Raw genomic sequence first — 121,896 nt, 5'->3', positions numbered from 1 at the left:
AGGCTGAAAGAGCTCTCTCTCAGACACACACACACGCACAGGCACACACACACACACACACACACACACACACACACACACACACACACACACACACACACACACACACACACACACACACACACACACACACACACACACACACACACACACACACACACACACACACACACACACACACACACACACACACATTCACCTGTCTGTCAAACCGCATGGCAAAAGCCATACAATTACCCTATAACATGATGAATATTTACATACACTGCTGATCCTGGTCCTTTTGTGCCTCAGTGATTTGAACGTGTCCACACCGTTGCACCTGAGTTTGGAAGTTTGCAATTAATTTCAGACTTGACAGTTTATTAATGAAGGGAGGGTCTTCCTGGTCTCTCGGAACACTGCCGGATGAACAAAGTAACTGCAGTGTTGAATGGTGGGCTACAGGACCCTTAATGCAAGTCACTCTTTACTATTTCCTGGCCTTTCCTTCCACCGGCTCTTCATTAATTAAAATATTAAACAGGATCATTTAATGTACCCAATTTCTCTCAAAATCTATCTTTTTGATTTTTTGCTTCTACTCCAATACAGTATAGCAACAAGGTATTGAGTTGTTGCTGGTCAAAGTGTTGTTATTAAATATTTCAAAAAAGTAAAAGAAAAAATCCTGGGCCTGGAACTACTTTCAACCAAAAAATAGTCCCTATATAAAGGTTGTTGAACGGGGGATCGTTACAACTAAGTGGGACTAAAAAACATGTTGTTGTTATTGTTGTTAAATGATAATTTCAATGATGTGAACATCACAAATTGTGTCAAATGATCTCCATTGTTTTGGGCCAGATTCAGAAATCTTCAATACTGAAAAAAATAAAACCAGATCTACCTGCCAGGTATTTCACCATCTAGCAAAAATGTAATTATTTGTGTGTAATTTAGGTGAACTGACCCTTTCAAATGTGCTTACTTGGTTTGGCCGTGTGTGTGGAGTATCAGTGTGTCAAATAATCATACATTGTTGAAAATAATGTGCAGCTGAGATTGATATGCACGGTGTGACACTGCTGTTGAAAGAGCACATGTTTGAATTTAGTCTGCAATGACAGAACTGACAGGTTTCAAGACTCTCCCCTCTTCTTCTTTTCTTCTTCTTCAAATCTTAAATATAAAAAAAATGCATGTCACTTCTTCTCTTTGTCTCCTCGGCTCTCACGCTGTTCTATCTATCTTCAATTTTCGCTTCCTCTGACTTTCTCTTTTTTAATTTTTTTTATAAACCTCCTTCCCTGCTGTCTCCTGCAGCCCTCGTATTCTGTCTCACTCCCTATCTCTATCCCTCCTCCTCCTCCCTCTACACACCGCCCCCCTCTCTCTCCACTCCTCACCCTCCCTCTCCCTCTCTCCCTCTTGCTTTTCCCCTGGCAGGCTGGTGATTGACACTTACAAATTACCCGGCGGCAGTGGCATTGTGTGTGACCCCTCTCTCTCATCTCCAGCCCGCCGCCGTTTTGTCATCTAATTACTGTGAATCCCCGGCCTGCTCCCCACTGCTGCATTTTTAATATGCCTGCCTACCCCCTTCTCTCCCTCTCTCTCTCTCTCACACACACAATCCCTCCCTCTTCCTTCCACCTGCAGCCTACTTTACCTGCTTCTCTGTCCAACACTTGGAGAGCGACCATCGTCTCTGTATCCTACCGTGCGCCCTGCAAGTGTTTTCCCTCCACCGCCTCCATTATCACACCATCACCTCTCTCTCTCTGCTCCTCTCTGTGGAGTGTCACTCCATCCCACACACCAACAAATCCATGTCAATCTCTCTGTTTGCATTTCAGTTTTCAGGAGTGTCATTAAAGTGTTTGGTAAACATGTTGTTCGGTGCACATGATCAATACTTGTTAATGATCGCAAGCCAGTTTGGAGGCTGCTACATGAAGCCAGATCTGAAGATTTCTAACTTCCTGCCTTTTTCATTCTTCATCACATTGAATTGCTTGCTCTAATTTAGTGTATGTGTATATTTACTTGTATGTGCAATGCAAAACATCTCAAACAATGTTTTTCTCCACTGTTCTGTATGCTTTTCTTCATGAATGCATCAGAAAATGCTGTATTTCATCCTAATTAATTTCACCACAATGTACAGTTTCTATTTGAGCGCAATGGATGTCTGCTTGTAATGCTAATTATTGTATTTCTTATGTTCTTATTATAATGATGTTGTATTATTATGCAGAGAAGGCCAAAGCAAGCCACTATTTGAATTCAAGGTGACAAAAAGACTGAAAGCATGACATCTTGATGGACTCTTTGTTAAAGATAGTAAATAATTATGGAACAATAATACAGTCTTTTTTGATGAACTGTATTTCCTCCCACCAGCATCAATATTTGTTATCGTCGGACAGCAAACATCGCGGCATGGCAAATGTTCACACACAATTCCTTTCTGGGCCTCACATCCAGCTTCTACCTGTTCCTTTGCGTGTGTGTTCCTGTGTGTGTGTGTTGTCCACGGCTCAGCTGCCCACAGCCAGACTGAGCTCCCCCGCCGATCCCCATCTTCCAGCTAGAAGTCAGCAGAGCATGGCAGACTGCTGCTACAGCACAGCTCCAGAGGAAGGAGGGAAGGGAGGGAGCGAAAGAGCTGAAGGAGATAAAGACAAATAGAAAGAGATGAGAAGCATGGTTGAATTCTTCTTTTTGTTTGTCTTTGCTTTGTGAAGTTCTGCAGATCAGAAAGTTTTATTTAGAGTACAGGCGGTGACAGACGCCTCTGAGAGTGGCTGAAACACACGTGGAGGCAGCCGGGTCCAGGCAGGGGCCGACCTGCCCCTCCACCTTCGGATGTTGCTCCAGGGCGTGGTAGGATTTAGCATGGCCTCATTACCTTGTCATGAGTTTGGAGAAATATGGCCCTCCTGAGAGAGGCTCAGGGACGTGGACTGATGGAAAGAGAAAAGGAAGGGGAGGTGACAGCAGAAGCATGGAGAACGTAGGGGGGAAAAGGGAGGCAGGAGGTGGGATGAATGAGAAAAAGGAGGGAGGAAAAAGAGGGTAATTGAGAGAGAAAGGGAGGAGAGATGTTGGCAGAGCTGGAAAAATAGAGCGAAGATGGGGAGGGATGGAGTATGGTGGGGAGTGGCAAAACTAATGGTCCTGCCTGAAGAGATAGTAGTCAATCAATCATCTTTAAACAAAAGCAGCAGGCCCAGGAGAATATTTAAGAAGTGCTTATTTAATTAAAAGTCCCTTTGCTCATATTTATGGGCCATCCTTCCTTCAAATATTAACCTTCCAGGTCCTGCGAGGCCTCGGACGGCTCTGCTCTGTGAGCTGGACGGCTGGAACAGGGCAAACAGACGAGCCCAGAGAGAGGAAATGCAGAGCTGTTACCATCAGGACATTTAATACACATTTCCTTACACTGCTTCTTGACCTTAACATGTGTATTCATTGTTTCTGTGTGTCGCAGATGAGTTATTTAATTACAGTGAGTACAAGTAGCAGTACCACAAAATACTCGTTTAAAGTCCTGCATTCAAAATGTTACGTCATACAAAGAATATTATTGGGAAATTAAACTTTAAGTATATAAATCAGAGCACAACCTCTTAAAATGGTTAAATGATTCAAATTATATTGTAAGATTATTTATTCTCACGTGTTAACATATAAGTCGATTTGAACCGTTTAGGTAATTGTATTTACTTTAAGTGAAGTTGCACAGTAAACTGACTTTTTTTAACTTAAATATATGGATTACACCTTTAACTCTAAATTGAAATTCAGTACTAGTAACTGCCTCTATTACACAAGAAAGTGGAGCGAATTGACACCGTCTTCCTGAAGTGTAGCAGAGAAGTACAGAGCAGCAACACATTTAGTACTTAAGAACTTTAGTTAGTGTACTCACTTACAATTAAAGTTTTGCATATGCTGTTATATTTGTCTTCCATTACATTAAATACAATATGTATGTCTTCAGTCATATACAAGAATCGTCTGGTGAATACTCAACAATAGAAAGATCATTCAAAGGTGTAAATATATGGAATTTCCCGAGGCATTTATAAGGATGTGACATGTCACAGCGTGGTATTCATCGAACATCTCACTTATGAATGCATGGTTCACACATCCAACACAAACTGCGTTCCTCTGTTCCTGCATCCTTCGCTTCTGCCTCACTTCAGCTGATGTTCAGAGCTAACATCAAGACGAGAAGAGGAACGAGGTTTCGTCTTCTTTGACATTAGACACCTTCTCACATATTCACACACACTTCTTCATACTGCGGCGACTATCAACACTTCACAGTGTTCTCAGTTCCTCATGAGAATGAGATTGCAGGTATCGTCACTTAAGACCTTCAAAAATACTCCACTTTACACATCTGTGTTAAGAACCAGTGCTCATTTTGTGAAAGCAGCTTACTGTGTTCAAGCACTCACCATGACGGTGCTTGATCATTATGTTGGGTGATATACACACAATTCCAGCAATGTTTTTTATTTTTTACATTAAATTGCATTTTTGGCATTTTTATACCTTGAGTCTTTTTACTGCATTTATCTGCTTGAAATGAACTTGAATTAATACCACAGAAAAAGGGTCATTGAAAGAAGTCATCCATTCATGGAAAGCCTTAACCATTGTAAATATATTAAAGTGCTTAAGGAGTTTTGGGAAAATCCATTTATTTTGGAATTGATTGGGTAACAGTCCGTTTGATGTGCCTGGACAAACATCTTAATGTTTTGAATTGGATGTGCCAATAGGAGTTCAGCAGAAAGGATGAGTTAGTCACTTTATATATATAGCCAAATGTCAGAAATCACATTACGTCATATTTTATTTAGCTGATGCTTTTATCCAAAGAGACTTCCAAAAAACGCAATTAACCATCAATACACATTTAGAACAGCAAGCATCCTGCAAGTGCATTAGCTTAAAATAAGCCAAATATTTTTTAAGTGCTACATAGAAAAATGAAAGGTGTTTTATATATTTTTAGAGATTCTATTGGCCAAGGTGGTGTCACACTCACAGTCACAAATGTGCCTCAAGTGGCTTTCATACAACAACATAATATTTTGAAACCGCATAGAGTAATATGGGTTCTTAAAATAAATAAAATGTGTGTGAGTGACATTCACTGAAGTGTTTGTGTGGTTTAAGGTCCAATCTTACTGTAATAAGCCTACAGCAAATAATTACCTCCATGAATAATGCAGGATTAATATCTCCATCATGGGAGATAAAATCACACTAGATTTAATGGGAGGAATTAACTGGTCTTTGTGAGAAAATATACACAACTTTTCGACAGTTTCTGAAACTATTTAAAATGTATTATCTGCAACCAATATGAAACGTGTACAACATCTGATTTAAACAGACTATTTATATGTCTCTCTCTTTCTAATGCATTAACTCAATACCATTTCTCTTAGTGTTGACATTCCTAGGGATCCTCAATAGATGATAAAGATATCCTTGAATTTCATCCTGAAATTTGAAATCAGGAAAGGTTTACAGAGTCTCTATTGAGAGTACAATTAATTTTAAATTGTATGAACGTATATATGTTGGCAATAAAAATGTTTTCCATTGAGGAGATTTTGTGACTTAAAACCAAAACCTTCATTAAATGATTCTGCATGATGCAAGATCTATATGTTTTAATACAAAATAAATCTTAGAATTTGGTCACAAATAGTTAGAATCTGGATAGTGAGCATTCTCCTTTGCCAAGAGGATTCAGCCACCTGACAGGTCTGGCATATCAAGATACTTATTAAACATCTAATTGATGCTAATTCAACTGTTTATCATTTGTACACAGCTGTGCCTCCGGTTGGTCACAAGACAATGTGGTCTTTGGTTATGGTAAGCTATAGTTTACCTTTACAAATGAAAAAAAGGGGTTGCATCTAATAAATCAGGAACTTAATGACCCCCCCCTCGGCTAGCAGGTTGGGTAAATCAAACACACCCATTACGTTGCGTAACAAACAGGTGTACCTTGGGTCTGGTTTAGATGCTAGGTGATACCATGCGTTAGCTTCTGCGTTCACAACTTTCATCGTGTGTGCGTGAGGCCTTTCTGCTGATGTGGACTGGGTATATTGGGACAGAAAAGCTGACAGGACTGGTTTTATTTTTTGCATTGGGAATACAAGAGCACAGAAGTTGAAGATGGAGCAGATCTGGAGGACTTTGCGGTGCACCAGAATAACATTCAGACAGGTAAATACAACAACATCAACAACAACAACAACAACAGCAGCAACACACTCAATCGTTGTTGTGGTGATTTGCAGAAACTCTACTTGAATCTGTTTGTGGCTGCAGTCAATGTGAAGTTAATATATCTCTGTGTTGTTGCTGCTTTTGTTTGATTCTGGCAGGTTACGTTATCATTGTCGTACCCACTGTAGGCCCTACCCTCACACTGATGCTTAACTGAGGAAGACTGTTGTATATTTATAATTGATAATATGTTGTAGACTCAGGCTCTAAAGAATATAATTTATTGTTGACTCAGTGCTCTGTGGTGTGATGGTTGTGTACATTGACATTCATTGCAATTTATTTAGTTCCCCCTGCATTTAAATGTACAGTAAGGCTTTTTCCTTCTACACAAACACTTTTGCCATATTTGTAGCTACTTTTGTTAACTATTACCGTCCCTGAGTAGATCAACACCTTGTAAATCAATCATATTCATGTCCTTAAATATGGATGCAATAATAATAATATTTTTTTTCTAGGGAACCACAAACAATCCTAGTTAATGCAAAAATAATGGACCCTTTTTTTCTAGTATGTATATAAAGTAATGCAATTGTCTTTTTCTGATTGTGTTATTTATTTGTTTACTTGACTACTTATAGATTCAATCAGTCGAAACTATAAGATAAAATGTGGTAATGTTACTTTCAACTCTGCAAACAAATCTGCTTACATTTTTGTTATTATTATTGCTTTTATAACCGGCTAAATATAAATCACGGCACATGTTCTCTGCAGGAAATGTATGTCACATAGTTACACACTCTATGCATGATATTATTTGTGTTTGCTTTGCATTATGTGCGGGAGCGAGAGATGGGAAATTCAAGTGGGTAGCATTGAATGTATGAATAAAGGATAAAGTGCAGAAGGAAAAGGGAGACAGGGAGAAGAAAGGGTTTGGGAGTGTGTGTATAAGTATTGTGTGTATTTGTGAGGGAGGGACAGACAAACAGACAGAGAGACGGAGGTTTGCTGGAAAGCGTGAAGACAATAATGCAAACTGACACTTTAGAAATGAGATGCCGGTTACCTTGGCAACAGGCCCTGGGCTAGAGGCTACCGGGGAAGGGGTGAGGGTGAGGGAGAGCGGGTGAGAGGGGCTGCAAAAGAGGGGCCGAGATAGTGAGTTAAATTACGTTTGATTAGAAGAACAATCATTTGAAAAGAGCCCGTGGTGAGAGGACAGGAATGTGCTGTATACTGTATGTGGAAATGTGAGGAATGCTCTGTAGGAAGCGCTCCACATGGACACGTGTTCTTCTCGAGGGCTGTTAAGGGTGTTTTTCACTGCAGATGTTTACCTGAAGAAGCACTAGAGCTTCATTCAGGCCACGGAAAACAAATAGTAACAGCTCAGATAGGCTAGGCTACTTTGTTTTTACCGGATGCAACAAATGTGAATGAAATATGCATTTATGCTTTTCTAAATAGGAATCCACTAATTTATTGGAAAGCAGCTACTTAGACTTTTTTTTATTTATTTTTTATGTTTATTCATTTTCAATATTTAACAGCAATTACAGTTTCTCCTGTGAAGACAGACTTTATATTATTTACCATACTATTGCCTCTGCCAAGGATGATATATACTACTTATCAGCAGGATTATGGGAAAAATATTGGCTGGATTTTCTTGAATCTTGGTGGAAGAACCCAGTAAATATTTGAGTATAGGATGGACACACACGTCGTTCATTCATAGGTTGTTGTACTTTATTGTCATACATATTTTTGTTTATATTGCAGCCTACACTTATAGGTTACTGCATGAGGAGTTATAGTGGACAAATTCATTAATACATACACATCTACTTACCTTCTTTTTAAGGAGGGTTATACATCATTTATGATTTTATGTTTATATACTTGCATATGACAATAAGGGGCTTAAGGAAAGATGTTACACAGCATTTATTTTGACTTTTTCCATGGATTAAGTGCCTTAGTGAGTGTTTTTGTCAGCAGGATGGTGTACGTGGGATTAACTCTAAATAAAATGCTCATAGTAATGAAAGAAGATGTCCTGTTGTGCAACTGTGTGGCTCACTGATGTGTTTTTAATAATGTTTGGTCAACAATGAATCAATAGGGCACGGAGGTAGAGAATATATCAGGCTTTGGATCAATTATTGTTGGTTTTGGACTTTTCCTTTGAATTCTTTACCATAAGAAAAATGCATGATATCCTCTCTTCTCTTTCAGTAATAGTTGTGGCACACTGGTGGGATGAGATGCTGGGGAAAGTTGTAGTTGAGTTTGCTAACACCAATGAGGGACCTCTTTGATATGTAACTGAAATGTGCTGCGGTTGTTATGAGGCCCCAGACTCATTCCTGCATGTCAGCAGCCAGTAATGGTATTACACAATGTTAAATATGTTCATTTTAAACAGCCACACCATGCTGCACATGTGATATGTGTTATGAGTGTGGAACATTTTTAATTTCGACAGTACGTACTCGTGAAGCGTCACAATGATGCTGTTGTCATCGTTTTTCAGCTTTATGCAACACAAGTGAAATGAAATGAGCAGCCAGTCGATTTAGCTCTCTAATCTTTCATAAAAGATGAATAGAAACAGCTTAGTGTTCTTTACTGTCTTGTCAACTTAACTGCATTCAATGCAGAATAAGGATTTACAGTTGAACATTTGTCCGGACTGCATACTATTTTGTAAAATAACATTTCGAAGATATTATATGATTGTATATAGCAGCAGACCTTGCACTTTCTTTAAAAAAAGATTTAAAATCAAGTCTACAATGCAGATCAAGAGACAATTGCAAGAATGCAAACTGCAAACGTAGCTTTTGCATCACTAAGGTTTGTGATTCACACTGTAATAAGGTGTTCAGATTATTAGCAAAAGATAATGGAAAAGTTGGTTTAAATGTGACTTCGGGTTTGAGCTTGGCACAGGAGATGGGAGCTTTTCAGTTGCTAACAAAAATCTGAGAAGCCTGCCTTTGAATGGACTTTCATATCTTTAAAAAACATGGCAAAGATCAGAGAACATTGAGGTGTCAATTTGTCGGATATTAGATGATGTTTTCATCTGAGCCAGACAGTTAGAAAAAGGAATGTATTAGCATGACATCCCAAATGACTGACCTCTGCTCTCAGGAGCAACGGAACAGTTGACACTAAACACAACCTGAAATCTTTGTCCACTGCTGAGTTTTTTTTATAACAAACACGTGGGTCATGTTTGCATAATTCAGTTCAGACTAAAAGGTTTTAAATACACCAGATGTGAGAAGTTAATGGAAAATCTGTATGCAATGATCCGCAAAACAGTTCCAATATTTTCTTTTATTACACATTTGAATGCAGTGGCTAAGGATAATGTCAAAGAGGTTCAGTTAGTTTATTAAGTTGAACGTCCTTAGTAATACAGTGGAGTGATGGAAGCAGGTATAGAGATGTTAGGAGTTGCCTTTTGCTAGTCCGCTGATAACTTCATTGCATGCATGTTAAGATTTATATGTATTTTCTCTGAAGTCTGCAAAGTGATTGCACACAATAGCAGGAGAGAAGTGAAAGTTTGAATGAGGTCAGAATAAATACTCCATATAACCAATATTGAAGTGATTAGGCTAATCAAATGTCCTTGCATATGAGAAAAGTGTTTTTATAGTGATGAACCCTCTGAGCGTTGATCAGCTATTGAGCATTTAAGCATCTTTTAGCCTATTTCTATTTTATTTTCTGACCCACATCTTTACTGTTCTGGTTCACTCTCTGCATTAATAGTGTTGTTTTGGTTAATTAAAAACCCACTGTGCATTTCTTGTCTGCACCAAATGGAGGCAGACAAAGTTTGCAAATAGCTGGTGAACAAAGTGGAGCATTCAGAAGCTAGGATATGTCTCTTGGTTGAGTACAAAGCAGAGCTAAAAGGACTCACATTTGTCAGGTGATGTTCATGACTCCATATGAACGTTAATATTGATACGTAATGGAACAAATCAGTTAATGCAGCTTAAAGGAAAAGCCAGGTTTAAAGAGAATAACTAGCTCATTTGTTTCCTGGTTGAGGGCCCTCTCCTTAGGCGGGTGTTAAACTCTGATCCGTATGGGACACAGTGACATACTGCAGCTAAAGCACACTGTTCTGCACCAGTGTTAAAACGCCATATCTGACCTTCAGAGCATCTGTCAGAGTTAGATATGTCCCCTGAGAGTTCAAAGTGATGTCATTCCAGCTGTAGCTCTGCATAGATCCTGCTTTGCTAGATTAATACAAATACAAATGAAAAATAAGATCCGCGAGCCACTTTAAAATGCTAATCTATACAGTTGGAACAAACAGTGGTGTTGTATACATCTCAACATGGAAAAGGCATGCTGCACTGTCAAACTGTCAAACAATGTGTGAACGTTTTTGCAGGCTTGTAAGACAAGTAATTATGCACCAGTCCATCATTACACACCTGGACCATTTACAGCACCAGTAGCGTGTTAGCATTGTGTTGTTGACTTCACAATCAACCATCTAAAAGCAGGGGAGAAAAGAAAGACACAACTAAATCTTAAAATGAACATCATGACAATTTACGTTGTTGCACCAGTACCAAATCTGACTACCTGGTATATGGTGGGATCATTTCCTAGACAAAACATACATATAACACTGTCAGATCTTCTCAGCTTGTGTTCGCTGCATTGAAATCCTAAAATCAAATTTAAATATCAGCAAAGGGAGACCTGCTGTCATTTGAATTAAAACGTGCAATTAAATCTCAAGCAAACTTGTGAAATACCAAAATTAAGATTTAACTTTTTTTAAAGAACTGGCATCACGTTTTGCATACATTTTAAAAGCACATATTTTCCTAATCATGTGTACACAGTTTGTAATGAATTGTGTATTGCCTCTACCAGCACAGCACAGAGGCACACACATGCATGAGACATTGTAGTACACATATGTACACACACACAAGCTTGCACACACATGCGCACACACACACACGCACAGAGGCAGCAGAATTGAATGCGATAGGGAAGTGAAAAATGATTAACCCGGGGTCAGCTCTCAGCCTCAATCTCGGCAGCGCTCAAAGAACATCCTCGCCTGATTTACACTCGTCATGTTCCACAGCACACATTTGCATATATTTATTAAATTCACCACGCGTTGGAGAATAAAATATAACAGGGTGGAGGGGTATGGGAGCATGAGGAAAGGAGTGGAGGAGGGGATTGAGGGAGGGGGTTATTTAAAGGAGGCGTGTTTCTGATAGATTTGCCTTTCATTCATATTCATTTTCTCTCTCTTTCTCTAGCTCTGTCTCTGTGTTTTGTTCATTAGCATGGAGGTCAGTGCAGGCATCAGATGGGAATGTTTAACGCTTTAGGGAAAACATTGCAGTTGGTCAGCCTATTGAATTGACCTTGTTATCATAGTGACAGGCTGTGTTATTTATCAGTTAGTTAGATAAGCCGGCATGCAGGATGGTGATAGTCTACCTCACGTAAATGAGCCTCGATAGTGAATCTACAGCAACAAACACGCCCCGGGCCTTTTCACACATGCTCACTAAACTCAGTTATCTTTAAGTGAAGCAAGAAAAAATGAGTTTTTGTTAAAGGAGGATGGAAAAAATTGTTCAGTTCAACTCAGCTCTAAAGATATCTCTATTTGTCTTTAATATTTCCAGCAGCTTGGCTGAAGGAAAAGTGTGTCTTTTTGTCAGTCTTGAAATTTGGTTGGGACGGCAATATCGTAACAAAGACTGAGTGAATTGCCTTTAAATGTATCCGATATTTATTAATTAATTAATTCAATTTAACTTTTAGTTGTACCTCAATTGTTCAGTTTAGAAGTTTAATTTGTCCAATAATTGACCAAATGCCTGCACAACAAAATATATTTCCAGCATCCTCAAAGTAAATTGTTAATTAGGAAATGTTAGCATACTAATACGCAGATGCAGTGGTGGCGAAGTCCATAGGGACTTGGCTTGGCATCTGGAAGGTCACCAGTTCAAGTCCCGGCAAGAACAAGTGCTACCGAGGTGTCCCTGTGCAAGGCACCGTTCCCCTACACTGTTCCCCGGGCGCCGTACATAATAATGGCAGCCCACTGCTCCTAATACTAGGATGAATCAAATGCAGAGAAACTGTTTTGTTACTAGTACCTGTACTATGTAATGACAATAAAAGGTTAAACAATTAATAATAATAATCTTGGTGAACAATGTACCTATGCCATGTTAGCATTTTAGCATTTTCTTTGTTAGAATATTAGCATGCTGATGTTAGCTTTGACCTAAATGAGACTAGCCTAAATGAGCATGGCTGCATTGGCTGAGTTTTTATTCAAAGTAAAACACAGTACTACATTTAGTCCTCCCAGGCTTGTTAAAAAAAAAACTAGCAATCAAGATGCGTTTCATTTAGTGTAAACAGGTTGGCTCATTTCATTTTATAAATATCCTAAAACCACTCACTTTACAGTGGTAATTAGCATCAAGCTCTCCTTTTTCCATTTAATTCTCAGATTTGTATTGTTTAAAAAGTTTAGGGTTCAGAGTGGGACAGTAAGCCCTGACAAAATTGTGCTGAATAATCAGCCCAAATTCACCTAAAAAGTTGAAACTGACCAAGTGTGAAAGCATCCTTTAACCCCCCCCTCCACCTTCTTTCCTGCTCTCTATCACATCTTCTCCCCCCTCACACCAACTGATGTGAGCAGCTATGGCAGGTGAGATCAATAGGGCTGAAACCTGTCCAGAGCTTTAATCCATCAGTGGTGAGCGGGGAGAAGAGACGGGGCGAGGAAGCCATCACTCACCCCCCGACCCGAGCCCCTCTCCTCTGCAGCCGCTAAATGGCCATCTGGAGAAAATTGTCAATCAGTAAAGTTCCTTTTTTTCCAGTCGGATGTGTCTGTATGTTAAATCGCTGGATTCTGTGTGCTGGGTTGTGATGCTTTTCAAAAAAAAAGATAGCCTATTTGATGAAATGGATTCCTGGAATGGCAAATGCTGTTATATATGTATCCTCAGAGCATACATTTACAAACATGAATTAGAAAGTTATATGTGCAGTTGTATTTTTTTTGTGAAAACCCTAATCTACAACATGATAATTCTGATTACTAATAATAAATAACGCTCTGTCCGTCATCTAAAACAATTGGTAGGCCTAATATTATGATGCATTTCCTTAACACTAGTGACTCCCCTTACAGCCATCTGAAGGCAGCAGGTATCTGTTCATTTTATACTTTTTTCACATAAACAGGCATGTTGAAGAGTGACACGTTGAAAGCGGTTCACAGGAATTTTGTGGATAACATGAATATATGATAACTTTTTCAAAATGTTTGCCTGGGGCTCTTCATTTTTATTTATATGTTCAGGTTGTCACCTAGTCTATCTATCTGACGTATATCCGTCAGTGTTGAGGTAATTTGTAAAAAATGTACTAAATAAATAGACTGATTTGATTTTGGGGGACAAAGCGCACAGTCGCTTTGACCTCTACAAAAATAGTTTTTGGCCATAACAAAAAAATGATTAGGCTAAAATTGACACCTTCCCACACATTTTCAAATATGATTAAAGTAAAGACATTTTGGACAGGCTTGGATTCAAACTGTACCTTGACTGGTTGGCAGACCTTCTTGTGTACAGGTAGACATGCGGCAATAGCCAACAAGATTAGCTTTATAGCTCTGTTCCCACAAAAAAAGGGTGTGATTTTTACAATCCAAATGTATTTGTGGGCCATTACTGGGATCCTGTCCATGTTACAATATGAAGAATAAAGAGGCCACAATTCTGTGAGCATTCATTTTTATTTCCATGTCCTCAACAACAAAACGTTTCCTCTGAGGAGAACTCTTTCCGGGATTCCCAAACAGCCAGTACGTCATAACAAGGATAGCCCTTTGATTAACAGGGGTGAACGTGTAAAGTGATTGGCCACGATTGTCAGAGCCTCTTATGCACCCACCTTTAATTTATGATAATGCATTTCTCCCACCCTGTGCCCAAGTGTGCCACAGGTGTGCCGGGGGAGCCTGGCCACGAAATCACCAAAAGTGTGTTTGGCATGCTCCCGACGCACTTGGCAATGCTCACAGAGCAGCAACTTGTCATTTTGTGGAGGTAAAGAGATACAAAAGAAATCCTCTGTGCAGGGAACGTCCTGAGAGCAGCTTACTCTGAGGACAGGATAGATCTTCAATATGTCGCAGCTGTATTAACATGTTGGATAAAACACCACAATGTGGTAATCAGCCTGTAGACGTGTTTCGTCTGTATGTGAATTATTGCATTTTTTTTTTAACGAAATGTATGTTTCAGTTTGGAGTTTTGATGAGTCAGTAGCAGTTGCGCTTGTTATAGGATTAAAATCCCCATTATATTGTTAATCCTGCTCTCATATAACATTGCCATGCATGTTTCAGATGAACATATAGAAAATGTACCACCTGTCAGCTGTTTATTCAAATCATGAATATTTGCTTGCACGTGCAGAAAATACCCTTGTGTATTTCTATGTGCATCATCTATATAGTGTATATATGTTCAGTGTGTTAATATAAATCCATCGAGACAGATATAGAGATCCTTTATGTGTGTGTCAAAAACCAGAACAAACAGACCACACTAAAACAAACAAATATATAGCAGGAAAAAACCAAAACCAAAACAAACCATTGGACAGACTCCACGGCTCGGTGGCTGCCTGCCAGGCTGCCTGCCTCCCTGGAAGGCCCCCGTCTGATGCATAGTAAAACAATTGGCAAGAGGGATGTGAATCTCTCTCTCTTGCTCCCTCGCTCTGTCACACACACACACACACACACACACGGAGAGGTAGTGATGGCAGAGCACCAGCAGCCTATGCCAGTGGGCGTAGTGGGACCACTGGGCATGCTGGGACCAGCCTCAGGAGTTAAGACTCTCTGAACTACAGCTGCAACCAACCCCACCATGCCAAGGCAGAGAGTGGCCGTGGGATACATGCTCTGACACACTGCTACAGAAAGACATACGCTCTGTACCATCACACACACACACACACACACACACACACACACACACACACACACACACACACACACACACACACACACACACACACACACACACAAACACACACACACGGGCGCACACACACAAAGGCGTCTGTCTCGTCCCGTGATGTGTCTCAGCTGTGCCAGCATCGCCTCCTCCCCCCTCCCCCCTCGCCCTCCTCAGGCCTGGACCTCCCGCGTATGCCACCCCTCTCCACCCTCTTCTCCCTCCTCCTCTGCTCCTCCCCGCCGGTAGCCTTTGTGGGCTAATTAGCGGTGAAATTGGTGAATTGCAGGCTCGGGCACACACACACACTCCCACACACGTACACACACACACACACACACACACACACACACACATGCGTATACAGTCGTTGAATTGCAGGCACAGCAGTGCAGACACTTCAGCATAGCCAAGCGCCACTTCAGCTCATGAAAAGCCTCTGAAATGGGGCACACAACACAAAGACAGGATTGGAGAGGAAAAGAAAGGGAAAGGGAAAGAGAAGGAGAGAAGGAGTGTAAGTGGAGAAGGAGGAATATATTTACTCCGGTTTCCTATTTACACTTGATCATGCTCGTACTGTATATAAGTTTATCTATACCTTCTTGCAGTATATACTTATTGTCCAGACTCATTTGTCTGAGGGTTAGCTGACTCTCACCTGTGTCGAGAAGGAAGCAGTGAGTGTCTCCTTTCTGTGATCGAGTGAGAGAGAGAAAGAGAGCTTCCAGTCTTTAATGATTTCTGTGATGGACGACACTCATTCCATCATCCCTCCATCCCACCCACACCCCATAAATTAACTCTCATATTAACAGGCTGTATTAAAACCATGCAACGTGTTAGGGCTTTCATTTAAGATTAATAAGTGGTAATTATGGAGGGAGGGAAACTGATGGGGAAATAAGAGAGGCTGGAAAAGGGAGTCCACCGCTGGAAATAAAAGAATAAAATGAAAAGAATAAAAGTGTAAAAGACTCGCTCATGAATCAATGTGTCACGTTTCATGCATCTTTAATATATGAAATAATCAACAAAACATGGAGAGAAGTCATTTGAAGAGGCACAGTTTCTTCCTGCAGATGTTGTGATTGGATGCCTGATATTACGGGCGAGGAGACAACATGGCTTCCCAGCTGAGCATGAAATAAGAACAGTGGATGGATGACAGGAGGACAGATGCATTGTTTTATTTTTCTGATCTAAGAGGACAACAATCCCTATGCTCCACCCTGCACAGTCAGCTCATTGGATACTTATTTTCAACCCCACTTATACTTTATTACAACTTGAGTTTATGTTCATCCTTTTGGCCCTGACTTCTGTTTTCTAAAGGGGCCCTATTATGCTGTTTGGGGTTTTCCCTTTCCTGTAGTTTGTTTTCTATAGGTTTGTGTGCATGTAAATGGTCTACAAAGGCTACAATCCCAAATGTCCCTTTAGAGGGAGTTTCTCTCCCACACACAACACAAATATAGAATCAAACCAGCAACTATTTCATGTTCTCAAGTCCTTCATTTTTCAAATGCCATCCTGCATTTCAACTTGAATGTCTTCAGATTAATAATGTAATGCAGTGTTACGATATAAATGATTGTATCTTGATTGGATGGCGTTTACAGTTGGGTGAAATATGGAATTCATGTCCAGACTCAAGTGTAAAATGTTGTATGTAGGTCATAATCATATAACACACGAACATAATACATTTACACAAATCTCAAATGATTACAAATGCTTCTTCTTCACAGCCTGTAAGGTGTCAGCCACACTTTAAAAGTATTATGCTTGAATAAAAGCAGCAGCGCGGTGTTGTCTGCTGAGTTGTCCGACTCATCCTTCTCTGGCCCTACAGGCCCCCGGGGACACATTAGTCTCTTAATGCTTTGTCATCACCTCAGGTTAATGGACCTCACAGCAGTCCGTTAAAAACATCCCTGATCAATACACAGTGCGTGCAGAAAGACGATAAGGTCCAAATATAGAGCGACTGGACTCTTAAAATATATTTGTTTTTAACAATGAAGAGTTATACATTTCAGTGATTGCTGTCTAGGAATCATTCCTTTAGGTACTGGACACATCCATCTAATCAGGCTTGATTCTGCACAGCACCATCATTTCTTATGCATTATGACAACAAAGACATAAGACAGGCTAAGAATAAAACGCTATGCTGTTTAGGGTTTACCCTTCCTTGTAGTGTGTTATTTAGGTTTTTATGTAAATGGTCTGCAAAGGATAAAATCCCCCCCCCCATACACACTGCCTGAAACGCCTCCAATGGACTCTGTTTACTTCCAGTACATAGGGACATCACTTTGTAACACTTGTGCTTCTATTGCACAATAGCACATTGTATGTGTTAGGCTAAGGGGCGGGACATCTCTAAACAGTTGACCATTCACAGCAGAGCCGGCCAGCTAACCAATCAGAGCAGACTGGGCTCTGGTTTCCGACAGAGGGTGAAAAGAGGTGCTGCAGCACAGACAGTATGAGAAAAATAAAGAGCTTTTTGAACATTAAAGCATGGAGACATGTCACAGTAGAGACACAACAAACTAAGATCAACCTGTAAATTGGTATAATGGGGCTCCTTTTTAAGCATATACTCAAATGAAACTACATCCATAATGAAAGAAGTGCTTAGATTATATACTTAACTGAAGGTACTATACCACACTGTGAAAACACCCCACTTGTAGAACAACTCCAGCATTCAAGACCTTTCTTTAATAAACTATGGATCAGCAAAATGTCATTTGAATAGACAGGAAACCTTTTAAAACATTTTATTTTCTAAAGTATCTAAAGCCTTTAGGTAAATATTTGACACTGAGATGATGTAGAGTAGAGGTTTAGTATAACATGGAAATACTCATGAAGTACAATTCCCTTAAATCTGTATTTGAGTACAGTTCTCCTCATTGATCTATCACAGACCTGTGAACACTGACAGTCATCATCTGTTGAGGTTTATTATAGGGTGCTGCTTGGTTCAAAGACTAGGAGGGATGTAAGAAAAATTTAAGTCGTAAAATCCTCTGGAAAATCCTCATCAAAATTAAGTTTAGGAAGAGAGGCAGCAAAGGGACAGCAGGTGGGCTTGTTTAAAAGATGCAAATCAGTCTTTTTAGCATCATCAAATGTTTTGGCAATATTATTCAAGGGTCCCTCTGATTGGTTCATCACTGGCGAGACATGTAAAGTAGAGAGTGACGAGGGAAATGCTATCTATGTACCAAAGCATCTGCGCCCTAGTTAGCACCTCTGCAAAGTCAATCTCATCAAGGTTGTTGGGGGGACAATCAACACAGTCCAAACAGAAAGTAAACAAACTAACACTTGTATACCAGCAAGACACGTGGAAGACCACTCCTACACACACACACACACACACACACACACACACACACACACACACACACACACACACACACACACACACACACACACACACACACACACACACACACACACACACACACACACACACACACACACACACACACACACACACACATCCAGTCCTCCTTACATCATTATTTCTTTCTTCCTCTCCTTCTCCATCTCCAGCAGAGCGAGTCCCTGGTCTGTCTGGCACCTTTTGCCCAAATCTGGCTCCAAGTGTGGGGCTGAGCCGAGGGGGGACGCAGGAGAAATAAAGGAAGGAAGGATGGAGCGAGGAGGCAGGAAGACAAGGTGTTAACACCCTTTTCAACACCAGAGCCCCCTCGCACAAACCTAGCAGAGGGAACCGTCTAATTGTTGTGTGTGTGTGTGTGTGTGTGTGTGTGTGTGTGTGTGTGTGTGTGTGTGTGTGTGTGTGTGTGTGTGTGTGTGTGTGTGTGTGTGTGTGTGTGTGTGTGTGTGTGTGTGTGTGTGTGTGTGTGTGTGTGTGTGTGTGTGTGTGTGTGTGTGTGTGTGTGTGTGTGTGTGTGTGTGTGTGTGTGTGTGTGTGTGTGTGTGTGCACACATGTGTTTTGAGGCTCTAGCTGTGATTCTTTCTTTCGCTGCAGGACAAAGCAGATTTAATGCAATCGTTCCTTTATGGTGTTAGATATCTTTTATGTTGCAGCTCTTTGTTTAGACCCAAACAAAACATTTTATTTTCTTCGCTGCACTTTACGGCAGTAAGTTTTACAGTTTCTTTTTCCACCTCATGTTGCTAAAATAAGTTTCTGCTTCCATTTTCCTCTTATCTGCTTCTCCTTGTTTTTTCTTTGTCTTCATTTCCTTCTTTTGTGTCTGCTGGTATGCTGCTCTTTCACCTCCATCCAATATACGCAGACAATCTCTTTATTTCTCATTAGTGCGTTTTGACAGTTAATGAGTGGGCCTAGTGTGTGTGTGTGTTTTCGTGTGAGACTACAGAGCGAGAGAGAAAGTGAAGGAGGGAGGCGGAGAGAAAGAGATAGCGGATGGGGGTGAAATTCATGTTGATAAATCATGTGGTCAGTAGCGCAGGCCTATGTTTATCTCCTGCTGTCAGTGGAGTATGGGGCCTGAGATACCGCTCACACATTCAAACACGCGTTCAAACACACACACACATCAACAAGGACGACAGAGGACCGCTGTTACCTGAGATTTCTTGCTTTTCCTCTTCCCTCCGTACCTCTCCTCCTCCATCAGTGTGGATGTGGAGGTCAGAGATAGAGCCAGCCTCCCCTTCCCTCTTTTTGATTTGTCCGACCCCCCCGAATCTCATCAGTCAGCTGTTTGTGCTGATTACTGGTTGACTAATAGACTTTAAACCAACCTCTCCCCCTTTTTCCCTCTCACTTTCATCCCTTTTGTTTTGTTTCTAATCAAATTTAATTCCTTTTTGCACACTAACAAGCACAATTATCATTTCTCTGTACTGGCTTTAGTTTGCCCGATGTATTTTTTGTGTGCTTGGCAAGCCCTGTTATAAAATGTATTATTTACCTCAATGAGAAAAACAATACAGCCTTGCATTTATAAAAAAACGTAAAAGAAATCTGAAATTGGATAAAAACATGATAATAGCTGCTGGCTATGGCAAGATTACATTTCTATGGTTCTGTTATATCAAACAGAGGTTAATACAAAATAATATGTTTAATGATGGAGATAACATGTATGTATACTATTTTACACTGTTTAATAGTCATTAGACAGACATTTACCATAATGTGTTGAAGAACATTTTACGAAATGAAGTGTCAACACACATATTTTTTGTAGTTTAATAAAGTTTGACAGAAAATGTTTTGAATTATAGTGTAATGTAGATTTACTGACCATCTTATGTGAATTAAGCACTCAAATATCAATACTGAAGGCTATTGATCTTACTAATGAAATCAGATTCGGTTCTAAATTCTGAATTTATTTGTATTTGTTCAATACCACAAGATTTCCACAGAGATTTCCTTATGTACACGTATGCAAAAGATGCCTGCTACATTATGTCTCAATTCATCCGATGGTTACAAACCCAACTCCAAATGTTGCTGCCCTGTGTATGGCGTGTTTGCCCTAGACTTCTGCAGCCATAATTCTAATGTGGCCCGCGATGAAATTGAGTTTGCCACCCCTGAATTAGAGGTTTACTTCCTGTTGCAAACATCTAACCAACAATTTGTCTCAACCTTGACCACATGCAACACTAAATGCTTCTTTTGTATTACATTATATACAAGTATTATAAAACAACCTTTTTTCCATTGTGGCTGATTTTGCCCCTTAACATTTTCAGGAGTTACCACCGCTAAATGTAATGCAAAACATGGACGTTTATCTGTACTCATATAACATGTTACTCCATCGTTATACTTATTCTATACACACTGTCACATGTAGATGTGTCTCCTCGTAGTTCATGTACCCTCCGTGCATTATGCAGAGACTGTGTGTGTGTGATGACACATGCCCGTAAGTGTGTGCTCTCGCACTTGTGTTTGACAGTTGGGAGTGTCGCCGTGACATTGTGGCCTCTGTTTAAAGACGTGAGCGGCAATGTATGCGTACATGCATGTGTGTGATTGTGGGTGTGTGTGTGTTCTGCAACAGGCCGGTGGGAAGAGAGACAGATTGCGTTTTAACAGCCATCGCTGTCATTTCCAACAGCTGTCCTCTTCCCATTCTCTATTCAGAGGGCCTGTGTTTGCATTGTCTCCCTCATGACCTCCCTTCAAAGACCTTCCGCAGAGAGGGAGAGGGGGGGAGGGAGGGAGAGAATACAAAAAAAGGAAAAAGTGCGACAGACTATTGGAAAAAAATAACGAATAATGCAAATAGAGGCAAAAAATGTGAATGAATGGAGAGGCTGATGCCATGACAGAGGGAACATTAGATGCCCCAGAACTGTCTCCCATCTCTTCTGCCATCCCTCTCAATTTCTCCCTCCCCTCCCCTCTGCTCTAAATGTACTGTATGCTGCCTCTCCTCTCCCTCCCTTCTTAATACAACTCCACCTCTCCCACCCCTTCTTCCCGTCTTGTGTCTCTCCTCCCGCTCTGCCTGCCTCTGCCTCTACCTCTCCATCACCCCCCCCCCCCCCCCCTCCACCTCCACCGCTGCCCCGTCTCTCTCCCATGTTGTCTCTTATCAGGTAGAGGGGAGATAAGGCTGCTATCTCGCTGTGCCAGGGCTTTGACATGACGCTTTAATGCATAATAAGTTCACTCATCTTTTAATCAATGCGGCCAAATGATGAATTTCTGAAGGGGTTAACAGCCAGTTATTGGCAGGTTTTGAGCTAAAAAAACACAGAGATAAGGTCTGCCTCCGAATCAGACATGTTGGATTTTGCAGACAAATATGCAAATCAGATGTACGTACAGTGGCTGTCAAATTCTTAGCCGAGCATTGTCTCTGTCTCAGCATTTTCTGAACATATCCACGGACATTTTTCTATTAGCTGCTTTGCCTTTATATCTCGCGTGAAGTAGCTGTTGCGATATTGTTGACAGATCTGAATGTGTTCTCAGTTTAATCTCCATTTGAAACAACATCTTCATTCCACAGTCCAAGATTATAATCCTAGATCTCTGACACACATGCACATCTACAGCTTTATTTTTTGTTCTTTCAAGTTAATCTTTCAGACTGGAAAATATTTCTTGCATTATTTTGAAAAAAACATTTAAGATTTGATAAAAATCTGGCAAATTTGGGAGTTTCAGCGCCTCGAAATCTCTGTTTGATGGATCGTTAATGGCTAGAGAGCTGCCTTAACAAATATGAAATACAGACATCATCTCAATCATAAAGATATTATCGTGAAGACACATTTAATGTCAAATAAAAATTAATGTTATTTTTCCATTTTCTACGACAGATGGTATGCAATTGTTAACAGAAAGGGACATTTTCTGATTTCAAAAAGGTTAAACATTTATTTTTTTACTGTTTAAAAATCCTCTGCTCTTATCTTAGCATAAGCGTAGCTACAAGTGACGATGGGACGAGGTTTTCCTACTTGTGGATAAAAACCCAGCATTTTAGTATCCCTATGGCTTTGAGAGGGTGGGCACGAAAATAGATTGTAATACTTTAGTTCAAACCATGGCTGTTTTTTAAATTATTTTTAAGAGAGGTGGACAAGGCTGCCAGTTAGCCTTGCCTCAAACAAATCCTTGTCGTCATTTGTGGTATTGTAAGGAAATCCTCTGCTGCCTAAAAGCATTTTCCCCATAGACCACTTTTAGAAAAGAGACGCCTGTAAAAGCTGTTGACTTGAGTCCTTCCAATGCAAACAATTTCTCTTGGATTACACATTTTTACTCCATAGCTCTACCCCCTTTTTAGTCAAAAATTGTTTTAACCTCTATTTAAAAATATAGAAATATAGACAATAAGTGAAGAGAATACAACACATTAACTATTTCTTAGACAGCCAGGTGGATTTAAACTGATCCCAGACCAGACAGATTACCAGAGTCGACCCCCACCCTCCAAACCACCCACTCTGCCTTTCACTCCTCCAACCCTTATCCTCCTCTACTTTTTAGCCTCCCCTGCTTCCTCCCTCGTCCTCGCTGCAGTCCCCCATTGAGCCACCCTGTACCTCTCCTCCTCTTCCTCCTCCTCCCCTCTTGATGGTTAGTTCATGGGTCAGCCGGGTGACAGGGCCTGAGTTGCGAGATAAGGACAGGCCAGAAAGGCATTACTACACCCCGACACTCTGAGGGGTGACGCTGGGGCGGCAGCTGGATGGAGAGATGGGATGAAACGAGGAGGGGGATTGAACGGGGAGTTTGGGGGCTAATCTGCCATCGTTTGAAGTAATAATACATTACTGATAGGCATCGCTACATGCAGAGAGAGAAGCAGGACACACACATACACATATGGTGGCTGCACACAAAGAGGGAGACAAACAGACGGGAACAACAAACAGAAATACAGAAAGACCCCGATTCTTCCTCTCTGACTGTAAATCTCAGCTCTCTGTACTTCCACCCAGCCGCTGCCCCTCCCTCCAATCCAGTGTGGATATCAGGCTGGTGCAGAAGGGCTCAGCCCAGCTGATAGTAGGTCCTCTGGGGGTTGGGGGTGGAGTGCTGAGGGGTGAGACATGGGTGGGTGGGTGTGTGTGTTTGGGAGCTCAGGGACTAGGAGGCTTACCCTGCTCCCTCAGATATGGGGGTCAGGGGTGAGGCGGGGCAGGACGGCCACTGTGCTGCAGTGTGTGTTTGTGTGTTTCTTTCTGTCAGACTCTTTGTTTGAAATGTGTCCTGGACACTAAGATAATCATAACTTCTGATCATCTCACTGGTAAAAATGCTGCTCCGAAAACAAGTAAATAAATTCTGAAAACAAGGTTATTTAGCTTGTAATAAGTAACATAAATCTGCCTATAGAACAAGGGAGGATTTGCTTAGTAAGATTTCTTGAAATAAGATGGGATATTTAGATAAATGACATCTTAGCTGGGAAAACTTAAGTTTTCTGTTTTCTGATACGAGTTGGGGATTTTTAAATACTAATTTAGCTAAATTAGCTAACTAAAACGTTTCATCTGAGATGCAACTTTAAATACAATTTTTCAAGTCTTTGACTTAACATTGCAGTGTCTAAAAACAAGTCCCTATATCTCACTGTATTGTAACTTATTCAGTTATTAGGTCTTATATCAAGTGTAAAGACATATTCTGACTAGATATTAGACAAATATATTTGGCAAGATTCCAAGTTGTAGTAGTGCTGTGTGTCTGCTGATTGACGCTCTGTGGGTTGTACGTGGTTACAGCCTTAGCTCAGCAGATGAGTGTGCGCGCAGGTGTAACAACTCGTAAAGAGAAATTGTCCTCTTTTCTTCTTTTTCCTGAGTAATTGTGGAAATATAATCAATTCAAAGGACACTTCATCTTGTAGCAAAATTGCAATTTGACCCCTGCAGAGAGCAGGTCTGATGTGACGGTGAGTGGTGTATTGTCACAGGTGCAGTTATGCTACTGAACCACAAGCAAGCATTAAAAAGGAAGAAAGCAATTTCCTTTGTGTGCTGTCCATCAGCTGTTTCCCTGATGACACTGAGCTGAAGTTTGGCAAAAATTAATGAAAATGTTGTCTTGTGATTCTTCTTCTGTGTGTAAGAGGCTCTTAGAAGATGACTTCCTAATGCTTGATTTGTTATGATTTCTGCTGTTTCACTTTTAAACGGCACACTCTCCAAATTAAACAACAAAACACATTTTGTACCAACACAACATAATCATCAGGAGAACACATCATTTGTCAGCGGCTTCCAGAGCCATTACAAATCTCAGTGGCAGAAATATAACTGCTGTGGTTAAGGTTTGGTTAGTTTAGTTAGGTTCCACTTAGGAAAAGTTTGCAACTGATCGTAGTTTTTCTTGAGAGGATGGTGTCCTTTTTTAAGATAATGCTGGCTATACCATATAGCCTGAGAAATCTTCTTCCTCAGCTAATTGTTGTTCAAAAGCAATTTAAAACACATGAATGAGCCACACTGTTGCTTACTGGGTGACATGTTACTTAATTACCATGAAAACACACTGTAGTTTATTTATACTTATTTATCCACATGCACAGTCCCCATTGGCAGTATTCTTCAAAGACCTGGATTACAATCTTTTAAATATCCAATGCTAACCTTTTCTTTTTTGAATGATTGCCTTCTGTTCAACTACATGATTGTTAACATTAGTGATGATTGTGAAAGATGAAGGTATGGTTAACATTAGGCCACAGTAAGACCTTTTGGGTTAATAAAACTGTTTAATGCATGTCAGTGATAGGAGGTGAACTCAGTCTTCTGCAGAAAAGGAAGACTGGTTACACGCCTATCCTCCACCCTCATGAAATATATTCATAAATCATGGATTGCAGAATCTATACAATATAAATGTAAAGCGATAATGGACAAGTACACAATACGTTGGGCGTCCAATGCTTATTAATCCCGCTGCTGACAGTAGTAGTATTAAGCACTATTTTCTTCACTTTGACAGACAATTTCTACACAGTGACCCGCTGATTTAAGAAATGACTTAGGATTCCTAAATGACTTTAAATTGTTGATTTAAAATGTAAGTCTTTACTAGGAAGACATGTGTTTGGGGTACCCTTGCACATTGTTAAGAGACATGAACAATTTTGAAATGGAAACAATAGGGAACATATACAGAGTAACACCAGCCATATCCTTTTCTTAATTTCCACTTTATTCACTTCTCTTTCCTCCTTTTCTCCTTCTCTTTCTACATTACACCATCCTCTGCTCCTACCTATTCTCTCATGCCTCACAGTTTCTCTCTAATATACAGTACCTTTACTACGCTCTTTCTTGCTTCTATAGTTGTTCTAACCTGTCCCCCTTCTCCCTCTCTCTCCCTCTCCCTCTCTCTCGCCATTTCAGCTCCTGCATTCTTATCTCTATGTTGCCGTCCTCAGTAATTATTATTATGTGCTGCAGAGATAATTCGAAAGCTGTGAGGAGAGAGAGGAGAAAAAAGGGATGAAAGAAACAGTGGCTGTGGCTTCCTGGGCTGTGCTTCTCTTATCTGACCTTGGGCAGAGCCACTTATTGTTAGGCAAATCTGTGCAGAAAAATGGAGTGAACGGCTGTGAGAGCGAGTGAGGAGGTGGTGGTGGTTATGGGGGTGGGGGGGACTTGTCGGGAGGGGATTGAGAGGGAAAAGGGAGGGAGAGAGTGAGGAGGAGGAGATGGATGGAGGTGGAAGGAGAGACGTCAGAAAGCAGCGGGTAGAAGGAGTGTTTTATGGAGCGATTGGGAGAGAACCGAAAGGCAAAAAGAGAAGGATAGAGGTGTAAAAATGCACAGAGGTAAAAACAGGCAGACGTATACACAGGCCCTGAATTATGGGAGGAAAAGGGAGGAGGGGAAGCAAAAGAGAGGATGTATATTTGAGACAGAATGACGAAGAACATGAAAGAAAAGTGGATAAATATAAATAGAGTGAGAGGGAAAAAAGAGTGAAGGGGAGTTTAATATGGGGAGTGGGGTATCCAATTTTCATTGCCTATTGAAGTAGACACTTTTGGCTTGTTCAAATAAATCCCCTTTGCTGAAGAGGAGTCATACAAATCAATTCTCTTTTTGTTTGGGAAGAGAGCATGCTCAATTTTGTCAATGCTAAATTGTACTTCTTGTTTTGTGTGTGAGTTTTGATTTGTGCCTTTCTATTCTCTGCATCCCATTGACTTTATCTCTCTGTAACCCCTCTACAGTGAATAAACATCACATTATCAGGTTTAGACGACATTTTCTACGTAAGCATTTGAAATAGTTCATAATTATTTCTTGAATGTATTTGCCTGTACACAGTTAACGGCTGACTTCATGAAGGAACTTGCTGTGGGTGGTGTTGAAGTTAACAAGTCTGGCCTCGAAGCTGCACACCGAGCACGTACGCTTGCAAGGGGGGAACCATAAATTCCCATCAGTGGCGTCCAGGCCCACGCGGGGCTGATGTGTGGCCTTTTCCATCTCTGCAGCTCAGCTTCCTTTAATTACAACCCATTCTGCAGGAACAACAGGCTGTCCTTCCACCAGATTTAAACCGCCGTGCTCCTGGTAATTAATCGGCCTGCATGTCCTTCACAAGGTGCAAAGTGTGTGTTTGTGTGTGTGAATGTGTCAGTTGTTATTCAGCATCACAAGAATATGAATAAATGTGCACCACATGAAGCAGAGCTTTTAAGCATTTCACAATGTTAAATCAACATTATTTTCTCAAGAGGTGGAGGAAGACTGCACATCCTTTACACAAGTAAAAGTAGCAATGCAACATAGTAAGAATAACACAAATATATCCTAAATTGTTGTTGAGTAGAAGTAAATAAATATAAAGAAAAATGCGGAACGGGAATCTTAATATCAATACTGCATGATTGGCTGACATCATTTAGGTTAGTTTTTCCGGTATATCTGCTATTTTATTCATTTATCTTAGAGGGTCAACACTTAACAATGATAAGGAAAAAAGAACAGTGAATGAGCTATAGCTGCAATGATTAGTGCATTACTTAATCAGAAGAAAATTAATCCGCCTATAGTTTGATAATTGATTATTCGTTTAAGTCAAAATGCCAGCTATCATATGCAAATTAACTGCTTGCATTCTTCATGTATGATGGTTTAAGAATAACATATTTCTGTTTTTAAACTACTTATTTCTAATATTTCTCAACCTTAAAATCCATTAGTTGTTATTTTGGTTTAAAAACATTACATTTGTATGAAATCTTAAATTTCACATTGACTCTCCCTCTAGTCTGCTCCATCATTTTCACCCCCCACCCCCAAACCCCCACCCCCAAACCCCCCCCTGTTATAACCCACCATTTCTGCATCCGAGCCAGAGATTTCAAACTCATCATGTGGAAGCCATTGCCCCTGGCAGGTGAGAAACCTGCAGTAGAAAATGAGCTGTTGAAGCCTCACGCGCTCTCCATGATGTAGCCGGGCAGGTGTTAGCTGCAGCCCTCATTGTACTCTGTGCATGGAGGGAGGTGAAGGAACTGGTTTCACTAGCACACTCTCATTAGCATATGTGGCTCTATTTAGGATTGCATATGGATAAGATGATGACCATGATTATTCATCCGTCTTAAGGGTCCCATGTCATGGTCATTTCCACTGATCATATTTCCATTGTTGAGGTCGACTAGAATAGATTTAAATTGTGCAATTTTCCAAACTCACATTGGTTTCTCATACAGCATCTCTGTATAGTATGTGTATTCACTCTCTGTCCTAAACGGCTTGTTGGAGCCCCTGCCCCCCCCTTCGAGCCCAGTGTGCTCTGATTGGTCGGGGCGTTGCGAGGCTCGCTGCTGCAAGGAGCGAACAGGTTTCTCGGTCGGCGATACAGAGAGACACAGCGAAACTCATCCTGAGCACACAAACACTCACAGCCGAAGTAAAAACAATAAGTGTGGCTTGATATTGAGTAAGAAAAAGGTTTATAACGCTGTGAGAATGGGTCTGCGGAGAGTATTTCTCCGTGATCCCAACTCGTCTATTACCAGCGTTCAGGGAGCTCTATGCAAGTCAATTGGGACTCCCTGTTAGTTAGCCAAGGGAGCCTGGTGTGTGAGGTGCACCGCTCAGTCCGGTCATTTGTTGCTGATTTGGGTGTTCACACGTCAGAGAACCCAGGAAGCAAACAATGGAAAATTAGAAATCTCCAGCGAGGCGTTCTGGGGCAGCATAGGCAGGTCTTTCCTGTGTTTAGAGTTTTACTCGCTACAGGGTGTACTTTGAGGGTTTGTGAATCTGCAGACCGTTTACATGCAGAAAAACCTTCATAACACACAAGGGGACGGGTAATAACTGGAAAAGCAGGACATGGGACCTTTAAGGAACAAGGAGGTTTATCGCACATGGATCTTTCTAAATTAAGAGAAAACTACTTTCACTTTGCACAATGGCAATTAAACCTAAAAAATGAAGCTTGCCTGAAATATCTAAATCAGACTAAATTTAAAAATAGGTTTTTCTTCATGTTTGTAAAATGCACGTATTAACCTTCTTGACAATACATATGAGATGGAAAGTAGTCTAATATTTTCAAATGTGTTAGTGAGCTTAGTTTCTGAGGTGCTAGTACGCAGGTAATGTTATCTTTTACACAGTGCTAGGCTAGCTGTTCCCTTCTTTATTCTAAGCTAACAGTCTCCTGACATATACTTGATTTGTATTTAACAAACGGACATGAGTGATAACAATCTTCCCGTTTCTCTGCACGAAAACAAATGTGCGTATTCCCCATAATGTTGAAACTGATTATATAATAATTATAGTAATATCATCACAGCATGCAAACCAAACAGAAATTATTCATATTTCTACGTACAACATGCAGTCACATTATATTTGCAGGTTGCCTGTGGAGAGAAAATGTCCTCTCATGCAGAGAGGAGTAATCACGGCATGATTGAAGCAAACACCTGTGATTGGGCCGACAGTTTACCTGCAGAAATGGAGCGCTTGATTTGAAGCACAAATAAACCCCCTCAGCCGAGTGCCAAAATGGGGATTGTTAATGAATAACTCTGCTGCCATAACACGTCGTATCACAGCATATATCACCATCATCATCATCATCATCATCGCCGCCACGTCCTTTAAATCATTTACGTTATCATCATCGCTGAGTCGTCAACACCGACCTCCCACCCTGTGATGGAGGACCTGTCTCCCTTCAGAGCCGCAGGGACCCCCTGTGTCCTCTGCTCACAGTCCCCCTCTAAAATCTCTCCCTGCAGCCCACCCCTCCCGGCTGCTCAATTCAGCTTCTTTAACCAAGGAACAAACAAACAAAACACTGCAGGATAATGAGGCCACCTCCAGGAATAGACACGCTGAAAGGAGCCATGCGTATTGATGTGGGATTGACCTTTATTGAGAGAACGGCAAAAGAAAAGGGGAGATGTGGACAGAAGAGCTCTGATCTGATGGAGTGGATTGAGTTGTCTGCTGCTGTTGGGGTGAAAGAAGGTGACAAGACAAAACCCTGATCAGTGACTCAGGCAATGAGATAACCACCTTTGGGGGAATCGTGCTCCGAGTGGTGGTCTGGATTTAACATGGGCTTTCCCACACCATGAACAGGACCGGACAGTGTGTGAGGGGTGATGAGACCACTTTGACCCGTGGGTGCGGTGGTGCCCCTCATCAGCTCACATGATCACAGCAGGCTGAGGGTTCATTCAGTCACACACAGCAGGTTGAATAAGGCCACTACAGCTGACATATCGTTTTAGTGTTCATTTAAATGTTAGAATGCATGGTGATTTAAACCAGCAATAAGTACTGATGCACACAATACCTAACAAATATCAGAAAATAACTTATTTTGAAACTTTGAAAAGTTACTGGTTTAACTTGAAGTACTTTTCTTTCAGTGCAAGTATTTCTTAACGCTATATGTTTCTCTGATTATTTCCGTTTGAATGAAAAACAACTGATGCATGTCCGTCATGAGGTCAAATACTGAGCCACCTACAGCTACACCAACTCTGTTTTGAAGATGAGCTACAACCTTTCTTAATATAATCCACAGTAGTAATGAGCTGCTGTGTACTTAGAACCATGAACATCATGTTCCTTCAAACAGAATGGATAAAGTACATTTGGAAGATGGTAGCTTTAAGTATTGGTATTATTTTTTGCAAAGCTAATTAACTAATCTGCTGACGGCTGTTTATTTTTTAAATACAATCCCTCATAAGTACTTTAGATTCTACCCTTTTGTATTAGAAGAGTCGTGGAGTTTTTCTTTAGTGTGGCACTTCTTTACATCAAGTACTTTTTTCTTACAAATGTTAACACTAGAAAGATGCAGACCTGCACAACATGTCAGTATATGCTAAAACTGAGTTTAAACACCTCAAAGTGTTGGACCTCTACTGTGACATGTCTCCATGCTCTAATGTTCAAAAAACTCTTTATTTGTCTCATACTGCCTGTGCTGCAGCACCTCTTTTCACCCTCTGTCTGAAACCATGCTGGCCGGCTCTGTTGTGATTGGTCAACCGCTTAAAGATGTACCACCCTTTACGGCCCCTCCACACTACAGGCATCGAAAAATGCTTTCAACGCTTCGCCCATTCACTTGAATGGGGTGACGTAGAAGATTTTTAATCTTCGCCGAACTGCATTGTGGGGAGCATGGCTTTGCAAGCAGACGGCCCGTCTACACTACAGGCATCGAAAAATGCTTTCAACGCTTCGCCCATTCACTTGAATGGGGTGACGTAGAAGATTTTTTAATCTTCACCGAACTGCATTGTGGGGAGCATGGCATGGCTCGTGATGCTTGCATCACGAGCATCTATCGGCATCAAAAGTTGAACAATGTCAGCCAATCAAATCCCGTTTATGCAAATCCCGCCAGTGCAAGCGCAGCCAATCAAACCGCGTGCAAGCTGGGAGAGCCAGACCGCAGTTAATTTCCTCATATTCCAAACGAGATATTACGGTAGCAAATCACCCGGTTCTTTACGACCAGAACTATTTACCGGGATACAAACCGGAGGAACCAGGCATGGAGGGAGGTGGCAGAGACAGTGGGTGAAACTGGTAGGTTTTTCGCCTGTTTGGGGAGTTTCTATCCAGTTTACTTCCTTTTAACATTGCTATTGCTTTGTATGTCGGGGGCGGGAGATTCATGTGATTGGTTGTTGGTCGCAAAAATTCGCCAAGCTTCAGACACGCCCAGCTTCAAGATTTTTTGATACCTGTAGTGTAGACGGGCCGCTATCGCGTACAATTAGATGGAGCGCTAGCCAATAGAAGCGTGAGTGTTACATATTCCTGTCACTATGTTACGGAAGTAAACAAAGCAGTCCTATGGAGGCGTTTCAGGCAGGGGAGGGTGTGTGTGGGAGAGAAACTCCCTCTGGAGGGAACACAGGCATTTTAGCGTCTAGAATTGTTAAATCTTTCCAAGCTATGTGATTAAACTGGATAAAAGTTTTAGTACGGGTAAGGTTGCAGAGTTTTGAATTGATCTACCCCCAAGTGTCTAACATCAGCTTTTATTTTGAAATTCTCAATCAGATATTATCAGCAAGTCGAAGTAATTCTTTCTTTTTATTCCATTTTCAAATCAGGCAATCCACATGAGGTTCCCGCCACTAGTATGCTATGATATCAAATGTACCTACAACAAGATTTAAAAGGCTTTTATTAACTCTGAAGCCAATGATGCCAATAATTACCACAGCCATTGTTTGTAGGAGGAAATGTCATTATGCCTCTCTTGTGTTTTTGCTCATTATCTTTGCTCATCACTAATCTTAAACGTCTTGGTGTGTGCACAGTGCGTTCCCCTGTTATCTGCAGTGAAAATGAACAATTGTCAATTTATTAAACTGCAAAATAAGTTCAAAGAAACAGCATCATTTATCACAGCCTGTTTTAATACAGATATCACGTCCGCCAAAGACAGCATGAACTGGACTCTGGCTTATTGTAAATCTTCTTCTCTCATATTTTCTGTCACTTTTAACACAACCCTAGTCTTTAGCCACTATATCACATCCTGTCCAATTCATTCATTTCATGTATTTAAGCACATTTAACTCCCTTTATATTCCTTAAACTCTGTTAAAGGTTCATAGAGACCCCAAACAAACAAGAGTGTTACATAGCGCATAATGTCAAGTTTTCATATTTGGCCTCGGGATGATTTTGTTGTCTTACTGCATTACAGGAAATGATGAAAATGTATAAACTTACTGTCACAGTGCTGCTCCTAAGTGTCAGGTTTAGTACTGTGCAGGAGTTGCATTGATATTTGATGGTTGTGATGACAGCAGCTATTTAGATGAAATACAAATGTGTGCAAATGTAGGAATCGTACTTTAAAGCATAATGTTAACTTGATAATGACACAGTTAGCTCAAAGTTAAAGGGACAACACTCAATATACTGTGCAATAAGCAGCTCCAACAGAAGTAAGGACTGAAGAGGAAGCCTCAACACCTGAAAGGCGTGAGTAGTTTTGCACGGCAGGTTTACAGCTTTAGAAGCTGTTAGAGCTCACACATGTCATTTTCCTAGAAAAGATTGACCTTCTTCTGTTGCGGCAATGGCTAAAGAAAAGAGCTAAAGCGATGCCATAATTTACAAAAGCTGTTGGATGTTCTAAGATGATATTCAGACAGGGCAAAACGATTATTTCTTAAATCAGATCTTGAAGACAAACTGTCCACACTGTTTTTGACAAAGGATCAGACCTTCATCAACTATTAATAAATTGCATATTTGGATAGACTAACCATAGTTAAAAATATGTTCCAAAAAGGTAACAAGTAATATAACTTAAAGATCTAAGGTATAAAGAACATATTCATAATACACCCATGCATTTGTGAGTAAAACATATGCTCTCTAATGTAAGAGAGCATCACTGTTATAATAAGAGGATGGCATGGTTTTATCCACATCCAGTGATCTAACAATAGAATAAGCTTTATTTTCTCTTCTCAGACGTGCAAACCTCTAAGTTGTTAAAGGTGTAGAGTATTAGTGTATTTGTGACGATGAGGCTGTGGACAGTGAGGGGCAGCTGCCAATGCTGGAACCTGTGACAGTGGTAAATGACTGGCCCGATCGGCTCCTTGTAGTAATTATCTAAATGGGCTCATTCAAAACCTCTTCATTGTGGAATCAGTTAATTAATTAGCTGTTTCACTGACAGGATAATGGTGAGAGCATGCTAAATAGATTAGTCTGGATCTTGATTTATCGTAGCAAGGCACCCCCCCACCCAACTCTGTTTATCACCTCTCACCCCCCTTCCTCTGCCTCTGTGTTTTTCTCTTGTCTTTGTGGCATCTATAACAGCCACCCACCTACTCACTGAAACCCCCCACCACCAGATACAAAGCTGCTTGGCTGATAAGGAAAATAAATTTGGATGTTGAGTCAAGAAGAAAGTGATATCTAGCAGAGCAGGTGTTCAGGGTATACACCATGAGGAGCCAAGGTAAGATGGAGAAACTGTTGTCAGTGTTGACAAAGCAGCTGAATGACTTTGTTAAAGGTTGGTTACACTTTGTTAGATCTGTGGAACACCTAGTAGGCAGAGGTGGAATATTGTACCTAAGTGAAAGAAGAACTACAAGAGTGTAGGAATACGCTGTTACAAGCAAAGTCCTGGAATTGAAATGTTACTGAGTTAAAGGTGGGGTAGGTAAGTTTGAGAAACCGGCTCGAGATACACTTTTTGTTATATTCCTGCTCTTAACATCCCGATAGCAATGAATATCTTAAGTGCTTTGACAAAAAAGCCGTAGTACTGTAAAAAGCAAGACCAATAATTTTAGCCGGCCCGGCTAAAATAACTGGATGGCCTACCTGCCTGTCAGCCTTCCATCTGTGCACAAACTTATCTCGTGCCCTCATTGGTCATGTGCGCGTTCATGTGTGTTGGAGGAGGGGCTCTGTAAGGAAGTGGCAGATTTTTTCCGGCTGTGTATTTTCAAATTCTAGCGCACTCTAGCTGCTTTCTCCAAAATTACCTACCCCACCTTTAAAAATACTAAAGTATTGGCATCAAAAAAGCACCAAGTACTCATAATGCAGATTGGCCCATTTCAGAATAAAATATATCATGATTTGATCATTTTGAATGCATTTTAATGCATGTATCAAAGTTGGTAAAGGTGCATCAATTTGACTCCAGGTGTAACTAAAGTCTTAAGTGTCGCATATATTTCACATCATTAATCGGAATCTGCAAATTAACTAAAGGTAAAAGTACACAATTTTACCTATGAATTGTAGTGGGGTAGAAGTGCAAATAATGAAATACTCAAGTAAAGTACAAGTCCCCTTTATTGTTACCTATTTTTTATATATTTATTCAACCCAATGTACACCTAAACGTCAGCTCCTTGTAGCGAGCAGACCTCATGTCAGATGTTTGCGTCTGGATGTAAGTTTATGTCAGTGTCCCAGTGCTGTGACACCAGTATTTATGAGCACAATTTAATCAGCTAAAAATAGTTAGAAGTTGGTTGAATAAACCCTTTAAAACTAATGCATTTCCCTCCAGCAAGGCACTCAACCTCCAGCAGCTTGAGAGTGTGTCATTGAAATGTTGTTGCTAGGAAACAGCTTGGGTCCAAGTTTATTTTCTTCATTTTTTTACATTAGCAAACACTGCAACAGGAAATCAATTTCAAATGTTTCGAAAAAACCGAAACCTGAATACCAGTTCATCCTCTCGTAAATGCAGACTATATACAGTACATTTAATATATTTGTAATATACATTAATTTATATTATCTGCCAGTGCTGTCACTCATGTGGATCAAGAACAACGACCACTCACCCAATTAAAAGTGATACAAATGTTCAACTTCAAGTGCTCAGCCTTGCCTGTTTTATTCTTTACATTATTAAAACCAGCGGATGATAGCTGCCGGTGCGTGTTAGTTTTCTAATTGGATTGAACTGAACTTAAAATGAATTTAATTTAATTGAACTCGATGAGCTCGATAGTCTGATGCAGCATCAGAAATAATAAAAGAATAATCGTTGGAGTGTGATTTCAACGCGAATAAATCATATACAAGAGCAGAATAATGCATGAGCTGAAGAGATTTGTATTTGAAACACTCCAATGACAATCTCATAATCTGGATCTCTGTTTACAGAAAAGGAAAAAACAATCTAAAATCAGGCAGTTGAAGGCACTTGTGTTTTGAATGACACATTGGGTCAACTTTTGTTCAACTCTTGTAAAAATCATCTAAATTAATCTGCTAATGTTTTTTCTGTGTCAGTGGTGATAAGCACAGAGAAATCAAACCACCCACACATCAGATAAGCACAAAGTCACATGAAGCACACGGAACGAATCTGATGAAAAAGTGTTCTTCCGTTGGGGGAGAAGGCCAGACGTGGGTTGGGGTGTTTCGGGGTGGAGAGGATAGGATTATTGAGACACAGAAAGAGTGTGTAAGAAAAAAGGTGTTATTGAGAGCACTGGAATCACTTGATTAATCAAGAAAGGGAGGCAGAGCTCTCTCCTGCCGATGTCCAATCAAAGCTGGAGCAGCTCTGGCGCTGCACGGCGGGCCAAATCCTCTTGTTGCTCCAGCAGGAGCATGAAAGCCAGGAGGGGAGTCTCCTTTTGTCCGCACAAAGGATACCCTAACGTGCTTTCACTGCGACAAGGAATGGGAGGGCTGTTTTGGGGGGGGTGAAAAACAGCCAACAAGAGGTGCGAATAAGATGCCCATTCATCTCCCGAGCTTTACACTAATTCCCCCGACCGTCTCCTTTTCTTTCCTTCGTCTGCTCCGCCACAAAACAACAAACAGCGAGAGGGAGTGAAAACACTAGGATCTAGGGGGCTTAGAGCAGACGTGTAATCCCTGCCACTTCTGACCCTCCATCGGTGTGTAAGTCCCTGACCTCCTCATTGAGGGGCTGGGATGTGTGACTAAAGGACGAGTGACCCTGCCGCACACACATTTGCACTCAAACACACACCCTATTGCCCCCGAACGCAGCCCCTCACTCACCCACCCCACACTCCAAGCCTTTTAAAGAGCTGAGCTGTGGAATTCCGGCTTTGGTACACCTCTGCGGCGCTGAAAAGAGTGAGTCTGTGAGGAGTCTATAAGTAGGGCCAGGCCTGATCGTGTTTCTTTTCTCCCACCATTTAATTCGTCTTTAGAGGCCATCTCGTTAACACGATCTTCCCTCCTGCTTTTTTCTTACGTCCGTCCCCTCACAGAAAGACCCCCTCCCCTCTCCATCTTGCCCAACTTCAAAGGTCCCCGCCAGCCGAGGAAAGAAAGTCACCTCTTTCTTCCATTCAGCCTCTCTCGTCTCTTCTCGCTCCTCTTTTCTTGCCTCGGCTTTCTTTCTCTCCCCTCTCCTCGCTTCTTCCCTAAAGCGGCCGGCGAGAAATCATCTCACTTTCTGCCGCTGCTTTGCATTTGAAAAAAGGAGTAATTAGCCAGAGGCTGCGAGGAGGGGGAGAGGGGGGCTGATGAAGGAGGCGTTGAAGGGAAAAGAGAAGAAGAAGAAGACGGCCCCTTCTTGCGTTCTGTGTTCCCCCTCTTGTCCACCATCGAGCCCAGAGGCCAGTCTGTTCTACCTACACGCCCTGCACCTCCACAGCCTCTGCATGTGGCGCCGGATGGAGAGTTTGTAATGGATGAAAGACTCTGTTGCACCTTGTGAGCTCCATGCAGGAGTCTGTGTCTGAGGTGGCCTGGAAAAGGAAGAGATGTTTGTTTGCAGCTGCTGCCCTAACTGCAGCACAGCTTAATGTTCCCATCACGCTTTTTTTACAGTAGTTTATTTTTCCTTTTCATAAATAAATAAAAGCAGCGCAGACACATTTTGTGGCTACATGCCGGGATTATGAGAAACTATTCTGTCCGAACAATGTCAGAAACCAAAATCCTATCACGGTTATCTCACTTCGGCGTATTTCATTTCAGGAGCCTGTGCAGTCCCTGTGGTGTTGCTTCAATTCATTCGCTGTGTGACAGTCTATTTCAATAATCTAAATGCGTATAGCCAAAAGGCAGAGATAGGCTCAGCCCAAGCATATCTAAAGGTGCAGTGTAATCCTGTAATATGCAGAGTAGTGAGGAAAATTCATTCTCCCCTCACGCCCATTGGGGTCTTAAGCCCCCTGATGCAGCTGATAGGGATCCGGTGTTATCTCCACAACACAGAACAATTTAACACTCACCCTGCCGCTCCCACACACACTCACACGTGCACACACACACACACACACACACACACACACACACACACACACACACACACACACACACACATATGCACACATGTAAAACCAGAAATCAACCTCATGATCACCTTCTGCATGTGCACACACACATTTGCACACACACATTTGCACACACACATTTGCACACAGCTGCTTCATGTGAAAGGAACATTCAAATGCGCATTGACTCAGTCACACACACACACACACACACACGCACAAACACGCACGCACGCACACACACATACAAAAATTGGTTGCTTCCTCTGCCCTCCTCATGTACTATCCTACATCAGATTCACTTGTACGTAAAGTACCACGAATGAAAAAATGACAAAATGAATCACGGTAGATGCCTTTCTAAATGTTGAATGTCAACGTTCTTAATCTCGTTATGATCAATATAAAAAAGTGGAAAATGCATTAAATAATCAATTGTCAAAAAACAGGAGAGGGAATTAGGAATAGTGACATATGCAGAGAAGAAAGGAGTTGAGAGGAGGCGAAATGAGAAAAGCCAGGGGAAACGAGGAGAGGAGATAAGACAAGATATAGAGGAAAGGAAAGGAAAGGAAGAGGAGATTAAAATTATAGGTGGAGAGACACTGAGAGAAGAGTGGATGAAGTCGCAGAAAGAGACAAGGGTAGAGGAATCAGGAATATGAGCCAAGATGAGAGACAAGGAAACAAAAGAAGGGATTTCCCAGGTTGTAAGGCCTGAGTCTTTATGCATGGGGCGTCCCTCCTTACTGCAGGGGCCCAGGCTGGAGTCCGACCTGAGGCCTTAAGTTTAAAGGCTAAAACACCAAAGAATATTAGAGTAAGTGAGGAAAGGAAACAAGAGAAGTGTAGACGAGCAGAGGAGATGAGAGAGCATGAGGGCTTATCCAGAGGAGAATATCCAGGATGTTGGTTTAGTCTGGCCCTCACTGTTTGTATTGTCTGGTTTGGTTGCTGTTGTTTACTCAAGCTTAATATCACTGTTTTATCTTCTGGAAAGTTGTCTGCTGCTCTGAATCGGTCTGAATCATTTAGCTTCGCCTGTCTCAAACATCTCCACACTGTGCAGATATCCAGCTTACCATCACGACAAAAGCTTTATGTTTATTCCAGCCGCATTACATTTCAGTTATAATTCTCCCTGCTCGTGCTTAAATCAATATTCCATCTGTGGTTTGTTTTCTGGGAGCAACTTGGCACTGGGCTGAGGATGAGTGTTGATCCTTGGTATGGCATATGGGCCGTGGTGTTAATTCTCAGCAGTGTATATCCCTGTCCAGTGTTGACTCTGGAGGAGCGCTGCTTGTTGATTCGGTTGTGTACATCTGCTGTCAGGGCCCCCAGTGGTGGCCTGCTAAACGGGAAGAGCCCGCCCGGCAGAGCAGGGTTGTTTGTCTGCTTCCAAACATATTGATCTCCTGCAGAAGGGAAAACATTAGCGATAGCGTCTGCACAGGCTGGGTTGGAGGTGGGTAAATAGCTTTGTCAGGTCTGGATAGCCTTCTCTGCCTTGTAGGAAATGAATAGCAGGTGTATTTGCTGAGCGTTAGCAGGAGGGAATCTCCTGCCAGGCTGACAAGGCAGGCAGAACGATGGGATGTCACAGCAGACCCCCCCACCACTCCTTTTCTGGTCATTAATGTGTGTTTTTAAGAGGTAAGGAAATGGTCTATATATCCCAGCAACAAAATCAATAACCCTATATCCTTCTTCTGTTGGTCAAAAATGTACAATTATTGGTTTAAAGGGGTCATATTTAAATGTTCAGGTTAATTTTTTTTTCTCTACTGTGACATGTCTCCATGCTTTAATGTTCAAAAAGACTCTTTATTTAGCACCTCTTTTCACCCTCTGTCTGAAACCAGAGCTCAGTCTGCTCTGATTGGTTAGCTGGCCAGCTCTGTTGTAATTGGTCATCATTTTGGTGATGCCCCCACCCTGCCTTCCTTCATGTACAAAGTGTTGGAGCACTAGCCAATAGAAGTGCGAGTGTAACATAGTGATGTCACTATGTTCCAGAAGTAAACAAAGGAGTCCAATGGAAGCGTTGCAGGCAGGAGGGAAGTGTGTGGGAGAGAAACTCCCTCTGGAGGGAACTTTGTGATTTTAGCCTTTGCAGAACATGTACATGCACACAAACCTATATAAAACACTACAGGGAAGGGAAAACCCCAAAAGCATAACAGGGCCTCTTTAAATAACGCTTCGCATCCTATGATAATTCAAAAGATTTTGTCTTGTGTGCTTATTTTTTGCCAATTTGCATTTTAAGAATGTTCAGTTTGTAGGCGTGATTGCTCATACTGATTGACCAAAATCTAAAAAAACGTACTTATTGTCTTGCAATTGCACATTACTTCTATTCAACACACACACTCAGACACACACGAGGCAGACAGAGGAAGAGAAGGAGTCCAGGATATGAATATTTAACAGTAGCCTCTTGCAGCGCAGAGCCTGCCAGTCATTGTCAAATAGGACTTAATCTTTTCAATTTCTGGGTGCAAATATTCACACTGGCCACTGTTTGTTGCCCAGATTAATGAGGCTCTCTGCCCATAATCCTCTGCTGCTAATTCAAGTGGCCGCCGGTGCGGTTAGCCAGGGGAGGACGGGATGCTGAGAGCACATACATAGCCGAGATTACCCCCCCTCCTTCCCTTCTCCCCCTGCATTCCTTTTTTTTCAGGCCAGCCTTCCCATTTTGTCGTGCTGCTGAGTCCAGTTCAATTCTCCCTCTGCATCTGCACACAGCTGACCAATGCTGGAGGGGATACACACTGGGACAAAATGGCTAGGACAATTCAACTACTTCTGATTAGGATCAGAAAAATCATTTATATCATATTTGTTTACATCTTAGGAGTTATGTAATCACCATTTTGTCCGTGTAACCAACATTAATCCATCTGGCTTTTAGCCCAGTGAGACTTAAAGCAGTGCAAAGCAAACACATTTTGAACATATAAATCTGCAGTAGAAGAAAAGTAATGGAATTTGTTCTCAATTATATTTTCTTTGAAAAGCAACAGAATTGAAAATGTGACCTTCGTCACATTGAACCTCTGAATAGCTGATTTAATGTGTTTTTTGTCAGGGATTGGTTATTGTTGAGTTTTTGTTGATAGGTTTCAAAAGGTGTTCTTTCCACTTTCCGGTCCATTTAAAAAAAACTTTTGCTTTGAGAACATGTTATATAAAACTTCATAATTTATAGCTATTAGGTAAAGTAGGGGATAGATCTAGTTCTTGAAACACTTTCATAGTTTGTAAAGGCCAATTACATTGATGTTTTTTTGTTTACTTAAGAAGATTTTGATAAACATTCGTACAGTAAAATTATAATGTAGAACGTATTCAAAAACAAGTTATATTCCATTATGTTTGAAACCCCCCTCTGCTGTGGTTTGTTGGTTCATTGCTAAAGCACAAAAACACACCGTGCACATGGAAACAAATGCTAAAATATTTCTGCTTCTGTTTGATTTGAATTTTGTCCATTCTTCAACTACACTGCCACTTAAACTATGAATCAGCTGTCAAACATGGCAGAGCCTGATACATAGTGACACAAATGATATGATTTGAAAGCTGAGATACAGTTTTCATGAAAACAAAAGGTCATAATTAACTTCAAATGATGATTTTAGGTAATATTCTAGCTTTGATCAAATATCTTTGGTTAAGTGGCCCTTTCTCCGTTTGCTCTGTTATGCTCTTTAAGTCACAAAAAAACATATTTTTACATATATTCTCTCGTCGAGGCTACATCTCTTATTTCTCGTTTAAATCGCATCTTTTCTTTTAAGTAATGTTTGAATGTTAGCATGCTAACAAGATAAATGAGATCGCAAAAATCATAAACATTACACCTGCAAAACATTCTAGCATTGTCCCTATGAGCATAAGAGCCTCCTGACTTGAGCATTTAGCTAAAAGGCAGTTCTATGCATGGAATAATCCTCACAGAGCAGCTAGCATTACTCCAGATAAGACAAAGAATATTTATTCTGTGATTATTTCTTGACAAATGCATCCAATGCAGCAACACAGGCAATTTCTCACTTTAAGATGTAACACAGGGATGCTGTCGCTCACAGTTTGCTACATGTCTGTCAGTGGCTGATCCTGCCATGGGCAGTCCAGATTGCCGGCTGACCCTTCTGATCCTTCCTCAAGGTGGCTGAGATGAGGTCAGAGGTCGAGGCCGCACACACTTCTCACTCCTACTACCTCGGAGGTGTAGAACCTTGCTGCCTCCTCCTCCTCTGTGTTTCCTCTGGTTTCTCTTCCTGGGAAAGGATGCCATCCCTCTCTTTTCTCTCCTCTCTCCTGGTTACTAACCAGCGCTCTTTAACTAAAAGCACCTTCAATCCATCGCTTGGTCCATTAGTGCTGCCAGATGGGGGAGGTTGGGTCCTGGCGGCTGTGTGTGACCCTACTCTGATTAATAGAGTAGGTGAGGGCAAAGGTGCAATGCACACCCCCATTCATTACCTCATTAGGATGGCCCACAGTGAAAGGTGATCTCCCTCATTATATCTCAATGACAGGGGCTGAACTCAACACAGTGTGAGCCATGCAGTCATGCTTTCACTCTCCACAACTACCCAGATCCCATCACCTGTCTTTTTACTCTGCCACACATAAAGTCGCAGCACCTTACCCTGCGGATAACTGCAGGTAGGAAATCCAGCCTGATGAATAGTCATGCACAGCGACTTGTGACTCCTGCCCACCTGAAACAATGCTCCAATTATGTGTTCACACCGATACAGTGTGTACTTTTCTGCAGGTGTTTGTTTGTGTGAAGAATAATGTGGGATTTAGTGTTCGTAGGGTGAGAGGTGACTCTGGTTGTTTGAATTTGTACTTTATTCTGGGTTATTTGAGAGGCTCGTGTTTGTGAGTTGAGCCTCCTTTCATGTTTGTTTTCCTTGATGATGGCTTTCCATTCTGCCCGTCCTTCTACTCACACGTGTATTATTACAGTGCAGATTCATGTTGAGCAAGAGCGCTTCACATAAAGGTAATTTCAAGAGCGTTCTTAAGAAGACATTTTTTAATTCAAGAAAAATTCAATAGAGAAATACTCGCTTTCGTTCTACTAAAAACAAAAGCAAGTACTGAGGAAAAATCACTTAAAATGCCCTTTACACATACAGAGGAATTGCTTCTGTACACATAGTTGTATATATCTGTATACTATAGTTTTATAGTTTCTAAACAACATACTATTTCTTCAGATATGCTTAATGTACAGAACAAATACCTCAGCATACATTTTTACTATGAATTAAGAATTGTGTGTCCATCAAACCCTGACATCTTTTTTTTTCTGTGCCATAGATCTCCATTGTTGATGAGCCTCCATTAGTTTTCAAAAGGGAAAGTCTGATTTTATCTTCTGATCATTCACACAACTACCTCAAGTCCACTACCAACTGCTACGCGTCCAGAAAAGTCCCAAACTATTTGCAATCATCCCAATTTATATGATTCATTGGCGACAAAGGCCCTTAGAGGCACTGAGACCTTTCTCTACAGAGTCATAGTGAAGGAGGTTATGACGGCAGGACTTTCGCCCAACCTTCAAGTGCGGCCAATCAGATGAAATGTAAACACTTAAACATACTTGGACAACAGGTTGTATGAAGTAATTATTTCAAGCATACTCAACCTCAAACACATTGTTGGTTTTGGTCTTTCCTTGGTTAACAATGATGTATGAATACGGCCCCTGTTATCCTTTTTAAAGCTGGACTATTGCTGAACAGCGGCCACTGTGGCAACAATTCATGTTAGAGCGCAGTTGTAACATTAGGGCACAGCAATAATAGATATACAGCAATACCTCAAGTTTGCTAACATTAGCAACTGTTCATACAAAGTAAGGCTGTTGCAGAAGTTCCTCTGAGTGTATTGAATAATTTAAAAGTATGTTTCATTGCTTATGAGTTCAAGTTTTCCATTTCCAGTAAGCACGTGTTATTTCGTCTTTGTAAATCTCTGTGGTCTTGCTTTACCTTTTTGTATTATTAGATGTGATAATTTATACAAGCACCAACACAGAGAGAACGTTTCAAAATCAAAATGATGTGTGTGATATGCGTGCAGGCAGGGAAAGTTTATTTATATACAGCAGCACAGTAGGCAATGAGTTAACTGAAATAACATTACATAAAACATCAAAAGCATAGACACAAAGTGCAAAAATAAACACATTATAAGCAGTGGTGTAAAGTTACTAAGTACATTTACTCAGGTACTGTACTTAAGTATAATTTTGAGGGAGTTGTACTTTACTTGAGTGTTTCAATTGTTCTACTACTCCACTACATTTATATAATACCTGCTGATTTAAATTAATGGTGTGAAATATAATCAACACTTAAAAAATACTTAACCTGACACCTGGAGTAATATTTACGATCTACCCTGCACCTTTACCAGCTTTGATAACCCTTTATTGCATCAATAATGGTAATCTAAACTTATAATATATATACTATTCCGAAACGGGCCATGCGCATAAAGAGTACTTTTGCTTTTGGTAGTATATTTGGTTTCTAATACATACATACTTTTACTTGGGTAACATTTTGAATGCAGGACTTTTACTTGTAACAGAGCATTCCTACAGTCTGGTACTTTTACTTAAGTATACAAGGTCTGAGAACTTCTCCCACCTCCGATTATAATAGGACATTTAAATACAACTAATACAAAGTTAGTTAAGAGCAAAGAGGATAGACGTTACAAAAAGCTAAAATAGAACAAGACTGGTATAAAATAAAATGAATAATTATTTGATCTGTGTGCACTAAGGAGTATGCATGCTCGAATGTAACAGAGGCCTTGAATATTTCTATGTTTGTTGGTGCAGGGTTGGCTGCCTGCAGTGGGACAGAGGTGTTGGTGGGTGAGCAGAAGGAGACGGCAGCAGAGAAAGATGGAGGGGAAAGAGAGAGTCCCTCAGGCGTGTCCGGGCTCTGATGGCTCCCCTGACAACCTCCTCTGTAATGGTCTCCCTCTCTCTCTGAGTGCTGTGAAATTGCAGGCCGGCGCTCTACAGCTGAGGACTCGGAGGAGACAAACGGCCTTTTAATTCAGAGCGCAGAGAGGTGACGGAGAGGGAGGCCCGAAGGGAGGGCTACCAGTCAGACATCCATCATACTAACCTCTCCCTTGGGACTGGCCCTGCCAAAGAGGGGGCCCTGGAGGTGGTCTTGAGCGTACATGTGTGGGAGCGTGCACGTCTTTGGGGTTGGGGTGACACCGCATGCATTGAATGTCTTCTGCAGGAATAGAGGAGGAGGGGGAGGAGGAGGAGGCGGGGGAGGCGGTCTGCTCAGGTGTCCAGGCTGTCAAGGTGCACAGTGGAGGGGAGGTGGAGGTAGATTTCTTTTCTCCGTGTCTCACATTTATCTATATGCACCTTTTTTTTAGATATATATTTATATCTTCTCATTTTCCCTTTATGGCTTCATTTCAACTCTCAGTGCACAGCAGCTACTACAAATAACAAGCTACTTCTCTAAAAAGAAGGTTGTTTCTTTCTGTGTTTTAAAATATTTCCTCAAATCCAATTACTACAAACATTAACCTTTATTTCTGTCATCCTTCTTGTGCAGATTCTGTCGGAGCACATACCGAAGGGACACCGAGGGTTCAGGGTTTGTGTGTATCACGGTATTTTTACTCTCTTTGCATTACTAAATAAAACATCATTGAGGAATACAGAGCAGTGCAGCTGCGGAGGTATTTAATGAAGGCCTCTTAGCAAAGAAAAGGCAGAGATGCTCAGATGTTGTACCTTGAAAAATACGTGTTGTGATGCTCTGCATGCTCTCAGTAAACCGTTGCAGGGGTAAACTAACAAAGCCTCTTTCCCCTAGAATAGATCAATAAATATGAAGAGTTTTCTGCAATTTATAAAATAGTCATCAAAAATATTATTGTATATATTTTCATTGCTTAATGAATCCTATAATTTCGGCTAGAAGGCTTTCGCATGAATGTGTTGAATCCTAAAATGTTATCCAGGGTATTGATGTTTAAGCTTTATTTTCAAATGTAATAACAATTTTTATTTGGAAAATGTTTGTTATTTAAATGAAATTACTCATAGGTTGCTTACAAACAATGTGAGTCATAGGCCTGTTTCTATTAGTCATGTGACCTGTGGGGAATATATCCTAATAAGCAAAATACCGTTTTTATCAGGTTTCTTTAATGCTATGGAATTGTCTTATCAGTGTGCTCATATATTATGATAATGCAATGCATAAACCATGATGTGGTATGTTTTGCTCCACCAAAATAACTATTTTTTAAGGGATAGGGTGCTTTACAAACTTCTGCAGATGCCTTTAAGTCAGCAGAACTCTATAGGAATGATGAATGAGTATCAAAGGGAAATACATGACAGTCCTTGAAGGAAAAGGCTCTAGAATTGTTTTCCAACATTGACTTTGTCCCTATAGCAGGATGAAATGTCATGCCAGGGTCAAGATAAGAGTTTGCAGTCAACATGTCAGAATGCATTGAACATACAGTAAATAGGGTGTAAATAGAAGAAAGTATAAGCTATGTGTGATCACATAGGCATAATGTATGATGTCCCCACTGAAAAGAGAAAAGCCTGTTGCTGTCCTTGGTGCTTCTTGCTTTTGGTACCAGGGACAGCTCCCTTTTTTTCACAGGTGAGGGTCTCTCCGTTAGGGTCGTGTACACAGCAGAGCAAAGCAAAAGCAAACAGGTTTTTTTCTTCTTCTATGCACAATGCAAAAGGGCTACATTCATTCAAACAAGAGATGATTGGACACATTTGCCTCACATGCTCGTTTTCCCACCGTTTTCTCCTGAATACCACCCCCCTCCTTTTTTTTGTCTCACCCGTGTTGTACAGGCTAAAGGGCGCTGTTTTAGGAGCTCGGATAATTGAGGAAACTCATTCAGGCTTGTCTCTACAAAGGCCTGGAATACACAGGTTAAACCACTGCTACCTGCAGCATACATCCACACTTGGTGTCCTGGGTGCAATTTTGATATAGAAAAACAGTAATTATGTACCACAGCTGAGAAATTGAGACTTATTTGAATGGGTCTGCAACCAAAACAATTTTGGGATGCACAAAAAGGGGCAAAAACAGCCAATTAATTTGGAAAATTATGAATAAAAAGAAAAGATGCTAGAACAGTTGATAGCCATTACCTGGCTTCTCCTTTCAGATGTCAATGTGCCCTTCGGCAACACAAGGACACGTTGACTTAGGTGCTTTGAGTATATATGTAAATGGCAAAAAAAAGTCAGAAAAAAAGAAGTTTCGCCAAATAATATAATGGATCTATAATGATCTATAATGCATTTATAAGTCCTTTTATCTGGCATAATTATAATTAATAATAAATTAAATAGGTATAAAGGACTTAAAATATATAATATTGACTCATTACAATTTGTCTATTTACCCTTTTTATTGCATTTCCTTCATCTCTTATAACTACCAGCTGTTGTTTATCTGTTCCTCTCTAAATGTTGTCTTGGATGACCTATAATCGTTTAAAATGAGTCAAAATTCACACCTAATGTTATTGAAATGAATCATCATTACCATGGAAAGAAAAAAATGCTTCTCGGCCGCATCCACTAACATGAATTAGCGTATTGCATGTTTGCTTAACTGCGAACTAACAAAACGAGCCTGTTGGTAAATATTGAAATTCCCTTCGATTGGTGGCCACTCTGTTAAAGCACCGGGTGACCAGGCTCTCCCTATTGATGAGCTCCAGCTAATCCATCGCATTTCCCTGTAAATAGCTTTCTGCATGAGAAAAGGCCCGCGGCCCCTCCTCTGCAGCCTGCACAGCCTCAATGTGATGCAGGAGCGTTTTGACACAAGGCCATTATGAGGTTGTGTAGCATTAGCCCTTGTTCGGCTACTCCCATTCCCATTGCATCTATTCACATTCATCTCTGTGGCAGCAACGTGCCATTTAAACGCCTATCGTACAGGTATTTCCTAACCTTCCTCGTGTTTTGTGGACTTTCGAGTTGAAAGTCCGATCAAAGATGTTACAGGGGGGATCTCAGTGGCACTAACTGATGCGTTTTTCCTTATAAAGTCAGTGGTGTCTCTGTGCCCCACCATGGAACCTTCCACATACATGCCTGGCCCTGTGTTCCTGTGTGTGATGCAGGTTCGCTCCGAGGCTTCAGCTATGAACGTGTAACCATAACAACTGTGTTCTGATTGGCTCTCCTGCCACGGGAATTAACGAGGGCGTTATCCAATGTGAGCGCTGGCAAATCCTCGTGATAACCACAGCCACAGTGATGAGAAAGTGGCGGCGTGAGGTGAGCCCGTAAGGAAATGACTGGAACCAAAACAAAGCATGAGCGAAGGGATAAATTATTAGAAATAAACGCGTTTGAATAATGATTTTTTAACTGAGTTGGCGTGAGAAAACATGTCCGGTTTGTCCATTACGCAGTCCATCAGCTGGCGCGGCTGAAGCCTCTCGTCCTCTCTTTTGGATTGTGGATTGTGACAAGTGCCAGGACAGCAGCAGAACAGGACCAGGACTAATACTACCCTTCTCGGGGATTGTCCCTCTGCTGCCTTTCAACGGGAGGTTCCTCCACTTTTCGCCTGACAGCCCACCACCCGGAGCCAAGACGTTGTTCCCCGTAGACCCGGGTTGCCCCAGTCCGAGCAGCGCAGTCCGTGTGGGCAGGTCGGCACTCGGCGTCCTGCAGGCCGGAGACATGATGGCACACTGTGCCGGCTGTGAACGGCCCATCCTGGACCGGTTCCTCCTCAACGTGCTGGACCGAGCCTGGCACTCCAAGTGCGTCCAGTGCTGCGAGTGCAGCTGCGCACTCTCCGAGAAGTGCTTCTCCAGGGACGGGAAGCTCTATTGCAAAACTGACTTTTTCAGGTACCGAGTCTGGATTCAAAGTTATTTAATATGGGCTCTGACTCCCGTCTTTACAAAAAAATACGCACAATACTTTGATTTAGGGTCAATGTTTCCAGGGGTACAAAAAATTAAAAGATAAGAGGAATACAAAAACATACCAGCAATATTAATGTGGCCCACAAAGTCAAGCCTGCAAATAATTTCTATGTGAAGGCAGGCCAACATATCAAGGCAAGTGTAATATATTACCAGCAGAAGAGAGCTGCCCAAAAACCAATGTAGAAGTGTACATTATTTATTTAAATTGGAGGCTTTTAAAATAAATGATCAGTCGTGTATTTTTGGCCTTTTAAAATGGGGCCTCTACAACAAAACAACTAACATTTAATTTAATTCTGCATCCACGTATTCTGCGTTTTTATCTAACACTTTTTCCCAAACACCCATTAGGCTATTAACCGTTTCACAATTCCTAAAAAGTGTCTCAGGTAATTGAGTGATAAGTGAAGCCCTTGTTTGTCCGGTCGCACTCTCTTAGCATCATTTTCATTTGTATGTGTCAGTTATTTTCGCCCAAATTATCTAATGACATGTAAGACATTAGCCTTTGTCCGGAAGGGCTGTTATTGGCCTCGCACGGCCTTGGCCATCATATTAGCGCAGGTCCCATCAAGCGGTGGATTTAAATGGCCAGCCATTAGCCAGGCGAAACAGTAATCACCCTAATATGTCCATTTGTTGTGTAAGTAGAGTTGTGTCCTTTCGCTGGGGGAGGCTTGGCCATGCATGTGAAAGAGGGGACAGTGGAGCGATACCATTGCAAATGGAGAGACAAGCCTACATTAGTGTTAAAACAATGCTTCACAAAAGGAGGGCTTGCTTTCACCCTGAGGCTTAAGCACCCCCCGACAGGCCGGCTGAAAATCCAGGTATAACAGGCCCAAAGAGAGCCAACATCTGCCTTTAAACTCTTCATATTAGTAAAAGCATTAATGCAGGTGATAAACACTCACTGAATAACTCTTAATAATACTCAGGTGTGATTTATTTCATCCCTTTCCTCCATTATGCAAATACAAAAGCAGTCCTTCCAAATCAGGGGGGGTATGCTGCAGAATTTATTTTTGGGTTATTTGTGTATGAAATTGATGAGTCTTCCCACTCGGTATTTAAGCGGGTGAATATGGATTAAGAGAAGATTTTCACGCTAAAATGCTCCTACTCTGCTTAATCCTATAATATATCCGTGGCTACAATGTGTTGATTGTCACTAATACGTTTTGCGTGGGGTTATTGTCAGAGCACCTCCATCAAAAAATAATGAGCATGCGTTTTCTCTCGATCCTCAATATAAAAAAGGCAAAGACTGATTTTTTTCCCTATTTTATTTCTTTCGTTTGAACGCTACTCCGTCGCTACTATGTTCCCAGAAGATAGAGACAGGTGACATGCGTCTGCTTTTTTGTTTATTGTGAATGTTTTTTTACTTATTACTAAATACATAGGATACTTTACAAAAATATTTAATAGTACTGCTAATGTATTATTATACGGACTTTTACTGGAATCATGAGAAGCATTGTCTAAGCATTGTTTTAGTGTTAAAATATATTATTATTATTATTGCAATTATTATCATTCTGTTATTACTCTGTGCTGGTATGTACTAGTATAATATTTGGCTAGAAATAAAAACAGTTTTAGCATTATTATATTTTGGATTGTGTTAATAATGGCCTATTTGTAAGTGTTAGTGCTGGAACTATTCCTACCAAACTATTATGATATAATTATCACTTCTTATTATTGCTGATATGGTTATTTGGAGAAAATCAAGACTGATTTTTTAAATCATGTCTTGTCACAACAAGGGCTTTTTGCGCTTCTTCTGTCATAATTTTGTTTGGGCCTTAACTCGATGCAATCTCGCTTTTGTATTTAATAACAAAAAAACAACATATATTTGACATTATTTTTCGTTTTTTGCAGGCGGTTTGGCACTAAATGCGCGGGCTGTCTGCAGGGCATCTCTCCAAACGACCTGGTCCGCAAAGCGCGCAACAAAGTGTTCCACCTGAACTGCTTCACCTGCATGGTGTGTAACAAGCAGCTGTCCACGGGAGAGGAGCTTTACGTGATAGACGAAAACAAGTTTGTGTGCAAAGAAGATTACGCCAGCTCCGGGGCCATTAAGGAAGTCAACTTGAACTCAGGTAATCAACGCGATAATAAGCCGTGATCAGTGTGTGTTCGTCTCTTTTTCCATCTCAAATCGCCTTGTTCTGGACAAATAAATAAATCCACATCTGATAAATATAATTGGCTTTTGAATGGAGGGAAATATGATGGAGCCTATAACGTCCCGTCATATTCAGTTTTTTGTTGAACCTTTGCTTTGTCCGTGGAGAGCATTTCACAACAACCTTGTCAGATGATTGGTTTCAATATTTGCCTTCCGCAGGACAATGGCTTTCTATTATTGTACACCAGGATCCGCTGGGGATGACGTTAGTGTGTCCAGCTCCTCTTCCCGCAGTCTATTCATCCCCATCCCGCCTGTGCATTCAGACTGACGCTCCCTTATCCTGAACGGCCCACATGTGTACATAGACGTATTTGTGTGTGATATTCAATCATGTGCAATGTAGCCTTCTGTATGTATTTAATCAGAAATAGTTTTCAGTGATATATTTAACAAGCTATTTTAGGAAATCTGCAAATACCTTCAATAAGTAATAATAATAATAATAATAATAATAATAATATAATATTAAGCTTAATGTGTTAAGAAGAAATGCAGTCCAACGCTCATCTCAGCCACAGAAAATGTATAATACCAATAGAAGACATACATTGAGCATAACAGAGACGTTGAATAGCCTATAACATAGAACAAAAATGTAACATAGGTAATATAACTAAAAGGTGAATTAAAAAAAGGATAGTGCACATTCACAATCAAGTAGGAGGGAAATCTCACCCTTGTGCCTTTTTTCTGACAGTTTTCAATGAAATATGACACATATTTTGAATGCATATTTTCTAGTGTTGCCGCTGTGCATCTCCAAGCCTAATTACCCCCCCCCCCCCCCCCCCCTTTCCTCCTCCTGCGTGACATTTCGGATCGTGACCTTCCTCTTGTTTGTTTGCCCCTCAGTGTCGTCGTGTACAGATAGGAGTTTATCGCCGGATCTGCAGGACCCAATACAGGACGACATAAAAGAGACGGACAATTCCACGTCCTCTGATAAGGAAACGAACAATATTGAGAATGAGGAGCAGAACTCGGGGACCAAAAGGCGGGGGCCCCGGACCACCATCAAGGCCAAGCAGCTGGAAACGTTAAAGGCCGCGTTTGTCGCGACGCCGAAACCCACCCGGCACATCCGGGAACAACTGGCCCAGGAAACAGGACTAAACATGCGCGTCATCCAGGTAGGATCAGCTGTGAGCGTGTGGGTAAAAGTGAATGAAATAGGGGAGGGTCACCAGAGACAAAGACAAATTAGAGACAAATTACGGATTATAAATTGCTTTTTGATTTAGCTGGAATTAACTGAGTTTTTAATTGAAGGTCTCATCATGTGTTAGAGAAATGTCAAACATAATTTGCTCTATTAGCTGCATATAGATTCAATCTGACATTATCCCCCACGAATTCCATATGTGCACGTTTTCTATTACCCTAGCCATTTTGATGGAATTGTAATCTCAAATAATAATGATACAAATATTTCTAAAATGGGGATAATTGCCTAAACACGTGACAAGGACAATTTTTGTCATCTTGCATTATAATTTGTATTTTAACAACAGTCTTATAGTAAAACTCAATCAGTGGAAGCAGTGTGTGGCCTAAAATGAGTTTTATTTCCCCACATGACAATGTAATCTCGCCTGTCTTTTTTCATTTAAAGTAGCCCCAAAATATTCTACATTTCACATTTTTTATTTGTTTTTCTACTTTTAGAATAATTCCACTAATGATTTTATTTAAAGCACTACTTTAAAAAATATGTTCTGTTCATTCCACTTTTTTTAATTCCTATAAATTCCACTCCTATTTGCGTTTAATTTCCACGTCGCTGTACACCTGCAGGCGTTCATTTATGCCCTGAAATTAAGTTCTACAAATCCAATTTACTGATACATGGATATAATAAATACCTTCTTTTTTTTGTTGAAGAATGTAATTTATTTTGTGCAGACAGTGGTTCTTTTAGTAATCAAACATGTTGCACAGCCATGAAATTAGTAAAAGGTTAGTTTTGTGTTTTGCCAGAGGCAGGAGAACCTCCAAACATGATTTGCAGTTAAACACAAACACACACTGTTTTGGACCCTGTCTGCCTTTTTCACCCTCAAACACAAATACACACAAATACACACAAATACACAGAAACACACAGAAACACACACAGAGTGTCTGAGTTGCAGACTGTGTCAGGATGATTAGCACCATCTCTGCCAACTGTGATGTGGCTTTTTGTGCACTCACTGTAATTATCGCTGATTTCACAGATTTACATACCACCCTCCCCTTTCCCACCTCTCTGCTCTTACTCACTTGCAGCCTGTTCCCACTGCATATCAGAGCAGACCAGGGCCTCTCCAGAGCCCCTTCTATATCATATACTGCAGGCTGCTGTGTGTGCGTGTGTGTGCGTGTGTGAGAGCTGCATCAACAGAGCTCAATCAAGCAGTCAATAAATCAATCAATCAATCAGGCAGTCCTCCCTCCGCTGTGATCCCCACCCCTGTGTGTTGCTTGGAGCCAAAATGGAGGCTGTGTTTCGTCATCTTCCTCCTCCTCCTCGCTCACTGTGTGTTAAATACCATTGCTCTCAACACGGGGAGCCCTGTGAGCCACGCTGCTTTCTCCAGCATGTGTATGTAATCCCTAAGCAACGCTCTCTCGAGGGGAGCGGGAGCATTTCCATAAAAATGTACCCTACAGTTAGACGATTGTTCTCAATAAGCAGGTGTCGCCTCTGCCGCCGGAGCACATAGAACAGCGTCTAAGTGGTTTTAGGTGTTTTTGTGTGTATGTTGTTGCTAATCCCTAGCACAGTGGGATTTTGCCTCTGGTGTAGCCTGGCTAGGGTGAGCATACATCATTATACAGCAGTGATGCAAAGGAGAAACAAGATATGTTATGTGCTCATAATGCAAACACTCTTCCATATGGTGTGTAGTCAAATCCTCCTTTGTTCCTCTTCAAAGACAGTTTATCTAACGTTGGTGAAAAGGCTCTGATTTGAAGGTTTAACTGTTTATTTGAACGTTGCTAAGTTGCATTAGGTTGTGTGTTGGGGCACAATTGCTAATCCTCTGTATTGTGTATTTGTATACAATCATAGATAACACGTTTCATTTTAAACAGAACATCTTTATGAGACTTTTCTCCTTTGATACTTTGTGCTTTCTGGAGAAATATTGTCACACTTCTATTATGTATATAAAAGGGTGAATTACAGGTACCGAACGATTCTGGTATAAAACTATGCAAATCTGATATTTTGGTTGGTTTTGACATTTTCTGAACTGGAACTGCATTTGAATGGTTTACACGTTTAGTTGAACTTTAACAGCATTAGAGGAGTTTGTTTGTGCCATTTGAATGCCAAGATCCGAGAATCTAAACCTAAAAGAACGCGAAACAATACTGTAAATACATTTCAAAATGTTTACAGAGCTTTCGGAGAAGTGGGAGGATGATGAAACAGATGCACATTTATCTCTTCATAAAGAATGACTATTTAGCTTTCAAATACCAGCCCTTTCAAAGGCTTGAATCTATTCAAATCTGCATTTTAATGATGCTTCATACAAACTCTGTAAACGGTGAGCATGAAGTTGAACAGATCTGTGAAATGAACCAAAGTGATCAGGATTTAAATGAAGCTGATTAATATACATTTGTTTTCAATTCTGTTAGTATTTTGTGTTTGTGCATGATGCAACAGACTGAATCTTGTAGTTATCAGGATCAGATTTTAAATCTTACAATGGTTTGTACTCTTCGCAGGAGACAGTAGAAGCTAACAGTGATAAAGCAGTGTCATGGTGATAATCTTTTTCTTGTCTGCCTGGTTTGATGCAGGTCTGGTTTCAGAACAGAAGGTCCAAAGAGCGACGAATGAAGCAGCTGAGTGCTCTGGGGGCCCGGCGGCACGCCTTCTTCAGGGGCCCGAGGAGGATGAGGCCCCTGGGAGGAAGGCTGGAGGATCCCGACATCTTAGGACCCGGAGCCTACGGTTATTACGGAGGTAAGAATGAAAGTGTTCACAAAACACGCACGCAGGGCCACTTTACTTAACTTTACATTTACAAGTCCTATATGTCTTAAATATATGGGTCATTTTTGCATGATTATTGCAAAAATGTTGGGGTTCTACTTTGTTCAGCAAATTTGATCACAAAATCACCTCTATGCTGGGTTCATCCTCACTTTTATACTTGAATTGTATTTTACAAACACTGCTAATAGTTACCATGTGAGGCTGCAGGAAGATTACATAAAGCGTATTTTTCATCCACTAAACACTGCAGAGGGTAAAGGGTATTTGTTTTGGAAAACAAGATGCATGTGATTCTTTCTTTTAAGTCCATTAATCTTCTGTACAAAAATAGATAATATGATTAGTCTTTCATTTGTGGGAATGCTCTGTGAAAGTTCAAGAGTTGTTTTTCTAATTTAAGTTTTTCTTTAAACATTCTGAAGGCTCTAAATAATTATTAAACCTGCTAAATTCTCACAAACTGACTCTCAGTCCTACAGTGCTCATGCTGGAGAGATGTATTCCAATCAGACCACAGGAGGGGTGGCACATTTTAGTCATTAATTTGAACTCAAAAGATAATGTGTTTTCATTTATAAAAAGAAAATACAAAACTAGTTTTTGTGGGATTTTGAACATTTGAACAAAAAGTCACTTCTTGAACGTCATCCCTTTTCTGCAAAGTTCTTAATTACCATGTTGAATATACATTTGCTGTGTCTTTAACAAATGATTAGGGTCAATGTTTAGACTCTTTTTAAGAGAACTGAGATGTTATAGCAGGTTTTTTTATAAGTTTTAAAGAAAAAAAAGCATTGCCATAATTAATGGCGAATATTTCGAGCATTAAAAGATAAATATTCAGAAGAAGAACTCCAACCAACGAAACACTGAAATGCTATTTTATATTAAAATGTAATTTGCATATTACATTATAACCTTTCAGGTCAACTATAAACACCTCTTTAGCAATAACATTAGTAATGACTTTCTTTTGGCCGGCTTAGATGAAAACATGTAGAGCTTCATGTGGTGACCAGGACACTGCAAATTAAAATAACTATGTGTCTGACTGACCTGCAGCATAACAAGCCTTTTGAATATTTGTAGCTATTACAATTGTGAAATCATCTCTTAATTGAATTCTGGAGATAGGCTCCACCTAGTTTTCCACATATTCAAATGAATTTCTGATGAAATTATAAGCATTTATTTATTTACACTGTATTTTCTATTCTTACTCAAAAAGCTATGCAATCTCCAGTTGGTGTAAGGACTCCTTCAAATCAATATCCCTCTGAAGAATCTCGATTGTATGCTATTAAAGCCTCAGTTGGTCAAGAAAAAAAAGACATTTGATGACAATAGCAGATGGCCGGCATGCTATAACAACAACAACAACGGCTCCACACTGAACTGCAGGAATAAATCAGATGCACCTGTCATGTATATCAGCAGTTTGTTTTTCAAGGACAGTCTGAGAGGCATGGTTTCTATACAGCTCCTGCACATCTACCTGAAAGGCCGGGGCATTGAAGATACAATGAGCTGAAGCTGTCAAGGCTGCGAGGCAGGGAGTGGGAGGGGGAAACGTAGGACAAAACCTTCATCCCTCACTCTCCTGCTTTCTTCGCACGCTGCTTTTCACACCCTATTGTGCCGCAGCAGCAACAAGCCAGTCTGTTGGTCTCTATCCGAGCTCGCTGCCTCCTTATGTTCCTCCGCTGCTGCTTAGCGAGGCAGGAATACCTGTGTGTCTGCATGCGCGAGGGTAATTATAGTTTACAGAGCCAACACCCCCTTTCCTCAATCCCCACCCCCATCTCACACACACACACACGCCACGCAGGCCACAAAACACACGCTTGTTGTTTACTCTCAAGGTCGGCCAAACTAGCAGGGTCCTGTTTGTGAGATCAAATAATTAGCGTGTTTGTAAAGTCATGTCGGCTCCTATTGTTCCTGTTGATACTTTCCAAAAGCAACGGGCAACAGCAAATAAATGCAGTTGTTATAATTAGGCACCGTATTTCTTGATATGTAACCTGTTAGCTGCCTGTTTAGACTGAAATAAGAGGGACAAGAGCATATGGTGGGAGTGCATAAATGCTAGTGCAACATCTGGGGCAGCGGGAAGAAGTCTGCCATCGATCTCAGTTCAAGGTGGTGTAGAAACAGAATGGATTTAATGTATCTGAGGTAATTTGGAGCAGAGGGTGGATGTACATTTGGAAGGAGAATATGGAAGTGGGGAGAAGCAGAAGGCAGGCGGGGGCTTGTAATTGTTAATGGATGCAAACGGTTTGTGGAGTAATTGGCTACATGTGGAGTGGGGGAATCCTTTATAAACTGTTCTGACGGTATAAACAACTCAATAAATGTTTTAGGGAATAGTAAGTCAAATTGAATATGCAAAAGGTGGCCTCCAGTACTTTTGCCATATCAACTCTTTACATAATGCAAGCCGGTTTCTTGTCCAGGTCTGCTTCCTTTTGAGACTGTGGCCGTGTTGAAAGGATTGTAAAGCGGTGACTTCTACAGTCTCTTCTTTATTAATAAAATAATATTTGTACATGTTGGTAAATATTCTCATTAGTCTAGCTATCAGCTTTTATACCACTATCAGCCAGTTAGCTTTGTTTATAGACTGGAAATGGGGAGAAAAACCTTCCCTAGCTTAGCAATATCCAATGGTAACAAACTCAGCTAATATCAAGGATATATCCCCTGCTGCTTGGTTCTCTATGCACACATGTATATAGGGAAGGCACGTTTATTTGAATAGCACATTTCAACACAAGACTATTTTAAAGTGCTTCAAAAGAATGAAAACAACACATTAAAACCATTAAGATATAGTGAAACAGAAACCCATACAAAAATTACATTGGAATACAGCTTAAGTGAGTGTTAATCACATTTCTCTGGTTTATAGCAAAGATCTAAAAGTGATGCTCAGTGCTGGGAATCAAATAAGGATTGGTTCATCCTAATTTAAAACCTTTTGCATCATCTATTGTTAGTTCTGGGTTATTCAAGCTTTGAGATATTCAGAATTATTGTAGTTAAATACTCACAGCAATGGACAGTGTTTTTTCCTGCTTCCCTGTTGACTAACAAATAAATAGTCACAGATAAAGGAACAAGGACATTGTTGTGAAAATGCTGTTAATAATTGTAATCCAAATGTTTCCACGCTGTGAGCGCAAGGTTGTATTTTTGGGTGGGGGCAAATATCATAGAGATATACAAAGGTTTCTGCACGGCTAGACATTACTCGAGAGAAGTTACACAAAAAAAAGTAAAGCCTTTAGTTTTGAATCCTGGACAGAATTCAAGATACATTCAAAGCAAACTTATAAATAATGACTTCACGTTGGAGACATGAATATGAAAATACCTGCAGATATTAAACATTAGTCTGGTGCCAAAACTGCGCTGAAACCTCTCAGAGGCGTAAACATGTCAGTCAGTGTTAGAGTTTATGAAGGGAAGATTTGTAAATCCGTGTGTGTGCTGGAGATTTGTGTGAAAGCAAGGAATTTGGGCTGTATTGTGTCATTAATATGCCAGTTTCTGCTGCAGCGCTTTGAAGTGAAAGCCATGAGAAAGTTGAATTACTTTATACAATAAAAACATCAGTCATCACCACGCTTTGTTTAATATTGGAGAGAGGGGGGTTTTAAACCTCAAGTTAGTTGTTTTATTTGATGGAAAATATATATTATTGGGTTTTGGTTGGTCAGACTGTTTTGGTAAGGACATTCATTTTCCCCAGTGGATGAATCCTCGACATTGGTGATCCACTGACTTTTCCTGTAGGGCCACCATGAATGATGTACTAGATTAATTTACAGTCTAAAAAAGCCATTGCTTCTGATTGATGCATATGTTGTTAAACATATGAAACCATTGAATTTAGGCCCCAACATAGATCTTCATGATGATTGGCGGAAATATTAAAGGCTTAATGCAGTTTGCATAGAGAACAATTTTGTCTTATGATGATTGTGATGCTGCACAAATGACTGGACTTGTATGGAAAGCTATTGATGATCCAAACCTGTTATTGTGGATAAAAACACAACAGCTAGGTGTGGTTTGATGGAATAATGGAGTAATACAAATGGATTAAGAGCGGTTACTAAATTGTTTGATTAGTCGATTGTCCAACATTCAATTGGAACATTTAAATAATCAATTCATATTTTTTGTTATTTACCAAGCTTCTTAGAATATCTATAAATAATTGTAAATTGTGTTTTTGGACTGTGGGTTAGACAAATCTAGTAATGTAAGGATACCACTCTGTGCTCTAGGAAATTGATATGGACATCTTGCACTGTTTTCTGACTTTACAGACCGAACATTTTATCAAAAAAACATTTAGAAGTATAATTGATAATGAAAATCATTGATAGTTGCACTCCTAGATGGATTGCATGCTGGGAATAATTGAGCGTGATCTGTGTAGCTCAGGAAGTAGCCACAGCCCAGTGAGGTAGAGGAGAGGGGATGGATGTTGCTGGAAGCTGCACCAGCCGTGACGGAGAGGAGATGCAGGCGACAGGACCTGGCAGGAAAATCATTCTGGAGTTCCTCATCCAAATCCCGAAGTTTCAGCAGGGGAATCCATCGAGAGGCACGCACGGCTGCGAGCTGAATGAGTGAGGGAGATGAATGCAGTGTGTAAAAGGCGAGAGAACTGAGGTGGAGAGGTTTGGAGTTGTTTATACACTCAAATGAGGCTGTTGGAGACTGGTTGGTTGGAAATTGGACATGATCAATTTCACCACTTAGGTAAGGGTGGAGGTGTGAAGCTGCACACCGCTGTGGGGGAATGTGGATATTTTGATGCCTATTTAAATACTTTAATAGAATGTCTAACCCTTGGTGTTTTCTCCTGTCCCTCCGCAGAATACCAAGGTGACTATTATGGACCAGGAACTAACTACGACTTTTTCCCTCACGGCCCTCCATCCTCGCAGGCTCAGTCTCCGGCCGAGTCGCCCTACATCCTGAGCTCTGGACCCGGACCCATGGAGGGCTCAGGCCACCACCCCTCAGACGACCAAAGGTTCACGGACATGATCTCCCACGCTGAAACCCCCAGTCCAGAGCCGGGCTTACCAAACTCCCTGCAGCCTATCCCGGGGGAGGCCTACGGGGGCGGGCCCAGCCCCCCTTTCTCATTGGCCAGTAACTCCAGCTACAGTGCTCCCATGTCCCACCAAGGCCCGGAGATGGGAGAGAGCACAGCCTGGTAAAGGACAAAAAACAGGGATCTTTCCTGGGCTGAATGTCAGCCTGGTTAATTCAGGAGATGAAAAAGAAAAACACACACATTGGGAAGTGAACAATACAGCTGAAATTTTTATGGAGGACTTTTTAAATCACGGACTGATTTTGCCAATTGGAAACGGAATCAAGAATGGGACAGCCTGCTGGAAAAATGAATATTTGCTGCCCAGTAGACTCTCCAAAGCATATCCCCTCCTGGATTACTGGACTTGAAATGATTTAATAATAATAATTTGTGATTCCACCCAGCAAAAAATGCTAATCGCCTTCCCCTTGATGTTAACGAAGGTTCTTGTCATGCTCTAGGGACACATTAGAGATTAATGCCAAAGGGGACATCTTAAGTTCTCTTAATTTCTGTCCACACTTTCTTTTTGCTTAAAAGCAATATGAGTTTTTATTATTATGTTCATTGCCACACTACACTCAATATTTAAAGATAAAGGACCAGGTTTAAAAACATGCTTTAATTTTCATATACAAAATCGTACGTGGCAAAATAGACATATTACGTTTAGTCAAAAACGTTGCTTTAAACGTTGCTTTAAGCATTCGTCTCTGTTAGACAATATGTCAAATCAAAGGCTGCTTCTTCATAGAAACTATACACACACACACACACACACACACACACACACACACACACACACACACACGCACACGCACACGCACACGCACACGCACACACACACACACATCTCTGGCATTGACTTTCTCCAGCACACATCTCAGCTTTAAGTCCCTTAATGCACAAAAAGCGTTTTTTGATCATAGCTCAAAAAGAAGGATGTCTAAACCATTATTCAAAACACGGACACAATTATACCGACACTTGTACTCACTCAAGCACACACACATCGGCTAGTATGCTCACACACACACACACACACACACACACACACACACACACACACACACATACACACACACACACACACACACACACACACACACACACACACACACACACACACACACACACACACACACACACACACACACACACACACACACACACACACACACACTCACTCACACACAGCCCTGATAGTTCTGCTCTGCAGACTGCTTCTCCTGACCTTCCTTTTGTTACTGTCCCTTTTAAAAAAAAAAAACATGTTTTAATGGAAATGATTTTCAAAAGAACATTGAACCCATAATGGAGAATCTACTTCAACAGCTGAGGTCTCCTTCCTCTAAAGAGAGAAAACAAAAGAGGGGGCAGACAACATCTGTGACATTACCACTGTGTGCTCTGAAGCACTCATTGCCATCTAGTGGCCTTAAGACACCCTGAATTAAAATTCAGTTCAAAGCAGCAGCGTCCGGCATCTTTACACACAAACACACACACACACACACACACACACACACACACACACACACACACACACACACACACACACACACACACACACACACACACACACACACACACACACACACACACACAATAAATGTTAGTTTTTATTTTCTCCAAAAAAACGACATTAAATAATTCTGCAGTTTCAGGGCCAAGTGTCATCAGGGCTCCAATTTGAAAAGTCAGCCTTTGTGGTACTACATAAAAAGAAACAATATTTCACATCTGTTTTATAATACATCTCCTGAAAGAAGACACACAAACCAAGTTATATTATTCAACATAAAACCTCTCGTTATTTCAAACCTATCATTTATTTTTGCCCAGTTTCTTCACACACAACACATCTTGAACAAAAACACATCCAACACTTGTGCTTTCTGTCCACACTGATTTATTTCTACTCCAAATATTGTTTTGAGATCATTTGCGTTCTCTTTGAACATTGTATAAGATCAAGCTAGAGAGTGTGTCTTATTTCTGATGTATGTCTGCTTCTGATTGTGTGTGTATGTGTGTGTGCCTGAGTGCTTGAGGGTGTGCGTGCTCATGTGCGTGAGTGTGTGTGCATTTAAGGAGGGGAAAGGGGCAAGGCTGTATTATTTCTATGTAAATAGCACTGGTAATAAAACCTTCTCTTACACTGGAACTCTATTTCTTCTTAAGCATCATCCCACGGCTTATCTCCTTCAAAAACGGCACTAAGGTACAACTTTTACTTTAATTTCTATTCTATGCTGCTTTATACTTTCCATCCACTTTATTTTACAGCAACATAATGGTAATACTTTCTACACCTCCACAATTATTTGACAACTAGTTACTCCTTTAAAATAATATTTTGCACTGTAAATAAGCATTGTATTTTATTTATTTTACAGATAGATAACACTTTGAATCTGGATGTATTTATACGTTTGATCCACTTGGAGGCAGCAAAAAACCGTTTTTAAGACATTAACATATCATTGACTTTTTAAAGTGGATATGGGGAAAATATGAACAAAAAGCTGCTTATTTATGCTCCTCACCAAGCCTATGTTAAAATGCTGTCCCATTATCTGTTAAATACTCCTCTTTAGCCAGTTAGCTTCTAACTTTGTCTGGATGCCTTACAGGTACCGTACAGAGGTTTTAAAAGAGCTTTCTTTGCTCAAAACAGACACATGTTATTTCAAATAGATGATTAGAGCCAATAAAAACAGTTTAACTGCGCCCAGAAACCAAAATAAATGAGCTAATGGAGACACAGATGAGTATGTGTCTGTTCGTCAGGTGTCACCACTTTCACATCACACTCATTCATTTGATCCATTGTTTGTATAAAACATTGATTAGAGCAGCTTTAAGTTACTCTTAGTTACCGCTAAAGTTTAGCATCAGCATAAACCAAAGTGGAAGTGGAATTTTTGGAATGTCTTCTTGCGTGAAGCTAACACCAGATCAGAGCCCCTCACCAGGTCCCTCTGACCCCCCTCCCCCCAACCACCTCCTCATCCCCTTATCCTCCTCTTTATCCCCTCCTCTGGCTCCACATCCCCTCCTCTCGCTGAGGGGCCAGGTGGGCAGACGCTGGCCCAGGTCTGTAGTAATTTTCCCCCTGACTGGTTTTAATGTAAAGGGTAATCTGAGAAGAGACAGGCAGACACTATGTGTGTATTATATATAAATATATATATATTCGCACACGCACACGCACATGCACACGCACACAAACACATAGGTGGGTGTGGTCCTCAGCATCTACCAGTCCATTACCAAACCGCTTCCTCTGTATTTATTTATTCTCTGTTCCCTCTGTTTACCCTCTAGAGAATTTTCCTCAATTTCGCTTTTCCCCCTTCATTTTCTTAGCTGTGTTTCTCCAACACACACACACACACACACACACACACACACACACACACACACACACACACACACACACACACACACACACACACACACACACACACACACACACACACACACACACACACACACACACACACACACACACACACAGAAACCTGTGCTGGGAGTTGAACACTAGTAAACCTCTACCAAACACCCTCAGTAACCTTCACCTTCTTTTCACCCAGTAGCATCTGGTTATCACTCTGAACACACACATAGGTGCACACTCACACTTGTGCGGCCTCTGTATCATACACACACACACACACACACACACACACACACACACACACACACACACACACACACACACACACACACACACACACACACACACACACACACACACACACACACACACACACACAACAATCCCATTAACATCAGTACTTTTGTAATGGATGTGTTTGCAGTGCTGCTGTGGGAGAGAGGAGAGACCTGGAGTAGCTGTTATAAATCACTCGCTTGTTCCCCCTCCCCCCTAACACACACACACACACACACACACACACACACACACACACACACACACACACACACACACACACACACACACACACACACACACACACACACAGGCCCTCTATCGGCATCACTACATGGGGCTCCCATTCACTAACTCCGCAATCACACACTCTCTCACACACAAATACATACATACAGAGAAGCTTTCTCCCCCTCCTACTCTCTTTACCGCCTGGGGGTGGGAAATCCTATTACCCTATGAAGAGGAGGAACACATCATTAATTACACTCACATACTCCTTTACACACACAAACATATCTGTATGCCAGACTCAATTGCAACACACAAACACAAACACCCACACTTACACATACTTACAGATCTCAGCTACTCATTCTCACACAAAACTATTTTTTTTTTGTTGCAATTTTGTGTATTTCTCTGTCAGCTGCACCATGACAGGTGACATCAGAGCTGGGCTGGTTCATCTGATCACACACACACACACACACACACACACACACACACACACACACACACACACACACACACACACACACACACACACACACACACACGTCAAAATGTGTGAGAGAGCAAAGTTACGATCGCCGAGAGAGATTTCAGGCAACATGGAAAGGCAGATCAGGGACTGTCAGTGTCACCCTCAGATTTATCCAGAGCCTCAACAGCCTTTTCAAGGTTTACTAGATAGATGGATGCCATAAAGTGATACATGCATGCTATAAAATGAACAGAGGAGGGGTAAGCCATGCATAGCCAGGCTGTCAGGGCGAGTGTTTATGCACCCAGGTGGGCACCTTTAGGACACATTAAGTCAAGGCTGTCCCAGCAAGAATAGAAGAGGCGGTTTCACTTCAGTGAGGGGACACGCATGTCCTGCAAAACAGGTTTTAATGGCCCTGAACAGTGAGTTGTATCATTTATGCATTGAGACATTTTAATTGGTCTTTAGTTTCTGTCTTTAAACTGTAAAAAAAAGCCCAAACAACCACAACATACAAAGATTTGAGCAAATTGTGCAAGCTACACATGCCAGTAATTAAAAAAAGGTTGCACACATACTGAGACAAATGTACAGACACATGCCTACACATGTGCATGCACCTCCACACATGTATACACACATATACAGACATGTATAATTCACATACTGGTACATCACATCATAACGCAATGACAAATATAAGTGAAGTGTGATGGTATCAAATGATCATCTTATATTTGTCATTATTGTTGTTGTCTTCTTTGTCTTCGCTTCTTTGATATATACTTGCATTGCTAATTTATGTGCATCCACAGGATAGACAATGGATAAAGAAAAGATAGATAATAGATCATATGCAACATGTGTGCAATCTTTCAGGATACACAATGAAACAAAAATGATAGTTAGATGAAAGTATGTGTCTGGTCAAATTACTCTAGTAACATACTAAATAAATCTGGTTGGTATACCAAAGAGATCACATTGGCATTTTAAACATGCAAACAAGTATCCCAGTTTGTGAAAAACTGATAGATTTAGATTCGTTTTTGGCTGAAAAAATAACACAAGAGAAAGCAGAGTGGCTCTGATGCACAGCCACAGCGCCACCAAGTGGATTCAGGTCGTACCAACACAGCAACCATTGTACAGAATGGCAACAAGAAGCATCTTCAGATTTGAACAAACAATAGTGAGAGCCGAGACCTTTATTTAGTGCCTTTAAAAAAAAAATAAAAAAAAAAAAGCACAATCAAATCATTTGTAAGGAACACAAACATTTTTCTATCAAAGCCAGGGTATGACAAAATAAATAATATAAAAACAATCTTTTTGTACTCCATCACAAGAGCCATGACATCCAAACACTTTGAATGACTCGTTTCAAAGAGCGTCTCAACAAATGTTTTGGCAGAGAGCTTTGGATCTTTTCTTTGTTGTCAACTGTCCACAAAGTATTTTCTCTCTCAGGGAACACACATTTTTACATTTTCAATATCCAACATTTAGCCATATTTTTTATATAGATTTCCACTCTTGTTACATGTCCATTAAAGCTCATGTTCGCATGCAGGCAGATTATAGTTCAATACTGAATAGGCGAAACCTTGCAAAAGTAATTTACTTTTTTTAATTAGTTTACGGCAGATGTACAGTTGATCCAGGATAAAGTACTTAAATTGTGTAAGTACTCTCTAAAATGGGCAATAAACATAGGACTACTTTGGACAAATATATTGTTACAAGGATAGAAATGTGAAGAAACAGAACACTAGACACTCTTCAGATTAAGAGTAATCTTAAATAAGGGGAAAGGATGAGGTAAATTATGTGGTGTACAGAAAGTGTTTAATGTTTATTTTTATTGTCCCTTTTCCTCTATATTCTCACTACGGCCTCTTTCTTCATGTACAAAACATTTATAACCTGCAGCTGCTGTAATACTTTAATGCAGGGGTGTCCAAACTACGACCAGGGGGCCAAATCCGGCCCGCGGACCATTTTGAATCGGCCCTCAGCTAATTAAAAAAGTACAATGGAAAATGGCCCACAAATTAAACTTGTGCTTGTCTTATATTGTACTTCTTATATATACATGTAAACATATATTACACAGTAGTATTCATGAGTTACTAAGACCACTTTTCAAATAAATTCAGTCACTTAAAGTTGGAAACATTCTCTAACATTAGTGATGTTATGTATTGCGCCGAGGCTTCGGAGCGTGTGTCGAGTAATCCCCGAAGCATTTTGTGAAGCATGTATCGAGGCTTGTATCGTTTTGGGCCAGTGACGTCATCGACGACAAACGAAGCTTCGCTGCCTGTCGATAACACGTGACTGCTTCAGAAAGTGATTCCGATCGGTTGAACCCATGGTTGAACCGTTGAACCACAACGCTCATAATACCCATGGATGTATAATAAGAACCATGGAATGGAATGGAATTAAAAGAGCTCAGACCCTCACTTATATAGAGGTCGGAACATGTCATAAGTATAAATAGATACAAGCATAAATAAATGTAGGAATAAAAACATGAATAAATAAATGAATAAATACAGGAATAAATATTTTTCGAGTGTTTTCAGGAAAATTCAGTGCTGTGACTCAGCTAGAAAGCAGTTGACTCACGACAGCAGGGTCCCTGGTTCAACGACTGAACAATACATATTCTTTGTTGTTTATAAAAGCTACAGCTAAATGAGATAATGTAGTTAATAAATATACTATTTGATATGGTTTAGCCTTTCTCAGGCTACAACATGGTTAAGTTTATGAATATTATTAAGGAATACAAATCCCTCTTTGCAATGTTTACCAGCCTCCTTAGGCTTTTCAATCCCAATCAATAAACTGGAATAAAAACAATATTGTTAACATGAAAATATGATCTTATGTTCGTTGTTTAGAGTTATTCTAAGGCTTTACTCATTGGGAACTCGGTATGAGATACAGCACACTGTTGAGATGTCCAATCTGCCTGTTTTACACACTTTGACCAACAGGGGGGTTTGTGTTCAAATGAAGCCCATGATGAAGGTTCATGAGATGAACCCTTTTGCGAACCAATTGGCTGGAAAGCTTCAAAGCTTCATAAGGCTTCATCTCGCCATCACTATCTAACATATCTTAGTTGATAAGACAAAAAGCCCAATGACTTATTTACATAACAAGCTTGAAATACACCCCTCCTATTTCTCCTTAATCAATCTGAGGCTTCTGTTTTAAGGGATGAGCTGCCAACACTCACAATCATAATTGACCTACATTTGATTGATTTTGAGAACTTATAACTGAACTTATGAGGCAATATACCTCCAGTGAGTGGCCTAGCCCTTCGTATATTTTTTCTGTATGTGGCCCTCGGTGAAAAAGGTTTGGACACCCCTGCTTTAATGTGTTTGTCCACTGTTCCTGCACAATGTTAGAATAAGTCATACAACCAATACGACCAGACTTATGTTGAAGGCCCTGTGCACCTGTGTACATTTAATACCAGAGTGTACAAACTCAATTTCCTGGGGATAAATAATGGGTCTTCTTCTTGTCATTTGTCACAGTGAACCTCTTTATAGATCTCTTTAAGTCAAATCTGGCACACATTGTCACAGAGTCTTCTCACTTCCCCCTGTGGTGCCATCCATCCACCAAAGGCCCTCAGTACTCTCTCACCTGTTTCCTCTTTCCCTCATCAGCCCTGTAGTAAAACCTGACCCATTTCCACTCATTCAAAGCCAGAGTGCTACCAACGCTATAAATGCCTGTATTGCTAAACGGGGATACATCAAGTTCCCTCTTATCTTATGTTTATGCCTTTGCTTTGCAGACAGCTGAGCCTGTTCCGTTTTTTTGTTCCTAATCTGCTCACCCGTCATCCTCCTTGGATTTGTGTTCCTGTTCCCAACCGACAGTATTAGCCTGTTCCTGACCACCAACACAAGTACATTTCCCATAATTCTACTTGCTTGCATTGTGTTTCAGTCCTCCTCCTGTCATTGTCAGATGTTACCGTTTTTTCCCTCGTTGTTAAACTAATACGAACAGTTTTATAATGATACATGCACACTATAAAATACAGTATGCACACATGACACACTATATACAATGTTGAAGTCTTTCTCTGCAAAACATAGTGACACTTTTATATCACCTTCGTTGTCATACATCTGTGAAATTGTGCTCCTATGTTGAATCACTGTTGTTCTCTGATGCAAAATCACACATCAGGTGACACTGATATTGCGAATTTGACGGTGCAAATGCAGCTGTAGATTGAACGACTACTTCTCATCTTATTTTAAACTACCCTCATTCATTTTCTAAACAAGATGTACAATATTTCTATGGTGGTGTTTCTTTTAGGGACAAACAGTTCTGTACATTTTTTGACAAAGGATACACTTGTATTTTGAAGCAAAGAGATCCCCCGAGAAGAATATATGAAGCAACTCCTTACATAGAGTCCTAAATGACCACAATACTTACTGCCAAGAACAAATTGAGTTTGTTCACATGAGATTTTTCATTTGGTTTTCTCACGTGTTCAAAGTTAATGGGGTCAGTTAGAAACATGTGTCATGTACATCCCAGCACCATCAGTATTTATTACTCAGGAAAAACAGCTGTTGGACTGTCAATCAGCTGTGTTAGAATAACTACCTTTCACTTCCTGAACTATGTAGCTTTTTACTGATGTATTGCAAATACTCCACACATAGACACTGGTTTCAAACCAAGATTAGGAGCTTTTGAAGGTCAAGACTGCAGATAAAATCAAGCTTTTAAGTGCATGAGGAAATGTTTTGCATGGGCCTAAAAGCTCCCTTTCATGCAGGGACTTCATCCTGTTCAGGGAACAGCTTTTACAGTCAATGGGGACATTTAGGGGGGGTCATCGGGGGCTCAAGACAACCAGAGAACAGCATGAGTTTTGCAGATGCTATACACAACAGATCTGACGAGTCTCAGTATGTGGTTTGTCTGTTTGTTCTTCACAATGATCACTAGAAAATGCATTTCCTGCAGAATGCGAATGCTGTAAACTGTGAACATTTGTGGCTGAGTTTAGCTGAAAATGCAGAAAAGGCTGAATATGTTATTAGCTGAATGGTAGCTGCTTTTAGCTACAGAGACCAAGTAAGTGTGTTGCTGAACTTAGCAGAGAAATGCAGAAAAGTGAAATGATTTGAATCAAATTGTTACAGCTCAAATGCATTGCAATGACTTTGTTGAAAACTTGAAAGTGAAATGTTAAACTAAAAGAGTAGGACAAATAGTGAAGAAGCTTAATATTTAAAAGAAACGGTTTAAAAAAGGTATAAACAACTAAATGTATATCCTCAATGTCCTGATATAGCTGAATTAGTTCATAGTTGAATGGTTTATGTAGCTGGAAGTAGGCTGAAGGAGTTAGATATGAAATGTAAGTAGTAGTGAGTGAATGTTTACAAACACCTGTGCGTGTAAGCCTGGTGTAAGCCCAGAGATCAAAGGTTTCCATGGAGATGTGCTGTGAAAGGAGAGCCTTTCCATTTGATCTGAAGGAGAGTTTTTGTCTCTTCATGCCTTCAAAAGGCATTTTGTTTAATATGTTTTCTTTAAAAAATATATATTTTCCAACCTAGGAGAGGTTTTCCTACGTTTTTCATGGACAATTATGTCTGAGGAGTGTAGGGTTTGGGAATGATGGCTGGTTTAAAACTTTTTTTGGGGAGAATTTCAAGCACTCCTCCACTCTGTTTTGAGATCAAAGCACTCTAGACTTAACAAGCTGCTCAATCCACACTGATGTTAAAATCTGAAGAAAGCCTCTTTACCAAGCTCCAAACTAAATATCTAAAAAGTCTAAAATATATCAAAAATCTGAATAACAAGTTGTATAGCTGAAGGTCTTGTGATCATTTTAAAGTTGGAATGAAGTCTCTAGCTAAAAGTATGTGGAAGGAGAAGCATTTGGCGTAAGGTCTAGTTAAAAGAGGATTTGAAGGCTCTTCCCATTGACTTCCATGTAAAAAAAAGAGTTTAAAAAGCTGAATATTTCAAAAAGTATAAAGTATTTTTAAAAATGTGAAGGTTTTCCATCGATTCCCGAAAAGGCTGACTAGTTTAATATTTGAATGGTTTCTGTAGCTGAAAGCAGGGGCGCCGCCAGGGATTTTGGGCCCCATGAAAAGATATCACATTGGGCCCCACCACCAGGCCCAGGCCACGCCAACCAAGCACAATGCTGTAACCACACCTCCAGAACCCAACCGACTAATTTATGCTTTAAATAACTCTACCTGTACAGGCTTGCATCTGTCTTGTAGTCCAATACTAACTACACAATATTTACTGACACTGAGCGGTGAACATATAACACTGTGCAGACGTGTAACATTCTACTGCAGTATAATTCACTATTTGATATAACACTAACATTCCTGACAATAGATCTCAATAGTCATCTTTTATGGTGCACATGCCTTTTTAATAACATTTTTTAATGGAACATTCAAAAATCTAAATAAATATAACTTAAATATACATGACCTCTTAAATAAAAATAAATTGAACATTAACACCAATATTATCATTTATAACATGCTATGACAAAAAAAATAACATAAGCAGCAGATTTTTTTATTAAATATACATACTACAAAATAAGCAGGTATTAAAGTCTAAACAGACAAAAAAAACGGAAATGGAAATGAAAAGGCCTGATGGTGGTGCTAAATCAGAGCCTATTACCTGTTCTCAGACTTTTTCTCATCATGCATCTTGTGTGCGTACTGATCCAATATCGTTACCATAGCCTTGCCCTTTAACAGTTATTACGAGCCCTAGCTCAGCCTTACTCACCAAGAGCCCAGCGCCTTGCCTTCTTATAGGCAAAGTCACTGATCAAGTCCTTGAAGTCCAACTTTCTAGTCAACTGGCTTTCAATGGACAGCGGGGCAAGACTGCAAAGCCTTATGGCGGGACAGGGCTGCTGAGCCTAAAGATGGATCTGTTGTTCCTGGCACCAGGGGAGGGAAAACTGATTTAGTATGAATAGCTGCTAAAAATGTACCTGCATTTATTAAATGTCAGCTAAAAGAGGAGTGAAATGAAAAACCTCTGAATTTTCTGTGAAGATATTAACAGTACTTAAAGGTGGGGTAGGTACTTTTGGAGAAACCAGCTTGAGTGCGCTAGAATTTGAAAATACACAACCGGAAAAAATCTGCCACTTCCTTCAGACTTCCTTACAGAGCCCCCCCTCCAACACACACGAACACGCACATAACCAATGAGGGCACGAGATAAGTTTGTGCACAGATGGAAGGCTGACAGGCAGGTAGCCCATCCAGTTATTTTAGCCGGGCCGGCTCAGATGATTGGTCGTGCTTTTTATAGTACTAGGGCTTCCACAGATGACATTTTTTAATGGATTTATTGTCAAAGCACTTAAGATATTCATTGCTATCGGGATGTTAAGAGCATTCCATGGAATATAACAAAAAGTTTATCTCGAGCGGGTTTCTCAAACTTACCTGCCCCACCTTTAATGTCAGCAAAACATTACAATTATTATTTACAATGGACTACGCTTAGCTAACAGACTAATTTCCACCCCTCATGGACCACACCCACCTTTTCTTTTGAAAAACTGGGTGACATACTGTCGCCCTTTAGTCCCTCTCTCTTGTCTTTCTCTCCTTTCTTTTCTTTCTTGAAAGCCTGACTTTGTTAGTCGTTGAAACATCGTACACACGTAAGTACTAGCATCCCTGCTCACATGCTCTCACTCTCTGCTAGAAAGGGCCGGTGCATCACAGCGTTTGGAGGCAGGCCCAAACCATTACATGTAAATCGAGGGGGGTGTGTTCGATGCTTTGGATAATTAACTTTTGGAAGAAAATAAGTTAAATGAATCATACGTTTAGTGAGCACATTATCAATATGACGTTATATTAATGTTAATTATTGATGATTGATGAAAGGTTATTTAAAAAAAAATTCTTAATGTTCTAACATTTTTTGGGGCCCCTGTCAGTCACGGGCCCTTAGAATCATCCTAACTTTTCACCCCCTTACGGCGCCCCTGGCTGAAAGTAAGCTGAAGTTATGTAAATAGCATTCCAGTAATTAGTGTGACACTTGTAGACACATGGTCAGCAATTGACCGCACAAATAACTATTTGAAGCTTTTGCCATGACTCAGCTTTTCCTCTTCACACAAATTGTATTTGCAAAACCCTCATTAGCTTGATGTAGCTTGATTACCAGATATAGGCCTCTTTGTAATAGACATGTAGACAAAGTTTAAAATGATTTTATTGCAACTTACGACAGGATAGAACTTAGGCTGCTTTATAAAAACTGTTGGAATAAAGAGCAAGACAGAGTACAGAGCAAGGGTCACTTTAAACACTGAAGACCTCAAATGTGTACATCCTAACATGACACAAACAGGATGATGAGAAACAAAGCTTAATTGAGCAATGTGCAGGATGCATGACTCTGTCTAACCAGCAACAGTATTGCGTAAATATTTGACATTTTTCTAAGGAAAGAGTAAGAAGTTTCTTTGTTCGAAGCTTCAGTTTGCCAGCAGTCTGCTCTTGTAGTTAAGAGCAACGTCGACATAAGTGGTTATTTAAAAGATGTCAAGCTAAATGTGTGCACAGCAACAAGTCCTGCCTTTGCTGCACGGACTGTATATAGATTTACAGCAGTCACAGTCTTTAAATAATTCCTGTATCAATATTTATTAAAACTCACTAATTTTCACTATGAAGGCTCATACACAGCTTCAAATGCTTAGACAGGTGAGTAGGAGGAAACGTCCATAGGTGAGAGAAGAGAAAACTCTTGCATACTGTCCTTTTTTTTGCAATGAACTTGATTTAAAAGTCTCCATGCATTACTATAAATTAGACAGTATATATAGCATTAAATTACCCTTTTAATATGGATCTGCATCTATCTGTCAGTACATGAACTATGCACATGTTGGCTTTTTCTAAGACATGATGATTTTGGTTTTGAAATAAGAATCTGAGATGCAAGGTCATTCTTCAAATTTATTTTTTTATATATAAAGCACTTTTTGAACATAAAAGCATGTGAAGATGAATCCGTGTATCTACCGTCCAATTGTTTTTCTTTATTAAACACGTAAACGGAAGAGCGTCTGAGAGGCGTTTTTGCTTTTTGCTTTTTTACCTTACTAAATGGTCATTGGAGCGAGGGGCGGGGCGAAACTCACGGAAATGATTTCAAAACAAAAGCACTCGTTGCTAAAATCACACTTTGAATCACTACAGTAACCTTCTGAAGGAACGGTGATTATTATAAACAGGGGGAATTTAACGATCACAACGGAAACGGCCAAGACACATATTGAGCCCATAAAATTGATGTTATTAAGGGCTGTAAATATAATAAGCCCCTGTCTAAAATGGACAACATTGTTAGAAGATTTAAACTAGCGATTCTGCACTGCGGTCAACTCACTCAGCCACCTCGCGAGTTGGTTTTTTCAAATCAGCTGCTCTTCAGTCCTGCTATATTTGACGAGTGATACAAATATTTGTTACCACAAGTTCTTAAGGAAACTGACACTGTTGGACTCGGTTCTAGTTTGACTTCTACCCAGGGGCGGACTGGGACTACAAATCAGCCCGGGACTCTCGACTGGCCCACTTCGGTACCGCCGGCCCACCGCGGTACCGCAAGTAAATACCGCTAGTAAATTGTCGACGGGGGGGGGGGGTGACTTACCCCAGAGGCAACATATTTGTTGCAATAGTAATTTATGCACTAACTACATTACTTGAATCATCAGTTCTTCCTCATTTTCCTCAATTGTTCATATTTGGTTTATTAAAATAATGATATTGTGGTCATTGTTAAAAAATGTCTGCTATTATTATGAGTATTATTATTTGTATAAAGCGCTTTCTGCCTTCCTGTCATTAGGAGTTAGAAATGTAATGGCTATGTAATTGATTAGATTAGAACCTTCATTATCCTGCTGGGACATTTCCCTAAAGCCAATACCTTTATATTGTCTACTCTTCACTTCCTTGTCAGCATAGCCGTGGGAACATGTTTCAAATGGGGGGTGCTGTGGGGATCACATCCTTTAGGGGGGTCAGGGGGGAAGATTTTTTTTCAACATTATAAAGTAAAATGCTTCAATCTGGTGCACTTTGAGCTGAATTGCCAGAGACTAGATCTAAAGGGTACAACTCTAAACACCCATATCGAAAAGATCGGTTTACATTTTAATAATCAAATAAGTGTGTGGACATAACCAATAACCTAAAATAGCCAATAACAAGTAAATGTAACTTATTTTATTTTTGTTGTTCATTTATTTCTTATTTTACCAGTTAACATTTATTTATTTATGCATATTCTTTCATCTCTCCAGATGTAAACAATATTTCTGGTTTACTGTCCTATAGTATGCACTGGAATGATTTCAAACCTGTTTTAATTTATCCCAATAATTTTAAAGGTGTGCCTTGGAAATATTTGTTTAAATTAGTTGTTAACAAACCGTTTGAGACCCTCTGAGATAACTTAGACTAAAGTGAACTATCTAAACCAGGGGTCGGCAACCCCTGGCACGCGGCACCGTAACCAGTGGCACACTAGGAATAAGTGGAATAAGTGTACAATAATATTTAAATTGTATTTTCGGATCCTGAACGAGACCGCCGCCAGAGCGCGTCTACCTGCAGAAGGAAGCCATGCACGCAACGCAGCCCCGCTCTCTTTAACTCCAGGTGACTTTCTGCCGCTTTCCTCCGTGGTGCAGTGCTGATTGTTTCACCACAGAGGAAAGCACTTCACAAATTGCAGTAGGCCTACCCATAAGGAGCTGTATAAATGCCGCAGTTTTTGCGTGGCTGTGTCTTTAGTTGAAAGCCCAGTGGCGATCTGCTCATCGAAATAATATGCTACAAATTTGGGGCGGACTGGCCATCTGTGTGTTCTGTTGAACTTCCCTGTCGGCTCCCAGACCGTAGTCGAGGAGGGCAGAAGCAACAAGCTTCAGGTTCAATAACCCACTTTAGCTTAAATGACTGGAGAGAGGCGAGCTCTTCTTGGGAGGCCGTTGCATTTATTTAGCTGTTCTTCTGTTTCACAAAATACATCACAGACCTCTTTTTTCTGCTTCCTCGTTTCACTTCCAGAAACATACACACGTTCCCTCACTGTCGCTCTGCCAACCACACACACACATGCACAAGCCAAACCCCTCTCTCTCTCTCTTAAAGGGACAGCGATCCCATCTCAATCTGCATGACCCTAATATCATAACATGTGTGTTCTGGAGAATAATAGAACGGACGATTGTCCTTAGTATTATGCCGTTTAAACCAATTATTGAAATGTGGTAAATGTGTAAGTTTCGTTGACAGGTCCACACACTGCTTCCCCGCAGCGAGGCTCCCCCCCCCCCCGTTGATAATTCTCGATCGTCGGCACGCTGATAATAAAAAATTTTTTAAATGGCAATTCATATCAAAAAGGTTGCCGACCCCTGATCTAAACACTCAGTCCTTTACCTCACTGAGCTTCTCAGTCTGTCTGGCTATCAGTCCTGTCCAGACAGCTGATATCTGTCCTGTGTGTGAGCTGCGGGCGCCTGATAAGTCAACATCGCCCACTTTCATCGTACAGGTAAAATGGAAACTGTAACCGGGGTGAAAAGGGTGTTATCTTTACTTGATTATGAATGTTATTACATCAGGGCTGAAAATTCGTTTTTTTGTATTATATTTCCATTTAATCTTGTGGACGTGAAGATTCCCTGTCCTCCATCAGGGTTTGATTGATTGATTGAAAAGTTTATTAACAGCTTGTATATTGGGTACAGTACAGTACAGCTCAAAACATACAATTGTTAACGGGATGCAGACCAGAGAAAGACTTTCGTCTTGTTTACATCAGGGTCCCCCATTTCCAATTCATCATATCATTTAAGACATACAAGTACTATTAAGTACTTACTGTGTACTTTTCCAACAATACTCTGTCAATGTCCCCTCCTGAGAACACGAATGCATGTTTCTCTGCTATTTTGAATAAGCGTTAAAAAACCTTTCTTCATGAGACTGATATTGTTGGACAGAGTATTTTAAGAGGATGGTAGACTGCACACTGACACACTCTGTCACTCTTGTTGGCCTCTTATGATGCTGCTGTCTTTTAATATATGATTATTTCTCAGCTGTTAGTTTGTCACAGATTCTTCAGTCTCATCAGCCTCATCCTTCCATCAGTCCCAGTCAACGCCTCCAGCACACTTCCAGTGTCTGACTCCACATTATATTGTCCTGATGCTGTAAGGGTGATGCCCCATGATCACAAAATGACCCCTCTAGAGTCAGAGTGCCAACTGCCAAGGACCTCATATTATGTCTGTCATTAATGTTACATCAACCATTATAACAATTTTCTTTCCTTTTTCTCTTCTCTTAACTGAATAGCCCTGTCTTTAAGTATAATACAATGTTAAGTCCTTTTCCTGCACCATTGTAAGGCTTCAAAACAGGCATTTTTACTGTATGTGTTTGGAGAAATTACACAATCAATGGCCCAGAATTGTACTTTATAAACTCTGAATCTTGTGGTGCTTGAAGAATTAAACACTGGTTAAGCCGGCCAGGTTATATATATGCCTTTTTTGGAGCCCTTTTTTTGCAATATTTATTAAAATGTCACTAGTTATTTTAACAAACCACTATCTGAGGATAATACAAGCAACCATAAAACACCGTTTACTAGAGAGCCGTTGAAGCCCATGAAGAATGTATCCTTTCACAAATATTTCCAACTGCTGTAAGTTAGGGCACTGTCTGGGCAGAACATTTAAAATATTCTTCATTTGCAGTATTTTTTTAAAAAAGTGTTCAGAAAGACTGCATCAATTATACATGTATATATATATATATGTATATATAATATCAATATTTGTATTAACTAACCAAAGTCAATTTAAATAGCGAGCAAAAATGTGTTAATTGCCATGCATGTGGTGTTTGATATAGTTTACGTTCAATTTCAACTATTTTAGGCAGAAAAACGTTTATTGACCAAACCTTTTTTAATAGTTTACTATAATTTAGAAAGGTTTTTGTGAGAAATCATTTCAAAAGTAAACTTATTTTTCATTTTATATTTAAATTTGAAATGTTTGCACACAACATTATTAATTTATACATTTGTATACATTTTTTTAAATTACGAATCCATTTATGTTATTGTATTTCCTTGAGGCTGGGGAAGATATCATATAGTTCAACATGCAAATGTTATAATGCAAGTAAGTATAAGTATAACATGGACAAGGAAATAAAATACGTTTCATAGGAGGATGTGGACTTATTTTCTCTCACCTTGTAAGTACACAATCAAACAATCTATAATTTAGCTCTGGCCTTCACTCACAAAAAAACATTTTGTTGAATTGGACACATTTTTCAAAGCTCTACTGACTGACATCTAATGACTGGGGTTGATTAAAGAATCTTTGAGGAATTAACTAGGAGCAGAGAAATAATCATATATTAAAAGACAGCAGCTTCATAAGAGGCCAACAAGAGTGACAGGTTGTGTCAGTGTGCTGAAGGATAGACCAGCTATCCAGGCCAGACTCAAAAGACTTTCCAAGGGGTAAAAATGCTGCTGCCGGAGTACTGACTGGAAATATTGCTGATATCAAGTCTATCATATCCTCTTAAAATACTCTGTCCAACAATATCAGTCTCATGAAGAAAGTTTTTTGTAACGCTCATTCAAAATAGCAGAGAAACATGCATTCTTGTTCTCAGGAGGGGACATTGACAGAGGAGTACTGAAAAAGTACACAGTAAGTACTTAATAGTACTTGTGGGGGTAGTTTCACTAGTACTGAGTCCAACAGGATCAATCTCATGAAGAACTATTGACAACAAAGAATTCCCTCATCAAACTTAGCAGAAGTGGCTTGATTTTGTTCTCAGCAGGGGACTTTGACAGAGTATTTCTCAAACAATACACAGTAAAAGTACTTCAATGTATTGTAAGTAGTAGGCTAACTAATACAACGTCAAACAGTATTAATTTCATTAAGAACTAATGATGAAATTATATTATTATCATTCATCAAAGAGAGCAGAAAAACATGGAGGGGACTTTGACAGAGGATTACTCACAAAGTAGGCTACACAGTAAAAGTACTTCATTTTATTTCTGGTAGACGTCAACCTAAACCGAGTTCAACAGTGTCAGTTTTCTTAAGAACTTGTGGTAAAACATATTTGTATGACTCTTCAAATATAGCAGGAATGAAGAGCAGCTGATTTGAAAAAACAAACTCGGGAGACGGCTGAGTGACCGCAGTGCAGCATCGCTGTATAGTTTAAATCTCCTAACGATGTTGTCCATTTTAGACAGAGGTTTATTATATTAACAGCCCTTAATAACATCAATTTTCTGGGCTCAATATGTGTCTTGGCCGTTTTCGTTGTGATCGCTAAATTCACCTTGTTTCCCTTTGTTTATAATATTATCACCGCTTTTGTTTTGAAATCACTTCCGTGAGTTTCGCCCCGCCCATCGCTCCAATGACCATTAGACCATTTAGTAAGGTAGAAAGCAAAAAGCAAAAAGGCCTCTCAAATGCTCTTCCGTTTACGTGTTTAATAAAGAAAAACTATTGGACGGTAGATACACGGATTAAGATGTCACAGTTGAGGCACACAATACAAATATACACCTGAAAATGAGCATACAGTAATAATCCTCTTTATTTCTTCTTCTGTTGTTAACTGTTAAAATAGCAATTATTGAAAGAAGAAAAACATCAATGTCAAAACCATATTCAAACTTTTGATCAGCAGTCTTTATTAAAAGTGAACCTTAACAAAAACAGAGCAAACTTAGTGCTCATGAAATGAAAATGACACCCTGCAACAGAAGTTAAAAGAGGGAAGAAAGTAACAGAGTGAAGTGAAACACAGATGACTCATGCAAAACTTTAGACTATTTATGTTTTTCCTTCCCTGTGCATCTTTCAAATGTTCTCGCTCATTTGAAGACTTAATGCCTGTCAGATAACCTTTAGTCAGTGCTCTGAGTGGAATTACCTCAGTCATGAAAAACCATGAATGAAAAAGGTTAAATGAGAGGCTTTTTCATACAGTACATCTAGTGTTCACTGTCACCTACACTTATTGAATTCACAGAAGCACAAGTTCTTAATCAAAAGAGAGTATATGTACATGTCTCAAAATGTAAAGTATGTTTAAAAACTTGTATTTATCTTTTTATTATTTGCATTTTCAGAAATTATTTAATGACATAACAAAATAGACACAGATAAATACATAGATTAACTATATCAAACGACAAAGAGACTGCAAACTTTTTTTATTGGCAAATACACCCTGTAAACTACACCACACTATTATATGAATATGTAAAGTATATGTAAAGCCTCACTTTCATACTTGTTTGTCTGCAATATGTTGAAATGACTGAGGATTTGTTAGCACTCCCATTTCCTTAACCGAGTTAAGCTATGCTCTTTTTGTTCTTCTTACTGTACCACCCCCAGAATGGCACATGCAGTACATACTCAACATGACAATCTGTTCTATAGACCAGTGGTTCTCAACTGGTCAGGCCTCGGGACCCACTTTTTCCTTAGTCAATAGATCGCGACCCGAAATGTTTAACCACTCAAATCTATTCAACAAAAAATCCTGCAGTAATATATACGCTTTTCAGCATACATTATTAATTAAAGTGAAGTACAGTGCATATATCCCTTATATCCTTTCACAGAACAAAAATAATCAACAATCATCAAACCGGGGGTCATATTTCATTATGTGTTCATTTTTATCTGAAGTTATGGGTGTATAAAGAATATTTCTACCGCAAAGTTATTCTCCGTGGGGACTTCCGGCAACAATCTTGATTCTGACTCGAAAAAACATCAGCAGTGTTTTATTGAGAAGATGATCACTACGTGACAGAAGTTTTCAAAACTTTTTATCGTCTCCGGTACTTTCAGTCCAACGCCTACTGCATGCACAGCGTTAGAAAATCGGGCCTTCAAAATAAAAGTTTGACTTTTTGTCCCCCAAATTTTTCACTCACACATCCGCGACCCACCAGTTGAGAACCACTGCTATAGAGTACTAGAAAATAAATGTGAACTCTCTGGGTTTTCCTGAGTAACAGGAACATGTTAAAGGTTCCTTCTCATTTTCTCACACTGGGCACATGAGGAAAAAAGTGTTGGGGCTGAAGTGAAGATTTGTTCTTGTTTAGGAGACATGTTGGCTTTTAAAGATGCACTTTGAAAATGCACTGTACAATGATTACAGCTTGTGAAACTGAAACAACTGAATGTCAATATATGAATACAAATAGATCATAAGCTCTACAATGTAAAAGTCTAGATCCCTGTGGTTGCAATTTAAGGTTATTTTCATTATTAATTAACCAGTTTGTTTGTAAAAAGGTGGACGCATAAATCCATGAACACTTAAAACCCAAATTGATGCATTCAAAGGTCCTGTTTTGAATGATGAACATAAGACAAAAAAAATCAGCAAATTCTCATATTCCTGGAAACTTAAAGTGGACCTATATTTGAACAATATATTGTAGGGCCATATATAAAACATGTCTGTGAAGTTTTATTTCCAAAATACCAAACAGATCCTGCATTTTAGCCATGCCTTATTTTGCTCTATTTGCTCTTTTCCAGCCCTGTTTTTGCAAGGGCTGATTCGGTGACGTAGCTTTAATGCAAATGAACTGCAGCTGACCACGCCCCCCTGCAGGAGAGGGGAGCGTCCTTTGAGATCAGCTGCTGGGCTGTCAGAAGAGGGGGAGGAAAAGAGATCTCCGTCCTCCGTGTTTTACCTTATATGATTAGCTACTGTATAAAGAGTCATTATTCATTTGTTTTAAAGCTCAATAAATAACAAAAAATACCTTTGACAGGCACTTTTCTAAATTTGTCCGGAAGATTTAAACTTTAACAGACATGTTGACCAGCGAAAAAAAATCTAACTGAAACCCTGCCGCATGGTCCCCTCGTTCCTTGGAAGAGGCGGAGAGCTGGGTGTTTGTCATCTGCTGGTGGACTAACCGGAGAGAATTACAGTGCTTGCCTCGACGGGGAGGGATTGCATTGAATTACAGCAGCGGGAGCAAACGCTTGCCTCGGAGAAGGAGAAAAAGAGCCACAGCGGAGAACAAAAAGAAGGTCAACCATGGCAACCATGCGCGGGAAGTCTTCTTCGCTGCTTTTGTGGCAGACTACAGCACCACTTACAGGCCTGGCATATGTACTACAGCGTCTCTAGCGCTTTCGAGCGGCAATGGCCGGCCGTGGCCCAACCCCCCATTCCCCTGATAGGTGGAGAGTTGACCATATAGGCGGATCTCCCCGTTTCTGACGTCAGAACAATTTAAAATCTGGATCAGTCTGTATCAGATCCGTTGCAGCCCCGTTTTTAGAGATTTGGGTATCGAGGAACAGAGAGAGGGTTGTGTTTTCTGATACTTGGTGAGTTCCCTGACACTTCGCCTTAATGCACGGGCTGACCTGGGCTGAAGACCAGGGGGGCCTACGGAGATCGGGGGCCTATCATGAGCCAATAAAAAAAAAATCCAATTCCAATTTTTTATTTTTTTATTTCGGATGTTTTAAAAAAAAATTAAATAAACAAAGTCTTGGCTTTCAGAATACGAAACTTTTATTTCCAAAATCACACGATAAATACGTTTTTGAAGCTTGTAAAGGGAAGAAGACAGCTCGCCACTCTGCTGTTCTGCTGTTCCCCTCCCTCCGCTGAAATTATGAATGTAAGGCGTATAGTAATCATAGATAACACGGCAGGGTCCGTTACAGTTTGTTTTCATCTGATTTCAAATAAACAAAGTCTTGGCTTTCAGAATATTAAACTTGTTTCGGCAAATTCAGATGATAAATACAACTTTGAAACTTGTAACGGCATAATTACAAGCGGAGAACGGAGTAACTTGACGTCACAGCAGGCATAACAAATGTCGGAGAAGAAAAAGTTTTAGAGTGGCGCTCGGAAAAGGAAATTGTTGAGGGAAAAGGAGTTTCGAGACAAGCAGCTATTACAAAAAATTCCGAAGTTTACAGGTTATTTTAAATTCCTGTAGGCCAGGATGAGGGGGAATGACAGATGAATTCTGTACCGAGCGGCAGCGTTGCCGGCCGCGGGTTCTCGGAGCCAAGTAAGCCGTCTGGTTCTGATAGCGATGAAGTAGCGGGAGAGGAAAAACAGACAGGAGGGACATTATCTGTTGGAGGAGATGGAGATGACGACGAGGACTTGCTACGTGAAGGGGAACCAACGGCAACCGGACAAATACATGCGGGAGGCCCGATACGTCACTCATCTGGAGGAGAGGACCAGGCGCGCGTAGAGCAGAGTGAAGAAGTGCGATCACAGAGCCTGCCGAGGCTATAAATGACCTTAATTTGTTGTTTAAATAGGGGGCCTACAAAACCAGCCATCAGCCCCAGGCCTGGCAGGTTAAGGCGGGCTTGACCGGGGACACATATTCATGTATAAAAGACGTACAAAAGTGCATTTTGCATGATAGGTCCCCTTTAAAGCATCTTTTTTTTCATATACTGTAGCTTTGGTTAACCCCTATGTTGGGAAGGAGATGTTGCTGATTTAAATAACTGTTTTCCTCCAGCATCTCCTCAAGGCACTGAATAACAATTGGGTCCACCTTTGGGTCAAACTTATTGGCAAACCAGTGACCATAGTTGAGTAACCAACGCAACTCGCCTGCACCAAAAATGCAAACGCTGCGGACGTGTTTCCCCGAGCATTGTGGGTACAGTTCTTCCTCCAGGTACTGCCACTTCACCAGCCTGGCCTTACTCTTGAGGTCAGTGATGTCGGGCTGGGATCTGGGCACCTCTCCAGGAACACCTGGCAGGCGCACAAGGGTTGCCCAGAAGTGTTCGTCTGGAGAGTAGGTGTCCTCTGACCAGGCCAGGAAATCCTTCACTACATCTGAGGAGTCTATGTGCACAATAAACTCCCGTGACAAGACAAAGTAAGCACTGCCGATGAACATCTCGATGCCGTGTGGAGGTGGCGTCTTCTTCTGCTCTGTTTTCATTGGAAGTTTTTTTGACTCAATTTTGAAATCCATCAGTTTGTAGCTAAAGGTGAACCTTTGCTTCTTGCTCTCACTGGGACGGCTTGTCTCTAGCATATTGGCCCCATTTAACTTCTTCAGCTCTGACACTATCTCAAAGTTGGACCTGAGGGGAAAATCTTGGCCACAGAGGTTGATGACATACTTCCACTGGACTTCCGACTTCAAAAGGTCAGAGAGACAGTTGAGATCCGCTTTCAATCGACTGATGCCGGCGTAAAAGACGGATTCTCGCTTGGAGGCTATAAAGACATTAGGCAGACAGCGGTCTAAACCCTCCACAGCTGAGATGAACTGTTCTGAGGACTTCTGATCATGGTGGATACAGTAGATGTTATTGGGCGAGTACACCACTTTGATTAGTCTCTCTATCATCAATGCAGATTTATGCACAACAATTGAGTAAGCAAGAGGAAAGTCTCTCTCCTGCTGCGAGACTCGAACAACATCATAACCTCTGGCTTTGATGAATGATGGGCAGTTTGAGGTGAGATTAATCAGGCTTTCATCGTTGTCCTCCACAACTTCCCGTCTGATGACAAGTGATTTACCCACCTCCACTGGGTCCATGTCATAAATTAGCGGACAGCTAATATTGTACTTGTGATATGCCTGGATGCCATCTAAAGCTGCTTGGGGGGGTAGAGGCTCAGGGATGTTGCTGTACTCCACACTGACAAGCAGCAGTAGACATAGTGCCAGCAGTGACAGGAGTGAACAACAGAATGACTTTCTTCTGAGTCTCGGTAGTGAACATCTTCCATTCATTCTGGAAACAGAAACCAAAACCAAATGTTTTAAAATAGCCCTACCGCTCGAATAGAAACCGAAAAGTTATACATTTAGTTTCGACAAAAGAACAAATTGTGATACTGACGGAAGTCTTTCAAACATTCACCACAAATGAAATGTAAAAATATAAAGAGACAGACAAAACTGTTATTGGATACTCACTCACCTTGCTTCAAACGCATGTGCCGATTTGCAAACTGTCTGAAATCATTTCCTAAAAGTTTTTAAAACAAGGATAAATCGAGATGTATGGGTTGTGTTTATTGAATGCAGAAAATAGGTATTTATAATTAATAGTTACAAATAAATCATAAAGTTCAGGAGCAACTTACCGATGTCAGGAGGAAGAATTTAAATCCCGTGCCATTTTCGCTTTTTACGCACGACTGGTTCAACATCTATTGAAGACTTCCACTTGAATCCTCTCGTCATTCATCGCATTCCGAGATTTATTTTGTAATCTATATAATCTATATGATGATTGATCTATATAAAGCATAAAGAGCCTCAACACGCTGTCTGTCTGCCTTTAGTCGTTGTGTCGGTGCGCTCTCACAAATAAGCCGAAAAGAAAGAGGGAGGGGTTCAAAGAAGCGGATAACTGCACTAATTGCATATTATAAAAGATGCACAAATGTTATCTGGCGTTTCATATGTCACCACAGATGTAAGGCAAACACTATTGTTATGTGCATAATATTGTAAAAGTTAATGGAGCTGTGCTTACATTACAAGCTATTCCTAAACGGACATCCATGCAGCTTATTAGAGAGGTTGAATGAAAACCCCGTGGTCTCTGTCATCTGAAATCACTTAGAAATCAATCAGAAAGAATCCAAAGAATCAGTTTATTTGTATTCTTCCAGGATTGACAACCTGTCATTACATTGTCAACCAGATCGTGCTATATAATTAGAAAGACGTACAACAAGTTAACCGTTCAACGGTTAGTAATTAAAACCAAGCACGTCTCTAATGTGTCAAATTAGCAGTTATTTGTGAGAAGGGATAGAAAATGCATTATCTAACTTTATTTACATCATGTTATTGGCAGCAGATTAAAAAAAAACATGGATCAGATTTTTCCTCAGGTTGTTACAGAAACATAGATTTAAGTGTGAATGCATTTTTCATTGTCATCTTTTCAGCCATTTCCAAATATTTCACACTTTATTAGGCCTACATGTCATGTGGCAATATTTTTTTAGGACCAACTTTTTTCAGTTTTATATAACGGAAATAACAGTTCAAACACCCGTATAACAAGAGTTCACACATTTCTTTGTAGACATGTGATGTGTTTGATGAAGTAAAACGTGTTACTCAGAGATTGACTGAACTGTCAAACGTATAGGGTAGACAAGAAAATAAGCGGCTGTGGTTTGCATACAGGATATGAAATATGAAAATTCACTCTGCAGATAGCCAAGCTATGATGTTCAATAAGATGGATAGATCAACTTTTGAAAAGTGCTGAAATGATCCTCCAGTAAAGAGAAACTGATGTGATGCACTTCATTTAATTGCAAATTGACAGATTCAATATAAATGTTCAGTAATAAACTTCTTGCTCTTTTATTTTGATAAGATCTCTGGATAGTGAATCTACTACTGAGATACCGCAGGTCCTTCCTTCCTGCAGCAGTCAGATACAACCAGCACAGCCATTAGTAGAACCCCCTAACCCTAACCGCCCCACACACACCACAACACAGACTATAACACCCCTTGCTGTTAAATACCAACCAACTATATCACAACTATATGTGATATATATATATATATATATATATATATATATATATATATGTGATATATATATATATATATATATATATATATATATATATATATATATATATATATATGCCGTTAAAACTGTTACAGGATGTGTATTGTATGTATGTACAATACATACAGGCCGGATGTATATTTTTTATTATATTTATTATATTTTTTATTATATCATAACTTAGTACTTTTTAATTCATGTAACATATAACATATGTAACGTTACGCTGTCTGTGGCTCTTTTTTCTGCTGTAACTACGTACATTTCCCCTCTGTGGGACTAATAAAGGTATTTTGATTCTGATTGGTGGAAAGTAAGTACATTTAATCAAGTATTGTATCTAAGTACTTTTGTTGATATATTTGTACTTACATTGAGTATTTACATTTATTGCTACTATACTTCTACTCCATTACATTTCAGCGGCACATTTTCCATTTTTTTATTTTGTCTTTTTATTTTAACACTCACAGTTACAAATTCCCTACATATAAAAATAAGCTGACATGAATATTGAAGTGCTGTACATCACAGTGCTTCACATATCTACATTTGGTCCACATTGACAAACTTAAATACTCTTACATGGGTAAAAACCGGATCAAATAATAATAATAATGAAATAATTCTGTGAAAAGATCCATTCTGCATAATGCATTAACTTTTGATACTTGGAGCATTTAGCTATAATTCTGATGTAGGCTACTTTATATAGTTCTGAAATGGGCCATTGCCAACTGCAACACCCTACCAAGTATGTGGGCCTTACTGATAGAACGTGTAATAGTCAGCCTACAATCATCAAAGGTATTTCTCTTCAAACTACCATCTCAAACATGCACCAAAGTCCCACTATGTGATCCACATAAAACAAGGCAGAGTTTTACAGCAGCTCCTTTTGTTCTTTGTTGTAGGCACATTTGCATGATAAGCATAAAGATGGGAGCTGTACAATTACATGTTTCAGTCCAAACAAGTGTAAGATTGATAATTGATCCTCCAGACAGACAGATTCTAGGCCTAACCACTGGGTGCTTCACTTGCCTTCTTGAAGCACTGCAATCTTCAAAATACCGCTCGTGCTGACCATTTTAGTTTTCATTCATATTTTACACATCTAACAACCTGTAGCGCTAACTACAGTCTGCAGTGGTGTAAAGTAACTAAGTACATTTACTCAAGTACTGTATTTAAGTACAATTTATAGAGAATTGTACTTCACTTGAGTATTTCAAATGTTTGCTACTTTGTACTTCTACCCCACTCAAATAAATTCAGAGGTAAATAATATACTTTTACTCCACTACATTTATTTAATATCTTTAGTTACTGTGGATTAATGATGTGAAATAGCCTATTATCAACTCTTAAATAAGACTTTAGTTACGCCTGGAGTAAATTCACAAGCTACCCTGCAGTATAGTCATTAAAACTAGCTGCACCTTTACCAGCTTTGATAACACTTAATGCATCAATAATTATAATCAAAACATATACAGTAAAGCCTATATTATTCTGAAACGGGCATCATGAGTATTTTTGCTTTTGGTACTTTAAGTATATTTGATGCTAATACTTTCGCAATTTACTTGACTAATATTTTGATTTCACTTTTACTTGTAACAGAGTATTCCTACACTCTGGTGGTTCTACTTTTAATACAACATCGGAGTAGGCTACTTTTCCCACCTCTGACAGTGTCATCACGCCGTGTGACGTAGGTGACGTAGGTGACTTTCCGCATCGCCATGTTGACGCCGTTGTTACGTTGACACAGTCTATGGTTGTTGTATAATAAGAACGTTGTTACCCCGAAGAGATTTGTGGAGGGGGCATTATCATCATGGAAAGGACTCGCTGACTTGGGTGAAGATTACATTTTAAAGTACGATAATTCAACATGTTTTATAGGGCTCCAACTTTAAAGAGTCAATAACGTACAGAGTGACAATGTCACCTTGGTGGTAGATATGTATGTTGTTAGACCGGGTGTGACAGCTAATGCAGCTAATGCTAACGCTACTGTCTGAGAGCTAACTGCTAAAGCTAATGCTAACCATGAAAAACCTTAAACTGACACCTTAAACACAGATATGTTTACTAGTTTGACCTCTCGATCATTTCTGTCTTTATAAACTGTAAAACAGTACGCTTAAGTTAGTCTGCATAGCTTGAACTAAACGCTCTTTCACTTGAGATAGCTAGCCAAGGGGAAGCTACATTTTGGTCTCACAGCTGTTACATTTTGGTCTCACAGCTGTTAGCTAAAAAAATGTAGCTACAATTACATTACTTCCCTTTTTAAAGTTAGTGGAATAGAAGTATAAAGCAGCATAACATGGAAATACTCAATTAAAGTACAAGTACCTAACAGAAATTCTACTTGAGTACAGTACTTGAGTAATTGTACTTCCCATCTCTATATGCTTTTTTATACATGTGACTCTGTGATCTTAGGCAGCAGAAAGGCATCCTGAGACCATGTTGGCCCGGCTGTTCAGGCTCCACGGCCTACTGGTGGCCTCCCATCCATGGGAGGTTATAGTGGGCACCATCGCTCTAACCGTGTGCCTCGTGTCTATGAACAACTTGTCATCCAGCAGCCAGATATGCAGATGGAATGACTGTCCGAAAGTGGAAGAGGTGAGTCTGCTTGACAGGAGGCTGGAGTGGGTTTGGCAGCTTATTTTAAATTAAAACAGGTAGAAGGATATGCTAGCAAGAAGTTACGTATGTGCTTGTTTTCTTACAGGAAATCCACAGCAGTGACGTAATCATCCTAACTATCACACGCTGCATGGCCATCGTTTATATCTATTTCCAGTTGAAGAATCTGCGACAACTAGGCTCCAAATATATACTGGGTCAGTATGATAGGATGCTGTAGCTTGTTCAGCATTACACTTTATGCTTCATATCATTTCCATATTTACAATGACAATGCCATACAGTATATATTTTTGACTGTTATCATATTTCTTCCTACAGGCATTGCAGGGTTGTTCACAGTGTTCTCCAGCTTTATTTTCAGTACGGTGGTCATCCACTTCTTTGGGAAAGAGCTGACAGGTCTTAAGTAAGTTTGAAATGGGCCAACATACTTATTGCACAGCACACAGAATTAACTTAAGTTTGCTAGTCATTTCAATTTACGGCAGTGTCCAACAGAACTTGGTTTTTAACAATGAAGACGTGCTGCAGTGAAACAATGTAATTCCCTGATTGACATTTATCCCTTTCCCCTGCAGTGAAGCCTTGCCGTTCTTTCTGCTGCTCATTGACCTGTCCAAAGCCTGCACATTGGCCAAATTTGCCCTCAGCTCAAACTCTCAGGTATTGTCACGCACCTTGTTTCTGTGAATGTGTGAACTGTAACTGAAATCTGTCGATTCATAGCCAGAACATAGATGAGGTATCTGACAGTTGCTATGGCTCTGTGTCTTGTGTATAGGAGGAGGTTAGGGAGAACATCTCTCAGGGCATGGCCATCCTGGGCCCCACCTTCACCCTGGACGCTCTGGTAGAGTGTCTGGTCATTGGGATTGGCACCATGTCAGGTAAGGACAAATATTAGTGTTCCTCCAAAACAGCACCAGCTATGTTTCATTTTGATACTCTGTGATGATGGTGTATTAACTTTTTTCTATTGTTTTCCAGGTGTGCCTCAATTAGAGATCATGTGTTGTTTTGGCTGTATGTCTGTCCTGGCCAATTACTTTGTCTTCATGACCTTCTTCCCTGCGTGTGTCTCCCTGGTCTTGGAGGTAAGGATTATTTGTAAAATGTGGGCGAAATCTTTGTCTGAAATCAGTTGCAAATGCATGTCACAGTAGATTTCGATCGAGCTCATGCTGCATGTTTGTCTGTGTAGCTGTCCAGGGAAAGTCGTGAGGGACGTCCGATCTGGCAACTGAGCCACTTTGCTTCTGTGCTGGCTGAAGAAGAGGACAACAAGCCCAATCCTGTGACACAAAGGGTCAAAATCATCATGGTGAGACTCGGTAGTTTAAAAGTAAACTCTGTACAGTTGTTTAAAAATCAGTTTCAATTATGTGAAACGTTTTTTACAATATCCTTCCCAGTCTCTGAGCCTGGCTTTGGTTCATGCTCATACTCGGCTAGCAGCTGAGCATCCAGGTCAGAACAGCTCTCTGGAGGGACCCATAGCAACCAGACTGAATTCTGGTGACACATTATGGCCTCCTAAGCTCAACGGGTAAGAGCACTCAAAACAAATGAACCTTTCCATGAACACATTTGTCTGGTATTTACTGCCGTCCTCTGACCTACTGATGCATGATTTTGTCTCTTTTCCCCTCCGACTAGTATGGACCTGGAGCAGGTGATAACTCTTGGCCTCGCCCTGCTCCTGGCTGTGAAGTACGTTTTCTTTGAGCAAGCAGAGACAGAGTCTTCCCTGTCCCTCATGAGTCCAAGTATCAGCTGTCCTCCGACCCAGAAACCCAGGGTGGCAGAGGACTGCTGCAGGAGGAACTACCCAAGCACAAAACCTCAGACGACCATGAACGGTACCTTAGCAACCAACCCTGCCTTGCCAGCTGTGTCAGACGCTGACACAGCGTTCAGGGAGAAAGGTGAGACTTATAATGAGCCCTCATAGCGCTATCCTGTCTTAACCTGGAGATGAAAAAACAACATCTCTGATGTAACTGCATTGCTGCTTAACATTGTTTTTCTCTCTCTCGTGTTTCCTCTACGTCAGAGGCTACTCAGCCGGCTGTTGTCCCAGTGGAGAACGGCCCCTGGGTTTCATGCTTTGGGGAGTCTCCTGCTCCGACACCTTGTGTTCCTCAAAGCAGCTGTAATTCAGAGGCCCGGACGCTGGAGGAATGTATGAGTATCCTCTCAGATCCACAGGTAAGCTGATGGAAATCCTATCTTCAGTTCTGTGTTTGTCTGAAGGTATAACAAGTCACTACATTGCCCATGTTGCTTTCCAGAAGGGTGCCCGTTTTCTGAGTGATGAAGAGGTGATGAACCTGGTGACCTCTCGAAACATCCTGAACTATAAACTGGAATCTGTCCTGGAGACTCCAGAGAGGGGCGTGGCCATCAGGAGGGAAATGCTTTCATCCAAACTGCCTGTTCTCTCTGCTTTAACTTCTCTGCCTTATAAGGACTACGACTATTCTAAGGTATTGGCCACATGCAAATCTTTCACTTTTTATTGGACCTATTTGGTATTGACTACAAGCACATTCATTTTGATCCATTTTAAATTATGATATATATACATATTTCATTAAAAAAAATTACAAATATTCTAATTGTCTTATATGCTTTATATATTTATATTTCATGTACATCTTTTTCATTGTTTAATGAAAAAGATGTTTCAATTGTAAATTCTTTAAAATGTAATACCTCCTACGGTGTTTATGTATGCTCCATTATACACCAGAGCAATGTATGTATAAACCTACTTGGCAGTAAACCTAATTCTTTTTCTGATGGTTTTCATTAACGATATGTTTCTGTACATATTGCAGCTTCTATAAAGTCCTTGTTGTTGCCCTGCAGGTGATGGGCACCTGCTGTGAGAATGTCATTGGCTACATGCCGGTGCCAGTGGGAGTGGCTGGTCCTCTTCTTTTGGACGAGAAGCAGTTTTACATTCCCATGGCGACCACAGAGGGCTGTCTGGTGGCCAGCACTAACAGAGGATGCAGGGCGCTTTCTGTAAGTTAGGAACACCGAGCTCTATCTGTTGTTGACTGTGTGTATATACAGTATGTGTGTGTGTGTGTGTGTGCTGACTCTATGGTATGTTCCTGTCCAGCTGAGCGGGGGTTGCCGCAGCAGCATCCTGGCTGACAGTATGACCCGGGCTCCTGTGGTGAGGCTGCCCTCAGCATGCCGCGCCGCAGAGGTCAAAGTGTGGCTGGAGACCCCGGATGGGTTCGCCCTGATCAAAGAGGCGTTCGACCAGACCAGCAGGTCAGTGCAAACACAGAGAGAAAAGTTTTCCAATTCATTAAGTCACACCCATGAAATGTTGTTGTATTTGAGGACATACAGATCATGTGTTAACATTTGCTCTTGATAGGTTTGCTCGTCTGGAGAAGCTTCTGGTGAGCTTAGCAGGGAGAAACTTATACATTCGCTTCCAGTCTCAGACCGGAGACGCCATGGGCATGAACATGCTCTCAAAGGTACCATCCACAGCAGTCAATGCAAATGAGAAGCAGCACTACAGAGCACTGTTTGTTTTGTAAATACAAATAAAAGTGTGTGTGTGTATTTTCCCAGGGGACGGAGCAGGCTCTGCAAATACTCCAGCAGCAGTATCCAGATGTGGATGTGCTGTCGATCAGTGGCAACTATTGCACTGACAAGAAGTCTGCTGCCATTAACTGGATCCTGGGTCGGGGAAAGTCTGCTGTGTGTGACGCCACAATACCAGCCAAGGTGGTCAGGGAGGTAAAGAACACTAAAACCAAACTCTTCTGTTTGTTGTTTGATGTGTAACAGTGGGATTTCCACTATAAACTCAAATCACAGTTTATTTATTCATTCATTATTAACATGTTCTTATTGGTGCTGCTTTTTTCTGTTGGAAAAATCATACAGTTGGCATTAAAACAGCCCATTCATGTGTCTGCAGGTGTTGAAAACCAGCACAGCCTCTCTGGTGGAGCTGAACATCAACAAGAACTTGGTGGGCTCGGCCATGGCGGGCAGCATCGGGGGCTTCAATGCTCATGCTGCCAACATCGTAGCTGCCATCTACATCGCCTGTGGACAGGTAATGGACCCCCTAACATGTTTTAATTACTTAGATTCATCTCACACAAAATGTGGTAAAACAGTATTGATGGTTCAGAATAAAGATTACATTTTTTTTAGCATATTAGAATGGTTAAATTACGCATATAACATTATAATTGGACACTAGTCATCTGATCTGCTCATGAAATCAAGTATGAAAAACATCCCTATTAAGAGATAATTATATAAATAAATACATTATATGAGGAATTAGGAGTGCTGATCATTCAAATGAACCCAAAGTTATTACATTGCAATATATTTGGCTGCAAAAAAAAGAATAAATAATAAGTGTTGGGCATCAGCGTAGCCCACCGCATGAATCTGTGCGTCGAGTGAAATGTTTGCGTTGCTGGTTCCAGGACCCGGCTCAGACCGTGGGGAGCTCCAACTGCATCACCCAGATGGAGGGGGCCGGCCCGGAGAGGGAGGACCTGTACATCAGCTGCACCATGCCCTCCATAGAGCTGGGCACTGTAGGGGGGGGCACCAACCTGGCCCCCCAGCAGGCCTGCCTCCAGGTAATGTTCCCTTTAACAGGAAATATAAATATACATTTTCTCCAAGAAAAAGTATACTATGTTCAACATTTCTGAATAAAAGACACACTAAAATGTTTTAGTTATATGTCGGAAAATCGAAATTATAGTGTCGAAAAAAAACGAAATGGCATGACGGAAAATTTGAAAAAACAACAGCATAGTATGTCAAAAAAAATCTCCAAAAATAACATTTTAACATATGTATCGTATAGTATGCCGGAAACTACATTGTATAGTATGTCGTAAAAAGCCGTAGTAAAGTATGTTTAAATTATATGAAAAAAAGCCCTTTTTTTAGTATGATTGTGGATATTAGGGTTGTAATTACAGAGAGAGAGGGTGGTTAGACAGTGTAGTAACAGTTGTATTAATCATTAGAGCTTTATTAAATGTGATATAAACCTGCTATACTTGCATAGATTCTAATGACCATGGTAAACAGTTCTCTGATATTTGTCTGATCTGTACCCTAAATATCTGTAGATGCTCGGTGTCCAGGGGACCAGCTCCAGCCGGCCCGGGGATAACGCCCGTCAGCTGGCCCGTGTGGTCTGTGCCACGGTCCTGGCCGGGGAGCTGTCTCTGATGGCCGCTCTCGCTGCTGGACACCTCGTCAAGAGCCACATGGCCCACAACAGGTCAGATACTTCATTAGTCTTCTTTAAAGTTTGTAACCATCTTCATTTTTTTCTTGATTTCTGAAGCCCTCCTATTTCTCTGCTCCCAGATCTAAAACAAACCTTTCAGAAACGCCTTCATCAGAAAGCTGCGTGACAAAGAATTCAGAGGGTCCCTCTTTAGAGTCATATTGAAGGAGCGCTCCAGCCAACAGAGGGAAGCTTCACGGTGAAAACGGAGAGAATTGTCTCCGAATGACGTGACTCTGAAAGGAGTGGACCTAAAGACTGATAACCTGATACAGGAAACATGCTAACCCCACAGCCAACGCGTGCTTGCTTTGCGTGTCGCACCACTGTGTGCATAAAAACTTTTCCAGGTCAGGTATTATGTTGAGCTTATTTATTTGTGCCATGTGTCTGCAACTGAGCATCGCAGAAGTGTGTGTGTGTGTGTGTGTGTTGTTGTCACTGATCTTAAGACAATTGTGAATTATTGAATGGCTTTGAACGCTTTCTGTGCCTCTTTAGAGTCTTAAGGCCAAATTCATTCATACGACAGAACTTGCACCTTGATTCTTTTATTTTTCATTTGAAATGCAGAATGTGAGATCTTCAAACTGCTATACCATGTTTTGGTCTTTGCACTAGTCAAAGGTTTGCGTGAGATGATGCCATCTCTTCCCCTCAATGTATGTGTTACTAAAGCAGTGTTCTTTTGCACAACCCTTACGGACTCAGGGTGCTGCTGTGTATTCTGTGGAATGAAAATGGCTGCTAGTTCCAGAGGAAAAGCTAACATGGTTTTTCGTCAAAGTGGAAAAATGATACAGGCATTGTTTCTTTGTGTTAAGGCGAAAAGGATGACTGGAAAGATTAAAGCCATATTAACTAATTTAATGGCACACTATTACGTACAGAAGGTTATACTGACAGTGTGGAAGCTAAAGGTATCACTGACTGCAGCTCCTGGTTTTGTCCTCTTTGGAAAGCAAGTGCAAACGTGGCCTTACAGTTTGTCTCGGAGAAGCCATAGCATGTTCTAGATAGAATATTCAATTCTAAGCTATTCATTTTTTTTATTTAATAAATGATTTACATCAAGTTTCCTCTTAATGTCTCTGCTCAAACTAAAATGGTATAGGTACTTATACCACTAACAACAAAAAAAGACCACACACGTATGTTGAAAAAAAGTTGTAGTGAGTCAATCATAAAAAACCAATATATTCATACATTAAATTTTACCGGTACTTAAAGTCTCAATGCCTCCGTTTTCTCATTACATGAACAAATGACTCCAAAAATGAGAGATGGAGGATAAACTTATTTATTTCACTTTTTCAACAGGGCAGAAGTGCAACGCTGTCACAGTACATTTGTAAGTTGATCCCACAGCATTAGTATGAACAAATTATTTACAAAAACATATTCCTAATAACATTCATTTTTTATTTAGAAGTGTTAAGGTGGAGCGCTTTAGCCTTTCTTCATTCCACTTGGCCCAAAGGCTGAGTATCATACGGCTCACTCTCACCCACATCACTGCTCGAAGCTCCAAAATCAAATGCTCAAGAAGAGACGGAAAAAATAGCAACAAATATCATCAAATTAACCCAAAAACAAACATTTTGTGCTGTCCACTGGTGGAAAATAGTAGTAAAATATATTCAGGTAGAGCTACCGATGTTTTACATGGCAAATAACTAAGGAAACGAAAACCAACTTCCTCTTAAAAGTGTGATGATATTTCCATCAAGTATATATATTTTTTATTTAACCAGGAAGGTCTCAAGCGTAGATCCTTACTGAACTCTGGACTTTGCACCTCCACCTTTGTCTACATTTTTACACATTATACAAAAACCTAAGTTGATGTCTTCAGTAGCAAATGTTGTGGCACACCCGAAATGTAGAGGAGACGATGCTGATACGGAACTTAATCTGAAATGTATCTAAAGTAATACTGCCACTTGTACAAATATCCTGCTAGCCCTCGGTGGGAAACCCAAATTAAGTGTGCTCGGTTTCATTCAGTAAATTTAAATGGACTCCTTGAGGAGATGATTATAAGGGGAACTCGGCCACGAGGCACTTCACTACTGATTTTTCTATGTCCCATCTGAAGCTAGATTCTCCTTTTACACCAAGGCATCTGGGCTCAACAACGATGTGACCTTCAGAGAAATGTTGTCTATTTACAACTTAATAAACATTCAAAATAGGTGCTATATGACACTACATCATTGTACAATAACACAAATATAAAGCCGAGCAAACAATGTACATTAAACTTCTTTTACATTAAATAAATGACAAACTCCTGACGCCTCGTCCCTCCGTCAGCACCACCAGGGGGTGTTTTCATGAGAGGGACGGGGTCGAAGAGGTCAAGTCTTATGTCATAGGGCTCATGGGAAGATGACAGCCCTCTGGACTTAATCAATCAGTGATGTTTCACTAGCAATAGTTAGCAGCTTAAAAAGAAAGCTGGGGAATGACTTATTATGAAATAAATCAACAAAAAATAGGAGCTATAAATTGCAATAAAATATTTCCTTCTATTAGCAAAGATCTGTCTGTTTCCTTTTTATAAACTTCTTATAGAACATACATACATTTATATATTAATATATCTGTAAGAAACACGACAAATCCTTTTTCTACAGGAGCATGAACGATGGCATCAGCCGCTGCATAAAAAACTTGAATGGGGAGGCGGGGCCCCCTGCTGGGTGCATTCATCACAGGACTACTCTTTAATGAAATGACGACTTATGATATCACAGCGAGGTTTCAGTTGTCTCACGAATATTGTTTTATATGAATGTCTCGCAGACGTTTGAATGCAGCCACCAGAGGGCAGCATTTTGACCCTTCCTCCCCCTATAGGAACTAACTTGTAGCTAAAAACTGAGGGAGAAAACCACTTTACAAAACGTGTTGGGTAGCAGCAGAGCAGCAGTCAGACTGAAGAACCTGGATCCTCAAAGCCTCATACGCGTTTCTGTCCTTTGTCTCAACACTGGAAAGATAAAGAAGTTTCTTAATATCATTTTGCAAGGTATGCATAAACGGAGATTGAGATATGACAGGTGAGTAAATAAAGTGGATGAGTAAGCTACTGTGTTACCTGTGCGCCTCAGAATAAGATGGGTTTGCCAGCAGTCTTTTCCTGGACGTAGGAGGTGAAGCGCTTGAGGAATTTGGGGTACTCCCTCTTAGCCACGGCCCGGAGCACAGAGGCAGGGGCCCAGCCTCCGGGGTTCACTACATACACACACACACACACACGAGAGAGGTTTAACAGTGGAGCAAGGTTTATCAGGATAATATCATGATAATAAGTCAAAATGGCTTCTTACAGTTTTCCCTTACAATGTCAACATCGCATATAAAATGTTTTATCAAAATACAGTCACTCGGACACGGCTTGATGGTTGCAAAATAAAAACAGAACTAGGAGAAGATATTTAAGACTGGTACATTCCAGACTTTAAAATGCCTTTTTGGAAGACACTTTAAAGAAGTTTTCAAGAGCTAAAATCAGATGATCATTAACCTCAACTGAAGCCAAAATACTTGCTAGACAATAGAAAACACACCATTGGCGACGTAAGTGATTTTGCACATGATGTTGTCTCTGCTGATCTCTTTATCTCCCTCTGGTGGGCTGACCAGGGTCTGACAGATCATGCCGATGTTGATCTTTGCACGGACACATTTGTTGGAGGGCTGTGAGACAACAAGGTAGAGAATTAAAACAACATGATTGTCATTTATAATTTCAATAAATATCCTTGCATGGTGTCAGGATCCTAAACTGTATCTGATTGGTTTATGGCTAACCTGAGCATCGTCGTGATCCACAGAGAAGTTGCAGACCAGCCAGGTGTCGGGGTCGTTCTCGTTGTTGGCCATGATCTTCCTCATGGCGGACAGGTACAGCACGTCCCTCTGAGAGGCCGGCCACACACGCTGCAACACACATTTTTATTATTCAGATGCAAGAGATCATATAAAACAATCTTCCTTTCCACTGTTGACATTTGGTTATAGATATCGTAGCCCTTACCTTGTGCGTTTGATAAACAATTGCTGCGTTTTCTGACAGATTCTCCACAACATTGAAGTTTTCAATGGTGGCTGTAGAGGGAGAGAAAGTAAGGATGTTTCAGTTTAGTAAAGAATGGTAAGAAACGTTTTAAAGCAGTTCAGATTGTTAGTGAGAGGACTTACTCTCCCAGTCGTTGCGGTAGGCCGTGTCCCAGAAGTAGTGGCAGACCTCGTGTCCAGTCACCCCCTTCACTGAGTGTGTGGCCTTCAGCGGGTCCAGAACTATCCCGTTCTCTTCCACCTCTCTCCTGTACACCTGAACACACATGACAACATGTAATTAAAGACACATTTCAACATGTTGCGTGCAGCCTAATAGTCATTCAACTTATTTGAAACAATATTGTATTAATTTAGTATACGATTAAGCAAAATAATGGATTCATATGATCTACTACGGGATCTAAATTACATTTCATTCAACTTTATTGTCATTGCACAGATTACAACTAAATGCAGTCTTCATCCAATGAGTAGGATAAGTGCATGAGGTTACAGTCATGAATCATACCTTCATTTCTCCCTCTTCTACAACCAGCTGCCAGTTGGCGTCTCCACCAACATCCTGCAGGGAGTAGGTCATGTGATTCTGCACCATCTCCTCCACCTATAACACAGGGACAGGGGCAGAAGGAGGATGTGAGTGAAAACTTGAACCATGGGAATTGGCGTAAACACTGCTAGACAACATAAAGCAGTAATGAAATACGTCCTCCTTTTTGTAGATGGACCAACATGCCAGAGCTAACACTGGGGGACACAAAGCTTCAATGTACCAGGCAGGACTTTATTTTACTTTGCTGTCACACATCAGACCTGGTGGCACATTGTTTTTAACATTCAAAGTTATTATTTAGGACATATATATATATAAATAAATAAAAAGGGAATTCATATTTCATGCTGCTGTGTTACTGGGGTTTAAGCAGTCATGCAAACATGATGTTTAGTCTAGACAGGAGAAACGGCCTGTACGACGAAGCCGGATTTTCGCTTAGCGAGCTAACTTCAGGGAAAACTTGGGGTTTCCGGTCCTATGACACTGGTTCTCTTTTTAGCGGGCTAGATCTTCATGGTAACTTATACTGAGCGGCTAACCTGGTTGCAGGCTAAGAGATCAACTCAATGAAAGCACCGCCTGCTGACCAATCAGAGCTCAGTGTGCGGAGTTTAAAGCGATCAAGTCATATTACAGGAGAAAGGAAATACAGTTTAAACTGTCGTTGCAGGAAAGACGGCAGGCAAAAATCACCGACTGTGTGAACGTGAACATTAATAGAATATCACCTCCCATCTTCAGAGCAATCTGACTATTATAACATTAGCGTTAAGAAAGCTTACTTAAATATCTGCCACAACATAAGTAACCGGATCAGAGTAACATTACGTACAGTCCGCGGCACTGTGAGTGCAGACGTCGATGTCCCATTATCATTCATATCACATCATATCACATCATAATGTATCATATATCTCCTTATCTGAGTCAGCTGAGCCGTATCTGGCCGTGCAACACTCAGTGTCACATACTGTATGCAGAAGTATTATTTTAAGCAACACATTAAGTTGACGAAACACTCGAGACAAATGTAATTAAAGTCAGATCCACTCGTGTCTTAGACGGGGCAGTGATATCATAAACCTGTTAATGTACGCATTCAAACACTTTTTCTTTTACCAGCTGTATTCACCTTGCAGGTGCAGCTATGTGGCTTTTATCCTGGATAAAGTGTTTAAGTCATGGATGTTTAAAGTTTAACTTCTTCATTTGTCTAATATTATAGTTGACTTTTCATTCAGGAAGTATGACGCGGCGCTGTCAGTACGCTTCTCCATGTTTGTGATTGGTCGAATGCTCCAAATACCACCCCTTTCATGTGAACGCGCACCTAACTAGATAGGACACGGCTGGCTTGAGCGATCCACTTGATAACCCGCGTCGTAGGACCGCTTAGCGAGAGCGCGTATGTTTTGGATTAGGCCAACCGGCTAACTTAAACATATCCAGGTTAGGTTGAACCAGCTTCGTAGTACAGGCCTCTGGACAGTTACCTCTGCGCTGAATCTGTGGACCTCGTGAGGGACGCTGACTATGAGAGCGGGGGTGGACTGACTATGAGTCTACAGGGAGGATAAGAGCCAAGAGGATGATAGATCAAATAAATGAGGAAGTGGAAGAGAGAAAAAAAGGATGTGATTTAAAATGAAAGTGGTTTGTGATGACAATAAAAGGAAATGGCAGAAATGGAAGTGAAGTGATGTGTACAGTTTTAGCTGGTGAAGTATCTGATTACCTTGTTAGCGAATCTGTGTGTGCCGATGGTGGAGTAGACGTCTCCGGGGGGGACGGGGCTGGACCTCTGCATCCTCGTCTTCTCAGTGTGAGACTGAACAAAAACAAGCATATTTTAAATCAACAATTTAAGCAAGAAAAGCAAACCGTAGCAGTGATCATTATTTTATTATATACTGCATCTGATCCTTAGCGTACCTGTTCCTCTATTTTGTCCTGTCTGTCGAGAGCAGCTTCCACTGCATCGAAGAACTCATCCTCATTGATGAGGCTGTTAGGACCCTCCTGACAAATCAAATGTGAGAGAAAAATGTTACTTACAAAGTTCTCACACAGCCCAGACTCTTGCCACTGCATGATAACAAAAACATAAACTCTACCTCATAATCTGGACCTCCAAAGTGAGACTTTATCTTCAACTCGTTCAGAGCTGATTTGTAGCCCTCCTCTATTCTTCTGCGCTTCTCCATCTCCTACACACACAGACATACAGAGTCATTAATGGAACACAGTATGAAATCCTAAAATGACCAGTCAACAGAAGTTAAGAAACATTTAAATACTGCCAGTTTTCTCTTCTTCAAAAATATTCATCTTGATGCTTAATGTCCCTGTGTAGGTTTTGGCCAATGTGACAACCCATGATGCCAGATACAAAGTAAACACACAAAAAGATTATTATGGTCTGACAAATATATATGTAGGAAATAAAGGCTTTAAAAGAAAAAGAAAAATAGACGATACAAAGCCAAGATCCAAATGCTACACACCTTATCCAGTCTCTTCTGCCAGCTGTCCTCTCTCTTCACCATGAGGTCGATGCAGTGGGACAGAGTGGCCAGGATCCCAGCTGTGGTGGCTTTGAATGTGATGGCCTCACCCTTAAAGTCTATGCCCTTAGGACTCAAGGCCTGGAACACTGCACAAAGGAGGATCGTGGGAATAAAACAAATGCAACTTCAGACAAACACCAAATCTGTACAGTGCAGGGTCACATCCCAACATCATATTTTACATTATCTTTACGTTAGTTGCCATCACATTTAAAAAAAGATATATTATTATATTATAACTTGCAGGAACACAACAGTTTTAAAAGGTGCTACTACATATTTTGTCAACTTCTTCTTACTAGAACATATATTTCAAAGCAGTTGTGGTTAGTTTAATTGAACATTTTTTGTATTGTGTTTTTGTGTCTTTGCTGTCTCAATAAATAATAGATAATGCTCTTTTCCAAACGTTGAACCTGAGAATCATGAATATTTAACGTTATAGAAAATTACTTATAGAATTCTGCATTACTCACGCTTTTCTTTGCTGCCGTTGTTATTGTGCAGAAACTCTCCATCTGTCCTAGTGTTGGGGAAGTCATCTTCATCATCCTCCACGACTGAAAAACAGACAAATAAAGATTCAGATAGGGAAGGCAAACATAAACCAAATAGGTAGCGATACCCAAGCCTATTCTGGTAGGAGGCTAATAAAAGCAAACCAGCGTTACAGCTTATGGGAGCGCCTTGACGCTCATTCACAACTTCAGCTGCAGCACAGAGCTCCGTCCGACTGACCGAGCTCTGCCTCACCGGACAACATGACAATGGTCTGTTTTCATCTTCAGAATGGAGAGGGAGAGAGGGGGTGAGAGAGGGAGGTGAGGGGAACAAAAGCAGGGCTTCATTCTCTGTGCTCATCCACAGGCGCCCAGTGCAGGCTGCCGTGAGCAAATGTTCGGCCTGCCAACCCGGGGTGAGGGGGTTTGGAGAATAACTGCTGACTGAGTCACAAAACTCAGACACACTCCAAACAAGTCAGTCCAAGTTTCTTCTAAACTGCATATATATCCATAATATATACATGGAATATTTAAGGCAGAGTCACTTAAAAAACACCATTGTCTTGTTAGAACCACGTTTTGTGATCAGTTACCCGGGTACCCTGAATTTGTAAATACTCTTGTGCTGCACACTTAACCATTCCATTATTTCCACACATAGCTGATTAAGCAATGCAAAATCTCTGTGAGGAAATAAACAACGCTTTAACTTACAATCATTTTGATTATATAATAACTATTGATTACTTTCTCTATGTCAATTTATTGTTATGTCTATAACAAAGATGGCAATATATTTTGTGCAGTCTTCAAATCATTTTTTTTGTATATACAAGACAGAAAAAGCATAAAATCCTCACGTTTGAAAAACTATAATAATAAATACATATTTACCATATTTGCTTGAAATTTCCAAAATAGAGAATTATTTTTAATCATTACTACTCCTAAAGAAAAACAATTGCATAATCTTCTCTTCTTGTATCAAATCACAACATTTGAATATATATAATATATATATATTAATATGAATAATCTGTTAAAAGTAGTGGTCTTACTTTTATCCCTCTGCAGCTCGTCCTTGGACACGGCGTCTGAACAGCCATCAAAGTATTTCTGAAGCGTGTCCACCTGTCTGCACAAGATGTCTCTGAATGTCTCCATCTCCGCCAGCTTCTCCTTCAGGCTGTGACCCTTCTTGAGGCAAATAAAGAAACGGCGGTTAGGTATTTGGTTTATATTTCCATGGACCACAATCAAACCATTCCATGCCAAAGACCTCAGCCAGAGTAAACATTGAGCAGTAATCTCACCTTGAAGGAGGATGTGGAGGTGGCGGAGAAGCCGCTGGTGGCCGATGTGAGCGACAGCATGGAGCCATGTCTCCGCAGACTAGACTCAGAGCCATACCCAGAATCAGCCTGTGAAGAAAGCAGAAACAGACATGGGGACACGTTAGCAATGTCGTCACAAAGTAGCCTTATTTTATAAAATTCCTTATAATGATTTATTTAACTGCTGCAACTCAGCTGTGACTTATTAAGCAAACCATGTGACACAAAACAAAAAGGTCAACTACAACTAATCCTTCCCCTAATCTCTGCTCTAGCTGTTGCTCTGATAATTGTCATGTTCCATCTAGTATAGTCATTTAAACCCATCAAGGATTAATCTAAACTTTATAAAGTCTCTTCTCCTCTTTTGAGGTACAACCTACACTAGTAGTTTCAAATCATGATTATTTTGTAATTGACTGGCATTTCATCCCAATATGAACACAAGTTTGAGAATCATATTAGAAACTGCAAAAACAGCTTGGCAGAAATCCCTAAATGTTGTAAGCAAACATTTTGACAGTATTCATTGAGCTCAGCAGCAGCGCAACATGACACGGATTCAGTGACCATGGCAACGCAACTGAAATATCCAACAGGCTTCCTGTAAACCTGCCCGCTTCCCCTCCCTTATATAACAGCCCGGCCTCAAAATAGATGGCTGGTGGCAGCAGAGAGGAAAGGTGCAGCAGCACAGAGAGGGAGCGGGGGAGAGGAGGAGCAGAGACGCCTTTCCCTTGAAGACATCATTTCAATTTCAACCACCAGGGGGCAGGACATGTCAATGCACGTGACTAGCATTTGTGAGAGCCTGGGGTTACTGTCGGTCAACGGCAGGAATTAACTCTGCCTGTGTTCACATAGATTTCAGACAGCACTGCTTGCCCTTTAACCACATTCTGCTGCCCCACTGACTTCATCAGCACAGATTGCACTATCTAACTGTTTGCATGAGGGCTGCTTAATCTGGTTGAGAAAAAGAAAAAAAAAGAAGACTGAGGTTTTGTTACAGCTATACTATTAGATTTAAAAATAAATAAAACTGGATTCAAGTAAACATTTATCCACTGCTCCCGTCAGCATTTTCAACAGTATGTAGGCAACAAAATAACCAACATTTACCAGTCAAATGCTGTTAAAATATGCATGGACTGGTCGATTTGCATTACTCACCAGACAGTAAAACAAGGGGAATCTATTGAGTAGCTGGGAACATTTAAAAATACAAGCCAGTTGTCTGGTGGAAATAATAAATATAAATAAATAAACATTGTTATATGGCAGAGTAGAAATATTCACACACATGCCTTAAAGATGCATGCAATGAGGCAAACAGTATCTGAGTGAGTGTTTGTGTGTGTTTAGGTGTCAGGTGATTAAGTCCCAAGTGCACTCACCCTACTGACTTTGGATAAAACAAGATATAAAGCCTGGCGCTGATAAAAGAGCTCCCCTGAGTAGAAACACACTTATCCAAGACACAAAGCTCATTTTAAGTGATACAGAGCCCACATAATAACCATAAAATATGGCCTCACATTTCTGTCACATGGCTGTCACTGCACAGTTAAAATACAACAAGCATCGTTTTCTTTACTCGAGATAGTATCCTAGAAACAAGTGTTGTAAGATGTTTCACTGTCTCCAACTGTGAGAGTAGTAACTCTCGTGTGTTGTGTCTCCTTGGAGACGCTGGAGTAGTGTTGGTTTCGAAAGAAGAGGCAGGGCCCTCTAAGAAGAAGAGGTTTTGGTGGTGACTCATTGTGGGTGGGATGGTGTGAGTGCCTATATGAGTCACAGCGGCTCCCCTGTGCTGGGATGAGTGAGTGAGGGGGGAAGAGGGGGATTTCCCAAACTGAGACCGGGAATGAGCACGCGTGTGTTTTGGCAGGCTGAAGGTGTGGTCACTGCCCACTCCTCTTCCCAGTCAGACAGACCCATAGCTCTTTTCAGTTTAAAATAAGTTTTGTTAATGTTGTGAAACCATTTCCCTCTCAGCCTAGAATGAATCCTAACAACATAAATCATCAACTACCAGATGACACATGGGGTTGTTTTCAACATCAACGCAAGACAGAATTTACATATTTGATGGTTGGTTGCCGTTTGTATATAAACATTTTGTAGGCCTTTTTGTTGTTGCATCTATTGTTTTTCACTCGGCTGTCAACAGTAGGGGTTGCAACCCGCTTCCTTTGTCCTTCACACTAACTGAATACAATCGGTGCTACACCCTGCACTTCAAGGTTTTTCACAGCTCTGATAGGTTGTGATTCAGCCCTGGGTACATTCACATTGTACTGATACAAACAGTTAGAAAAGCATTACTGTTTTCACAACTTTCACAGGAATGTCCCCAGAAAATCATTACAACAGGGTTATCTGTTGACAGTATTCAAACAGCTTTCTCAGCCAGTCTTGACACCCTTTCAAAGTAACCCGTGTAAAAGGTCTGTTTGAAAAGGGATTATCTAGACCCTGAGTTTACTGTTAGTCCAGGGTTAAGATACATTTCAGCCAAGGGTGCCCTCTGATAAAAGCCTTAACAAGAGTCATGCACTAATAGAGAACCATCCACCATATAACAGTTCACACAGCCTTTATGCTTTTGGAAAAATCTTAGATGGAAGAGAAAGGAGAAACACAGTTGTAACTAAACTGTGTTAAAGATGAGTGAAGCACTCAGTAAGTCCTGCAGACTTGCCAACAAACGCACCAGCGGTGGAGAGATGAATATTGTTCCCTGGATTCCTCCCTTCTCTCTCCTCCCTTCTTTGATACTCTAATAGAAATACACACACACGCATACAATGAACACTCGCATCCACAAATACAAACCTTGTATTTTGATACTTTGTGAGAAAATGTGACAAAGATTTGGATTATTTTGAATCCAGCAGTTTGTTTTCTGCTGTGTTAATGTGCATGACTTACCCTGTGCAGCTCAACGGAGTCGATCCACTGGTGTCTGTGCTCCGGGTCTGCTGCTCTGAGGTACCACACACTGTCGTTTACAGTGATGTCCAGCCGGCACTCGTCAAACTCATGAGGCTAAAACAGAAGAAGGACAGGGGGCAAAAAGATGAGTCAGTTTACATTGAAAATATGTCGCTGTAAATCCTTTTACTATCAGTATTCTCGACGTCTGAAAGTTTGACGATGCTGGAGAATTCTAAGAAATAGGGCCTGCAAACTAGATTTTTTCATTTTGCTTTAGTTCATGTTCTTTCAGCAAGGGGAAACGCAAATCTCTTTCCTGCTCAGGAAGAGCAGAGGGAGGCACTCGTGAGAGTTGGCCATCCGTTTAAAGTGTTATTTAAAATGACACTGAAATAGCAAACTGCTTATCTCTCTCCTGTTCAGCAAAAACAGGAAACATGGCAATCCATTGTCACAGTGATGGAAGTCAAATGTAGTCAATGTAGGCTGATCTATACATCTCAGAGATAAAGGACAGAATAGAGCGTACTATAAGAGTGCAGCAGAGGCACAACAGCCTTTACTTCCAGACACTGTCCCATAGGAGGACAAGTGGCAGATGACTGGCCTTTTAAGGCAACAAGCAAGATGGAGCATACTCCTAATATCCCTCCAGTGTACCGTCAGTGCTGTGAAACTGCAGCGCTGGCATGGCCATTAACCAAGGACTTTATGTGTGTGTTGGTTTGTGTGTGTGAGAGTGCAGGGATGGAGGGAGCGGTGGGGACAGCAATGGTGTTTACCTAATGCATTAAGGACAACAGTGAGTCCCAATGCTAAATCCTTCTGAAGGTCTAAGCACAGGCAAAGCATAGCTCGCTGATATATGACTGAGGGTCTGGCTCAGAGTAGCTGAGGACACAGCTCGAGAAGCACAAAGACATGGAAAAGACTGAATGAGCAGGAATGCCAGATACTGCGGCTGAACTGTAAGCAAAAAGAGAAATCACTTAAGAGAAGAGACCTCTACATTCCTACGGTGGCCACAATGCAGTAAACACATCTGGGTTTCCTTTCATAGTGTATCTGTACCGCACCATAAGTCTGCAATGTTGCAAGAAGCACTCATTTCACCAAAGGGCACCTTAAGTGAAACATAATTAGTGATTGAAGTTGACTGGTTTGTTTAATTGATTTTTTTGGGTTCAATATTGAAAAATAATACTGTATTGATTAATCCTGTCTACCATCCCTTTTTAAGATCTATAAGATAAAAACAACCTACATGTTATTTTCCCTGAGACAAGCAAAAACAACATTTGATCATTAACCAAAAGCAAGCTTGCAATCTAATATTACCCAGAGACACCCCGAGCCCACAACATCACGGAAGATAGTATTACTCCTGGGAGTTGGCAGAGTAATAAATGTCCCACTATGGTGTCTTTAAAGAGTTTTCAGTGGAGGAGCGGGACTTGGCTCTGTTGCACGACACCTGGACGCTACTGAGGACAAGACCAGATGCTCTGTGTCAATAATGCACGATATGAGGCCGAATGCTGAAACCTTGCCAAACCAGATGCTCATTTGAAAGTAACCAGCGGCATTTGCATACAGTCAACACCAGTAGCAGAGGCAGAGAAGAAGAGGAAGCACAAGCAAGTAAGGAAACTATGTGATGCATCATACACCCTGCATTTGTATGAGGAAGACCAAAGGGCTTTTGGCTGATTGTTCTAATACAATTGTACAAAGTTTGAATACAATATTCTACAAAAAGAATATAATAAAATGTCCCTTGCTGCAATGGCTGTACTACACTAATATCATGCGAGATGAAAGAGTGCTGGAGTGTTACTGCACACAATGTGCAAATGTTGAGTTGGTCAATGGGTTTGTCGTGTCATTTGGTTGCTAGGAAAGTGGGAAAATGTGTTCCTCATGATCACCTCCGGACGGCAGGGTCATGGGTATACTGACTGGAAGGCCTGTTTGAGAAATGAAAGCCTGCACTGCACTGGGTCGAAGAAGGTTACTGGTATCCAAGGCTACAGTCAACAATAATCCATCATAGTAATGAGATGTTCGCAGCCTTGCACATCACAAGATGACATGCTGATATCAGCCCGGGCCTGGTGTGAAAGAGCAAAAGAGAATAAATGAACTGTATGGAGTGTCTAGTGAATCCTTGCGTTGAACCAGAAAATCAAATTGTAATGTAAATCTAGGTCAATAAGAATGATGGATCATTTCTGCTGAATTACTTTCCAACGGGCCGACAAGCAGGTATAAAGAAATAGATGGAAGGATGTTTTAGATACGCTTGCAGCAAATCAATATTTTGAATGGGAAAGGGGAAAAGCGAATACCGATGCAGTAATTCTTTATTGTTCCATGAAGGCTTTGTGCCACAATGTTACTTGACAATGATTTTTTTTAAACTATTTGGTACAAAATGTAGACTATGGACAAAAATACATTTATTTTTTCAGCAACACTGTTTAGGTGCAGCATCCATGTGATGCTGAGGAGACAATATGTTGATCACACAAAGGTCTTGCCCACAAGCCTTTTATTCCTAGGACTCTACTCGTATTATTGTGTCTTGTTTGTTTTGGATCGCTTTCAACATCAACATGATCTCATAAAGGAGCATGGTAGGGGGTAACAAGACTGGAAGGAGAACAAACATCTTATGAAATGATCTACCAAGAAACATATTCAGTGTTTTCAGCAAAAACACATGGGTTTGCTATCCTGGCTCCAAAATGGTGGAATGAGCTCCTCATTGACATCAGGACAGCAGAAAGCTTACACATCTTCCGGCGCAGACTGAAAACTCATCTCTTTAGACTCCACTTCGAGCAATACAATTACTAACAAAGCACTTATATACTAATAAAGGGCTGGCTTATCTAAAGCCAGTTGAGTAGCACTTGAAATGTTTTAGCTCTATGAAACCTGATGTACTTATATGATTCTGTTTTCTTCAAGTTTGTATATTCCTGGTCGAATGCACTTATTGTAAGTCGCTTTGGATAAAAGCATCAGCTAAATGTAATGTAATGTTTTCCTCTGTATCAAAAAGGGTAACAAGTAATATAAATGCCCAAATCATGAGGAAACAAAACAGTGAGTGACATTGTTTATCTATTTTCTCTAAATACAAACATATTACTCTGCCTAAAAAATAAATAAGCCCGTGTGCTCTCCCTTTCAACTCCAGCTGGTGAACATGTTTGTAGTCACTCTCCAGAAGTGAGTGAATGGGAGCTTCCTGAAGAAAACCTTTTGAATTTAATACACAAAAAAACTGATGGATTGAAAACAATGCAAGCAATGAGAACCCTAACAACGTTTTTAAAAGACCCAACTGGATTTCATTTCTATTTGTGCAATTCTAAACCTCATAATTATTCTCTCTGCAGAGGAGATTACGACAAATATAGTATCTTGATCCGTCAGACCTGGAGCCAGGAACATCTTTATGTTCACGCCGGACATTAAAACGGGATCCCATTGGCCTAGTGCAGGAAACACAGACTCACCAAGAGCTCAGAGTGCAAGAGGAAAGGAAAGGCTAAATAAACAAAGGATGAGAGAAAGGTCTGTCGTGCATATGTGTATTAGGTTTTTACCCTAGACATGACCCCCGATGAAGAGGAAGTCACATGCTATGAGGAAATTGTATTTCCTGGCAAAGACAGCACGAGCTTGATGTCAGTCCCAACGCTCAATTTAATCAACTTGACCGTAGGTCTATTTTCCTATCTCTTTGTGACAGATACGGAGAGGGAAATGACAAATCATTGCATCCAGTGACACGGCCTTGAAGAACTCCAAACAATCCTGCAACAAATTAAAGCTAAATGTGGAATTACAACTAGGATAGTGCGTTCTTTTTAACCATGGATCTACAAATGCCAATGGTGGTAAGCAGCCTTCGATAAGAACAGTCTTGTGGAGGCCCATTTGATCCAATAGACAACCCATACGCACCAACCTGGAATAGCATGACTAGATAGTACATGTTGAAGTCAACTGTCAACACAGAGTTTGATGGTTTTACTGGTTTGCCAATGAATGTAGAGAACGGTTCACATTAGACAATGTGTCAACTGTTTTTAAAGTGAGTAAGCGTACGTTTCGATTGAGGATATTGTTGATTTGCTGGTTACACACCAGATATGATCGTTGCAACACGAAATGGCATTCAATTCAATGTTATCAAGTTCCCTAGTCGTGGAGGTGGCTTCAACAGACAAAGAGGATGCATATGACCTACCTACTATATCGTGCACGAACAGATGGTGGACACAATGAAAAACAATGCACAATGCAACCCAACCTAGCAGCTCTGCAAGTCATCTTTCCTCATAGTTGATAATGTGTCAAACAGATATTTCCAGTTTGTTGAAATTTGAGGCCAAAGTTTAAATTATGGGACGATTACATTTATTTTATTATAACCTGTTCTGTAGCTTAGCTATTGTGTTTCCAACCTACTAACAAGTTAAGCTGGGAATGATGGAAACCTGACATTACATTTCCAGCACTAGATCAGTCATAGACATTAGACAACATAAAGGACCTTGTTGATTTGCTCTTTTGAGAAATGCTTCCGAGCACTTGCTCTGGTTGTTTTGCAATGAAGATGTCCCAACTTCTATTACAGGTCTACCTGGGTTTCTTAACGTTAGTGTCATGACTGGAATGATTAAATGACTCATAGTGCAACTTAATCCACAGACTTGCCTCTGAACTTAATACTGATGCGCACCACATGCACAGAGCCGCAATGATCAACCCACAATATATTAGTCGATTGACAAAAATGTTTATCAGCAAATATTTTGATCATCTTGACCAAACTTGAGAATTTCTTCATTTTTTGTGATAAATACATCTTAATCAAGTGCATTAGTATGGACAGTTCAGATCCGAAGATGTGAACGGCCCCAAATATTGACAGGTATTTAACAAATGTTTCTTCCTATTGTTTTATGCAAAGTGATTTATTGATGAAAATGGAATTAAGTTGCAGCTCTAAAGCATACAGTATAATCAGAAGTGAATCTTCTTTGGGAGCTTTGTAGAACATATTGTACCCCTGTGTTATTGTGAGTGCCATGAGGGGAAATTACAGGAAAGAACAGTCAAAGAGAGTAATACACTTTCTGTTCAAAAAGTCAATAACTGTCTGTGCATGGCCACCACCAGCTATAGCTTTTTCATATTTACTCCCCAGAGTTTTGAGGCATATTTCCATCGGAATGAGAAATTACAACAGTAGCATCACATGGAGGTTAATATTTACACAGGCTGGGAATGGATGAAGCTGAACAAATACAGTTAATAGCAAAGCCTGCTTTCTGCTGCCTGGGAACAGTAACTTATTAATTTCCCTTGTAACTGTTATAGAGAGACACAGACGGGGTTAAGTCAATGACTGACCTGGGTTCCCACTGAAACATGATGGAGACAATGTGAACATCCAGCGTTATAAAATGTTGACACATTTAGATTTATTTTCCCTGTGAGCATAGTGAGGCAGCCTCTTTCCTAGCCTCTTAGGCAGGATAATATTACATGTCTGACAGAAATGGGAGTCTCTGCTTCAACATATTGGAAGCTAAATCTATCACAGCTCCACTTTCTTGGTCTATCCTGCAGTGACACAGCAATACTCAGTCTCATGATGAAGTTCTCAATAAAGCATTACCCCACACTGTAGCAGGTTTTTTCAAAACTACAACAGTCACCTGATAGGCAGAGCAAAACTTGGGACCTAATCAGGAGTTCAATGCGAAAATACGTTGTCACCTGCAGTTGAAGAAGACGTTTGAGAAACTCAAGTGTAAAGGTCCTCATCTGATTAGAATCGTCTATTAGGCCTGCACATTGATCCAGGAAATAGCCAGAGTCCTTCCCTCATGAATTTAATAGAAACATATGGTGGATTCCTAACATCTGTATCACATCTAATGCATCATATATCAAACTTCCCAAAAACCCTGTAGAGGCTCAGAAAGAAAAGAGGGAGGTGGGTAGCACACCCATGGAAGGAGAAACAGAAAGGTGTTTGATCTTTAGATTGGAGACGTTTCCAAAAAGAAGTATTGAAACTGTGTTTTTGATCCTGCTTCTTCTTAGTTGCTTCAACAAGCAAGTCTTACAAAATGTATTGTGCAACACCAAACTAAAACGTTTAATCTATGAGAAGAAAAACATGTTTTTCTTATGAGTTGGAACAAAGCATGCAATGTGTGAAAAAGGTGACATTCTGTGAATTGTATACAGCAGGTTAGTTGCCGAGCAGACAAAGGTGATGCCTCTGCCAACTTTCATGCAGATAAAAAAGCTTGTGTAAGCACAGACAGTCAAGATAGAGTGAGTTCATCAGCTAATGGCACAGAACACTATTCTTGAGCTGATTTTTAATAATTAAATCCTATTTCCTCAAATTGCTAACCTGATTATTAAAAGCTTTACAAAGCGTCGTCAACCTGAATACAAAAGAATTGAGTCAATGAAGACGATAAGCTGTATAGTAGTTGTCTCGCTGTAATATGGAGGATATTATAGCGAGACAACTACTATAAGGATAAGGTCAAGTGACTCCAGAGAAAGCTGTCCTTTTTAGAGTCAGCTGTCAGTTACTACTATCTAATCAAAAGCAACAATGCAGACCATTTGTTGTGGCGGAAATATTTCCACTGTGGTTATTATAACAACGCTACTGATTGCCTTAACACCACACCGCCTGGCTGTAAGGCTTTTTTTTTTTCATGGGACCTAAAACTAGAGCAACACAGTACACAGGAAATCAGCTGAGGCTGTAGGTGAGGTGACACACAAGGGTAGTTTGTCACCAAATGTGCAATTTAAATAAACATCCACAGAGCATCCTCTCAGGTCTTGAATATCAGAGGATGCTTGCCTCAGTAGGATGCGTGCCACAGACGATTTGACTGTTTGGCGGCTTAATAGCGAGAGTGATGGTTCCTCTCTCTATTACCAAATGTAACTCTTGAAAATGAAAGCGTAAATTCTTGTATGACATATTGAAAGGGCCAGTATTGCACAAACGAAAGACTGCTTTGAGGAACTTATGTCAAATTAATTTTAACAAGAAGTGTGCTGTTTTGTGAAAAAGAAACTCAAGGGTACTTACAGTAATCACAGCTTTGCTAAGGCAGAGGGAACCCCGACAGCCATACTCAGTCTCATCCTGGGACTTGTAGTAGCTCAGTGTGTTGTTTTTCAGCACCACCCAACGGTCCTGCCAACCATGGATGTAATTTGTCCACTGGAAAAGAAAGCCCTTTAATCAATATCTTAAAATATATATAAAAACATTAGCTGAAATATACATACATTAGTTCATATATATTACATTACAAATATCAGTTAAAAATCTGAAAAATAACTTTGTGTTATTGCACTTCTCAGAAGACCTATTTATGAGATATGACACGTAGGATTTGAGGATGTATGATGTGTGCAGGGCTTGGTATAATTAAAAAGGTGAGCTTTACTGGATGCAGATCTGCTTAATCTCCCAATATGCTTGGTTAGCGGGTCAGCATGCAATCTGTTCAGCCAACCAGTACAGTGACATTAATACCACATTAGCTTGTGAGCAGCTTAACTCATCAAGACTGTGTTCATTTTGGCCAAAACAAGGTCTTGCACAAGTGAGAAGAAACATATGGCCAAATAGATTACCAAGATTTGTCTAGCAGGAGACTTAACCGTCTGTTTACCCAAGAAAAACAGGATTGATGAACAAGAGCTGGTAGTCATTGTGTTTTTACAGAGTTAACAGACGGTGTTTACGAGTACCAGAAACCCAGCAAAAGTTTTCCTGTACCTTGCAAAATATAGCTGTCAAAGCAATATTTACATTGAACATGTGCACATAATATGTACACATGTTGATAGTATTAGAAAAAGCATTGAAATATTCAGCAGGCTTTATGTGATCACAAAGTACATTTGGGAAAAATACAAGCTGTCCTAATTATCTATAGTGGTGACATCATTGTGCAAACATGGCTATAGCTTACTGTGATCACCATTCACTTGAATATAACTGGTGCACAGCAGCTGTCAAATTAATATAACAGGTATAAAATGTTACATGTACAAACCTGGAATAAGCTATCAACTTTTACCTAAACTCATTACAACAGTAAGTGAGTCCATCTTAGAGGCATCTATGAGCTAATGTAGCTAGCTGCTGCATTAAAAACCCCGCTGTTCAATTACAAAAGGGGGCTTTCCTTTTGCCTCAGTTGGGATTACCGGTGTAATATTGCTGAACAGCAATGTGGAAATGTTGACAGGGAGAAAAGGATTCTGGATAACCCCAACAACACTCAAAATAGACATTCTGTGATTTGTCGTAAAGCATTCCCATTATCACCTCATTTAACCCTGATATTCAGACACCTCCCTGACAGTTAAGCCCTCAGGACTTGGCAGTGACACTGATCAAGCTAACAACATTCAGGTTAGCCCAAAAACAATTACTTATCTTTAGTTGTGTAAAGTAACTAAGTATTCGCAAGTAAATGTACTGTACTTAAGTGCAATTTTGAGGTACAGTTACTTCACTTGAGAAGGTAAATGTTTTTGCTACTGTGTACTTTTACCCCACTACATTTATTTAGTAGCTTTAGTTACTTTGCAGATTTTGTTAAATGATTTGAAATATTAATCAACATTTACATTAGACTTAAGTTACACCTGGAGTAACATTCACAATATACCTTGCAGTATACAAAGTTAAATTAGCTGCACCTTTTACTTGAGTAACATATGGATTGCATGACTTTTACTTGTAACAGAGTATTTCTACACTGTGGTACTTCTACTTTGACTTAAGTACAAGATCTGTGTACTTCTCCCACCTCTGCCCTCAGGACTTGGAAGTGACACTGATGAAGCTTACTAAACCAAAAAAACATGACCCACCTTACTGAGGACTCCGCTTAAATCGACAATCCCAATCAGATGTCCAGACTCATCTCTGGGCTCCACGTCTTCCTCGGAACCCGAGGAGTTCCAGCTCTGGTTGTCTGACATTTTCTCGATGCTATTCAGCTAATATAAACCGATACTAACTTGGCATATATGATGCTCAGGTGAGTTTAAGCTGACAGGACCTGATTGAATAAGCGGCAACAGTTCAACGAATCATGTTTTGGTATTATACACCGACTAGTAGCTCTGAGGTTAGCCCAAATAGAAGAAGCTAGGTAGAAGCCACCGAGTAGATAAACGACGGTAAGGTAAGCTACACAGATCGACTCATGTTGTGGTTAAACAGGTAGCTAAGCAGTGTCTGTAACGGTAGCTTAACGTCGAGTTAAGTGTCAGAAAAGGATGAAACGCAGATAAATGTGCTCTGGCTAGCTTCAGCAGTCAAGCAGGTAATCCGTATCTGACTTTCAGATAGACGGTGCGGCAGTAGCAGCGGTTGTTGTTAGTGCTTCTTCCCTCTGTTGACTGTTGACAGCTCTCCCGTTCAGCGCCATGTTTCAACTGACGTCTCGAGCTTCTTCTCGGTGGTTTAGCCCCTAGCGCGTGTTCCAACTTGTGTGGTGCGCAGGGGCGCTTGCCCCGGTGACGTCACCAAACACCCCTCCTTAACCTGACACAGGCCCCGCCCCCTCCTCCAGTTTACATTACTGAAAATAGACTGAGGAGCACAGGAAAATAGACCAGAGTAAATTATGCTCCAGATTCATGTTGGTGTTCAACAATTTTTGCACTTTTCAATAATATATATCTCTATCTCTCTATATAAATGCACAGCACTCCACAATAAAATAGTATAATTGCAGTTTGTCATATTTCAATGTACTTAGTTCTTTATATATTTATATTTGGTGTAAATATTTGTTTAATTCTCAACAAGGCCTGGGACCCACACTGACTTTTACCCCTTCCATAGACATTATGTATTACATTAATGCAAATCATGTGAGAAAATATTTTAATCATTTTAATATTGTGAACCCTGCACATGCCTCTGTATACTTTGCACGTTTCTGTTCAATCTACCTCTTTTAAAATCTGCACAGCTCTCCACTTTACATTCCATACAGTACATGTTTTATTTTTATTTTTCATTATTGTCATATTTTACTGTAGCTACTTAGTTTTTTTAATTTTTTCTTTTTAGAAAATACTTTTTTGGGGTAGTATTAGTTTTTTAAGTTGTTTATTTTGTATTACTATTTTAGTCTTTCTCTGACAATGTAATTGTTCTTACTGTGTTTATATATGCACCATACACACCAAAGCAAATTCCTTGTTCGTGTTAACCTACTTGGCAATAAACCTGTTCTGATTGTGGTTTCAAGTTACCTTTAGTACTTATTTCCTACCAACACAAACAAGAAGTTATAATACAGATGCAGTACGGTTACTCGATTAACTATCATTTTGAGGTACTTGGACTTTACACAAGTGTTATTATTATTATATTTGTATGCTGTTTTATACTTTTACTAACTACACTACAGAGGCAAACATTGCATTTTTTTTATCAAAGACATCATTGTCACTGGTTACTTTTTATATATATAAAACAAATGATGCAGTACCATGGCCTGCCCTACTGCCCATCTACACAATAGTATTCAAAAGTACCATAAGTCCAGATTGATTGAGTGTGTATCCAAAAAATAAGCAATAATCAAGTTAATAAAAAAACCACAACACATTTTCTCCTTTCAAAAATAATCTTCTTAGCCTTAAACCCTTTCACCCTCTTCATTGTTATCAAGTGTTCAACGCTCAAAAGGTCAGCTAATCTGCTTCACCAAGATAGTGTCAGTGAGGTGTGATTACGTTTTACTGACACTGTTCATTTGGCAACACATATTGATTATACTGTAGGTGCTGAACTAAACATAGGGAAGGACAGTTCGGTCCTGCAAGTGACTTCAAATCAGTGAAGAAAGCAAAGACAATAAACCTAAATACGAAAAAACGCTTATGTGAAATAACTGAATAAACTGTCCGAAAGTGTTGTCTTCAGATATGGCTAATCAGCTCATTGAGAAAATGTTTTTTCAGCGCCTTTAAAAGCTGTATATTCTGGGAAGAAACCGTTTATGCACCTTTGCACTAAAGAAAATGTAACTGTACTGCAGTCGTTAACAAATCATACCTTTTTCCTTGACTGGGGGGAATATTTTCCGTCAATTAAATCATTAATCATTAAGCCCCTCCTTTTCATAATAAGGGCCACCTGAGCCCAAGAAGAACCCCTGAGAGTTTCAGATTCACTTTACCAACCAGCGAGGACCGCAGTCAGGATCAGCACTTAGTGTAGAAATCTATAGGTCTTTCCACAGGAACATTAGCAAATGAATGTGAGGTCAAACATATTATCCACTGAATAATATATTTACGTATCCATGTTTTCATGGGTTTGTTGATCGCTGCTAATATCATGGGCTTTTAACCAGCCTGCACTGATAAATCAGAACATGGTTGCTTGATTGCTTGCAAACAGTACAAACGTGTGCTGGTTGTCTTCAACAATTTTTTCTCTATTTTTTATAATGAGTGAAATTCATTCATAAAGTTTTTCCCTCTCTCAACCTTCTTTCCATCCTTGACATAAGCCTGTAGGCCTGTACTTATCTGAGTCATGTGATAATCCTTGTACGATTTAGCACATACACACTTCTCATAACACAAACACACTCACCCTGTCTCCTGATATTCAAATACCCGTGTTTCAGTGAGTAACCGGCCAGGAGAGGATAGGAGAGCTTTTAGAAATGTCATGGGTTTTGTGAGTGTGATGCACTTCCATGAAATCATGAGACCTGCAACTGAAGAAACCACAAAACTTCCATTAGCTCCACAGTCCAACTCTTCTCTTCCAAGGAAAAGTGTGAGTGGCAGGAAGTGAGAGGCTTCAGTAAAAGTAACATTTTTTTAAATACTGAACTCACTAACCATAACTTTACTTGATATAAAATGAACACAATAAATGTGTTAGTGGTCTCTGTAAATCAGATATGAGAGAACACTAAAGCAAAAATGGTTAAGAAAACAAGACAAGGCCTTAATCCTTCATACTAAAATCACCCACAGCCTCCCCTTTACTGCACATTTAATCTAAAAACAACCTGACAACATGGTGGTGCACCCTGGGGAAGGCTGTGGAAATAACTGGTTGTTAGATCAGATTTAAACAGGTGATTCAATCATGGTATCATGGAAACGGTCCGTTACATAGTAAACTGTGATTCATTTAGAAGCCGGAAACCAAGGATCATGACTCAGGCAGGGCTGATCAAGCAGTAATGTGATTATATCACATCCTCTTTCCAGCTGCACTATTCCATAAGGGTCAGCATCTCCAAGAAGGCAGAGTGGAAGGAAGCAGCTTGATTAATTATTTTTTACTCCACATTAATGTCAAACACTTCCTCATGGACATGAGTATTACAACAGAGTAAACTTAGATAAAGTTGTTGTTATGTTAATAACATGACAACCACTGATTTAGAGTGGTTTGGTTGCACTTACAGTTTATATAAGTCTCAGAGTTGTGAGTATTTCAAGAGATATGTATGAGTAACAGGCTATTTTACACCAGCTGCATGTGGACGTGACTGGCGAGCAGGAGGACCGTCTCAGGAAAAATCTTGTGTAAGAAACCCTCAGGAAATGTTGGACCAGCCTTCTTAACTTGGTGAGCCCTCTGCTGGTGGCCCCTGCTGTTAAATGCATGCTGTAGTGTAGACAATAATAAAGTTGTGTGTGTGTGTGTGTGTGTGTGTGTGTGTGTGTGTGTGTGTGTGTGTGTGTGTGTGTGTGTGTGTGTGTGTGTGTGTGTGTGTGTGTGATAGAGTGGCTTTATCTCATCAATCTGCGGCAGCTGTGACACTAATCCTGAAACCAAAACATCCTTTACTAGACAACTTGGAAACAGTTGCCAGGAAACCAGGAGGAAGTGCTAAAGTTGTTTGCAGGCAGCATGTGCACGAGTGTGGCTTAATTGAACGGCAGAAAATGCCACCCAGTTAATCAGAACAATTTATGCATTTGATATATCTTCACTGAAATAGTCAATATACTTATTAAAATCGTTAAGCATATATCTTGAAAGTAAAAAAGGACAACATCTATTTTTTTTCTTAAGTTGCAATACATGTCTGTATTATAACAATAATAATAATAATAATAATAATAATAATAATAATAATAATAATAATAATAATAGTTATTAAAGTATATATTATATATCTCGTAATATAAAATATAATAATGTCCATACAAATAATATTAGCGACAATAGCAAAAATACATGTATTCATATCGTAATAAATACAAAACAATCATAAGATAGAGGAGCAACGCCCTCTGCTGGCTGATGCTAGTACATACAGCATCATCATTAAGCTGCTGCCATAAAAAAGTCTTAAGAATACTTTCAGCCACTTTATACAAAAATAATAAGCCCCAAAGGTATTTATGAAGTATATCTTTGAGCGCTTTAAGGTGAGAATGGAGAGACAAAGTGTTTAAAGTTTCAGCCACATGGACTGGTGTGGACCATGGTGTGGACTCATGCCTTACTGTATACTATATTTTCTCTGATTTCGTCTCAGAACAGATGGGAAATGTCTGCCTTAAGCTGCTCCACTTCCCTACTCAGCAACCAAATAAGAGACCTAATGAATTTATTTTAAAAAGTCACGGTACATCTTCTCATTAACTCAGATTAGCAGTAAATTAATCAGTGTTGCTATAATTTCTTCTTTTAAATAACCTTGTATATTCACTTGCTTATAGGTTTACAGACAGTTTGAAAGAGTTGTCTAATGAATTCGATGGACATCACTGCCTGCCTGCTATTGCTACTTCGAATAGGAAATGGGAGTAACTACATGAGAAACGTCATACTCTAATGGAATCAGCTCAAGTTACAGGTGTACACTAACTACAAAACCCCTCTGTTTCCAGTGTGACCAACAGGAGGCAGTGTTGTGTTGAGGTTCAGTATAATTTATTTCCTTTCCATCTCCTTTTTACATTTGTTTAACTTGTTGACACTTTGTATAAGAAATGCAAAAACACAAAACTTTATTTTGCTATAACAGCTGCATGTTTACACAGCAGGTAATATTTATATGTTTCATACTTGCAGTAATATGCTTGTTGCGGTCAATTTAAAGGTCCTGGGAGGCTATAGAATCACACCCAGCCAATGTTTTGTTATCGCATAAAGAAAAACAGCCAGCACAATATGAATCATGCAGTTAGTACAGTATACCTTAATGATCTATGAGATGCTAATTTGGTGTTTCTAATTATTTAATGTGTAAATGTGTTAGAGGAGTTGTGTAGAATAGTATATAGCGTTGTACCTTTGAAGATGAAATTGATGTTCCAATTATACAAAAATAATTTGTTTTCATACTAAATAACTAATGTACATGTATAATGTACATTTCTATATATGTGTCTTAATATATAAATACAGTAAATGACTGCATACCATAGTAATTATAATCAATACAATACATTTATTATTATTATTATTATTAATTATTATTACAACAATCAAAATCTGAGATGGCAAAGTGCTGATCTTGTACGTTCTGAAATGGGTTTCTGACTGTAGTTCAGCATCAATGTATGGCAATCATTGTTATGCTGAAAACGATATTATATTTTGAAAATCTAGGCAACAAAAGTCCAATCTTTTCTTATGCAAACATAACACAGTAATAACTATCTCTGTTTATTAAAACCTTTCAAGAACATATTAAAGTCTCTGCATAGTGAGTATCCTGTCTGGGTGAAGCAGTAGGGAGTGGGAGGGAGGAAGATGTGTGTCCGTGTGGGTGTGGGTCCATGTGGGTGTGGGTCCTCTCCTCCCTCCATCCCTGCTTTAAACACAACAGAGCAGAACAGCAGCCTGAAATACAGCTCATTTGTCAGTGACACGGGAATGCTTTGACCTTCCCAAGACAAGCCGGCTTTGCCGACTCAGCGGTTTCTCTTTCTAGCCGAATTACAGTCGTCATCCGCATGAGTGAGAATGGCTCCCCTCATACACAACAAGCTGTATTACAATCACCACCTGAGGCAAAGTAGGAGGATAATAATACTTTCTAAAAATATAGGTGGTAGGTAAAGGTTCAGACTGTTCACTAACAACCACAAAACAGGACAAAGGTGAAAGTGATAACATCCACAGAGTGTCCGGGGTGGCTTTAACAGAAGGGCCCAGTTTTTTTCAGAACAGTTAACCAACCTGAACGGTTAGTAGTAAAGCCACTGGACCATATTTTTTATGA

General features: G+C 40.3%; 4 protein-coding genes and 1 long non-coding RNA gene across 19 annotated transcripts; 3 read left to right on the top strand and 2 right to left on the bottom strand.

Annotated features, from left to right (window-relative positions):
- The first annotated feature begins 6,027 nt into the window (after positions 1–6,027).
- On the top strand, positions 6,028–62,595 carry lhx5 (LIM homeobox 5). Of its 4 annotated transcripts, none has more exons than XM_079660676.1 (6): positions 6,028–6,255; positions 18,924–19,046; positions 50,997–51,220; positions 52,165–52,442; positions 55,111–55,276; positions 60,206–62,595. In XM_079660676.1, the coding sequence occupies exons 2-6, from the start codon at positions 19,021–19,023 to the stop codon at positions 60,553–60,555; spliced, it is 1,044 nt and encodes a 347-aa protein (XP_079516802.1). In that variant the 5' UTR covers positions 6,028–6,255; positions 18,924–19,020; the 3' UTR covers positions 60,556–62,595. The 4 variants fall into 4 exon arrangements, with proteins under 4 accessions (XP_079516802.1, XP_079516801.1, XP_079516800.1 ...); XM_079660675.1 differs by having other exon boundaries at positions 18,921–19,046; XM_079660674.1 differs by lacking the exons at positions 6,028–6,255; positions 18,924–19,046 and adding exons at positions 47,668–48,441; positions 48,579–49,025.
- LOC307025795 lies at positions 31,698–46,957 on the top strand. 2 transcript variants are annotated; one of them, XR_013804273.1, is made up of 4 exons: positions 31,698–31,890; positions 34,162–34,303; positions 44,968–45,304; positions 45,716–46,957. It is a non-coding gene; the product is annotated as an uncharacterized lncRNA (long non-coding RNA). The 2 variants fall into 2 exon arrangements; XR_013804274.1 differs by lacking the exon at positions 45,716–46,957 and having other exon boundaries at positions 44,968–45,353.
- Positions 62,596–79,581: 16,986 nt separating the features above from the next.
- LOC307023855 (beta-1,3-galactosyl-O-glycosyl-glycoprotein beta-1,6-N-acetylglucosaminyltransferase 4-like) lies at positions 79,582–85,355 on the bottom strand. The gene is made up of 3 exons (XM_079657466.1): positions 85,150–85,355; positions 84,984–85,031; positions 79,582–84,794 (listed from the first exon to the last, which is right to left on the bottom strand). Exon 3 carries the CDS (start codon positions 84,791–84,793, stop codon positions 83,477–83,479), a length of 1,317 nt encoding a protein of 438 aa, XP_079513592.1. The 5' UTR covers position 84,794; positions 84,984–85,031; positions 85,150–85,355; the 3' UTR covers positions 79,582–83,476.
- Positions 85,356–88,340: 2,985 nt separating this feature from the next.
- LOC307023752 (3-hydroxy-3-methylglutaryl-coenzyme A reductase-like) lies at positions 88,341–95,661 on the top strand. 2 transcript variants are annotated; one of them, XM_079657263.1, is made up of 20 exons: positions 88,341–88,494; positions 89,067–89,252; positions 89,362–89,473; positions 89,598–89,685; positions 89,858–89,942; positions 90,061–90,166; positions 90,267–90,373; positions 90,481–90,600; positions 90,692–90,825; positions 90,936–91,204; positions 91,333–91,487; positions 91,571–91,765; positions 92,151–92,309; positions 92,410–92,567; positions 92,677–92,782; positions 92,880–93,050; positions 93,235–93,375; positions 93,761–93,919; positions 94,424–94,578; positions 94,668–95,661. In XM_079657263.1, exons 2-20 carry the CDS (start codon positions 89,091–89,093, stop codon positions 94,750–94,752), a joined length of 2,667 nt encoding a protein of 888 aa, XP_079513389.1. In that variant the 5' UTR covers positions 88,341–88,494; positions 89,067–89,090; the 3' UTR covers positions 94,753–95,661. The 2 variants fall into 2 exon arrangements, with proteins under 2 accessions (XP_079513389.1, XP_079513390.1); XM_079657264.1 differs by having other exon boundaries at positions 88,346–88,475.
- Positions 95,662–95,871: 210 nt separating this feature from the next.
- LOC307023753 (ceramide transfer protein-like) lies at positions 95,872–116,176 on the bottom strand. Of its 10 annotated transcripts, none has more exons than XM_079657265.1 (19): positions 115,535–116,176; positions 113,730–113,864; positions 106,571–106,687; positions 106,341–106,418; positions 103,616–103,723; positions 103,361–103,499; positions 102,276–102,359; positions 101,737–101,885; positions 101,347–101,439; positions 101,165–101,251; positions 100,968–101,060; positions 100,726–100,794; positions 99,185–99,280; positions 98,797–98,929; positions 98,633–98,703; positions 98,407–98,535; positions 98,163–98,292; positions 97,691–97,827; positions 95,872–97,582 (listed from the first exon to the last, which is right to left on the bottom strand). In XM_079657265.1, the coding sequence occupies exons 1-18, from the start codon at positions 115,643–115,645 to the stop codon at positions 97,700–97,702; spliced, it is 1,950 nt and encodes a 649-aa protein (XP_079513391.1). In that variant the 5' UTR covers positions 115,646–116,176; the 3' UTR covers positions 95,872–97,582; positions 97,691–97,699. The 10 variants fall into 10 exon arrangements, with proteins under 10 accessions (XP_079513391.1, XP_079513394.1, XP_079513393.1 ...); XM_079657268.1 differs by having other exon boundaries at positions 106,353–106,418; XM_079657267.1 differs by having other exon boundaries at positions 103,361–103,496; positions 115,535–116,175.
- Between the last annotated feature and the right edge of the window lie 5,720 nt (positions 116,177–121,896).

The sequence above is a fragment of the Notothenia rossii genome (genome assembly GCF_949606895.1).
Source record: "Notothenia rossii genome assembly, chromosome: 11".
Lineage (NCBI taxonomy): Eukaryota > Metazoa > Chordata > Actinopteri > Perciformes > Nototheniidae > Notothenia > Notothenia rossii.
This window is presented reverse-complemented; position numbering and strand designations above follow the sequence as displayed.

Bases quoted from the DNA above. Each gene is read 5' to 3' on its own strand.
- lhx5 (XM_079660674.1), top strand. From the start codon at position 48,853: ATGATGGCACACTGTGCCGGCTGTGAACGGCCCATCCTGGACCGGTTC. The intron at 51,221-52,164 runs GTAATCAACGCG...TTTGCCCCTCAG, and splicing joins GGAAGTCAACTTGAACTCAG to TGTCGTCGTGTACAGATAGG. The intron at 55,277-60,205 runs GTAAGAATGAAA...GTCCCTCCGCAG, and splicing joins AGCCTACGGTTATTACGGAG to AATACCAAGGTGACTATTAT.
- LOC307023753 (XM_079657265.1), bottom strand. From the start codon at position 115,645: ATGTCAGACAACCAGAGCTGGAACTCCTCGGGTTCCGAGGAAGACGTG. The intron at 103,500-103,615 runs GTGAGATTACTG...ATTTGCCTCAAG, and splicing joins CCTCCACATCCTCCTTCAAG to AAGGGTCACAGCCTGAAGGA. The intron at 98,930-99,184 runs GTATGATTCATG...ATGTGTGTTCAG, and splicing joins TAGAAGAGGGAGAAATGAAG to GTGTACAGGAGAGAGGTGGA.
- LOC307023752 (XM_079657263.1), top strand. From the start codon at position 89,091: ATGTTGGCCCGGCTGTTCAGGCTCCACGGCCTACTGGTGGCCTCCCAT. The intron at 90,826-90,935 runs GTAAGAGCACTC...CCCTCCGACTAG, and splicing joins TGGCCTCCTAAGCTCAACGG to TATGGACCTGGAGCAGGTGA. The intron at 94,579-94,667 runs GTCAGATACTTC...CTCTGCTCCCAG, and splicing joins AGCCACATGGCCCACAACAG to ATCTAAAACAAACCTTTCAG.
- LOC307023855 (XM_079657466.1), bottom strand. From the start codon at position 84,793: ATGAATGGAAGATGTTCACTACCGAGACTCAGAAGAAAGTCATTCTGT.